The 144,179-nt window shown below is 40.4% G+C and overlaps 1 protein-coding gene and 1 long non-coding RNA gene across 6 annotated transcripts; one reads left to right on the top strand and one right to left on the bottom strand.

The window, feature by feature from the left end:
* Positions 1-26,757: 26,757 nt before the first annotated feature.
* Positions 26,758-59,463, bottom strand: LOC102554773 (uncharacterized). Its single transcript, XR_005505886.2, has 3 exons — positions 59,163-59,463; positions 50,159-50,316; positions 26,758-27,339 (listed from the first exon to the last, which is right to left on the bottom strand). It is a non-coding gene; the product is annotated as an uncharacterized LOC102554773 (long non-coding RNA).
* A 4,298-nt stretch (positions 59,464-63,761) lies between these two features.
* On the top strand, positions 63,762-101,240 carry Ahr (aryl hydrocarbon receptor). 5 transcript variants are annotated; one of them, NR_131776.1, is made up of 11 exons: positions 63,762-63,851; positions 71,788-71,975; positions 83,985-84,088; positions 86,268-86,357; positions 88,082-88,205; positions 89,137-89,267; positions 90,606-90,808; positions 91,378-91,487; positions 92,455-92,596; positions 93,825-95,223; positions 98,549-101,240. NR_131776.1 is itself a non-coding variant. In NM_001308255.1 (11 exons), exons 1-11 carry the CDS (start codon positions 63,790-63,792, stop codon positions 98,684-98,686), a joined length of 2,433 nt encoding a protein of 810 aa, NP_001295184.1. In that variant the 5' UTR covers positions 63,762-63,789; the 3' UTR covers positions 98,687-101,240. The 5 variants fall into 5 exon arrangements, 3 of the variants coding, with proteins under 3 accessions (NP_001295184.1, NP_037281.3, NP_001295183.1); NR_131775.1 differs by having other exon boundaries at positions 93,825-95,228; NM_001308255.1 differs by having other exon boundaries at positions 93,825-94,965.
* The last annotated feature ends 42,939 nt before the right edge of the window (positions 101,241-144,179 follow it).

Here is a 144,179-nt window from a genome sequence, read left to right as displayed (position 1 = left end):
AATTCTTCTGACACTGTTTTGGCTTATTGTCTAAATTAAATCTCCTTTGATAATGTGTCAACTGACCTAATTGGCCCTTGTTAATAAAAACTGTATGAAGGAGTTACAAAGCCACGCCCAGTGATAAAATGGCTCTTTAAAATACTATTGGCTTGCTTTCTTTTCCCTTCCACCAAATGCATTTCTGGACATGTGAAAAATCTGTGACCTACGTTACTCTAATAATTTTTTCTTTATGATTATGTTACATATATATATGTATATATATATATATATACATATCCGTGTATGTGTGCTTAAGATATTTCCAACTTTTGGAGATTCTGTTTTATTATTTACTTGTAAATACTCAGGGCAGTGTATTTATATAGGATAAAAGTGCATATAAAATGCATATGCATAGATACTTCTCCTGACCTGTGCCCTAACGTCCCCTGCTTGCTTTCTATGATTATTCCAGTCAGTTTTTTGTTCACACTTGTAATGTTCTTTTTGAAACATACATTTCCCAATTCTTGTACTAAGAACACTATATCATTTATAACTTGCTATATCATATTTTGCTGAGTCGCCTCCATATTGCGACACAGATATTTTCTCCTTTCTTTTTCACCACTGTCAGTGACTTTCTCATATGGACAAAACCATACACAATTCAAGACATTGTACATTGTTCAGCATGTAGGTTCTTCCAGCTTTTGTTATGAAAGAATGGCAAAGAAAATGGCTGTTTATTTCTTGTTTTGAACTTGTGAGTGCATATTTAGAAAGAGAGAGTCCTGGAGGCAGAATCCTTGGTTTAATACGCAATGCTTGACAACTCACATCATATTATAGCAAAACAGCAGCTGGCTGCTGACAGCCTGCCTACAGAATATGCTGATAGACTTTTCTTGTGTCAGCCAGAGTGGGTGACAAATGACACCTCAGTGTCATGCTGTATGAGAACTAATATCTCTTTCTATGAACAAGGGCTATTTGTGTTCTATGATCTGTCCACACATGGTAGAATACTTCTAGAGAAATAAGAAAATTCTCTGGCTTAGAAGTCAGAGGATCCGTATTTCACCTTAGGTTTTTAATCCTAGTCTCAGTTTCTCAGCGAACTGTTGATGAACCTTAGTTTCTTCCTTCTGGCAGGTGTTTATTCCTGAAGCAAAGACGGCATCACAGTGTGATTTTGGAGCCTATAGCATGTTGTGTGTTCCCCCCTTGAAGTATGTATACAGTTGTTCTCAAACCTCTAAAATCAGAAGTCTGTTAGGAATTCTTGATGAGAAATCCTAACAAGAGTACAACTGCAATCATACAAAAAACAAAAAACAAAAAACAAACAAAAAAAACCCCACAGAAACAGCATCAGTGTGGCTTCCTGAAGCTTCTGAGAGTCTGAGCAGGGACTGCAGTATTCGGGCATTACGGACTCATCCTCAGAACAGGTACTGCCAACTACTTGTTTTCTCAGGACTCTTCCTTTAAAAAAATAAATAAGGAAATGGTTTAAAAAAACCTCAGATCTTTGCAAAGATTAGGCTTTTTGACAATGGTAAATGGTGAAACTCTTTGTTGGGGACATATGACAGCTTTTTTTTCTCTTTTTTTTTTCGGGGCTGGGGACCGAACCCAGGGCCTTGCGCTTACTAGGCAAGCGCTCTACCACTGAGCTAAGTCCCCAACGCCAATATGACAGCTTTTTATATAGACAGACTCCATTCTTTTGAATTATTGCTTTTTGGAATGACACAGAGAGTTTAATCTTCCCTAAATCCCACTGTTTCTTCTGCAATCTACGTTTGGCTACCCTGGTAAAGATTTTCATCAGCTACTTGCCGGGGCCTGATGCCAATGTTATTTGATATTGTTAGGTTGGTTGAAAGGTTACTTAAATGACTAATCAAAGAATTATGAGACACACTGCAAATCGAAGTCTTTAAGCAGAATTTAGTGTGTCTGTGTGTGTCTTTGTGTGTGTGTGTCTGTGTGTGTGTGTCTGTGTGTGTGTGTCTGTGTGTGTGTGTCTGTGTGTGTGTGTCTGTGTGTGTGTGTGCGTGTGTGTCTGTGTGTGTGTGCACATGTCTACTGACTAAGTATATAGGGCAGTTAAAACTTTGGGTCTTAGATAAGACTTGGAAAGACCTTCGTTCACCTGAGGAATCTTGTAATTGCACTTATGAACATTTTTGATTTTAAAAATACAGTAGCTTTGGCTTTGACATGAAGTGAGAATGACAAAAGTCAGGTTTAATTTTCCAAACATCTTCCACTCATTCTGCATAAAAATAAAGTTAAATCCTCTGAAAAAGACTGTTTTCCTCAATCAGGAGCATCTCCACTGATAGGCAATGTTCTGAAAGACATACATGACATTTCCTGCAAGATTAATAAGATGAAGGAAAAGGACAGGAAAAACCCAAATGGCCAATTATATAATTTGCATTTTTAGAGACTTATTTGCAAACCTTAACTACAAAATAGGTCTAAGATTAGATTACCCTAATACTGATTCATTGGTAGAAAACCAGAACTTTATCTTCAAAAGTTCCATGTTTGAGGGTTAGGCGGCTTCCTCCTCCTCCTCCTCCTCCTCCTCCTCCTCCTCCTCCTCCTCCTCCTCCTCCTCCTCCTCCTTCTTCTCCTCCTCCTCCTTCTCCTCCTTCTCCTCCTCCTCCTCCTTCTCCTCCTCCTCTTCCTCCTCCTTCTCCTCCTCCTCCTCCTCCTCCTTCTCCTCCTCCTCTTCCTCCTCCTTCTCCTCCTCCTCCTTCTCCTCCTTCTCCTCCTCCTCCTTCTCCTCCTCCTCTTCCTCCTCCTTCTCCTCCTCCTTCTCCTCCTTCTCCTCCTCCTCCTTCCCCTCCTCCTCTTCCTCCTCCTCCTCCTCTTCTTCTTCTTCTTCTTCCTCTTCTTCTTTGTCATCATTGACATTGTTATCATTGATCATCATTGTCTCAGTTCTCTGGATTTTGCAACAAACAGGAGTATATAGTGTCTGAAAAAAAGTGTTTGCAATGTGTAAAGAGTCATAGTGGTTTACAGTTAGTTGTTTTACTTGGATTGATGTCTATAAGTATTTTATTTGGCTTAATTTAATTATTAGTGAAAACTTTCCATCAACTATTAAATTAGTAGACACATAAGAGGACATAACAAGGGGAAATGTAATAAATGGTATACACTGTAAAGAACAGGAGAGAAATCAACTCTGGATCTTAACAGAATTTGAGAGATGAAAGGAATTCCCAGAACACCACCTTTCTAACACTGTAATCTATGTGAATATCATTACTTAGAAAATACATATAGTAGAATACTAATTGGAGTAACTTTGTAAATACCAATTATCAATGTTCTCCAGGCTATCCAGCAAGACCCTACAATGGTATTCATATCCTTCGTGTCAGAACTCCTGGCTGTGCCCCTGTACACCTTCAATTCTACCAATCAACCAATTAACCCAATAAATATTTGCTAAGCACTGACTGTATACTCCATTACTATGCAAATGTTTGAAGTGTGGCATGCATGGTACTAACACCCGGTTGCTGAACTCAGGTCTTTACAGTTAGATGTACTTCTGGATATATATATATATATATATATATATATATATATATATATATATATATATATATGATGTATGTGATGGTTTGAATATGCTTGGTCCAGGGAGTGGCTCTGTTAGGATGTGTGGTCTTGTTGGGGGAAATGTGTCACTGTGGGTGTGGGTTTTAGACCCTGGTCATAGCTGCCTGGAAGCCAGTCTTCCACTAGCAGCCTTCAGATGAAGATGTAGAACTCTCAGCTCCTCCTGCACCATGCCTGCCTGGATGCTGCCATGCTTCCTCCTTGATAATAATGGACTGAATCTCTGAACCTGTAAGCCAGCCCCAATTAAATACTATCTTTATAAAATATCATCCTGAGTGAGGTAACCCAACAACAAAAAACACACATGGTATGCACTCACTGATAAGTAGATATTAGCCAAAAGCTCAGATTACCCAAGATACAATTCACAGACCACATGAAGCTCAAGAAGAAGGATGACCAACATGCAGATGCTTCAGTCCTTCTTAGAAGGGAGAACAAAAATATTCATAGGAGAAGATATGGAGACAAAGTTTGGAGTAGAGACTAAAGGAAAGGCCATCCAGAGACTGCCCTACCTGGGGATCCAGCCCATATACATATAGTCACCAAACCCAGGCAATATTGCTGATGCCAAGAAGTGCATGCTGACAGGAGCCTGATATAGCTGTCTCCTGAGAGGCTCTGCCAGAGCATGACAAATACAGAGGCAAATGCTCACAGCCAACCATTGAACTGAGAATGGAGTCCTCAATGGAGGAGTTAGAGAAAGGATTGAAGGAGCTGAAGGGGTTTACAACCCCATAAGAACAACAATACCAACCAACCAGAGCTCCCAGGGACTAAACCACCATCCAAAGAGTACACATGGACAGATCCCATGGCTCCAGCTGCATATGTAGCAGAGGGAGGCCTTCTTGGGCACCAATGGGAAGAGAAGCTCTTGGTCCTGCCAAAGCTTGATGCCTCAGTGTAGAGGAATGTCAGGGAGGGGAGGTAGGAAGCGGTTGTTGGGTGCGGGAGCACCCTCATAGAAGCAGGAGGAACAGAGATGAGATAGGGAGTTTATGGATGGGAAACCAGGAAAGGGGACATTTGAAATGTAAATTAAAACAATCCAATAAAAAGAAAGATGCCTTGGTCATGGTATCTGTTCACAGCAGTAAAACCTTAACTAAAATAACCCGAATGCTCTAAAATTAATTGTGATGAAGAGTGCTCCACTCCATGAATATGAAAACCACTGAACTAAGCTCCTGGCATGAGCTGTGTTTTACTAATGGTGTGTTTTCATTAAAAAGGTACAGTTGTAATTAAGTCTATGAATTTTAGAGGTGGTAGACAGTGGGTTTCTATCATTTGACAAGCATGGTAGACAGACACACAAACTTACCCTCAGCATTTCCATGTACAAAAGTATGGCAAGGGGCAAGATATAGCCTGGAGTTTAATTATTACAGGATTTTTATAACAATGTACACATAAAAAAAGTTCACAATGAAAGCCATTGTTAAAAATTATTGTCCCAGAGTCAAGGATTGTGTGTAATGGAATAAAGAAACAACATACAGGTTTTCTGTTTTGTTTTTTCCATATGTTCTTCCTGTCATACCAAAGGACAAAAATTCATGATTTCTTCTCTCAGGAAGAGTCTAAACAGTGCTAAATGACATTTAGAGTGATTGGTTTCTGTGTTGTTGCAAGTTCGCCTCTAGAATGAACCCAGTCTGAGGTACCAGAGATACCTGTGGTGCTCTTGGCACATCTAGAGGCTCAGCCTCACCACAAGAGCTTGAGAATTCTTTTTCATTCCTGGGAATTCTCTTGCTTGACATTCAATTCATCGCATGCTAATTTGTTATGAGAATGGTATCTTCATGACTCAATCAATCTGGGCAATCAATTCTGATTTACCTTTAGAAGCAACAAGCTTTGAATTTATCTAAATACAAATTTCTACGTGGTTCAAACAAATTGGTGCCTCTCATACAGATGTTTTTGAGGTTTCATAAGTAAGTTAATTATTGATTCTTACACATGCCATCATGTGCTGGCATATTTTATGCCAACTTGATACATGCTAGAGTAACTTTGCAAGATGGAACCCTGGCTGTGAAAATGCCTCTACCAGATTTGCGTGGGGCTAAACCCATGGTGTATTTTCTGATTGATGGTTGATATGAGTGGGCCTACCTTACATGGGTTATGCCACCCTGGGCTAGTGGTCCTGGGTGCAGGAAAGGAAGCTGAGTAAACCACAAGGAGTAAGCCAGTAAGCAGCATTCCTCCATGGCCTCTGCTTCAGTTCCTGCTTTTAAGTTCATGCCTGGAATTCTTACACACACTTCCCTTAATAAGTTTACGAGTTGTAAAGTAAAAGAAACCCTTTCCTGCTAAGTAGTTTTTGGCCATGGTGGTTTATCATAGTAATAGAAACATTAAGATACTCATAGAAGCATTTTAAATAATAAATAGCAAAATCTTACCAGTTTGCACAGGATATAGAAATGATGGTACAGTGTCTGTAGATAGTTATAAGGAACACTTTATAAGTGCATATTCCTGAATTGCTAATGAGTTTATTTGTACAAACTATTTTGAAAAAGATTGGTAAAAAAAGGTTTTAAAAACCTGCAATCTTTGATCCAGCACTTTGATTATTAGTAATTTGGCTAACAAAAATTTTGAGAGCTATGCCCTAATTCTTTTTTTTTTCATCTTTATTAACTTTGGTATTTCTTATTTACATTTCGATTGTTAATCCCTTTCCCAGTTTCCCTAACCCTCCCCCTCCCCTTCTCTATGGGTTTTCCCCTTCTCATTCTCACCCCATTACCGCCCTCCCCCAACAATCCCGTTTACTGGGGGTTCAGTCTTCACAGGACCAAGGGCTTCCCCTTCCACTGGTGATCTTACTAGGCTATTCATTGCTACCTATGAGGTTGGAGCCCAGGGTCAGTCCATGTATAGTCTTTGGGTAGTGGCTTAGTCTCTGGAAGCTCTGGTTGCTTGGCATTGTTATTCATATGGGGTCTCAAGTTCCTTCAAACTCTTTCAGTCCTTTCTCTGATTCCTTCAACAGGGGTCCCGTTCTCAGTTCAGTGGATTTCTGCTGGCATTCGCCTCTGTATTTGCTGTATTCTGGCTGTTTCTCTCAGGAGAGATCTACATCCAGTTCCTGTCGGCCTGCACTTCTTTGCTTCATCCATCTTGTCTCATTGGGTGGCTGTATATGTATGGGCCACATGTGGGGCAGGCTCTGAATGGGTGTTCCTTCTGCTTCTGTTCTAAACCTTGCCTCCCTATTCACTCCCAAGGGTATTCTTGTTCCCCTTTTAAAGAAGTAGTGAAGCATTCGCATTATGCCCTAATTCTTAAGAATAATTGAGCTAAATATCATAAACAATGATGACATGGTAAAGATACTTAAGTGTTCAATAATAATTATTTGCACCAATAAAATTAAACATGCCTATGGTTTTCATTTATAAAAGATCATTATACACTCTCTGAAAGAAGTTTTAAATAGTATGTAATATCATAATATAAATTCTATTTCAACATGTCTGTAACTGCCCATATATGGATATGCATGTTTCCAATTTTGTGACTTGGATTTAATTTGCAAACTATCTTGCACTCCTGATTAGCCCCAATAATTCCTTCGACTCCTAGATTTCCAACTCTTTGGTTTCTGGGCTCAATGCCTATCTCCAGAATTCACAGCTCTCAGCATATGAGACATGAAAGAGTAGTAGTGTAGTTACTCCTGAAAAGTAAAAACTGCACCATCTGATTTTGGATTTTGAAAGTGTCCATGTTGTGACAGCATTTGAAAATAACATTTAGGAGTAGTTTGTGAGCTATTATTGTGCTGTTCATTAGTGATATGAGGTCTTGTAGAATATGAAATAGACAAAACACATGCTTTCCTCTGCTTGACTTTTCTACGATGTCCTGTGGTACTTGAAAGAGACTCAGAAGCTACTGAGATATTCCTGGCAAAGTTACTAAGTGCTCTTTGGATAGGTTTTGAAGCTTGCCATCTTCCTACATCTATAGGATTGTTCATCACGTCCTACGCACAGTCCTAGTCCTAACACAATGGCCCTCCTTACTGCAGGCATCTGTTCCATTTTTCTCTTCATCACTCGGCTTTGGCTCCTGGCAGTACCAATTTCCTACTGCTAAAGAGAAAGAAATAGACCCTACTTACATCTAATCATATCCATTACCTCTGTTTTACTTTGAGATGTGATTGACATAAACATGTAAATTAGGCAAAACTTTCCAATTTTCGGCATATATGTTAGCATGTTTGAAGATAAGCATACACTGATAAAATTATCAGCATAAGTCCACTCCATTAATGTATCCATCTCCTTCAAACATTTCCTCTTACCCTTGTTGTGCATTTTTATGATAAGAGTTATGGGAAGAGAAAAGCACCAAAGTTCTTATCATTCAGGATGTATAAGACCTCACATATTTTGATTAAACAATAATCTTCCTTTTCCAGGAATAAAATTGTGTTAACAGTAGAATAAGTATTTTCTAAGAATTTCAAATGGAATTATCATTAAGATTGACAGTAAGTATTCCAAGAGGTTTACTTTAAGAGACAAATTAATATTCCATTCAGGTTGGGCATTCTGTATACCTTAAACTCTTCTTAGCATCTTTATTTGAACCGACAAAAATCTCCTACAAACATTGACACTTCTGGGGGTGAATTTTCCTAGTGAGAACTTTGACAATTGAACTTTTCTGCTCTTTGTAGGATAGCTAAACTACAGAGAATGCAGCTTTCTCCCCACACTTAACACTACATAGGTTGCCTGAGAGGAAGAAAGGTTAGAGTCGCTCATTTCAGTTTGTTAAAACTAGGAGTAAAGAGTCTGTTGCTTGGTGTGGGCAATGCTAACAGAAATATTCATAGCTGGTGACAGACTATTTACAGTTAAGTGGGGTTTAGCCACTGTGGCAAACGGGCTTGAGGGAACTTCTGAATTTCTTCATGTCTTTTTAGGAGAAAGAGTAGGCGGATCATCTAGAGCAGTCTGTTAGCCAGGCATCACATCCTGATAGACTCCATCCAGATGAGGAATGGATGTACCAACGGAGCAGCAAAAGAGACATCCAGTAATCCCTGTGTCTCCATCTCTCCTGCTGGCAACGACTCTAGGGAGGCGCTTATCTTCACTTCCCAAAAATTATTATTTAAAATTTTCACAGTAAACTTAATGCAGTTCCCCAGGGACATTATTTTCCTTCTAGCACAAGGTTGTATACATGAGGCAGTAAAAAGTTATATAAAAAACCCTAGAGAAAGCTTTACCGCATTCCAAGAACCACAATATTTCATTTTGTATATCTTCTGATGCAGTGGAATTAGAAATACCACAATGTAGCCAGAAAAAACAACTCTGATGTTTTACAGCTAAGAGTTTCTTCTGTCTGGCTTACTTGTTTGTACTGATTTGTTTCTATCCACCCGTAGCTTTTAATGACCGTCTGTTGCTTGGATAAGACTTTATGTGACTATATCAACATACATGAGACTAAAGCAGTTACACATTTTCTACAATAGCTTCAATATTTGGGTTTGAAAAGAAGGGCAAAGTCATCTTGTTGTGTGTCTTTGTAAATTTTATATCTGATTTTTAAAAGAGCAAAAGAAAGCTCAGAATCAGGACTGTTTCCAGGATAAGCATAGCTAGTGTTTGGAATCAGTTCCATACATTCGCATGCTATCTCTTCCTGTTTAAATAGTCCCGATCACTCAAGCTGAAGATTTAGAAGTAGATTTAGGACTGGGATGTAGCTTGGTCATAGGGTACTTGCCAAGCATTTGTCAAAGTCATGTATTTTATTTAAAGTCCTTTAAAACAATGTTCATGTACCTGTATATTTTGGACTATAAAGCTCATTAGTTGAACCATTTTACTGAATATTTATTATATTGAAGTCCTCACAGAGAAATCATTGAAGAAAAATCTACATCTGTAATACTTTACAAATTTCACAAGTAAGAGTCTACACACATCAAAATTGAATCTCCTCAGGACTTGGTTTGAAGTGACACTAAAATGCAAGTTTCCCCGGAGGCTGGAAGTATCCTGGTGAAGCAAATATTGATATTCTTTAGTTACTAATAGACTGTTTTGTGGGAAAATGAAGATAAGAGGAAAGAAGACCAAGAAACCCAACTGTGAAAGCAGCCGCTCTGCCCTTCACTGAGTCATCTCTAGATGAAAGCCTGGCGGACTTTATCTAGCCTAGGTAGGTCAGACAAACAGTGAGAGGCAGTGCAGTGTATCAGAGAGCACCTGGTCTGGAGAGAGAACAAATAAGGAACTTCTTCGCATAGAACTCAGTCCAATAGAACAGCCAAAATTAACATGTAAAAGTATACTATTGGGCTGTCCGAGCCAAGAAAATGAAGTTCCTTAAAGTGTCATGTTGTAAAATCAAAGTAACTGTTTTCTTCTCTGTTCCAAATATTGGCATTTGGATGTGATAACTTCTGTCTTAACCCACCACTTTAGCCTTAGCGTCTCTTACTGTTATTGGGGAGGGAGTGGGGAGCATAATTCAACTTATTTCTGGATTCTAAAAAGCAGTTTTATTGTCTCCATTACCATAGCAATCAGTAATCCCAACATACTACCCTCCTAGCACCCTGCTCCTCTCTACCAGGCATCACCTTCACCTTGATTCAAAGTCCTCAGTGGAAGAAAACAGCTATGTGTTTAGTCACTGGAAAGTACCTACTGTGATGATAGGGTCCATCTCATGAATACTTGGTATAGATGAAGAGGATTGGTTAAAGGCACCGGCCAACAGGCTACAGGAAGGAAGGTGGACCAATGTTATGGGACCAATCAATCAACCTCCCTCTTCCTGCCTCACCTTGCCCTGCCACAACCACCCTGAGAGGAAGGCAGATGGTTGGCATGACTGGGATTCAGAGTCTTGCCAGAGGTTAGCACCCATTTCACCAGCCCCTACTAGCATTGTAAAAACAGATTGTATGAAGAAAAATAAACCCTCTGCTGGAATCTTAGGCACTTTATATGCAGCGCCCTGTATGAGAAAATGGGTAGGTTGAAAGATAAACAGAGACTATGTGGTTTCCCAATGTGTCATAGCAGGGTAGATATGATTTTTCAGATCAAACTAAATTCCCTTTGTGTAACTGACATTTAGCCCCTCAGACATTTTTAATTTTTTCTTTTTTAAAAAAAGCAGAGAAGCTACTTTACTGTGGCTTTTGCTGGTACTTTTTGTAGCCTCGGTGTGGTAGGAAGTATGGCCCAAGTTTCCTTGGCAACAGTAGAGTAGAAATGATACACAGAAACCCAACTAGTCAGTGAATCATCTGCGGACTTCTCTTTCTGATCTTGGGAAATAATTGACAGACTGTTCTTACTTGCTCAATGTTTGCTGAGCTCCCGTGAACACTTCAGTGAACAGGAGACCTTTAGGTAACCTGGTCGATCATTTAAAAACAAGATGACTGCCCCATGATCCCTTTTTAAGATTGTCATCCAGGCACCCTCTCAGTGCTTTCCTTATTCCATGAGAATTGCTGTACCAAGTTATCAGCAGTGAGGAAGTTCCATTTCCATAGAGATGTCTGATGTATCCAGCGGGTTGTGTCAAGGCTTTGTCACAGCCCACGTTTCTTAGCATCGGGGGAAACTGATCTCTGTAGATCTCAACTCCAGGCACAACAAGGCAAACACTCGAAAAGAGAGGTGGTATGCCTCCCATTTGAAACGCAGGCTGAATCTTACCAAAACGTTGGATATCATTCAGTTTCTCTACTATTTTTTTCCACATATGCCCCACTTAACTCTTTTATCTCCACATCTGTTGAATGTACTTATTCAAAGTTTGCTGCTTTTGGGCTTTGACGTCCTTACTCAGACTATCCCTTACCCTTTCTCCTTCTGCACACAGAAGAAGAAGCAAGTTTCCATATTATCTTAGGCAGGGCTTCTATTGATCTGACAAAACACCGTGACTGAACAGCAAGCTGCTGGGGAAAGAGTTTATTTGGCGTCTACTTCCATATTGCTGTTCGTTATTGAAGGAATTCAAACAGGGCAGGATCCTAGAGGTAGGAGCTGATGCAGAGGTCATGGAGGGGTGCTGCTTTGTGGCTTGCTTCACATGGTTTGCTTGGCCCTGTTTCTTATAGAACCCAGGATTATCAGCCCAGGGTTGGCACCACCCACAGTGGGTTGGACTCTCCCCTATTGATCACTGATTGAGAAAATGCCTTACACATGGACCTCATGAAGCCATTCCCTCAACTGAATCTCCTTCCTATCTGATGACTCTGGCTTGAGTCAAATTGATACAAAAAGCTAGCCAGTAAACACACAATGGCTTGTTCTCATGTTCTCAACAGGGCTCCTTAATGGTTTGATGCCTTTTTATGAACGTCTTGATCATTTATTATGGAAGAAGCAGCTACCAGGGTGCCTGGATCATAAAATATATTTAATTAATGGGATGGGGAAATCAAATGTATATGGTGTGTGTGTGTGTGTGTGTGTGTGTGTGTATTTAATGTATGGCATAGGTACTTGTTAATGTAGCTATGTACACATGTATATGGGAGCACTTGAGAAGGGTCAAAGTTGATTATAGGTGGGGTGCCTTTCCTGATCAATCCCGACCTTTATTTTCTGACACAGGAACTTTCACTGAATCTGAAGGTTAGTTATGGGTCTAGTCTAGCTGGCCACTAAATTTCATGTATTTGCTGGTTTCCTCCCTTGCACAACTCACAGTACAGAGAGTTCAAAGCACATGACACTATGCTGGGCTTTATTTTATTCCAGTATCTAAACATGGGTCCTCATTCTTCTGCAGTAGACACATTGCTAATTGATCTGCCACACATGTCTCTCAATAAATGTTCATCAACTGAATTATAACAGCTAATAGTTTCTTCTCGGTCAAACCCCTCTCTGTCCCTATTAGATCTGTAGAATCTTGTCAACAGAAGCCTTGTCTCACGTATCTTTGTGTCCCCTGCTCCTAGACACCATCTGATGCATTGTGCACATGTAGTCAACATGAATTGGAGTGAATGTGGGACATCTTCAAATACTGCAGGTCATTTCCTATCATAACCTTTCTTCATGTAATGTGAACCTCTGCACCATTAAAGTCCTGGATGCTCAGTTAGTCACGCGATTTCCTTCATCCAAATGGCCTTCTAACATCCACTGTAATCTGGTCAAGACTCACGGCCAACCTCCGCCCTCACAGATCCTGACTTACTTCATCCACATGGCCTTTCCTTAGGTTTTTGACAAATACTTTATTATTTCTTTAAATCCTCAGGCAATGGTACACATATTTACCTATTTTTCACCTCACTTGCACAATGAAGCCACTAAGTGCTTTCTTCTGTGGTCCAGATCTCTCCCTGAGAATCCAAAACAATATTTCACTCAGACTCTAAATATGCTTGAAAGTGTGTTCAAATTCTTAAATTGTGAAAGTTTATTTCTTGTGTCTCTTGTTGTGATAAGTCCCTTTCCTTTTATGTATATAAATCATAATATGGAGGAAATGATAGGTTGTTTGCAGTGTATTTCTAGATCTTTGGGATATGTTAAAAGGAGGAGAACATTCTATTGTACCTATTTGTGTGTGTGTGTGTGTGTGTGTGTGTGTGTGTGTTGAAATTCTGAATTATACAATCTTTACATGATTTTCCTCTGCTCTCATTCATCATCTGTTCCTCCTTTGATTATGTACCTATCAGTGCTCCCCTGGTTTCTGCCCTAATGTTGGGGGTGGGAACAGAAAGAGATTGACATGTGAAGCTGAGTCAGATAAGCTGCTCAGGAGATAAGTGGCCAAACAGAAGTTGCTGATGCCAAACCAAGTAATTTAAAAAAAATTCAAAGCACAAGGAGACGCCTATATTTTTAAACAGAAATAAGAGAGTTGAAAGTTGCTCTCAGGATTCTACAACTTGTGTCAGGCTTCTCTAGAAACAAGGAAGAACACCTATCCAAAAACCATGATGCATATTTTTTTCTTTTCCTTGGGTGGCCTTTCGTTCTTCCTGTCAGTGCAGAAAATATTCTTGAAGCATCACTGGTGATGACACAATCTTTCCCCTCTTATTTTTCCTCTGTTCTCTGCAGGAAGAATTAAATGCTTCTTCAAAATGATTCCATAGACCTTATGCCTGCCTTCTTTTTGTGTGTCACTGTGGAGCACAGCTGTTGGTGGATGTATGTCTCCGCAGACTGTAACAGTAAATAGAAGGCTAAATTTAGGTCACCTCCACAAGACACTGAGCTCCAAGTTGCAGAGGCTATTTTCTCCTCCCTGATTTTCGAATTAGGTCAGCATGTAGAGAATGATAGATGTTTAATGGCAGTCTGAAACAGAATGAGATAGCATGTAATTTCTTTACAGATACTGCCGTTTCTGTCAACTAACATCTGCATGGCTAGAGTTTTCTTTCTTGATTTCTTCTATACATTTAGATCTTCCTTCTGTTTGGAGCGAGTTTTTAGTGCAAGGAGACAGACGCAAGTCTAATCATGTTTCTGCATGTGGATATTGAGTTTTCTCAGCAACAAGATACTGTTTTAATCACTGATGTATCTTACGAATATATACTAGCATTTGTCCAAAATCAAGTGTATAATTACATGAACTTGTGTTTGAATCTTCAATTATTTCCATTTGTCTGCATGTATTGTGTTTTTATTACTATGGCTTTGTAATATATTTCAAAATATAGAATGACAATCCTCCCAACACTCATTATTTTACCCCCTCAGGACTTTTGAACTCTCTGAGGTCTCTCATGGTTACATATGAATTTTAGAATAGTGTTGGTGTGTGTGTGTGTGTGTGTGTGTGTGTGTGTGTGTGTGTGTGTGAGTGCGCGCGCGTGCATGTGCATGTGTGTGTGATGAATGAGGTAGGGACTTTAATGTGGAGACCATTTAGTTTGTGAATTGCTTGTAGTAGAATGGTCATTTTCAAAATATTTGAAGTTTTCAAATTTATACTTAGATCATAATCATCCAAAATTTTTATGAACAATGTAATAATTGTTAAGTAGATAAGTAATTTCCCCCAAATTTGTACATACTATTGTAATTACTTGATTAAGTATTACATAATATATAATATAAGAAAGGTCATATATGCTACAGTTTATTTTTTACAATCCATTCGATCAAATAGTTCTCAATTCCTGCCCCGGTGCCTGTTTTTTGCTTGTATAATTCTAAAATATGTTTGATAATTAGTAGATAAGGTTACTCCTCCTTGTTTCATTTACAAATTTTTATTTTTATATAGCAACTGATCTTTATGAGTTTCAAGCTTTGTACTTTCTTAGCACATCTTTGATTAGTACTAAATTGAGAGGCTGTTTAAAAAAGAACAGATACTTTCAAAGTAATATATCTTCCTCTTCATGAACACAGTATCATTCCCCCTCATCTCTCTTCTGTCTTGGTCTCCTAAATTCTAAATCTTTTATATGATTACAGCTATATTATAAATAAAACATCTTATTGATACATTCTAGAAAATTGCTGCTTCCGGTTGTGCTCAGGTCGAGCACAATCCATCACCCTGTATGAATTGTTCCCTCCTGTAACCCTTCTTGCATATACATCACTAACTTGATGAGGAAGCTAATCAGACTGATAGGAAATATTTCTCAGTGTCTGGGAAAGGAAGAGTTGGTCAGATGGTGTGAAGTTCAACCGTGGGACAGATATGTTTGGCAGGGTGTGCTACTTCTAACAGAGGAATTTGTGCATACTCATATCCTCCCTCCTACCTCCCCATCACGGAATTCTGCAGTGTAACCACTAACATGTTTGACACAACACTCAATTGTGCAGACAGTCCACTTTTTAAATGATTTGAGGGTCACCTTTCAGCTCAACGGATTCTGAGGAACTAGAAACTATTTCACAGTATACAAAGACTTCCTTTTTCTGTGTTTCTCATACTTATTGCTACAGCTACGTGGCTTTGAATCTAATATTGTTGACACCAGGAACTTCTCATTGTAAAAAATGTCGTCAGACTCCCAGATGCTAGCATGAGAAAGTAAGGTGCATAGCACAAATGAGCTTACAGGTAGGAGCAGTGTTCTCAACACACACCTGACCAATCATTACACAGACTATTTCTGCCTGCCTTAAAATGTTTGGATTACTTTTGTCTTTCGCTCTAAGATACGAAGTATTTATAGTTCAATGAAAAATTGACTAAATTTGGCAAGCTATAAGGAGTTCAAAAGTTTTTGAAGGTACAGAAACCTTCATGTTTTATTTGAATTGTACAATCACTTGTTAACCTTTCTACAAAACTAATTGTCCTGGTTATTTTTTAGTAAACTAAAAAAGTTTCTTAAAACTTCTACTTATACAAATTATTATAATCTTTTAAACTTAAACAGATCATGACCAAATACCAAAATCAAAACAATTTCTTCTTTCAAAATCAAGGGAAATAATTTCCTTAGTCTTCAGGTGACATCAGTGTGAAAGAAAATCACAATTATCCCCCATCACCTTCGCTAGGTGTGATTTAATGGCATATTTTTTGTCACTGTAAATGTATTTATTGGTGTATAATAATCAACAAAGTATACAACCCATAGACATTAAAATCCAATGTTACTGCTTATTTTTGGTGAAATATACATATGTATTTCCTATAGGGTTTGGGATACTGGAAATGTCAAGTAGCATTTTTTTCCTTTTCTTTTTTGCGGAGCTGAGGACCAAACCCAGGGCCTTGCGCTTGCTAGGCAAGTGCACTACCACTGAGCTAAATCCCCAGCCCCTCAAGTAGCATTTTTAATTAGTTGTTGTAGGAGACTGTATTTATATGGATTAGGTAGCAAAAGATTAAGAAGCTTGTTTATCAGTCTGCAATCCCACCAACAATGGAGGAGTGTTCCTCTTTCTCCACATCCTCGCCAGCATCTGCTGTCACCTGAGTTTTTGATCTTAGCCAATCGCACTGGTGTGAGGTGAAATCTCAGGGTTGTTTTGATTTGCATTTCCCTTATGACTAAAGATGTTGAACATTTCTTTAGGTGTTTCTCAGCCATTCGGCATTCCTCAGCTGTGAATTCTTTGTTTAGCTCTGAACCCCATTTTTTAATAGGGTTATTTGTCTCCCTGCGGTCTAACTTCTTGAGTTCTTTGTATATTTTGGATATAAGGCCTCTATCTGTTGTAGGATTGGTAAAGATCTTTTCCCAATCTGTTGGTTGCCGTTTTGTCCTAACCACAGTGTCCTTTGCCTTACAGAAGCTTTGCAGTTTTATGAGATCCCATTTGTCGATTCTTGATCTTAGAGCATAAGCCATTGGTGTTTTGTTCAGGAAATTTTTTCCAGTGCCCATGTGTTCCAGATGCTTCCCTAGTTTTTCTTCTATTAGTTTGAGTGTGTCTGGTTTGATGTGGAGGTCCTTGATCCACTTGGACTTAAGCTTTGTACAGGGTGATAAGCATGGATCGATCTGCATTCTTCTACATGTTGCCCTCCAGTTGAACCAGCACCATTTGCTGAAAATGCTATCTTTTTTCCATTGGATGGTTTTGGCTCCTTTGTCAAAAATCAAGTGACCATAGGTGTGTGGGTTCATTTCTGGGTCTTCAATTTTATTCCATTGGTCTATCTGTCTGTCTCTGTACCAATACCATGCAGTTTTTATCACTATTGCTCTGTAATACTGCTTGAGATCAGGGATAGTGATTCCCCCTGAAGTCCTTTTATTGTTGAGGATAGCTTTAGCTATCCTGGGTTTTTTGTTATTCCAGATGAATTTGCAAATTGTTCTGTCTAACTCTTTGAAGAATTGGATTGGTATTTTGATGGGGATTGCATTGAATCTGTAGATTGCTTTTGGTAAAATGGCCATTTTTACTATATTAATCCTGCCAATCCATGAGCATGGGAGATCTTTCCATCTTCTGAGGTCTTCTTCAATTTCTTTCCTCAGTGTCTTGAAGTTCTTATTGTACAGATCTTTTACTTGCTTGGTTAAAGTCACACCGAGGTACTTTATATTATTTGGGTCTATTATGAAGGGTGTCGTTTCCCTAATTTCTTTCTCGGCTTGTTTCTCTTTTGTATAGAGGAAGGCAACTGATTTATTTGAGTTAATTTTATACCCAGCCACGTTGCTGAAGTTGTTTATCAGTCTGGAGGTTCCTCAGAAAATTGGACATTGAACTGCCTGAGGATCCAGCTATACCTCTCTTGGGCATATACCCAAAAGATGCCTCAACATATAAAAGAGACACGTGCTCCACTATGTTCATCGCAGCCTTATTTATAATAGCCAGAAAATGGAAAGAACCCAGATGCCCTTCAACAGAGGAATGGATACAGAAAATGTGGTACATCTACACAATGGAATATTACTCAGCTATCAAAAACAACGAGTTTATGAAATTCGTAGGCAAATGGTTGGAACTGGAGAATATCATCCTGAGTGAGCTAACCCAATCACAGAAAGACATACATGGTATGCACTCATTGATAAGTGGCTATTAGCCCAAATGCTTGAATTACCCTAGATCCCTAGAACAAACGAAACTCAAGACGGATGATCAAAATGTGAATGCTTCACTCCTTCTTTAAATGAGGAAAAAGAATACCCTTGGCAGGGAAGGGAGAGGCAAAGATTAAAACAGAGACTGAAGGAACACCCATTCAGAGCCTGCCCCACATGTGGCCCATACATATACAGCCACCCAATTAGACAAGATGGATGAAGCAAAGAAGTGCAGACCGACAGGAGCCGGATGTAGATCGCTCCTGAGAGACACAGCCAGAATACAGCAAATATAGAGGCGAATGCCAGCAGCAAACCACTGAACTGAGAATAGGTCCCCTATTGAAGGAATCAGAGAAAGAACTGGAAGAGCTTGAAGGGGCTCGAGACCCCAAAAGTACAACAATGCCAAGCAACCAGAGCTTCCAGGGACTAAGCCACTACCTAAAGACTATACATGGACTGACCCTGGACTCTGACCCCATAGGTAGCAATGAATACCCTAGTAAGAGCACCAGTGGAAGGGGAAGCCCTGGGTCCTGCTAAGACTGAACCCCCAGTGAACTAGTCTATGGGGGGAGGGCGGCAATGGGGGGAGGGTTGGGAGGGGAACACCCATAAGGAAGGGGAGGGGGGAGGGGGATGTTTGCCCGGAAACCGGGAAAGGGAATAACACTCGAAATGTATATAAGAAATACTCAAGTTAATAAAAAAAAAAAATTTCAAAAAAAAAAAAAAGAAGCTTGTTTATTACAAAGCTGATTATTACCAAATAAGAGCTATTTATTACCAAAAGAAGCTAAGAAAACCCCACATTTTTAGGATTAATAATTGTTGCTTATTCTTAAAATACCTTTATTCAGGTCATGTTTGCATGTACTTTAGGTTTGACTCAAACTTGCTGTGTGACTTGACTTAAACTCATAGTCCTCCTGCCTCTGCTTCCAGAGTGCAGGAATTACAGGCATGTGGCACCTTAACTAGCTAACATTTTCTTTTCCCTCTTTTTGTAGAAATAATTACATGAAACTATGTTTTTTTATGTGTGTAATTGTTTTGCCCACATGTTTGTATGTGCACTGAAAGCAACTCTGGGACCCGTGTTTGTCAAAAGACAGCAGTGGACTCCCTGGAACTGGACCTATAAACTTGTTAACTGTTATGTAAGTGCTGGGAATCAAACCTGGGTCTCTGTAAGACCAACAAGTGTTCTTAACCACTACGCTGACTCCTGAGACAAAGCCAATAACTTTTTTTTTTTAAAAAAAAGTGCAGTTATGTAAGCAGCAACCCATCAAAAAAGAGAACGTCATAACTCCTGACATACAAACATTACTATCCTTCCACCACAAAATGAATATCTCTTTTGGCTTCAATCATCAGTGATTCTACTTATTTCTGAAGTTCATATTCATGAAACAATATTGAGTGTGGGTATGGGTTGTACGATTTTCTGAACACTTCATTGTCATTTAAATTTGTTTTCTGATATTTTTATACTCGTACATAATACATACTTAGCACCTCAACTCCCATCCTCTCTTATCTCCATCCTAACTTGTCTACAGATCCTTTTCTCCACAAGTCTCTTTCTCACGATCATGATTACTGTTTCTGTTTATGATCATTAAGCTTACACAAGGTTTTCACTGGAAGCATGCATTTGGAGCTGTCTCTTGGCATGATCACCTTAGCTGAAGACAGTGGTTCCCTGTCTATCAATAGCCAACAGCTCAGGAGTAAGGGGCGGGGCCCTGTGTAAGGAGTTTATTTACAGGAGCATGGGTAATATAGCTACACCACTGAAGAAAATGACCCTCTTTGTTCCCGCAACCATTAATAGTATTAACCCATAGGGAGGGTAGAGGCCTCAAGGACCCCTCTGTCAGCCAAGATAAGCAGGTAATGACAGCTGCTATGACTTTGTGAATGGAAAAAGGACATCATATCCAGGCCCTCTATGGACCATCTCTCTACCCTCCAGCTCTTATATATTGTTTTGTTTTCCTCTTCCATTATGTTTCTTGAACCTTGTAGGGGATGTAAAATGAAACTTTAAGCCTGAGTCCTCCAGCATCCCTTATTCTCAGTACTTTGACCACATATGAGTCTCTGCATTACAACCACTGATAGCTGGGAAAAGAAGCTTCTCTGAGAAAAGCTACAATAACCTATGTCTAGTGATGTATATAAACATGAGTATTTAGGAGGCCATGTGACAATATAGCTATTTATCCAAGTAGTAACAGTAAGGCCTAGGGTCTATAACCTCCTAAGATACATAGACTCTTACCCAGGTTTATAGTACTAGGTATGAGGTTCCTCCTATGGAGTGGGTCTTAAACCCCATCGTAAAGTGGTTGGTTACCCTCAAAACAGTCATGCCACTACTGCACTAGAGGCCATATCCTAGCCGGCATATCCTCATTGCAGCTTGTCACATTTATCAGGATAAGACTGCTGATGACGAGTCTCCCCTTGTTATCTACACAGTGCATCTAGGACTGGGGAAGCTACACAGCTCAGCTCCATTTTGATTTCTCTGTGTCCTGTGACCAAACTATATTTACATAAGTATATGCCCATTCTTTTACCCACATTATTTCATAACAAATTTATAAGGAATGAATACTATCATTATGAGTTTCATTGTACATCGTAGCTCGCTCAAACGAACAGAATTATAGGTGAATGATCTAGAAGCCAGAGCATTTTAGCTTTAATAATGGTGCTTGTAACCAGTACATTTTCTATCATCTGTGAAAAGTGCTTCTAACAAAAAGATACCATTTCTAGTAACAAAATTTTACACAAAGACAAATTTGCATAAAAACGAGGAAATTTTGTTCTGAAAGATCTATATTTTCAATCTATATTTTCAATACACAATTCTCAGAGCCAGCAAAGTCTGTGAACATTAGCTTTATATGTTGCATATTTATCCCAGTTAATCATGAATGTTTTTTCCAAACTATTTATATTTGATTTGTTATTCAAAAATTGAAGAAAAAGAGAGTGACTATTCAAGGAATAAAATGAAGTTAAGGTGGGTGACAATTTTATTTGAAGAGAGCTTCAAAAAGATGGCACAGTTAGAAAAAGCTGGATTGTAGTATTTAGTTCCCACACTTGGTCACTGTACATTGGAAGGTTCTCATTGATATAAACATGTCGCTAATGGAAACAGAGGAAACAAACACAGTCCCACTATATGATGTCTGTGGAACCATTAGAGAACTAGTTCAGTGACCTTAAACCATGAAGAGATCTACAGTTACCACATTGGGTGTGGCTTTATACTGCAGTGGTACTTGTCATCACTGCATTTTTGTAAAGTCCATATCACTGGGCACAAGCAAATAATACAGACACGTAAAAAGGTACCAAGCCTGTTTTAGATCACTATGTATAATTTTGAATGTGTGTGTGTGTGTGTGTGTGTGTGTGTGTGTGTTTGTGCGTGTGTTCATATGTCTGCAGGCACACATGTGCCAGGTGCATGCACAGCTGCATAAAATACTTGGGGAGGCCAAATGACAACACTGAGTGTCATTCATCAGCTGTCATCTATCTGTAGCATTCCTTCAGTTATTAGGAAAGTTTCCAAGTGTCTTAGGCTAGCTGTTCGGCCATCCCTAGAAATCTTCCAGTTTCCAATCCCTGGAGCTGGGAAAAGCACATATAACAACATTCAGTTTCTTTTCTTTTTATTGGAAACAGATTTTTTTCATACAGTATATTCTGATTACGGTTTCCCTTCCCTTTACTTCTCCCAGTTACCCTTCCCCTCCCCTCCCTTCTGCATCCACACTATTTCTTGTTAAAACACAAAAAAGACATCTAAGAAATAATAATAGAATAAAAGACAATAAGATAAATAAAACCCAAACAAATTGGAATATGGCAAAACAACCCAAGAAGCAAAAGATCATAAGGAAAAAGAACACAAGAAACATAAATGTTGTTGTCTTTGGATACTCAAGGATTCTTCACTCTTCTTCACCCTTCTCTACCCTCTTTCTTCCATCCTTTCAACCCCTTAGACCCATATAAGAGAGAAAAAAGTAGAGACAACAGGAAAGATATACCTGAATAAAGTCAGGGATTGGAAAGGGGATGACATTATTTTTGGACTACTTCCCACTGATTAGGGGCATTGAGTAAGGGGCAAGTTTGATCTTCATCATCAGGATATCTAATTTCTTATGTTGTGGTTGAGTTTTTGGTATGTGACTAGTTAACAATCCATGACTAACCGTGATCAACAGCAACCAACAACCAACATCAACCAAAACCCAGCCTCTCCAGGCCCTCACATTAATCTACTCACTGAAATGTCCCCGGGATTACAAATGTCACACAATCACAGAAACTATCTGTAACTGGCAGAAATCACACCTGTGCTAGAGAACAAGGCACATTAGTCAGCTGCTTCAAAGTATCCCTATAACCCCACACGTGGGATTAAAACATAGTCTCATAATATCTCGGTGCATTTCAAAGAAATCAAAACTCCAAAATGTCACTACCCATATAGATGTAGAACATACTCAGGAATCCCTTTCAAAAGGGAAGCCATGATATATACACAAAGGACTTGCAAAATAGAAAAAATAAAACAAAGAAACAACAACAAAAACCACTCCAACTTAACATTATGAGATAAAGAGCTTCCAAAGATGCTTTTGAGTCCATTTTGTGTTGGCCATCTACTGCTGAGTATGGGGCCTACACTTAAGAGTTGTTTGTTTCCCCAGTGAGATGCCTTTGGACATATTTTTCATTTGCAAGTAGCTATCAATTAGAAATAGCTTCTGGGATAGGAATGAGGATATATACTTCTCATGTGATCCTGACCCATACAGACCCTGACCATGCACCTCAATCTCTGTGCTCAGAGGTTGTCTTCACTAGGATTTCCATTGCTGTGGAGAGACGCCATGACCAAGATAACTCATATAGAGAAAACTGTGGTTTTTACATGTAGCAGATGATTTACACACATGGACTCATAGTGATTGTGAGAGCATTCATAGGACCTGCACAAGCCCAAGGTAGACAAAATACAACATGGAGTAGGGAGGTAAGCACAAAGTTCAGCCTCTAGCTGAGGAGACATTAACAACTGATGGCTGTTGAGAGAGGAAGGGTTAGTTTTCATTAGGAAGGTATCCATTAGTACATTGGCCACACCCCCCGGAGGACCACATATCCACGAACACATGGGCAACACAAAATTTTCTCTTCAAAAAGGAAGAGAACACAAAATTGGGTGGGTAGGGAAGTGGGGTAGATCAGGGAGGAGATTAAGGGGATTTGAAATTATCAAAATACATTGTCATAAATTCTCAAACAATTTATATGACACCAGACACTTTATCAGAGAAGATATTTGGACAGCAAAGAAGCACCTAAAAAGACTTCATCATCATGAGCCATAGGAAAAGACAGATTAAAATATGCTACCACTGCCCCATATTAGAGTGACTAAAGTAAAAGAAAAATTTATGCAGGCACAGGAGTGGAGTAGTCTATGAGCTTCTGGTGGGAATACAATGTGGTACTGCCTCTGGAGAGCTTCTTGACAGTTTCCTACCAAGTTAGGATGCATTTCCATATGATGTAACACTTCAACTATTAGATACTTACTGCAGAGACCTGGAATATTATGTCCATATGTAATCCTCAGTATGAATATATATAGCAATTCTTTGCACAATTTTCCAAACTTGAAAGAGCCAATGTGTCTTTTGGTGGGAGCGTGGTGAGCGATCAGTGCCTTAGGCATACAGCAGAGTGTTGATTACTAAAGAAAATCGATAAATATGCAACACCATGGTTGAATCTTACAGGCATTTTACTAAGTGGTAAAATTTTACAAGTTATACACCGCAGGACTACATTTATATGGCGTTCTCAGAAATTTGTTTGAGAGAGAACTGGTCAGATGTAAAGGACAGAGGAGGAGGGGGAAGGAGACTCAGGCTGTGAACAGAAGCATGAAGACATTGGGGGCTAGGTGGGAATGCTCTGCACACTTTATGTAAGCTATACATTGGTAAACGTCATAAACTTTGAAAAGATCTATGACAATGTGAACTTAACATGACTGTCATCTTCAAAAGTATGTTGGGTTATTCTTTGGTGCTTTCTTCCAAGACATTTATACCAAAAAGTAAATGGAAAACTGGGGGTTTGACTGACTGTTATTCACATTACTAATCAAGCATTAGGAAGTGTAACTCCAGACCCCATATGTACAACAATGCCAAGCAACCAGAGCTTCCAGGGACTAAGCCACTACCTAAAGACTATACATGGACTGACCCTGGACTCTGACCTCATAGGTAGCAATGAATATCCTAGTAAGAGCACCAGTGGAAGGGGAAGCCCTGGGTCCTGCTAAGACTGAACCCCCAGTGAACTAGACTGGTGGGGGGAGGGCGGCAATGGGGGGAGGGTTGGGAGGGGAACACCCATAAGGAAGGGGAGGGGGGAGGGGGATGTTTGCCCGGATACCGGGAAAGGGAATAACACTCGAAATGTATATAAGAAATACTCAAGTTAATAAAAAAAATAAAATGTAAAAAAAGTATGAAATGTTATTTCATATATCTATAGAAAAGAATCACAATTCGGATATAAAGATTAGCTTCTTGATTTATGTCATAATTAGAATCATAATTGGATTGTACTTAATGAATTTACTACTTTAATAACATATTTCTTGTGGCTTTCATCTAATAAACTGGAGATTCTGATTGTTGGTCACCCATAAAAAAAAAAAGAATTTTTCTGTAAATAGGTTCTTTTATTTGGCATACCTTCAACCCTTTAACTTCTCAAAAGGTTTGTAGACTGATTTATAGCCAAGTCGAAGGATGAGGCTCCAACCATCTAGATCTTCCAGATAAGGAGAATCCTGATCAAAGACTCAGAAAAGTTACCAAGCCTGGGGTGTTAACAGGAGAATAGTTAAGGCAGAGTGTGGTAGGGACACTGAGGCACAGCGCTGGAGCAAGATGGTTGTAGAGCAGGCCAGAGTGGTCTTTATAGTCCGTTTCAAAGATGCCATGCAAAATCAGGAAACTTGGAGCAGCAGAGAGACATTTCTGAGTTTGTTCTAAAAATACTTGTCTCATGTGCCACTTACAAAAGAAGATCAAAGTGGGAAAGAACCAAGGGATCCAGACTGGAACAGAATGGGATTTAAACATGTGGGACCATAAAGAATCAGTAATTAAGCAGATTCCAAAGCAGTGATGTAAAAGATAGAATTAAATATGTTCTTTTTCAGAATAAAAAAAAGTAAAATGCTAATGCCTTGTTTCTTTTGTATATTTGTCATTCCATAAATGACATTCATATATTTTTCAATTTGACTTTATTGTGGATTTATTATGGCCTTGTCCTATTGGCATTATTAAGGTAAAGAGATAATCTATTTTAAATGGAAAGATCTAAGGAAGTGAGGGTTGTAGTAAGAGAAATAAGATTTAGAGAAAAGTGAGATTGGTGACATTTTTTTCCTGTGCCTTTTATGCTGCAGCCATTTGAAGACAAACCGTTCTTTAACAAGCAAGACAGACAAGATCCTCCTCACTGCCAAATCAGTGAACTTCTCAAGTTCAAAAGGACTCTAGCTCTTGCCTGCAGTCATTCCCTCATTTAGATGACAGCCACCGAGTGAATCCTTTTCTCCTCAGCTGTGAGCTGCCCTTCAGCTCGTTCCGAATTAAACTGCTGCACTTGCTTAGTGAGAGTTTTTCAGCATTCCAGGCTGACTGTACCCTGGAATACAACCAGCATAAAGCCTAAAGGTGACTTTCAAAACACGAATGCAAAATAAAAGGACCTCTGGTACTGTATGATCATAGAATTTGGCTAATATTCTCTCTTGAGTTGTTTACAAATCTAACCTCACCTTGGCAGGGCCAACACAGATTATTAAGCAAGGAGACATTTCTATTGATAGACTGCTGCTGCTGCTGCTGCTGTTGTTGTTGTTTTGTCTTGTTTTATGTGTGAGAAAGGGTACTGCCCTTTCATCAAGATTGGCCCCCAAATCATGGTCTCCCTTGATTCTGGGACTGGAGGGCATAAGAAGACATTACCTTTTGTGGTTTGTTTGTTGGTTGTTGTGGGCAGCGCTTTTACTTGTTTGTTAGTTAGTTGGTTGTTTGGTTGGTTCTAGACAGGGTCTCACTATGTAGCCTTGACTGCCCTATAGATCCACCAGACTGACCTCAAACCCATACAGATAACTGTCTCTGCCTCTCCAGAACTGGGTTGCAGAACAGATTCTTAATATATAAACTCCACTCATGCTTCACAATACAATGAAGTAAAAACTTATGATTTAAAACTTTCCCATAAAGCTCGTCACAAAAGTATTCCCTACAATGTGTACATGTTTCAAACAGAACACATTATCTATGATAAAAACATATCTCTTGGGCCAGCATGATGGCGCAGAGAGGCCTCCTGAGAAGCTTGATGACCTGAATTCAATTCTCAGGGCACACGTGATAGGAGATAACTCCATCCAGTAAGTTGTCTTCAACTGTTCTGACCTTCATGAATGTGACATTGCATGTCCCTCCTGATTTTTTTTAACCCCACACCTGTTACTTTAGAAAAATAAAAATTGAAACAAAACAAGTTTTTAATTTAAAATATAAACAACAACCCTGGTGGCAAGCCATTATTTAGTGTGTGCTACTGTCTTGCATCTATAACCTAGCATGTGGTGGAAAGGGTCAATTAAAATGTGAGTGTATGGGAACTGTCACCATTAATTGACATTTCTTTTTACTGTATTTGCTACTATTCCTGTTAAGCAGAATATCTTTCAAGTATTTGAAAGATATTCTTTTATTTAAAATTCAAGCACAAAAATCTTTTCTTGAGAGATGGACTGATAACTACATTTCCTATCAATGTCTGTCTCTTGGTATTCAGTGATGCTTCCGTTTACTATGAACACAAAGATAGACAAAACTCCCACATAGACCATATTTATCAAATTATTTCTTATCATAGTCTCATTGAAATGCAAAATGGTTAGTGCTCAGAAGACCATATAAATCAATTACCATAATCAGGAACCTGCAGACAGAATGCCGAATGAAAATTTAAGGTCTGATTTCGTCTTCATGTGAAGCCAGGAGCTGAGAAATAAAAGATTATGAAGGATATTTCAGTTGGATAATTACATATAAGACACAATGCATATTCATGGGGAAGATGTTGTATTTTCAGATATTAGTGATATCTTCGGTATTTTGTCTTTTTTTTTAAGCTTATTCACAACTCACTGAACAGGAACTTAAGATCAGACAGACAATCTAGGGGAAAAATAAGAGTAGTTCAGATTTGAGAGTTAAGTGTAAAGGAATCATGGGACTTTCATGGGGAAATACCCGAAAAGATTGATTGTTTGGGTATTTAGAGAAATCTGATCTAAAGATGCAGAGTCTTGTTCAGAGGATGTTGATAATAGAAGAAGTGAGAACGACATGGGGAAGAAGGCCTGGGGCTGTTAGGTAGGCTTCACAGTGGGACTGTCTTCACCTAATGTCCTACCATCTGTGTTAGTTCATAGTCCTGATGCGCTGCATGTTACGGTTAAGAGGACTGAATTTAGAGTTCACACCACTCATAAAGCACAGAGGCAGAAATAATGTTCCAAGAGAAACCATTACATGCTTATTCCTTTCTAATCCAAGGATTTCTCAAGACATGTCCACCTGGCAAGACCTAACTCATCTGCCATTTTTATGAGTCACTGCTGTCACCCCCAAATCAACCTCTGTCTTTTCATCCCCATTCCTGAGTGCTTGTTCCTACCCTGCTCTGCTTTTCTCCCGGCTAAACCGAAGGGTTCTGGAGGATGTGACCATATTTTCTTCCTCCTTCTATTTAACATATAGTTCATTCCCAGTGAGTGTCAAATTACATTAAAATCCCTTCTTTAAAAAAACCATTAAACTAAATTTTCCTTCACCATCAAATTTCCAATTTTTATAAAAGATTTATCCATGTGTATGTGGATATGAACACGTGTGTATGCAGGTTCCTTTGGAGCTTTAGTTCCAAGTATTTGTGAGCTGCTATATGTGGGTTAGGTAGCCTGAACTCCAGACTTCTGGTAGGGCAGCAAGTACTCTTAGCCCCTCAGCCATCTCTCAAGCACCTTAAAGGTGATTCCCCCTTTCTCCAATGGCACATTCACTTGAAAGAAAGTAGACATAGAAATGTAGCATTAGACCTGGCAACTTCAAGTCGTCCATCAAAACGTGTCTGACTCTGTGGTTCCACGTGTATTTCCTTATTTGTCAATGTCTTCCCTAATGATGTATAACTTCTATTGCTTGGAGATTAGCTTCCAGTCACCTGTCTCTTATTTAAAACCAAGTACATCTTCTAACTTATTTTGTTCATCCCTTAATGTCCCTATTATAAGGAAAGTAGTTCAATTTTCCTAACAGTTACTGTATACAGAACATCACGCAACATCTTTTTCCTGAGAGTCACCCTAACACACAGCTACAGTTAGCATACATAAGTTATGTGCACCAGAACTCACTGTGGAGAGAAAACAACCGTCCAACATGGTAATCGAAAAAAGTATACTGCAATAACAACTATCTGTAAAAGAGAGCGATTTTCCCACAATGTGTAACACACCACTTCCTATTATTAAAACAAAAGACAATGAGTCAATGCCTGGTATAAAAATTGGGGATTGAACTGTCTTGGAATTACATAGGATTCTCGGGAAATGAGACAAGATAATTTCAGTCCCTAGAAAAAGGAGAGAAAGTTTCAGAAAAGTTGGAAAGAGCGACTGAGTCACAGAAGCTACAAACTTATGCACATTCTCCCTGAGGTCCAGAAGTGGTTAAAGTCTTCATGAAAGATGCCTAAAGCTAGAGTATATGTGTGGGGACACACTAAAAGTTACGTCATCCCTCAACAAAATGTGCCCCATTACTCTCTGATAACATAAGCATTATTTGAGAGGCACTCATGTTTATTCATTTTTCAAATGACTTGCATAATTTGTGGTGTGCAGCTTTTTGGATATTATGGAGGAATACAGGAAAGGCTCTTTAGTCTCAGTCCTGAAATACTGATGTAGTCTGCTAGCTGTGACAAGTGGCAATGTTTGGATACCTCCAGCCACCACATGATGTTCAGGTGTCATCTGAGGAGTTATGTACTGGTGGAACTTGGTCCGGATATTATAGGCTTAGTCAGGGGATAGTTATCTGCACCCTGATCCAGCCTGCCCATAAGACTCATAGCCACTCAGCTGTGCAACATCTAAAGCCAGGATTCAGAACTCCTTGGCCCAGACCCCAGCCTGACTCTCAACTTATTTCCCCAAGTCTGTCTCAGAGAACCTCAGGGCATGGAGGGGCTGTGCCTGACATAAAACGCGAGCATAGGGACAAGTTAGACAAGGGATCCTTCTGTCTAATCTACCCTCTACCCACCACCTGAACCTGCTCTCTCAGACTCACATTGAGACAAGAACCCATAAGGTATCCTGCTATATGGTACATTCCTTCCTTCATTAGGGCTTCTGCCCGAGCTAATCTTAAGTCAGAATTTTAAGTAAAGGAGAATTTCATGAGGATGGAGACATACTGTCTGTCTTCCTTTGTAATTACATATGCAGGCATTCATGGCCAGTTAAGCCTAGGGACTTGAAAGAGCATGCTTTTACATCTTCTTTGTTGACTAGACAACATTTCTTTCTTTTCTTTTTTTTAAATAAGATTCTATGATCTCCATCTTGGTAGGACCATTTCTAAAAGTTTTAAAGAGAAAAGTTAAGGAGCTTAGAAAATCCTCTCAAATAGGTCTGGCTTTCCAAACTTGTCTATGTTGCCTCTATAAGTCACCTCCTGTCCCTTTATGTGGCAACTCTCTTCATTTTCCCTAGATTTCCAATCACAGCAATAAAACAGCCCTTCTCAAGGAAATACCCAAAGATATTCATTCCATTTGTCAAGATATTCTGCCCATTATACCTAACCTCTCAGAATGCTACTCTTTATTAAACAGGGAAGTCTCACTTAGATTTCCCTCATTTGAAAATTTCCTCAAAGGAACTGTGGGTCATTGAATTTCTGAACTCCCAATGCTCTCACTTTTCATTAAGTTTGCCAGGTTTAAATATTCTTTCTGCATAACCAAAATTATATTCATTGGTTTTCTAATGTCCTAAAAGCATGTTTACTTTTATCATTAAATAATTATGTTAGTTTCTTCTTAAAGTTTGAGCTTGTGGACATTTTTAATACATTCCTCAGCATTTGAATGCCTCCCTCTATGTTTTATTGTGTTTATTTCCCATATGAACTATTGAGTTCACAATACTGATATTAATACAAACATTTACATTCCAGGAAATGGTTTGAACTACCATTAGTTCAAACTGTACCCATCTCATTGTAGAGCACAGCTTGGTGTTATTTACAATGTTAAAATTAATCTTGATTTTCTTGATAGGGTCTGACTGTAATCCCTACTGAGTTTCTAGTTTGTCAGACACAAAATGCACACTTCTTCTTTGTTTGTTTCAATTACTATTTGTAGTTGATTGTACCATGGTTGTTTTTCAAACTCTTGAATTTGGATACACGCACCTAAGGAAAATATTAAAATTGAGGTTATACACTACAAGCTGTTGAGAAGCCAAACCAGAAAAGCAACCATGTGGTTCAATTCATCAGTTTGAAAAAATAGTAGACACAGTGTTGAGTATTAATACCAGTCATGTCAGTGGGAAAGGACACTAGAGTAATAAGGTAGGCAGAACTGACTTTAATTTCTGTGTATCTGCTTTATCAAATCACCATGATCAGCAACTTACCACTCTGTGGTTACTCAGTTCTAAGACTGTAAATGTCGAGAAATACCAGAAATACCTTGGGATCCACAATTTCTATGTGGTTTCATACCTAAATGAGTCATCTTGCCAAGAACCCTCAGAATATCAGTCTAGTCTAGACATTCTAATCTTAGTGACTGATAACTAGCCCTGGCATAAGTTAATGCATCATTAGAAAGAGAGTGTGGGTGGGAAATGGTTCTGTGCAAATTCATACATAAAAAACTTAAATCCGAAAAAAAAAACTTGACTAGTCATTTCCTCTGCTAGACATTTCCATTCCCATTGTCTTTATTACATTTGTATCAATAACTTGTTTATTAATACACCTCACATCTCTATAATAATGTATGTCTGTCCTAGTAGTATTTTCAGCATGTGCCATGATTCAACTTTATAGTTTTAGTAAAATTTATTGAATGGATACCGACATCAATGAACGCAGGTGAGAGCCATTTCATGTGCACTTTTGAAACTTTTATCTGACAATTCTTTCCCTCAGCCTTTGTTTCTTGAGCTTCAGGGCATTTGCTGTTTATTTTCACACTGTTCTCCAGCAAATATGGTGATAAATTGTGAATGACTGTTGCCAGCTTTTTGATTTAGAGGAAAACCAAGTGTCGCTTCATGTAATTTGGGATAGTACAGGACTGTGAGTCAATTTAGGATGAATAATTAAGTCTGTTGGTGAGCTCCCTAACAACTAAGATTGAAAGAGATCCTTAAGTCCAGTCGGAGTCTTATCTAGTGCTATTCCTTCAGCCTTCTTTCTGTGGAAGGCTTAAAGAGTTAGAAATTAATCATACAAACATACCTTGGATTTAAGACATCACTCAGAAGTATTTTGATGAGAATTATCCAGAAGGCATACCTTGTCGAAGATTAAAGATACATTTTTTTCTCTTTAGTAAGAAAACAAGAACAGCTAATCCTTTTTAATAATCGAGAGAAGCATGGTTTAGCTGGGTAGGTACAAAGAAGGCTTCCATTTGCCCAGGCAGAGGACCCTGAGTGTCCTCTGGGTTTTGATAACTGAAGGGCAAAGTTCCCAAGGGCTTTTTCTTGCCCACATCAAGTCTGCTGTTCAACTACGTTACTTCTTGCAGCTCTTCTTTTATAGATTGTCCCCTTACACCAGGCTCCTTCTCTTAGAATGCCCGGACATCCTCACCTGGAGAAGCACCATAATTCATCTTCCTTGGGCAAGAGGTAGGGGACCCAAGAGCATTTTCCTTTTCTGGCAGGTCTGTGATGACTGCTCTGTTGCTGATATTACTTCTGTTTTGGAAGCAACCATTAAGTTACATGAGATAAAATTTATCGAACATCAGACTGATTTCATATCTTGTTTTGATAAAATATTAGGATAATTTTGGGGAAGAAAACAAGTGTGGAAATGTGGTCTATTGATGTCCATTGACCAAGTTGCTTAGCTGAGATCAAGTACAGCTTTAGCTACAGGCTGTAACTGTTAACCCCCAATCTTGTACAGTACATAGTTTGAAGGACTTTGTATTTTTGCTAGAGATTACAAAATAACCGGTGACACATTTCCTGAATCTACGCCTACTAACACCACAAGAAAGTTGATACCAGGCAGACTACCCACCTTACTGCTCTATTGTGAAGAGACACCATAACCAAAGCAACTTATAAAGGAAAGCATTTAATTGAGGTTTCGCTTATACGTTCACAGGGTTGGTTTATTATCATCATACTGGAAAACACAGTGGCAGGAAGACAGGCATGGCACTGGGGCCGTAGCTGAGAGCTGATGTTTTATCTGAATGATAGAGGCAGAGAGAAAAGAGGACTGGGCTACGCATGGGCTTTTGAAGCTTTAAAGCCACACCCAGGAGGACATATTCTCTGACAGAAGCACACCTCCTAATGCTCCCCAAATAGCCCACTAATTGGGAACCAAACATTCAAATCTGCGAGCTTATGGAAATCACTTTCATTCAAGCCATGATGCTATCCATCCTTGAAAGTGTGTTTTAATTACCCGACCCTGTCAAGTCAGATCCCTCTGTGCTGTTCAGAGATTTCTCTGTCAGCATTCTGGATCAAATATGACAAAAAAGAAATCTATATACCCTGGATCGCACTTTTTCCCTCCTCTTACTGTAACCTCACCTACAGATTATCAGGACTTCCCTTAAGATTTGACCTTTGATCTTACTTTTACTTTTCTTTGCTCAAACACTTCAGTCATGTATTAAAGGAGGCCCTTTTTATTCATTTCTTTCCACAGTTTGAGTTAATCTTCTTCAAATAATACTAAATGGAAATGTCCAGAAATAAGCGATCCTGTTTTATATTAGATACCATTCACAATATAGTAAGAGAATATTGGATCATCCTGTGTGTTGCCACCCAGGAGATAATCATTCCTTTGTCTAAAGTATCCATGCTATATATACCACCTCCACATTAGAAATAGTGACATCTTGGTTGTCAGAAGAACTGCCATGGTATCTGTGTTATTCAAGTAGCTCATACATAGCTTTACAGAGCTTAATGCCACATCACAGTGCTGACATCAGTCACGTCACTCACTGTATGTCATCACACAGGCCTTGTCTCACCTCACAAGGTGATAAGGCAATGGCTACCAGGTAGTATATTTTCAAGAAAGACCACATTCACCTAGCTCAGTTACAGCAAGTCTTTATAATTGCTCTATTTTGTTATTGGTCATTGCTATTAATCTCTTCCTGTTCCTAATTTTAAACCTTATCACACACATACATATGAACATAGCAACTATAAGGCCTTTACAGCTATGATTTCAAGTACCCATTAGGAATTTTAGAACACAAGAAGGAGGGTCTACTCTAATGAATAAATAATAAAAATGATTATTACAATAATGTTAGTATAATAATACTGACAAAATTAAGGTTTTTTGTCCAAAGTTTTACCAGATAATATATTTTATCATATTTTTTCCCATTTCCTATCTCCTCTCAGGTCCTCCTTGCCTCTTTACCCACCTAACCTCTCTCTGTCTCTCTCTGTCTCTCTCTGTTTCTCTCTCTCTCTCTCTCTCTCTCTGTCTCTCTCTGTCTCTCTCTCTCTGTCTCTCTCTGTCTCTCTCTCTCTCTCTCTCTCTCTCTCTCTCTCTCTCTCTCTCTCACACACACACACACACATTCCACCTCTAAATAAAACAAAATCAACTAAGCCAAAAAGTGACAAAGCAAAATTTTAAAAAAGTATTTCAAAAACTATGATATTCCTTTTGTGTTGGCCAACTACTGCTGGGCATTGTTGATATAGAAGTGACATTCCATTGGGGAAAACTGGTTTTCCCTTTCCTAGCATGTGTCTATTGCAAATAGCTTCTTGGTTAGGGGTGGGGCTTTGTGTCCACTTTTCCTTCTCAGTGCTGGGATTCTGTCTGGTCAGAGCCTAAAATCTATGTCTTGTGGCTGTGCTGTAGCTCTTCCTGCCAGGGACTCACTCTTGGTTTATGCTCTAGCCTTGAATCCTGCTCTGATGTCCTCTCCACTCCCTTCTTCATCCACAGTGGACCTGATCTAACTGCAAGGGCTCAGACATCACTGCCACAGATAAAGAGCTTGGTGTTTTATTTATTTATTTCTATTATTGTTTTTGCGTGTGATGCCAAGGACAAAAATCCAGTGCCTTGCACATAGTACGCATTGCTCTACCACTGAGCTATGCAGTCCTAGCTGCATTTGTGCTTTTTAATGGAACATTTAGATTGTTAGTTCGTCATTCACTGCTACTGAATTATGATACCTGTTTCCTTATCCTGTATTCCATACTCTTTAAAACAGGAAACTAAGGCATATTGCTTCATGATATAACTGGTAGATACCAATGGGAATAATTGTACAATTGGGTTATAAGGTGGGAATTAATACCTGATAGCTATAAATATGGCCATTCCCCTTCCCTAGTAGACACTGAACTCCTGTAAGTGGCCACTCTAAACTTAGTGTCTCTCAAATCTTACAATCATAGACCCTCTAAGAGGTGTGCTGAATTAAACTGAAACACCCATGCATTAGATTCCTGGAATTAATTACTGAATCAGTATTATTGAATGTTTCCCTACTGTAGGGTTATAGAGGACTATGGAATCTTCAAACCGTTCTAAGAAAATCAGAAGTCTACAGATGTTATGGATGACATCTCCATTTCTATAGTAAGCATCCTGTTTTCAAAAATTAATTAGGTTAAGGGAAAAAACATTGTCATGATAATTTTATTAATATTATTGTTGATCATAATCCCATTTACAAGAGTTCTGATGATATACAAATTCTGTATGATCGTTAAAGTACCAAAGGTCATATGGTAGACAGTGCTATCCCTTTACATTTGAAGAGTCGTGTGAGAGTTAGCATCTGGAAGATCTCTGAAGAAGTTCATAATAGTGTCCTCTTATCCTTCATTTTACAATCTTTAAAATGGGAAACTATTTTATGCAGTAATTCTCATGGACTTAAAGGAAATAATGCCAAAATATACATGGAAAATAAAACAAAAGCCTAAAACCTGAAGGGTAGAATCTGAAGGAAACTTGAGAAAAAGAAGAGAGAATTGCCTGTGTTTGTTCTTAACATCTCTGTGACATTTTGTATCACACTTGTTTTTCTTTTTTCATAGGAATTTAAGACCACAAAGAGGAAACCAGAGACTGTGGACTGAAGGCTGCATGTGTCTTCATGTCCTTATAGATCACCAACTATAATCTGTATTTATAATTCACCATGTCTAATCTAAAAATATTTATTTTGCAAGTGAAACAACCAATCAGTTAAGAACATAGAACAACCCAGTGGCTTCAAGTCTGTACTGATCAGATTGACCATTTGTGGATAAATATGAGAGTTATCGGCGAACACATACATCTCTAGAAAAGCAGATGCTAATTGTGTTCTTTATAGCAGTGCCTTGCCCTCTAAGGGAGTCTCTGGAATATGGCAGGAAGTCTTTTGCCACGTGCTATGAATGATAGCTTCTATGCTTTGGCAGCCTGGGTAGCTGCAGCACTCTGAACAATACCCTAGTGCCCTCTCCGGGTTAATGAGCTTCCCAAGGCTCTAGTCTGCCATGAGGGAGTAGTTCAGAATGTGGGAAGATTAGATTCTTCTTTATCATGGCAGTACTTTTTTATTTGTTAACCTAATGCCCTTGACATTTCCCACAATTATATTTCTTTCCTACTTCTTATGCTCAACGTCTTGAAATGAGTAGTGTGTGCTTGCCTCCTCCCTTAACCTCATCTCCCATTGCTTAATCAGCTTTTGGCTGTTTTCCATAGCAAGATTCTATGTTTGGGGCCTTTTCTTCTAGATGAATTCAAATGTCTTTCTTAACTGTCTCCTCCTTGATTTCTTTGTTTTGTGAGAGGCTAGACGTTGCCCTATTTGAAACCCTTTCATCATTTGCTTGACAATTTAGAACAACAGAGACCAATACTACGGATGTCCCTGATCTCACCTCACCCCCATCCTTTTCCTGCAGGTGCCCTGACCTTGCTAACTTGTCTTTCTTGGTAAATATATTTCTAGTGATGGCTTCCAAGATTATGTCGCTCTTTAATGAGTCCTTAAGTCTCACTCTCTTGTGAACATCCAAGTATGATTTTAACTGTTTTCTTCACTTTGTTGTCTATACTCACACATAAAGCTAGGGCTGTAGGATGGCTCAGTCAGTAAAGTGTTTGCCATGCAACATGGGGACCTGAATTTGGATCCTAAACCCATGGAAAATAATAATTCAATAATTATAATCTGAGAAGATGGAGATGAGAGGATCCCAGGAGCTCACTAGCCAGCTAGTCTACCATTAGTTGTGATCTTAAGGTTCAGCAAGAAGCAGTGTCTCAAAAGTTAACATGGATCAAGCTGGAAGGACACCTCAGAAGTTAATATTGGTTGTGTAGACAAACCATATCCAGTCCCAGAATCCATATCTGGCAGCTCACAAGCACTTGTAATTCCAGCGTCAGGGGATCTGATACCCTCTTCTGGCCTCTACGTGCACCTCTACTCATGTATGTATGCCCACATATAGATACACATACCAGCGATTAAAAATGAAAGAATAAAATAATTTTTAAAGGCAGAGGGTGACTGAAGAAGTTAATGCATGCACACCCATACCTGTGCACCCCAACACACATATAAACATGTACACATGTATAACACACAGGAAGCAGGGACCTCCCCCTGAGCAACATCCTTAGCCACAAAACCTTCTTCTCTGTGCTTATTGTCCTTACCCCTCACCTTAGTTGATCCATGCATCCACCCAACTCACTTTCCATGCTTAATCTTCTGGGAAAATTTCCAGTTTGTAATTGGTCTGAAGAGAAAGGCCTCTGTGCTAGTTTTTACACAGTAACTATATGAAGTGTCATATTGTAAACTCCTGAGCATAGTAAGCATTGTCACATGACTAAGCTGCCTCTTTTCCCCAGCCTCTACTTGACTGTTTTCTAATAAATTAAGCACAGTACACCCAAGGATGGGTTGTGTTACAGAAGGGTGGAGGAGTGGTGGAAGTGTGGAGGGCAGAATCAGTAAATCCTCAACCAGATGCTCTATTTCCTTTGTTCCTGATTAGGTTGAGAACAAATCCAGGAGGAAAAAGGAGATGGAGAAAACTAGCCTGCTACAGGGAGTGTATTCAACAATGTACCTATGTCAAGGTCAGCCTGGCTGCTGAGAGGAACTAATTCAGAATCTTTGGTTGTCATATCCAGCCTTTGCTAAAGTGTTGCACAGCATCCTGGGATACGAGCATGGCTTTGCTGTGTAGAGGTTTTGCCCTGTCTCAGTTCATCCTTCAATCCATGGACTTCCTAGCTGTGCCTCCTTCAAAACCCAGACTTGAGCAAGGAATCAAGAGCAGAGAGAGATGTGTGTTGGAAGCCTGGATGAAGGTTTTCAGACTGTTCTTGCTCAACCTTTTTCAGTCTTGTTGTTTCTCAAGCATATCGGTTCTTTAACTCACAGTTCACATGTTTAGCAGAGATTGATGGACTGCTGGTACCATTGGCCTTCGCGTTGTCAGATTGCCTGGGAAGTCAGTAGTATATATGACAGACACAAATGGTGCTCTGTATTGTGGGAAACAGCAATTACTGAGAAGCTGAGGAAGCCTGGAGATAAGGGAAGTGCCCAGTTCTGTGGAAGAATGTGGTATTCACAGCATAAGCAGCTTTCAATTACCTGCTGCCTGGGGGATCACAGGCCAGCCACTGAGGTACAACTGGAGCAACAAAACAGCCACTTCGAGGATTTGCTAGGACAGTTGAATTTCTACCAAGTATTTCCTGTTTGACATGCAGTAAATACCCGACAAGTGCCACTTACAATAACTGCATGAGTGATTTTATGTTATGAATAGTTTTATTGTTTTGAGTTTCACTTCTTAAAATTCTCTTTGCTTTAACTCTCAGCAATTATGTGTTTCCCTTCTGACTCAAAACGTCTGACTCAGCCGAGACACACAGATAACACAAGAAGCAGAGGGTCAGCACCACCTCACAGGCTGTCTGTGCAGAAATACATTTAAAGGGAGAGAGCTAATGATCTTTTACCATAACAAAAGGCAGGCTATGAAGCTGGGACCAATGAGGCCCAGTATCATGGAAATGCCATGCTTCTTTCTAGAGATCCAGACCCTAAAATAAGCAGAGAATAAAAGTTAATCTCAAAATTTAGAATAGATGTTTCTAGTAAAACTTCTCATGTTTTATTGAAGTAACTGCAGAACACTACCTACAATTTTAATTTACAATGGACTACATTGCACATGTAATAGTTCAAATGCAGCCACATTCCTTAGACTGCAAGTTATGCTAAGTACTCTACTGTCCTTCACCCCAACAATTCAGTGTTTTTCTCTTCTGTCAATGAAGGAAAGTAGGCACACTAATAAATATCCCTGAATTATTTGATTCATTGTAGACATTACCGTAAAGTACTCTGGACTCTGTCTTAGCTTGAGATCTGGGGCCAACTATTAGTATTCCCCATGTCAGTGTGAATACTCAGTGGAAAAGCCATATTAAGTGATGAGAGGACACGTAACCCATGATGAGAATCTGATGATGTCAGGGGCGAGATGCTAGCAAGGACTATGGTATTAGTAAAGAAAACTGTGGACTGCCGGGACAGCTGTGGAGGAAGAGTGCTCATATGAGCACAGAACCTAAGTTCAATCCCTAGCATTCTTATAAAAAGCTTAATATATTCACATACATACCTATAGGGAACAGAGACTAAAGACTTGCTAGAGCTTTCTGGCCACCATCATAGCTTTAGGCCTAGTGAGGGGCCTTGTCAAAAATGAATTAGGGTGGAAAGTGAGCAAGTAGGATACCCAGTGTCTTCATCTGGTTTCTGTACACATGCCTATGTGTAACCCCTATGCACATACAACTGCACAGAAACACAGACACAGGCACACACACAGAAGAACAGGGCAGCACCCTGAATAAAAATAATCTATTAAATGATTGATATCATTAGGGTTTGCATTTTGTAATGGCTTAAATATACAAAATTCCTAAAGACTCACATGCTTGAAAATTTGTTTTCATCGAATAGCACTGCTTTACAAGTTTTGGAACATTTCAGGAGTGGGGCCTTGAGGGATGAAATGGGTCACTGGAGGCAGATTTCATGTTACAACTAGGCTTCTTTCTGTTCATTCTTTGATTGTGTACATATTGTGACAAGCCACCTTCTGCTCCTAACACCATGCTTGCCCTTCCCAGATGGACTGGATCCCCCTGGGATGCTGAAGTCAAATAAAGTCTTCCTTCCTTTCTTAAGTTGCTTTTGTTGGGTGTTTTGTTACAGCAAGAAGAAAGGAATACAACTTTGCATCTGGAATGCATGGTTTGCCCCAGACCAAAGGTTTTCACTGGATATGGGACTTACAGTAAGTCACAACAGGCCAATGAAGGGTCCTGATGTACCAAGACTTGTACTTGTTTCTATCTTGATGAGTTCAGAATGGCCATGATAGGGGTAAAGTGATATGGCTCCCATAGAACCAGCAGATGTGGGCCTCCATGAGTGTGGATGGCTGCTGTGGACGTGAAGCTTGTTTGTTTAATGTACATATTTTCATATTTCTCCAAGGAATCTTCTTCCTGTTAATGTTAATGACTCCATGATAATTAGAAACAACAGGCGTTCAGGAGTCCTGGATATGTCTATGTCTTTAACAAAATGGTAGATGCTGGTACCTTCAGGATAGTCCTTAAGGCTGTGGGAAAGAACTCTAAAAACATGAATTCAAAGATAGATAATTTGTCAACTGTTTAAAATATAAGAATACAATATGAATTGTATAAGGAGTTTCACAGATCTAAAGGAACAAAGGCAGTTGTGTTATGGGCCAACACATCAGAAAGATATTAAGAAAGGAGATAAGGAGATTTAAGGAGTGGTAATCAAAGGAGATCTCACCCAGCTAAGTTTTTTGTTTATCCTTACAAAAGCAGACAGACTCTTGAATTTAGGGTTTGCCTGGAACAGAGTAAGGTTAGGTCCAGGCCTGGTATAAATGTTTCAGGGTAGGGTCCCACCCAGCTAGCTTATTGGCTGTGCTTAACAGAGGCAGCAGATCTCTGAATTCTTTTGCAATGTTTTTAAAAATATGCTTGCTATCTCCTAAGAATCAAGGAGCTGGGGGCATGGGATGTTGATTAATAGGATAATCAAAGGGAACCTGATATGTAAAATAAAAAAATGGGCTTTTGATCTGCAAATGATGAGCTATCCAGAGAATTTTCAGAATAGCAAGATAGAGCTGCTTTGAGAACTGTCTCAAGCAGAACATAAGCTCCCAGCTTGGGCCCTCAATTTGACTTTGAGTGCTTTGTTTCACCACTTTCAAACACTGCTTCTCTCAGAACCCCTCCTTAGCCTGAGGCTGGTCTTTGGTACTATTCTCATGCCTTTCCCCATGGAGAGCTACACATCATTTATATGTCTTGATGATCCTATAAACCTCAACCCTCAATAGACTATGTAGCAAATACTGGGCCTTAAACAACAAAAAATTAACAAAATTTAATATTCATTAAGACAAAAGCAATTGCATACTCTATTTTTTCCCTCACATATACCTATTGCAAATTTAGACTTAACTAAAGAGGATTAGAAAGTTACAGTTATTTGTCCCGGGGAGGAATTTTTCAGGTCGACATTTATTCACTCCAGCATCAGTATGCGTTCTTCATATATCCAACTTTGGGATATGGCTGTTAGTTTCCTACTGTGGACACCATTATTACCAATATCTATTATGCTGACACAGAAAACTCAGCTACTGTGTTTAGCAGCTGTGCCAGCAGACCAGGCAGTCACTAGCTGTCTGGGACTCATAGTCCATAGTCTTAAATAGATGTATCTGTCAGCAGCTACATTAGATTGAGGCTGTGTGTGTCACCTGCTGGTTTGGAGTTTGGAAAATGTCTTTCTTAAAATATATCTTTTTCAAAAGGCATATAACTGGGCTGGAGAGGTGGCTCAGTGGTTAAAAGCACTGGCTGCTCTTCCAGAGGTCCTGAGTTTAATTCCCAGCAACCACATAGTAGCTCACAACATCTGCAATGGGGAGCCAATGCCCTCTTCTGGTATATCTGAAGACAGCAGCATGTACTCATATACATTAAATAAGTAAATAACTTTTTTTAAAAAAGGAAGCATATAACTTCCTTTGCTGCTTTTGTTCCACAAATTAAGAAACCACAATTTGCATTTTAAAACATACTTTATCAATTGCAATTTTATTCTAATTCCAGAGTCATCCCAGTGGTTATTAGAGCATAGAAATCTGCTACATGTGTCTAGTTCCCTCTGAGTTAGAGTATAAAAATCTATGTGTTAAACTATTGGAGAATTGAGTTTGTCTCTATCAGTGATCATCAGTTCACAGTTACTGTGCCTAGAGAAGAATAAAGACAAGCAGGCCAGCTGCTTCTCAGCCCGAGTCACCTAGAGTCATCTAGTCTCTGCCATAGCTATTGGTTCTGCACACTGGGGATAAATGTTTACTCAGATCATAGGCTGACCATAAGCTGTGTCCTTATGTTCTGTCATTACTGTGTTCTGTAATCTGACAAATCTTCCTGTCTAACTGGAAGACTCAGTAGAGCTCAAAAATGGAGCTGTCCCTTGTCTCTGGTTCAGAGCTCTTAGAGTGATTTTTAAGCTCTAGAATTTAAAAGAGAAAGGAGTTAGAAAATGACAGTTTCATGCATAGTAAGTTACATCTATTTTCAAAACTATCTCTGTTTAAAGGTTCTTGGTCGAACATTGAAGTGTAACATTGTAAAGCAGTTGAGTTTCTTCAACATGATCTCAGCTTGCAATTTTTGGGATGGTTTTATTTTATACTATTTTAATTAGTTTGAACATTTGTTCACTATTTTTTTTGAAAAATGCAGGGGACAAACTCTATAGAACAGATGCTGAGAAGTTCCCCTCCCAACCCAGTGTCTTTTTGTTTTCTCTTGATGCAGACACTTTTACTACCTTCTCATCTATGTTCCTGATGCATGAAAGGATACATGGAGTCATTTCTACTCAAGGGATACAAGATAGAGAGCACATTGGGCTGGAGAAATAACTCAGTGGTTAGGAATGAGAGCAACGAGGTTCAGTTCTAAGCACCCACATGGCAGCTCACAACTGTCTGTAGGCCCAGTTCCAGGGGATCTAATACATTTTGTGGCATCCATGGGCACCAAGAATGTGTGTGGTGCACATGTATAAACATAGGCAAAAGCAGCCATACACATAAAATAAATGAACCTTTTTAACAAGACCTATCGAGTGTAATAGTCGAGTATTTGATGAATCCCTGGTGAATGGTTTCTATTAGTGCAATATCAGCTTATGTGAAAAGAAGTTTTGCCCTATTTCCATAGGAAATGCTTCATAGAGGGGCTGACATTTGAACTAGTTTCTCAGTCTGTGAAAATCAATGGATTTGTAGGGGAGTTAAATTCTTTCTTTCATGTGTTCATAGTGTATTGTGAATTATGGTAATAGGTATTGGCAACAGATACACACAAGCTATCTACCTGCTCAATCAATTGGAGATGAACTATTTGCCTCTGTAGAAAAACAGTGTGGAAACATTGTTCCCTTCCCCAGCTTGTTTGTGGGATACCCCAAAAGAGCCAAAGTTTGGACTTTCAGAGCAGACTGTCTTGGAAATGAAATCTCTCCCATGCCCAGTGCAGAGGAATTAGGACTAAAGGACAGGATTCTCTATTGCCCCAGTGGAGAACACAAACCAACAGATGCCATGTGGTGTCATGGAACCTGTTTCCCCTTTTCTTAAGGGGAAAGAGGTGGATCCAGGGGTGTGGCTCCTCTGTTCTTCAAGGAAATGGATGAGGAACAGAAAAGACTTCCTTTGTGCTTAGAGGTATAAAATGTATGCAGAATCCATGTTTTAAAACACTTTCTCTCTTTCCTGATACAGAGGTGTGTGAGGCATCATTGTAATCTGTCTATTTAGAGTATGACCCAAGAGAAAAAAAATTATCCAAAACATGGTGAAACCAGGGACACAGAGATACAAACCTGCTGAAATAGAGAGGGAGGGGAGGAGGTGGAGAGTCAGGCAAGGGGAAGAGGGCAAGGAGGATAAAGGTTAACTAGATCTAAAACAGGAGAAACGAACATTTGAGGATGGACTTTTTACCCCTCTTCCAAGACTCACCTGTTTGTTTGGTATTATTTTTTCATTTTTTAAATCGAAAGTTCTTACAGTGAATTTATGTGTGGTTTCCAAAAATTCATAGCATTCCATGGAAATCATCCTGTATACATGGATTTTCTTTGGAAGAATGATGCAGGTTTTTTTGTTTGTTTGTTTTGCTTTGTTCTGTTTTGTCTGTCCAGGCAGGGTTTCTCTGTGTAGCTCTGGCTGTCCTGGAACTTACTCTGTAGAGCAGGCTGTCCTTGAACTCAGAGAACTGCCTGCCTCTGCCTCCCAAGTACTAACGTTAAAGACATGCCAGCACTGCCCAGCTGGAAAGCAATGTTGTTTTAGGGAAATTTTAAATTCAACCTGTTCAAACAACTTGAATGTGTTGTATGGATGTTATCGTCTGCAATTGGGCCTTGTTATCAGTATGTGGAGAGGAACCCATTGCCTTGGCAACAGCCTTCGTTATTTGGGTCAACAACTCAATTGGATGGAACTCTCCCCATCCCCCCAACACTAGAAGCTTCATTTGGTAACAAGAGGTGGTAAGTAGGGGTTCTGTCTCCCTCATTATTTGGAGACTTAATTAGGGTCACCTTTGTAGACTATAGCAAGTTTCTACTCCACCAGATTTTGATAGCACCCCTCAAATGTTCTTCAGCTCCCTTTGACTCTCCCCCATTCCCTCCCTCAAGTCCATCCCCCCTACTCCTTCCCACAGGATCCTACTGTTCTCATTCCTCCCTTCCCCAGCTTTATTCCACTCACAAAATTTTGAGAAAAGTAAACACCAGCACATGACAAAACCTTTAATCTACAATCTGTCCTGTTTGTAAAATAGGCCAGAGGAATGACAAAACACACTTTGTGGGAGTAACCAAATGATGCCTAATTTAGCTTAAGACCCACTCCATGAAACATAACCCATACCTGACACCACTTTGGGGACCAAGAAAGAGTCTAGATAGCCAGAGACCTAGGGTAAAGCCAAATATTATTTTCTTAAAAAAAACAAAAATTGCTCATAATAATATTCTTCTATATTCATAGACTGGTGCCATATTCAGCTATTATCAGAGAAACTTCCTCCTGCAGCAGATGGGAACAATTACAGAGACTCACAGCACATCATTGCACAGAGAGACCTTGGAACACACTAAACAAGATGTCTCTATCAACTTCTTTACCTTAGAGCTTGGGGAACCCCATGGAAGGCAGAGACAGAGAGGATGGGGGGCAACAGGAGAACAAGGCGCTCTAGAACAGTTGAGCAAAGATCATATTAAGTCACAGAGACTGAAGTAGCAATAGAGCGTCTGTACCAGGTCCTCTGCATATATACTATGTCTCCCACTTTAGTACTTTTATGGGACTCCTGAATCTGTAAAGGGGTGGGTCTCTGATTCTGGTGCCCTCTCTTGGGGCCCTTTTATTTTTTCTGTTGTCTTGTCTTTTCCAACTTTAATATGATGGTTTTTGTGTTATTTTATTTTGTTGAACATGTTTTTTAAAAAGTTACCTTCTCAAGGAATGCTAGAGTGAGAAAAATTGTCTTCTCCAGTTGGTTATCAAATGCCAAATGATAATTCCTGGAAACATACATATGTAACATTTAGAAATGTGTGTGTGTGTGTGTGTGTGTGTGTGTGTGTGTGTGTACATGTGTTCATGTAGCAATAATTTTATAAGGTCAAGAATTAGAAAGAAAGCAAGGAGGGATATATAGGCACATTTGGAGGAAGAAAGGGAAAGGAGAAATTATGTAATTATTATATCAAAAAGAGGGGCTGGAGAGATAGCTCAGCTGTTAAGAGCACTGACTGCTCTTCCAGAGGTCCTGAGTTCAATACCCAGCAACCACATGGTAGCTCACAACCATCTGTAATGGGATCAGACACCCTCTTCTGGTGTGTCTGAAGACAGCTATAGTGTACTCATATACATTAATAAATAAATAAATAAATAAATAAATAAATAAATAAATAAATAAATCTTTTTAAAAGAAAAGAAAATGAGGTTGCCTTCTTAGAACTTCTTCCTGACCAAGAATCTCTTTTTAGTACTTTGCTCTGCATGTCTACCCTCTATAGCTGTCAGAGCACTAATTCCTTCCCACATCCAAATGATAGCCTGATAAGAATTGATGCTGACCATTTTCCAACTTCATTTTGAACTCTAGGTCTGTATTTGTAGGTATTCCTAGCCTGACCATTCAGTCAGTCTATGATTGAAGGCCAACCCACCATATTTGACACTGGAGAAACAAGGCAATCTTCGCTTTCAATGATTATTTTATTATTTGTAGCTATCATTGACTGATTATGCACCATAACCTAGAAAGAGTACAAATGGATGTTCTGTATTATTGCGTCTTACAACATACCCTCAAAGTTTAGGGCTGTAGAGATGATGTAACCCACTTAAAATTACATAACTACTTATCTGGGAAGGCTGAATTTAACTTGAACTTACTAAGCTCTGGGATCTGAGTTTGTTATCACTGTAATGGACTGCCTATCTTATAGCAGTTCACAAATAGAAACAAGTCTTTGCAACAACAGCATATACTGATGGGAAATGCAGGACCATGTCCCAACTTGAAAATTGTGATTCTCAGTGGCTTGTATGATCAAGTCCACTTTGACTCTGCTAATATTTGTTCTTTGTTTCACATGGTGAGGACGTGTCCTATCTCATTCTAGCATCTAGTCACACCAAACCACAATTTTTCCCCCAGTATATTATGTTTGCTATTCAAGAGTTATGATTTGAAATAAAATTGACTTGGACATGCTCATTTTTTTTAATTAAATTAAATTTCAGTTTTAAACATTAATTTCACATCCCACCCACTGCCCCCTCCTGGTCACCTCCTCTCACAGTTATTCCCCCATGCCTCCTACCCTTCTCCTCTGAGTGGGTAGGGCCTCATGGTTATTCCCCAACTCTGGCACTTCAAGTCTTTGAGAGGCTAGCATATCCTCTCCCACTGAGGCCAGACAAGGCAGCCCAGCTAGAAGAACAGATCCCACACACAGGCAACAGCTTTTGGAATAGTGCCTGTTCCAGTTGTTCAGAACGCACGTGAAGACCAAGCTGCACATCTGGTACATGTGTTCAGGGAAGTCTAGGTCCAGCCTGTGCATGTTCAGACTCTGAGAGCACTAAAAGTGCAGCTCAGTTGACTCAGTTGGTCTTCGGGTGGAGTTCCTATCTCCTTTCAGGGGCCCACAATCCAATTTAGCAATGGGCAAAGGATCTGAGTTAAACATTTATCCAGAGAAAAGATGTAAAACTCCAAAAGACAAGATGCTTCAACATCCTAAAGCTATTAGGAAAATGTAAATCAAGATTATAGTAACATCACTGCATGCCTGTTAAAATGTCTATAATGAAAATGAGCAAAAATGAAGTTTGAGAATAATAGAGAAAAATTATAATGCCCTCGGATGCTGGTGGGAATGTTCAAAGCCACTGAGAAAACAGCCTGGTAGCTCTTCCAAAAGTTAGCCAGAGCCCCCCCCCCCCAAACCCAACAATTTCACTCTTGCACATATGTGTAGAGATAATATCTTATCTCTGTATAAATGGCAAATGTGGCACCTGTCAATAAGAAATCTGATGGCCTATGGCTTAGGCAGGAAATAGGAGGTGAGACATCTGGAAGAGAGAGGATTCTGAGGTAGAGCCAGGAGCAGGAATATTCAACTGGGAAGGTTTGAGGAGACGGAAGTGTGGGACCTGAGCACAGGTAACCAGCCATGTGGCAGAATGTAGGTTAACATAAACGCGATGTTTTAAGTTATTATCTGGTCAGAGAAGAGTCTAGCTATATGGCCAAGGTATTTGTAAGTAGATTTTGAGTGCTTCTGGGTGCGTGGGCTAGGAGGAAAAACAGCACTAAACATCAACATGTATACTTACAAGAAATGAAAATATATGTGCATATGCTGCTTATCTTTCTACTATGTGCAGATGGCTGACCAGAAGTGTCTGAAGAAGGAGCTATCTTAAGCCCTGGTAGCTTGGTGGATGAGCACGCTCTTTGGTGGGGAAGCTTGCTGGCCACCTGCAGACAGGAAGCACAGCAACCAGCAAGGCTATACCCCATAAATCTGGTGACCAACAGATGCCAGGTAGGCCTCGATTCCTAAGGTTCCATACCTCTCAAAGCAGCACCTACCAGCTATTCCACCATAAGAGCCTGTGGAGGAGCATATCACACCCAAGCCCTAAAAATAAGCTCACACGAAAGTCTTGTGCATGACTCTTACTTGTACTGGCCTCAAACAGAAACCACCCAAATGCCCATCAACTGTTACTAAGTCGACAAACTGTGGGAGATACACACAACTAAATATTATTATGTTTAATATTTACCTCACAATTTGTCTAATTATATAAAAGTATGAAGTACTGCCTCATGCCTTGGCATGGATAAACTTTGAAACATTAGAGTAAGCAGAAAGGTCTAATCTGTTTTCTGTTTGTCTGTCAGTTTGTCTCTCTGTCTCTGTCCCTTTCTCTCTGTCTCTCTCTGTCTCTCTGTCTCTGTCTCTCTCTGTATCTCTCTGTCTCTCTGTCTCTGTCTCTCTCTCACACACACACACCCTGTAAATGTTCTTTTACATATTGTAATAATTCATGAAAATCTTATGTAACCACAATAACTATGACAGAGTTTCATATTACCTATAGAGCTATAACTTACAGCCAAAATAAACAAATAAACAAAAACAAACAAAAAAACAAACAAAACACCCAAAAGCTTTAAATTGAGAGAACTAAACCACACTGACCTGTATCATCCTACAGACATAATATGTAGCAACAAGTCTTTAATTTTAAACAATATTACAACACTACAACATTACAATATTACAACATTACTCCTTATATATAAGGAGTGTGTCTGACTGATTATGCTTCTGCCTTCCTGAAAATTGCACACACTGCACTAAATGATTAAGTGCTTTGTCCAAAAGCAAATGCAGTACTAATTTGCTTTTGTGTTCAAGCTCTCACCATAACCACATCTGTAACTTGGTGAGTCACAGCTGCTGTAGAAAATTCTACTCTTCAGGTTATGGGATTTCTGAGGAATACATAAGTCTCAAGAATATCACTTCAGAGAACATCCATTCCACTCATCCAGAGAAAGCCACAACTGTGAAGTGGTTTCCAAAGTTATCACTGAACAGTCTCCTGATATACACAATCTTCTTTTCATTTTAATTTTTGTTCACAACACTTAGAAAGTGAGGGGAGGGAGGGCTGGTATGAGAAAGCAAAGTCTCTTGGCTCAATGGGCACACTGACAAATAAATCAACAAACTGATGGAAAAGGATAAAGGTGGTTTCGTTTCTTTGGAAGATGTAGAGATGAAGAATACAGAACAAGGTGTTTGTGCCCCTTCTCAATCTCTCTACACAGGAAGGTATCAGCTCCCTCCCACATGTAGAGTTGGCCACCACACTTCTGATTGCCACCATCACATAAAAGTAGTACAGAAATAGAAAATATAACTCTGAGGTAATCTCCCCATTTCAGCTGTGAGAAATATGTCAGAGACTCTCATGACTATTCATGGCACCTGAAGCTTTGTAATATCTGGATACTTTAAAATATGCTGTAATTTGTTTTGAACTATTCATCTAAGAGAAACAATATTCCATGAAATATGTTGATACTTACATTATCTTATTAAAATTAATGATAAAAGAATACATTGAGGTATTTGACAGGTGCTGATTGATAGATGTGACCAGTTTTTCAAGAGTGCATACGAGTTTGGTCTTCTCAAAGACCTTGTATGAGAATAAAATTTTACCTGTCTGTCAATTAGAGTTCAATGGAAAACAGGATAATCTCTGGGCATTTTAAGTAGACAGAGATTATCTATAAGGAATTAAAAGCTTACAAAATATTTAGGAAGGCTAAAGATAGCAGCACCTCCAGGCTAGGCATCAAGAAATGTTTCCAGAATATTCTACAATTGGTTAGGGTAGGGATGCTTCTGCCTCAATGACAAAGGTAACAAATTCTGAAGATACTATAAAATCATAGTAAAATATGTCAGTGCCATTAGAATGAAAGGACCAGGTGCTACCATAGCTGTAAATCAACAGCCTTTCAGACTGGTGCATCTCTAACTCAGGAGCCTCTCATAGAAGAACTTTCTTCTACCAGATCACTCAGCAGAAAGCAAACATAGTGTCAAGAGGATGAGTCCTGGCTCTAAATGGCTCCAACTGAACCCAGTCTGCTTCAGTGGCATGAAAACCGAGGGAATTCCACTTTCAGCCCTTGAGTCTCTGTAGTGTAGAAATGTACTGTATAAAGAAGCAAGAGTGGTTACCATTGGCCATGTCCGTCATCCAGAGATTCCAAGACTCGGGCAATTTCTTTGCTGAGGATGCAGAGCTGGCGAATGTTACAGCAACAAGCTTGAACTCTGAGACTCTGGCCCTCTGCCCAGCACTCTTTCCACTCCATCAGTCCGCAGCTCTGATTACCCTGGAGACATTAGCCAAAGGAGACATATTTTCAAACCTTGTGCTAATTATATTTTTCACTGAAGCATTAATTCGGGCTTCTATGAATATTGTTACCTTTTAGTCTTCTGTCAAAGCTAGTTCTCCTTCCAAACGTGGACCTAATCTCATTCTTCAGTACATGCAGTTAAACCAACACTGCTAGGGTTTAATACCTCTGAGCATTTTTCTCAGCAGGCTTGCTGTTTAATCCTTTTAATGTCAGCACTACACAAGCCTCCTTATTCAAAGGGGGAAGGACTTAATCACAGGCTGCATTAGTGGCTTTCTTTCTACCAGTGAAAGCTACCAAATGGGAATCTTTTCAGCTTTTTCTTTATTTTAATTTGTTCTGTCTGCTGATAATATGCAGAAAGAAAAAAAAGTGCTTACAAAAGAGCTGAGATATTAAATTCTCTTACATTTTAATCATGCATGATAGAAAAATAATGTGTTTCAAACTTAAATTTTCTTTTTTTTTTTTACTTTTTTTTATTATTAACTTGAGTATTTCTTATATACATTTCGAGTGTTATTCCCTTTCCTGGTTTCCGGGCAAACAACCCCTCCACCCTCCCCTTCCTTATGGGTGTTCCCCTCCCAACCCTCCCCCCATTGCCGCCCTCCCTCCAACAGTCTAGTTCACTGGGGGTTCAGTCTTAGTAGGACCCAGGGCTTCCCCTTCCACGGGTGCTCTTACTAGGATATACATTGCTACCTATGAGGTCAGAGTCCAAGGTCAGTCCATGTATAGTCTTTAGGTAGTGGCTTAGTCCCTGGAAGCTATGGTTGCTTGGCATTGTTGTACTTTTGGGGTCGCGAGCCCCTTTAAGCTCTTCCAGTTCTTTCTCTGATTCTTTCAACAGGGGACCTATTCTCAGTTCAGTGGTTTGCTGCTGGCATTCGCCTCTGTATTTGCTGTATTCTGGCTGTGTCTCTCAAGAGCGATCTACATCCGGCTCCTGTTGGTCTGCACTTCTTTGCTTCATCCATCTTGTCTAATTGGGTGGCTGTATATGTATGGGCCACATGTGGGGCAGGCTCTGAATGGGTGTTCCTTCAGTCTCTGTTTTAATCTTTGCCTCTCCCTTCCCTTTTTCCTCATTTAAAGAAGGAGTGAAGCATTCACATTTTGATCATCCGTCTTGAGTTTCGTTTGTTCTAGGGATCTAGGGTAATTCAAGCATTTGGGCTAATAGCCACTTATCAATGAGTGCATACCATTTATGTCTTTCTGTGATTGGGTTAGCTCACTCAGGATGATATTTTCCAGTTCCAACCATTTGCCTACGAATTTCATAAACTCGTTGTTTTTGATAGCTGAGTAATATTCCATTGTGTAGATGTACCACATTTTCTGTATCCATTCCTCTGTTGAAGGGCATCTGGGTTCTTTCCATTTTCTGGCTATTATAAATAAGGCTGCGATGAACATAGTGGAGCACGTGTCTCTTTTATATGTTGAGGCATCTTTTGGGTATATGCCCAAGAGTGGTATAGCTGGATCCTCAGGCAGTTCAATGTCCAATTTTCTGAGGAACCTCCAGACTGATTTCCAGAATGGTTTTACCAGTCTGCAATCCCACCAACAATGGAGGAGTGTTCCTCTTTCTCCACATCCTCGCCAGCATCTGCGGTCACCTGAGTTTTTGATCTTAGCCATTCTCACTGGTGTGAGGTGAAATCTCAGGGTTGTTTTGATTTGCATTTCCCTTATGACTAAAGATGTTGAACGTTTCTTTAGGTGTTTCTCAGCCATTCGGCATTCCTCAGCTGTGAATTCTTTGTTTAGCTCTGAACCCCATTTTTTAATAGGGTTATTTGTTTCCCTGCGGTCTAACTTCTTGAGTTCTTTGTATATTTTGGATATAAGGCCTCTGTCTGTTGTAGGATTGGTAAAGATCTTTTCCCAATCTGTTGGTTGCCGTTTTGTCCTAACCACAGTGTCCTTTGCCTTACAGAAGCTTTGCAGTTTTATGAGATCCCATTTGTCGATTCTTGATCTTAGAGCATAAGCCATTGGTGTTTTGTTCAGGAAATGTTTTCCAGTGCCCATGTGTTCCAGATGCTTCCCTAGTTTTTCTTCTATTAGTTTGAGTGTGTCTGGTTTGATGTGGAGGTCCTTGATCCACTTGGACTTAAGCTTTGTACAGGGTGATAAGCATGGATTGATCTGCATTCTTCTACATGTTGACCTCCAGTTGAACCAGCACCATTTGCTGAAAATGCTACCTTTTTCCATTGGATGGTTTTGGCTCCTTTGTCAAAAATCAAGTGCCCAGAGGTTTGTGGGTTCATTTCTGGGTCTTCAATTCTATTCCATTGGTCTATCTGTCTGTCTCTGTAGCAATACCATGCAGTTTTTATCACTATTGCTCTGTAATACTGCTTGAGTTCAGGGATAGTGATTCCCCCTGAAGTCCTTTTGTTGTTGAGGATAGTTTTAGCTGTCCTGGGTTTTTTGTTATTCCAGATGAATTTGCAAATTGCTCTGTCTAACTCTTTGAAGAATTGGATTGGTATTTTGATGGGGATTGCATTGAATCTGTAGATCGCTTTTGGTAAAATGGCCATTTTAACTATATTAATCCTGCCAATCCATGAGCATGGGAGATCTTTCCATCTTCTGAGGTCTACTTCAATTTCTTTCTTCAGAGGCTTGAAGTTCTTATTGTACAGATCTTTTACTTGCTTGGTTAAAGTCACACCGAGGTACTTTATATTATTTGGGTCTATTATGAAGGGTGTCGTTTCCCTAATTTCTTTCTCGGCTTGTTTCTCTTTTGTGTAGAGGAAGGCTACTGATTTATTTGAGTTAGTTTTATACCCAGCCACTTTGCTGAAGTTGTTTATCAGCTTTAGTAGTTCTCTGGTGGAACTTTTGGGATCACTTAAATATACTATCATATCATCTGCAAATAGTGATATTTTGACTTCTTCTTTTCCGATCTGTATCCCCTTGACCTCCTTTTGTTGTGTGATTGCTCTGGCTAGAACTTCAAGAACTATATTGAATAAGTAGGGAGAGAGTGGGCAGCCTTGTCTAGTCCCTGATTTTAGTGGGATTGCTTCAAGTTTCTCTCCATTTAGTTTAATGTTAGCAACTGGTTTGCTGCATATGGCTTTTACTATGTTTAGGTATGGGCCTTGAATTCCTATTCTTTCCAGGACTTTTATCATGAAGGGGTGTTGAATTTTGTCAAATGCTTTCTCAGCATCTAATGAAATGATCATGTTATTCTGTTCTTTCAGTTTGTTTATATAATGGATCACGTTGACGGTTTTCCGTATATTAAACCATCCCTGCATGTCTGGGATGAAGCCTACTTGATCATGGTGGATGATTGTTTTGATGTGCTCTTGGATTCAGTTTGCCAGAATTTTATTGAGTATTTTTGCGTCGATATTCATAAGGGAAATTGGTCTGAAGTTCTCTTTCTTTGTTGGGTCATTGTGTGGTTTAGGTATAAGAGTAATTGTGGCTTCATAGAAGGAATTCGGTAGTGATCCATCTGCTTCAATTTTGTGGAATAGTTTGGATAATATTGGTATGAGGTCTTCTATGAAGGTCTGATAGAATTCTGCACTAAACCTGTCTGTACCTGGGCTCTTTTTGGTTGGGAGACCTTTAATGACTGCTTCTATGTCCTTAGGAGTTATGGGGTTGTTTAACTGGTTTATCTGTTCCTGATTTAACTTCAGTACCTGGTATCTGTCTAGGAAATTGTCCATTTCCTGTAGATTTTCAAGTTTTGTTGAATATAGGCTTTTATAGTAAGATCTGATGATTTTTTGAATTTCCTCTGAATCTGTAGTTATGTCTCTCTTTTCATTTCTGATTTTGTTAATTTGGACACACTCTCTGTGTCCTCTCGTTAGTCTGGCTAAGGGTTTATCTATCTTGTTGATTTTCTCAAAGAACCAACTTTTGGTTCTGTTGATTCTTTCTATGGTCCTTTTTGTTTCTACTTGGTTGATTTCAGCTCTGAGTTTGATTATTTCCTGCCTTCTACTCCTCCTGGGTGTATTTGCTTCTTTTTGTTCTAGAGCTTTTAGGTGTGCTGTCAAGCTGCTGACATATGCTCTTTCCTGTTTCTTTCTGCAGGCACTCAGCGCTATGAGTTTTCCTCTTAGCACAGCTTTCATTGTGTCCCATAAGTTTGGGTATGTTGTACCTTCATTTTCATTAAATTCTAAAAAGTCTTTAATTTCTTTCTTTATTTCTTCCTTGACCAGGTTATCATTGAATAGAGCATTGTACAATTTCCACGTATATGTGTGCATTCTTCCCTTATTATTATTGAAGACCAGTTTTAGGCCGTGGTGGTCTGATAGCACGCATGGGATTATTTCTATCTTTCTGTACCTGTTGAGGCCCGTTTTTTAACCAATTATATGGTCAATTTTGGAGAAAGTACCATGAGGAGCTGAGAAGAAGGTATATCCTTTTGCTTTAGGATAGAATGTTCTATAAATATCTGTTAAGTCCATTTGACTCATGACTTCTCTTAGTCTGTCTACGTCTCTGTTTAATTTCTGTTTCCATGATCTGTCCATTGATGAGAGTGGGGTGTTGAAATCTCCTACTATTATTGTGTGAGGTGCAATGTGTGTTTTGAGCTTTAGTAAGGTTTCTTTTACATATGTAGGTGCCCTTGTGTTTGGGGCATAGATATTTAGGATTCAGAGTTCATCTTGGTGGATTTTTCCTTTGATGAATATGAAGTGTCCTTCCTTACAAATTTAAATTTTCTTAGTGTGATAGTTTGAATTCGCTGGGCCTAGGGAATGGCACTATTAGGAGGTGGGGCCTTGTTGGAGTAGGTGTGGCCGTGTGGGAGGAAGTGTGTCACTGTCAGGGTGGGCTTTGGGTCACTCCTCCTAACTGCCTGAGGAGTCAGTCTTCCCATGTTTGTCTTTGGAACCAGATGTAGAACTCAGCTCCTACTGCACCATGCCTGCCAGGAGGCTACCATGTTCCTGCCTTGATGATAATGAAGCTTTCAACCTGTAAGCCAGCCTCCAATGTCATCCTTGCAAGGGTCGCTTTGGTCATGGTGTCTGTTCACAGCAGTAAAACCCTAACTAAGATATTTAGGTTTACAACAATGCTAAGTATTATGTAATCTGCAAATAGCCTGGATAAAATGAAAAAAGATAGACCTGTAATATTTCATTCATTTTCAATTGCAACATTATTTTCTTTTCAAATATGTCTTAAAGTAATTCTGGATGCATATATATATATATATATATATATATATATATACACACACACACACACAAAATTTTCTAATCTACACCTCAGAAGAAAATATAAGTTTATAGTATACTTCTATTCATATTTATAATTAAACTGTTTCTGTATGTAGTTTGATATATCTACAGCTCTTTATTAATATTTCATGTAGGCCATGTTCATATGTATTTGGGGGAAATTCTGCTTAGCCTTAAGTAAAATATTAGGTTGAATTTCAAGAGATGGTGAAATTTATATAAAGATTCAGCCACTCAAGTTAGTTATAATGGATCAGTTTCCTCTCTAAAATCAAATGGATATTATTGGCTCAAAGGTGTTGGCAGGAGTGTATGCATTACCTTTGTACTATGGAAACAAGAGAGAAAGAAGTACCCAATTTTAAAAAAAATGTATGTGCTGTTGATGGAATGATAACCATCAAGTCACCTTAGTCTTAAATAGACTGGGTCATGTTCTAAATTGGAGTCCCCACCCCCAATATAAGCAAATTGTGACAGTGACTTGGTACTTTATATATGACAGAGTATTAGTTTAAAAGTGTCTCATTTCCTTTCAGCAGTGGTCGATTTTCTTTCTTCTTTCTGAGACTATTAAAAGCCAAGGAAACAGTTATTAGGCGGCAGCTATTCCATACTCTTTTGTGTTGCCATGATGTTTGCTTCTTAACAATGATTTATAACGAGGGCTTTGACATAAGGACAGTTTTGTGCCTATAAAGCGCAGCCTACTCCTGGTTAGTTAAGTACTCTGAACAAGCGGTCTCAGAGCATCACCGGTTTCATCTGAGACTATGTCCTTTACTGATAAAACGGGTAGAACATGTTTACAACTCATTGAGGGAAATTCTATAAGAATGTCATCTTTTTAGCCAACCCTCGAAGGCAAATTTGATAAGTGAATCCAAACGGTTGGGGCAATGCGCTGTCTGACACTGACTTCTACTTGGTTCTGTTAGTGCCAGATTAGTTGAAGTCAGCCTTTCACTCAGAACTCTTCAAGAATATCCCAAAAGAGTCACAGGTTTCACTTTATATGATCCTACATTCAGAGCATTCCAGTGGAATTCAGGTTGGGTTTTTATAAAAGGGTGTATATTGACCTTTTCTCCCAGTAGTGAAGTGCTTTAAAATTTGCTGTGAATATTTGGCATAAATATGACCACTAGAAAAATGTGAGTATATAAGTAACTATTATGGGTAAATGACATACAAATGTTTTAAAATTACTATTCAAAAACCTTGATTTTTTTTCAAGAGTTTAAATGGGTTTATATTTCCAAGCAATTGATTTAATGATTTTTAATATTTTTAATTATGAATGTGTTTTTTCTTAACTATTTGATTTGTAGCACAATTCACTTAATGTGACTCTGTCTGTCTGCTCATTTATTTGTTTTCTGTGGTCGTGGAGAGTAAATCCAAGGTTTGGTGCGTACTATGCAAGCTGCCTACTGAGATGAGCCCAACCTTCCTTAGGATAACCAAATGGATTTAACTCAGGCAGAGATCGACAGGATGTTCGATTTGTCTCTGAATTCAGAATGAATTGACCATCCTAAATGATTTCTATTAGAGTTCCTCTATACTTCTGGGAATTCCATCTATGTTTAGGCAGGAAAAACATTCAGCTCAAAGTTAGAATTTTACAGGGGAAATGTTTGCAGCCCTATTTGGGGGAAGGCTGAGAATATGCGGCTTTACATTGTGCCTTACTGCAGCCATTGGTTAAACACATAACCAGATCTTCTTTATCATTAGATGCACCAACCAGGCAAAGGCAGATTCTTTGGATGCATTATGGCACCTTCATAGCATAGCATTCTTCCCAAAAATGATTACAAAAATCTATCATTTTAGTATGTAACTAAAAACTCTGACTTCATATGCATTATAAAATCTTGTTAACAAGGAAAGTACATAAAGGAGAAATCGCTGATAGTTAAGGGCTAATGAGAAAGTACACACACACACATATACATATATATGCATATATATGTGTATATATATATATATATATATATATATATATAAGCAATTTGTGCTAACCCTATTCCTGAATTACACAACCAGCCATACACGGGTTCTTTGGCCCTTTCAGATAAGCACATGATGTAAAACAGATTAAGGATCACGGTCTCTGAGACTGATCAAAAGTAAGTTAAGTATTTCTCAAGAATATATTGCTGTGTGATTTACTATGCATAAAAATGTGTTAGCCTTTCCAGTTTAGCAAACTTAAAATATGAATTTTTAGATCTAGTTCTGTGATCATTTATCTGTATTAACATTTCAAAATTAATAAGATTTTCTTTTTTAGATTAAATTTATCATCTAAGTCTCTTCTATGTCTTGTCCTAAATTGCAAAACGTGCATAGTTATTTCAACCTCAAATATAATTATCACTGAAGTTGAATATCTTTACAGAAATATATCTTTATACATATATTTTAGTAAAATGTTTACTAAATAAGATATGAATCTTAGTATGTGAGACATAAGCTTCTTCATCAACTTCCCCATGACTGAATTTCATGTATATGAAAACAAGAGGATCAGAATATAAAAGATTAGCATTTATGCTCACAGCATGTTGGGCTAGTGGTTTTGCTCATAGATAAAGGTACTCAAGACCGAGGCTGATTGCCTGAGTTCAATCCTAAGAACTCACATGGCACAAGGAAAGTACTCACTCCCACATGTGACCTACACATATGCCATGACACACATGTGCTCATATACATACAGTACCCCTCCCACAATGTGAATAAATTATTCCTATGTAAAGGAAAATAATTTTGACTGATAACAAATCATCCTTACATTTTATAATAGTTCCTTTGTCGAGGATATTACTGATTACCCTTGTCAGTTTAATCAAACTCACAGAATCCTTCAATCTCTGTTAATTCTTTATTTGTACCTTCTGACTATGACATTGTAGTAAAATAGCCAAGCCAGTCAAGAAGAAGTTAAGCATTTAGAAACAGCTGAGATATATTAATTGTATGTTAGAGTCTTCCATGTTAAATTTCAAATAAGTAATGTATAAACTGATTGTTATGAAATAAATTAAAGCATATTAGAGACAAATAAACTTATATTTTGAGCTGAAATACATTGATAAGCCCTAGAATCAAAATGTAGTTTCTTGGGACTGCTGTTTCTGATTTACTAAGTGAAGAATTTCACCATGTCAGAGCTCCCACACTTTCTCTCTCTCTTTTGATATTTTTAGTGTATGTGTAAGTTTTACATGCTTTTCACGCAAAAAAAAACCTGGCAGCTGCATTTGTTAAGTAGTTAGGTTTAAGTTGATTATGGTTAACAACTTGAAGCCTAATACCTTAGAAGCTGTTTAAAAACTAGTAGGCATACATTACATGTTTTGTTTCAATCTTAATGGGACATTTATATATGTGGTATTTTACTTATAATCAGACAGGAAATGCCTTTGTGTTCCACAATAACTTCCTCATCTTTGCACTTTATGATAGCAGTTTATAGAAGCTCAGCCTCATAACAATACAGCGAGAGTCATTGGAATAGTGAGATGTAGGAAGTCGGACTACCTCAAGTTAGTAGTGTGCATGGTGTCCAAATGATGTCACAGCGTTGGGCTTCACGTGTTGAATAGCCATCACAGTGTTTGCATTGGTCACTTAGGCCACCTCAGTACAGTCTGGAAAGCCTGGACTCTGATCCTTTAGAAAAGGAGAAGTATGAAGTCAGTAGCTCTGAGGGCAGGTGGTTTACAGCTGTAGAACTGAAGAAGAGGAAAAACAGTAAATATTACAAATGTCGGTCTGCTTGAAATAGCCTTCCTTCCACTCTACACCTGCCTGCCAGTGACCTCCCCTAACAGATCGAACACACATGTGACACATTCCATAACACTCCTCACAGCATGAATCACAAGTGCAATTACTCATTTACCTATGCAATTACTTGATTAATTGCTCTCTCTTCTATTACAGTGTAAGCTTTATTAGGGAGCCTGTTGTTGCCAGTGTATCACAACATGCCTGGCTTCTTGTAGAAATGAAATCTTAGTGAAGTGGATACAAGTATTGAGACAGAATTGGCTTAGTATTATTTTAATTATTTTTCATTCTAGTGAATTTCCACATTTATAGTAGTCCTAAAACATACTGTTTTCATACTGGGTAAAGTAGTTGGATGTTAATGGACTATTATAAACAAATTATTGCAAGAAAAAATATCATTTTACTTGAGCTCGGAAAATCAAACGTATTTACGGCTGGCCACTGGTGACAACATGTGAGTCGTGTTCTGCAGTGGTAATTAAAAGCAGTGTTTTGTACAAAGTGTCAACTATGTCCCGTTGTTGTTTTTAATAGCTTAAAGATCGTCTTTGTTAGCACACTAACTCTTAAGGGAAATTTTTGCTGCCTTTACTGAAATGAAATGGATTTCACTGTGAACATAACTGTTAGTCTTCTCTATACAAAGACTTATTGCTTAAGAGTGAGTGGTTATGAAAACATACAAGATCTGACTCCTAAATAATAGTTTAACCACAGACAGAAAGAATGATAGAAAAAGAGCCACCGTCAAACACACAAACAAAAGGAAAGACTTAAAAAACAAAACCAAACAAGCACCCACCAACAAGAGTTTAGCCCATTAGTACAACCCTCTACTGTGGAGGAGCTGTGGCTTACCCAGTCTGTTCTGATAGACTGTTTTGATCTATGTTTTACATTTCTGCTTGCTATGCTAAGAGGAAATTATTCTTTTCCACTTAATGCATTTTAGGATAGAATGACTGTGTGCTCCATCCATTCCTTCTCTGCAGATAAAGAAATGGAAGAGAAGGAAACATGGAGATGTTTGGCCTCTGCTCTTGGATTTGCTGATCAGTGTGAATGGTCTTCTTTAGAAATTTGTTTTTGTTTAATTATTTATTCATTTATTTCATTTATTAATTGCCTCAAGTAAAAGGCAACGCTCAGTAGGATTATTACTTCCTGTGAGTTCATCCCACAGTTCTGGGTTATTTGTCAGAGTCTTATGCATTAGAAACAAAGCACTAATGCCCTCTTTCCTGTTGTCATTTCCAAGATCATTTCTAAGGTATGCATTCCTAAAATGCAATTAAAATGAAAACTACTGACCACAGGACATACACATTCTTCCACAGCGAAGGCTAAAGTGCCCTTTCATTTTATTTCCATTGTTAACTTTACTAGTCCACTCAGTGTCACTCTCCCTCCACCTCACACAGCACTCAACCTCACACCGTTGGATCACCTGGAGGATCTTATTAAAGTCAGAGTCTGACTCAGTGAAGACACTCAATGCAAGCCTTCCCTTTAAGAAAAAAAAATCATACCTTGTTACACAGACTGGCCTTGAACTTGTTGCCACCTTCCTGCCTCACCACACTATGTGCTAGGATCACAGGTGGGAGCCATGAAGCCCTAGGAGAAGCTATGGAGGACTTTAAAAAGCAAAGCACCTTGAGAATTGCTCCTGCTGTTGGTAAGTCCACTACAGCCCTGATCTCATGTCTGTTTGGGCACTTTCTCTGCTTTCCTATAAATAGCAATTGTTTCTTATTGCCTTTGTCTTGCTTTTTTAAACAGAGTCAACATCCCCTCCCTCTTTTGTAAAGAAGTAGAGCCCACTCTCCACCCCCATTAAACCAATGCAACGATGTTATTAGTTAGTAATTAACCATGGGGCCTCACACTGTATTTCAGACTGGCTATTGAGTCTCTGTTCTCCTGTCTTGGCCTTCCATGTTGTTGAAATTACAGAGCCATTTTTCGTCTTCCACTGCACCACTGGACCCCGTTCTCATGGAGCCTCTTGGGCTTCTCAGGTTTTAGCCCTGGCAGTTCTTTTGCAGTACCCACACGACATCACCATGTTCTCTTCTCTGTCCACTAGCAAACAGTTTCTCAATCACAGTTCCAGCTTCCACCTCTCCGGTTGCCCCATTCAACATCTTTTCTTAGATGTCCCCAATCTACTTCAAACCTAAGAAGTATGAAGTCAGCTTTATAATTTCTTTCTGATAACGCATGGCATTGTTACTCAGCTCAAAACATAGTTGAGAAAACTATTAATTTAAACTCTTAATTGGTTTCCAATATTAGCATGCAAAGGGATAGGCTTAATGAAAGGTATGCATTACCATGCTCCGATTCTGCTGATTGCCCCCAGTTCCTTACCCTGCTCCGCTGGCTTCCTCCCTCAGGAGTCCCTCTTCTCATTTTTTGCCACATGTGTTCTCTTGACTTTTTAGTTTCTCTTCTCACCTCCAACCCAAGAGCTCCTTTTCCCACTCTCATGATCGCTTTCCTGGTTGGGTAACAATCAAAATCTACATCATATGTGAGAGAAAACATGAGGTGTTTGTCCTTCTGTGTCTACCGCCTTCAACACAGCAATCTCCAGTTCCACTCATTTACCTGCAAATGTCATGATTTCAGTTTGCTTTAGGGTCCCATAAAACGCCATTGTGTAGACGCACCATCCATCCATACGTTGATGAGCATCTAGTCTTGGCCCACTCCTCACCTGTTATGAATGAAGGGCCTTCGGATATGTGCACAGAAGTAGTATAGCTGGCCATCTTGCCGATCTGTTTTTAGTTTGCTGAGGACCTCCATTCAGAGTTCCACAGCGGCTGGACCAGTTCACACAACCACCCACAGTGATGAAGGGTTCCTCTTCCTCCACAGTCTCGGCACCATTTGTTGTTCTTAGCTTTCTGGATGTCCTTTTCCTTGCTGCCATGCATCCTCTCTTCTAATCTCTCTCAAATCTATAAAACGCACCCAACTTCATCTGCGTCTCCACCATGTCCAGCATCACCGCCCTGACTCCCAAAATGCACTGCTCTGCCTCTATTCTTTGGTGGTTAACAGCCAACTTCCCTCCTTTACTATCTCTGCCTTCTTCTCCCTCATCCCTATTGCTGTGCCATCGGACTTGCACCTGCACGGCTTCAGACTTCATCAACTTCCCAGCGACTCTCTCTTCATCCACTTTGCTCCCGAGTAACAGAATTGCCACCTCTTCCCACAGTGACTTTCCCGAGATAGCAGGAATAGTATCTTCCAAATTCAGGCTTTAAAAGTGTCCCATCGCCTACAGAATGAGACCCAACTTCTTTATTAAGGCTTGATGATTGGTTTCTTGGTTTTCTGAGTATCCATTACATTTTTTTTTCCTACCACCAGATCTACCGGACTACCAACAAAGGCTCAGCTCTCTGGTCATAGTCTTAGTACCTATCCTCCCATTTCTCAGCACCCCTATGCTTCTTTCCTACACATCTTCCTGAAGTCTGATGAAGAAAAAGATATTTTATTACCTTCTGTAGATACAGTAAATGTGGGAGGGAAAGGTATTATAAAACTCCTGGCCTTCAAGGCTCAACTCTGTAGGGCTTCTGTAGCTTTCCCCTTAGAGTGCTCTTCAGTCACAGTATTTATCAACCAGCTCAATGTAAAATCTTTGTCAAAACTTAGATGACTCAACTCTAGGAGGAGCTAAGCTCTTTGCCTAATAAATCTTGATGTCTGGGTACAAGGAATTTGCCCAGACATAATGTGGCCTCACACTCCCTTCCAGGCTGGAAAACAGGTACTAGTTGAACACCACCCCGCCTCCAGAACCTCTGGCTGGAAGAAATGTAGGGAGACACTACGTCCTGCGTCATCACGTGCTGCGAGGAGGGTGGGGCCCTCCTGGGAACCGTGAGGGGCGGGGCTGAGCAGGTGGGGCGGGGCTGGAGCCCGGGGCGGAGCTGCGCGGGGTCGCGACAGCGGAGGAGCGGGCTCGCGGCGGGCGGCAGCGCGTGTGTGCGGTCCCCTCGACGCTCGGTGCCCCACGCGTGTCCCGGAGAGGTTCAGCCCGGAGCGACCCGGAGGACGGACTGGTAGACTCTGGGGTGGCAGCCTTGCTGGGCTTTGAGCAGCGCGGGCTTATCGCCTGAGCAGGGAAGCCCTTGAGCACTACGGCTCCTCCTGACCCTCGGGACCGGGCGCGGCTGGCTTGCGGGTTTCTCCTCCGCGGCTAGCCCGGGCAGCCCCGCGTCCCCTCTGTCGCCCGCACCTGCGCGTCGCGGTCGGTCCCGCCCTCGGTGGCGGCGGCTCACCTGGGCGCAGCGCGGGCAGGGCGCCGCCTCCGGGACGCAGGTGGAGCGGGCAGGGCGCGGGCACCATGAGCAGCGGCGCCAACATCACCTATGCCAGCCGCAAGCGGCGCAAGCCGGTGCAGAAAACGTGAGTGACGGCGGGCAGGCGCGCTCTGCGGGTGCGGGAGGTCCCCACGCGTGCAGCCATCCGGGAGCAGGGGCTCAACCAATGCATTAAAAAATTCGTCCCTGCTTTCGGGCGCCTGCACCTTCGCAGCTCAGCGACCTTCCCTGGCCCTGATTCGTTGACAGCTCTGACCTACCTAGTGCCTCTCTGGCTTAGTTAGTTAAGCCTGCCTGGAAATCCTCCACTCTAGATCTCCACCGTGGTGAGCTTTAGGGGACAGCTCACTGAGGTGAGAAGTTGGCCAGAGCTAAACACGTGCCGTCTTGAAGGAGGGGTCCTGGCCTCTGAGGGAATTTCTTTCTGTTCTTAGCGTCTAGCTTTCTGTTTTGCTCTTTCCTTTACCTCTAGGCAGCGATTTTGCCGGGCTCAGAATAGGCGCAGAGTTGGTAGCAGGTTGGAGTGTGCCTTGGACAGGTGCTCGGGCGGCTTGGTGGCATTCATAGCCACTCTTTAGTGACACTTTCTTCCTCCTTTTGGAGTGCTTGTAGGGTATATAAAATTTTTTAAAAATTAAGGAGAGGAAAAAGAACTGGACTGACTTCTAAGTTATTTCTACTGTCTACCTGTAATTCATCTCCCCTTGCTTATAAAGTTTTGCCGATTCTAACAGTGATTACAGACTTTGGTCTTTGTTTCCATGGGCTATTTCTGTGAGATGGGAGATATTCATAAACATTTTTTTTCACAGAAAAGAGATCCGAGCATGAGACAGGGTTCCATTTAGGAGTTGGGTGTATTGATGCATTCATTCATAATTATCTTGGAGTTTCCACAACTCACCATTTCTTATTTTTTTAAATAAATTATTTTAGGAACACTTTCAGGTAATCAGTAGTGTGCATTTTGCTTGAAACCTGACAGCCATCACCAAGTGAACCAGAAAAATAAGATCTTAAGATTTATACACTGTTTACAACTAGTTACTAACTTAGAACTTGGGTTATTTGTGGATTTTAATTCCGTTAAGAATTTCAACTGTCATAGTTCTTCAAATCTTGACTTAAAAATTAATTTTAAGAGGAGATGCTTGTGTATAAATAGTCTGATCAGAATTTGGAAATTTTATGGTACACTTTAAAGGACGCAAATATCGTTGACTCAGCAGTTTTCCACCTCGGCAGTTCTTTGGACCCCGGCTTTCAGCGCCTTGTTATTTTGTAAAATGGTTTCTTTTTATTAAACCATGTTTGCTCAATTTGACTTTGTTCCTGATGGTTAAAGTTTCAGAGGCTTTTAAGTGCTTGTTCCCTGTTTTTGTTAATAGTAATACTAACTTAGCCTGAGATGAAAAAAACTCAGATGTTATGTACAAGGGCGTAAAGTCTGAAGCTCCCCGTGAGTTTTTTAAATAACTGATTTTCTCTGTGTTTCTTAAGGATGTAAACTGCTTTTCATACAAAGGTAACCATCTCAGAGGTTGCTCTTTATAACGTTGGATATCTTTAGTTTCCAGTCAATATAAAGAGCTTCCTTTTTAACACTGCAACACTTCCCCTTAGATTAAGATACCTTTAACTGTATTGCCACTATTTGTGTTTGATAATTTCTCACAACTGAACTGTTGTCCCCACTAACTTATATTTTATTTTACATGGTTCTTGACTTCTGTACTGAGCCCCTTTAATCAACTCTAACCCTTCATAGGCCTTAAAGGTCACCACTTGCTTTGTCGAAGACTTTTAGTGCTAGCACTTAGATCCTCTAGTGAAAGTACTTACATTTTTCCCTCCGAGTAGAAAATAGTGAACTTTATAATGCACATAATCAAAGTTCATCCTTAACAATTAGATCATTGAGCTTTAATATGTCTTTAAGTTAAACTACTTCTATGCAGTGAGGCCCCCAAATACCTCAATTTTAGGAAAAACACAAAGATGTGTTGACCGTGCTTTCTAATTAACTCGAACCCTTCAAGGGAGAGCTGTTTTATAAGGAGCATGTGCACTGTAATTCTACAGTGTTAAATAATGTCATATTTAGACAGTTCCATGAAAATTTGGAGTAAAGTAGGTGACATGATTTCAACTTGAAGCTTGTTCATTCTTCAAATGAGGATCTAGATACAAAATAAGCTCCCTCTGGTGGCTGGTCTCACCATGACAGTTATCGGGAGCAGGAAGTGAGTTTGAAATGTGTTCAATTTCATCCCCGTACAGTGTTTCATATGCACTGCCCTGTGAACAACTGTTTCCTTCTTCAGTGCAGTGAAAGTTAGGAGATTAAGAGATCCAAAGCAGTCTTGCACCCAGTCCATATCCTCATCTTCAAGGGCAGCATTTCAAAGACCAACCCGGGGACAGAATCTTCTTCGATGTTTCTTAGCTAGTGGTCCCACACTTCGTGTCTGCTTTCAGTTAAATTCCGTTCTTGCTTATTCCCTTCGGAGAGGAAAATGCTGTGTGGGATCGTTTAGCTGTTCTGTGTCATGAAGATGGCGGAATGAGGCTCAAACGATGGAATGATCTACTCCAGTGATTAAAACTTTAAATGCGTCTTTGAAGCTTTACTAAGACAGAAAAGGTCCTACTGCTGTTGTAGTTTAGGATCATCAGCAAATAATAGATGGTCAATAAATACACCCTGCAGTTGTGATGGCATTCAAGCCAGCCAGGGCAAGGTGCCAGCTTTCAAAGGTCCCATGATCTGCTGCTAAGGTACACACGGATAGCAACCTTTACCGTACTAGTGTTCTGGAATGCTTAAGTAGTGTAGAAGCCCTTCATTCTATTAAAACATCGTGTGACCCTCACCTGTATGATAAAACTTACCAAAAGTTTTGTTACAGCATACAATACTATGTCTTCACAGAGATAGTGCAGGTGCCCTTTTCTGGAGAGCTCCTAGAATTGAAAGACTTTGCAGATACGTAATATTTCTCATGTTCTCTCAAATAGCGTTATTGGGAGGGCGTCTATGCGGAGGCTGTGCATGTGCCTCACACTAACCTATGAATAGTTCTGAACACAAGGGCTCGCATCAAACTGAACGGAAGAAGCAACAGATCCAAACTAAATGATGAGGCCTACCTTTCTGCCTGCTCTTAGTCAGATCTCGTTATCATTGTTTGTCTGTCTGTGTTAAAATTCTTTTTTTCCCATGCAATATATTTTGATCATATTCTTCCCCCTTCTTCAGCTCATTCCCCACTTCCCTACCCTCACCATTTCCTGTTCTTTCTCTCTTCCTTTCCTGGTCAAGGTTTCCTTTTCTTTCTTTTGGTTTTTGTTTTTTTTCTTTATTTTTTAAAGACTAGCAGGACCGTCTCCTCCACTGTTGCCCTTACAACTGAAGTAGAAAAGCAGAAGGTCAAGTAAACCAGAAGGTGGCTGGAGACTCACGTGGAGGCCTGTTCTTAAATTACTGGTAGTTACGTGTTGCAGGCATGAGTCGGCACATACGGACTCTGCACAACCTTATTTTCCCAGCCACTGAATAGTACAGTCTCCTTCCTGTGTTTAGTGAACACCATTATTTAGACGTGAACATTGTGCAAATCTTAAACTGTACTTTTTCTACTTTTAAACTCTCTAAAAGCTATTTATTTGGCTTAGCAATGTCATATAGCAAACATTGCCCCTTTTCCCCAATATGTTCTGATAAGGAGCATTGAACCCAGGGTTTTTCCATACACAGTTTAATTTCATTTTCATAGTAGTACTATGGAAATAATGTTATCATTTCTGTCTTATGCCACCGGAACCTAAGGTTTGCATTCAAAGTCGGTTCAGGTAGTAAGGAGAAAACCGGACTTCGGTTATTGAATCTCTAGCTGTTGGCTCCAAAAACCTAATGTTCTTAGCACCTGTGCAGGACTGTCTAGATGAGCGGGTTAACCAGTGTGCATGATGGCCCCTGTCCTGGCCGTTGTCAGTTGTCCACTGCACCTTTTTAATAGCACTGAGGGAGAGACAGTTGATGGCCATTTCAGGACTGAGTCCGATCCTGCTCACCTCTTGCTTTATCCCTGTCTTTTCCTTAGAGTCCCCCGCCTCCCATTTCCCTGCACTGCTGCACGCGTCTCCCTGTGAAACACTGAATAGCTGTGTGTCGTTCTGTAGTGTAACTTCGGTATTTTCCTTTAGAGGGCACATTCTGTCACTTCTAACAGTTTCAGTAGCCTAACTGGTGTTTCCGAGGACACCCTGGATATTTGTAACCTCTAAAATAAATGTGCTATTTCCATAGGACAGACCTGTTGAGGTGGAATTTGGGGAGACAAGGGTTTATCTACTTCTAAGGAAGAGCCAAGCGTTACACTCAGACATAGTGTCAGACTAGATGACAAAACGTTGTGAATCACATCCGCGTGCTTTGTCCAAGGGACATTGTCTGTATTCATGTGTTTCACTTAAAAATAGTATGAGTTTGGCGAGCAAGCGATGGAGGTGGTTGAGCTTGTAGGTTGGGACTGTGCTTGTGTGCAGTAGTAGAATTTTATGCTTCCCAGATTGACTGACTTTGTCTAGTGTTTTTCAGTTTCTTTGTTCTTTCTCTTGTTCTGAACCAAGTTCCCCTAAAATGTGTACACCTTTTAAAGTCAGTAACATGCACACGGCGCCATCTTGTACTCAGTGTGCTGGGCATTGTCCTTGGTGCCTTCCGTAAGGACAGCCGCTGTCCATCTCTCCTGAGTTTGCTTCACCTCTTCCCATCCTCAGAGTTTTGGATTAAATGGGCTTTCAGCCTTTCATTGCTTTGGACTGTGTCAAATTCTCTGTTGCTGAGCTAAGTAATGCTTTGTGATGACATTTCTCCTCCCACTCATATACATTGGCAGTTCATATCATTTTCCGTGGTCAAAGTCTTTTTCCATGTGGGCACAATGTCTTATGTGGTCCTTTTTTGTCTTTGTTTCTGAAGGAGAGTGGTAGCTGCAGGGACTGTCGTATTCTGTCATTATGAATCCAGAGTGCCTTGCTTATGTTTATCACCTGATTTAGTGACCTGCATCTCTAGAAACTCTTAGACTTCACTGCTAAACCACCCATGTCACTGAGCAATGCATTAGATGTGTTCGCCTCACAGTAGGATATGTTTGCTCCTGGTAAAAGAATCAGAATTGCTGCATTTGTCTTTGCAGGGACCAGAGCTTCCTGCATAGTATTTGAGGTTTACTAAACTACCAGTCGATCGTCACTTAACATTTTTTTGGTCTTATCTTGGTAATTGTGGTAAATTGGATCCGTTATGTGGACTCAAAGAGTAATACGAGAAAGGAATATGCATAGGCTTAAGAAGTAGGAAGAGAAAACATTCATCCTAATCTTTTCAGGATCATCGCAGAATCAAACCTTCTAGGACATATCTAATATTCCTGGCTTTTTTAGTATGTGTTTATCGTGTGAGCACCTGCTGTTTACACATAAATCTCCCCTTAACTAAAGCCAACAGGAAAGTAAAGAATCTGTCCCAGCTAGAGAGCAGCAACAGGACACTGGGAAGAGACTCTGACTCAGTGGGGCTTCCAGGTAGAAGTCTCAGAAGGTTCTGCTTTTTGTTTCATATAGGGAAAAAAAACATCATTAGCATAGCAATGAAATTCATCTTTATGTCATATATCACCCTTATCATTTAAATGAAGCACATAATTTATGATGATTAACATTTGAAATTCTTATTCAGAGACCAAAGCCCTTATACTAAAGTGAGGGGAACAAAATGAAGAGCACATGGGGTGAGAAGTTGTGTGTGTTCTGTGTTCTCTTCGTCTTGAAATTAGTCCTCTACTGTGTGTGTGTGTGTGTGTGTGTGTGTGTGTGTGTGTGTGTGTGTGGTGTGGTGTGGTATGTGCGTGTGGTGTGTGTGTGTGTGTGTGTGGTGTGGTATGTTCGTGGTGTGCGTGTGTGTGTGTGTGTGTGCGCGTGCTGTGTGTGTATGTGGTGTGGTGTGTGTGTGGTGTGAGGTGTGTGTGTGTGTTGTGTGTGTGTGTCTGTGTGTGGTGTGTGGTATGTATGTGTGTGTGTGGTGTGTGTGTGTGTGTGTGTATGTGGAGTGTAAGTGAGCATGTGTACTACACATGTATACAAATGCATGTGAAGGCCAGAGTCAGGTATCTTCACTTGCTTTCCATTTAAAACAAAGTAATGATTTTATTCTTTGATAATTTGATACAGTGTATTTTGATCATACTTACCCCTTCCCCAATTCCCTCCAGATCCTCCCCACCTCTACCCACCCTCATCTCTCCCCCTCTATGTATGTACATATATATATATATGTATATGTATATATTTATTCAATTTTAATATTTGTTCTTTACATGCCAACCATAGTTTCATCTATCTCCACTCCTCCAAGCTCCTCCCCACACCCTTCTTTCCTAGACCCACTCTTCCATTTCTCTTCCAAGAAAATAAGAAAAAGCAGGTCTCCCAAGGATATCAACCCAATATGGCATAAGAAATTGCAATAAGACTAGGCACAAACCCTCACTCCTATCAAGGCTGAACAAGACAACCCAGTAGGAGGAAAAGGATCTCAAATGCAGACAAAAGACTCAGAGACACCCTCATTCACTATTAGGAGTCCCACAAGAACAGCAAGCTACACAACCATAAAGTATATGCAAAGGTCCCAGCTCAGACCCATCTAGGGCACATGCTTGTTGCTTCAGTCTCTGTGAGCCCCTGCGAGTCCTTCATTGATTCCATGGTTAGTGTTCTCATGGTGTCTTTGACCCGTTGGCTTCTACAATCCTCCCGGTTTTCTTCAGAGTTCCCCTGGCCTCACCTAGTGTTTGGCTCGTCTAGCTTTTTTGGCCAAGACTCCTGAGTGCGTGTCACTCCACTGTAGAAAACTTGATTTTCTTTCTCCCAGCAGCTATCAAGTACAATAGCTTCTTAGCTAGAGGTTAGATTTCACGTTGACCTCCTCTCCTCCCTTGCTAGGGCTTTGTCTGGCTTGACCTTTCCTAGGACTTGTGCACATTGTCACAGTCTCTGTGGGATGTTAGTCCCCTGCCCTGTTATGCCTGAAGTCATCCACTGTCTTTGGCTCTTAGGATATGTCCCTTCTTTCACATAGATCCCTGAGCCATGAGGGGAAGGATGTGTTATAAACATCCCAACCAGGGTTGAACACACTTCTTATTCTCCGTCTTTTTGCTGTATGTTTGCCAGTCGCGGGTGTGTCTGTTAATGGCTATCTCCTACAGAAAGAAGCTTCTGTGGTGAGAGTTGAGCAATGCACTTATCTGTGGGTGTAGCAATAAGTCATTAGGAGTCATTTTATTACTATGTCCATTTAAGAGTATAATAGTAACAGGTTTTCCCCTAGGGTCCTATCTAGCCACAGGTTCTTGGGCTCATTCATGGTGTCAGGTCCAGGCTCCATCTCATAGAGCAGGTCTGAAATCCAATCAAAGAGAGAATATCAGTGGTTCTGTATTGAGGTCATAAAAGTACCTGTAATAACAGCATAGTTAATCTTACTTAGTCTGCGTGAGAAGACTAAGTAAAATCTTTAGGGAGAATCAAGGAAGTAGAAATTTGAGAATCTGTGATTACCAATATGTAAATGATTAACTAGGCAAGTGACTAGACATCATACTTTCTAAATCCAAACGCATGTTTTCCAGTAGTTTTTCTAGGTGAAATTTGCCTAAAAATGATTTTTTTACTTAAAGGCTTTTTCGGTATGAAAATGCTTCAATTGTACAACTCAGCAGTTTTAGTATATTTTTGCATGAATGTTACAGATTTCTTTGTATTTTTGGTGGTATTATTATCTGACACTTATTTCATAATTGTGCTAGTGAGAAAAGCTGGCTCGCAGTGTAGTGGAGGGGTTTATTGGGAAACTCTTCGTGTTTCGTGGGTAGAGCAACCCTTGAGCAGATGTTTTAATGTAATAGATACTTTTGCTCTGTGTTTTCTAAAGGCTTTTCTTTGTGTTTCAGAGTAAAGCCCGTCCCTGCTGAAGGAATTAAGTCGAACCCTTCTAAACGACACAGAGACCGGCTGAACACAGAGTTAGACCGCCTGGCTAGCCTGCTGCCCTTCCCACAAGATGTTATTAGTAAGCTGGACAAACTCTCCGTTCTAAGGCTCAGCGTCAGCTACCTGAGGGCCAAGAGCTTCTTTGATGGTATGTCGGCACGGTTGACTTTTATAGCAGTAACTCACAGTATGCTAATGTCAAATATGGTCCTTAATATTGGTGACAATAAAAAACTGTCCATGAGCGCAAACGTCTTTCTTGTCTTAGAAAATAATGGAGTGACAAAGCTAAATGTATAACTGTTATTAACTCTCTCTCCTGTCTCATTCACCAGACAAATAGAGCCATTTGGATGATACATAGTAACATTCTTTATAAGTCATGTGTTTAAAAGTTATACTCAGGTTTCATTTTTAAAAAGAAATCATAAAGTACTGTGATTGGGGGTGGGGCTGGCTCAGTGGACAAGAGAGGATTTGGTGTGTAAACATGAAGAGCTGAGTTCATATCTCCAGTGCCCACTTAACGCGTTGCCTGGCTTGACTCTAACGGTAGCACTGTGGGAAATAGAGACAGGGCTCTGGGCCTGCTGGCTGCCAGCTTTGTGGGTTCAGTGGGAATGAGGCAGGATGATAGGGATGGACACACAAAACCTTACTCTGTCTCTCTCTGACACACACACACACACACACACACACACACACTTCTCTGACATACATATATACTGTCCTTCTCCCTCTTCTTCCCCTTCTCTGTCTCTTTCTCACATACACATACATACACTTCCTCTCCCTCTGTCACGCACGCACATACACATACACCTGCTCTTTCTTTGACATTCCTCCCGCCCCCCTGTGCTCTTACCGTCTCTCCCTCCTCTCCCCTGTCTCCTGTCTCCTCTCCCCTCTCTCTCTGACACACACGAATTAACACCCGCCCGCCCACGCTGCCTCATAGGAGTAGTAATGTATTGTTCCTGTACTTTCTGTATGGAATTCATGGAGTCTTTCAAAGTTATACGGACTGCTACAGCTTTATGTTAATGTATGTTAGCATCAAGGAAATGTGGTTAAAATGGTTTATGATCAGAAAGAACACTTGAATATGGTTGGACAGTGTTGGATTTCATTCTGCACAGTGCCACCGTGTGACTTTAGTCGTGCCGGGGAGCACCCTGTGCTTCAGCTGTGAACGCACTGAGGGTGGCTGTGGGGCTGTGTGGCCGAGTGCTGCTTATTACATATGAATTTCCAGCATCGATCACTACGGAATCTCTAAAACGGAGTTCCTATTTGAAATTACTGTTCTGACATATTTTGTCATACAAAATAACTCCTTAATTATCTCTTACATGAGTTCTGGGGATTTGAACTAAAGACATCCTCCTTAAATAACAAGGAATCTTCCTCGCTAAGCCATTTCCCAAGTGCCTTATTTTTTTTTCTTTTTAAGTCCATAAATCAAAAGTTAATTATTAAGGATCGTATTCCTTCACAAATTGTAGCAAATGGATTAATGCCAAGATCTCAAACTGCTGTGCACCTAGGCATCATGGTGAGATGCAGAAGTTCCCCCTTCTGCAGACTCAGATGATGCTAATGGTAGCATCCGAGTCACCAGGCAGCCCCTGCTCATCTCTGTGTCTTAGAGGACTGTGTAGAAAGTCATTCCTCTTGGATTTATGTTTGTATGAGTTGATGTGTTTGAGTTGAGCATGGTTGTATATTTTCTTGCCACGTGTAATTTTTAACAATAGCATTCTGTCAGGGCACACAGACACCTAGAACCGTGATTTCATGTGGTGTGCAGTGTACATGAAATCTCACAGCAGTGATTTAATTTAGTTCGTAGTGTGCACTGACTCCTAAAGCCGTCATTCCGTGTGGTTTAGGATGTACACTGAGTTCTACAGTAGTAATTCCGTGTGGTGTATGCTGTACAGTCTGACAACAGTAGTGATCCCATGTGGTCTGTAATGTAGAGTCCTACAGCAGTGAGATCATGCACAGTGTCATAGAAGACACTTAAGTTCTTACCTTTCGGTTCCATAATACTGAGCTCTTCTCTGTGCATCTCTGAAACACCGCTGCTGTGTCTATGTGTCTTGCTATAGCCTTCTCCTGGGAACGCTGTCGCTGAGCCCAGGTTTCTTGATTTCTTTTATTGTTTCTAACTCTATCTCCGTCCCTCCCATTTCTGCAAAGTCAAGTGCTGGGACGAAAGGCCTGCACCACCACCCATAGTCACCACACAAGCAGCTTCAGCACTAATGGGGGCTTGTTAGAGATCCTGGCCCTGCAGCATCATTCACTGTCATGGACACCTGTGAGCCACTACCTGTGAACTGTAACCTTGAACTTGTGCCAGCTTCGGAACCTGAACCTCAGTGTATGCTCACAGGCTGTGCTCCCTGCTGCACCAGATCCACTTCTCTCTTCCCTGACACAGGAGTTGTTTCTACCCCTAGAGAATTTCATATACAGGGCCAGGGGGCTCAGGCTCAACTCCGGGAGAGGTTTATTGACTTGAGTCATCGAATGTTTTCAATTTCTTGTGCCTTTATGATGAAGAGTGTTGATGTATTTGTACATATGAAAAATAGAGTTTATGATGTGTGAGAAAGTACATACCTTGTCCCCTGTTGAGAGGCAGGAGGATAGCACCGAAGGTGCTTAAGAATAACCACTTTGCCATACAAATGCTGCATAACTGCTATCTTTAAAACAGATGCATGTATGTATGTTCACACACATGTATGATCAGATAGGTGTCTTGTTTCCCCCGAGTCAGCCTCATTAGTGCTGAGTCTTACAGGCATGTTAAAATTATTTCTTAGCCAGCCCTTCATTAATTAGTTGGATTTTTTTATTCAGGTTTATTACCTATCTGTATTATTCCTCATCAATTTATCATGCTTAATTTTAGACTGCTTTAATGGTTTTGCACTTCAGTGTGCCTAAAACGTAGCTGTAAATTTTGTTGAGATATGCCTTCTAGAGCAGGCCTTAATCTCTGTTTATTCAGCCACTTTTCTGCAAAACCAAGGAATCAGTATTTGAGCAAGTGGGTTATAAGTATGTGACAGAGTTTTAGTTTGGTCTTCATTGTCCCCAGAGCAAGTTTATAAAAGTTGTTTTCTTTGCTCTTTAAAGGAAAAATCCAAATATACAAAGTTTTAAGGAAGGTTATAAGTGTATATGTGTGTGTGTGTGTGTGTGTGTGTGTATGTATATATGTATGTATGTATGTATGTATGTATGTATGTATGTATGAACATAGAGTTAGGTGGAAATTGTAGGGGATAAAAATCAGGAGACTAGAATGCCTCATGTCTTCGCTGGACCATCTATGGTCCCTGCAGTATATTAAAGTACCTAAAAGAAAAATTTGAGCATAGTATCTTTATGAACAGAACGATGGTGTGCAACCCAGGTGATGTGGCGGCCCCACCAGTCCTGAGGTGCCTATCCACAGTTAGTCTCACCGTCCCTCTATTAGGCGAACAGTGTAGTGAAGCGAAGGGAAACTCAAAATGAATAACAGGATGCAAACAGGGGGTGTGTGAATTCCTGCGGAAAGAACAATATAAACGAGTAATCATACAATCTTGCTAGAAAGGAAACTCAAGTTTTACTATAACAATAGATATTTTTCCAAGAAAATACATCTATTTATTGCAAGTTCAAATAATACGGCATGAATTGATCTTCTTGAGCTGGAAGCCATGACTGAACTGTCTAAAAAGCAGCAGTCGGTACAACAATAATATTTATACTTTTCTAACTAATTGAGACATCCCAGAGTTTAAGTACTTAATACCGCTTTGTCCTGTTTTAGGCAGTGTGAAGTTTGAAGCAGTCTATTCGGAACTATTATCTATTATGTCTGATGCAGAAAGTATTCAAGAGGTTCAATAACTATGATCAGTAGGACTTTATGTTTAGATACATGTGGCTGCATCCAGGTCTTGGAATTGGCTTATGTTAACAGAAAGGCAGCTTCTCCTGTATCATGTCTGCTGCACAGTGGTCAAAGAGGACATACTACCTACCTCACATGGGATAAAAAGATAAACCACATGATTTTAGTTAGTTAGTTAGTTAGTTAGTTGTTAGTTAGTTGTTAGTGAGTTAGTGAGTTAGTTTTTTCAAGATATGGTTTCTCTTCATATCCCTTCTGTCCTAGAAATTGTTCTGTACACCAGACTAGACTTGAACTCAGAGATCTATCTGCCTCTGCCTCTGCCCCTGCCTCTGCCCCTGCCTCTGTTTCTGCCTCTGCCTCTAACTCTGCCTCTGCCTCTGCCCCTGCCTCTGTTTCTGCCCCTGCCTCTGCCTCTGCCCCTGCCCCTGCTCCTACCCCTGCCCCTGCCCCTACCCCTGCCCCTGCCCCTACCCCTGCCCCTGCCTCTCTGCCTCTCTGCCTCTCTGCCTCTCTGCCTCTCTGCCTCTCTGCCTCTCTGTCTCTCTGCCTCTGCCTCTGCCCCTGCCCCTGCCCCTGCCCCTGCCTCTCTGCCTCTCTGCCTCTCTGCCCCTGCCCCTGCCTCGGCCCCCTCCCCCCTCCCCCTGCCCCTGCCCCCTGCCCCCTGCCCCTGCCCCTGCCTGAGTGCTGGTATTAAAGGCATGCACCACGCCCAGCTAACAATTTATTCTTAAGAAGTATAATTTTGACATTTTTAATGTAGTTTTTTCTTGATACCTATTGAAAATTTCAGGATGCAAGTAGTTTGTTCAAATTGCTCTGCATTTGGACATTGTCTTGGTTAGGGTTACTGTCTGTGTGATGAAACACCATGTCCAAGGCCAACATATAAAAGAAAGCATTTAACTGGGGGATTGCTTAGTTTCATGATCATTACGGTGGAGACGACCAAAGAAGGCAGTAGCAGAGAGCTCACATCTGATCCACAAGTTGTGGTCAAAGGGAGAGCAAATCTGGACCTGCTGTGGGCTTTGGAAACATCCAGGCCCTACTCAAACAAGGGCACACCTCTTAGTCTTTCTCAAACAGCTCTACTAACAGGGGACTGAGCACTCGAATATATGAGCCTATGGGGGCCGTTCTCATTCAAACCATATCGTTCCACGACCTGGCCGCCATAGGCTTGTAGCCGTAGCCTAATACAAAGTGCATTCAGTCCAACTTCAAAAGTCCCCGGAGTTTTTCATGATCTCAAAACTGTTTAAGAGTCCAAAGTCTCTTCAGAGACTCAAGCCACTGTTTTAACTGTAACCTCCTTGACTTTAGTCAAAACAAAAAGGAAGATCGCAGACTCCCAACGTACAATGGTACAGACTATTTATACACCACCATTCCCAAAGGAGGAAAGGGAGCCGAGTGAGGAAACTGTGTATAACCAACCTGCAATTATCCCCTGTGGATTTGTTTTCTTGCCTCACATTTTCTTACATGACATGGGGTGCACTTTGTCATGTGACAGAATCCTGTGTTCTTAATGTCGCCTTTCCGTGTCGTGGAGACAGCAGATAGCAGAGGACATGTGGCTTACGGTGGGGGTGAGCAGGCAGGTGAGGCACATGTCACTCAGTGTGAGGCTCACCTCCTGGTGGGCTAGTCTGTGTCTTCCAGAGGACCTTTAACCTTCCTGCGCCTTTACCTCTGCAGTGTGAACAGTAACAAGGCATGCCTGTTCTGAGGTCTGAAGTGGCTTAGTGCTGAGAGGAAGAACTCTGTGGATGGATTCTATAATTACACTTGCTGTCGTGTGTATTACACACACGTCCTATGGAATACTGACATTTGTTTTAGCAGAGGACATTCTTGTTACCGAATATGCCTAGGGACCCTTAGACCCAGTGTTAATGTTACCTATGAGCTCCTGTGTTGAAGTGATGCTGCGTGAATTCAGGCAGGAATTTGCAAACGAACTCTTAGGAGCTCTTAGTGGAGTGGACGGTCATTGCTTGCCCATGGCATTTTCTCTTGTTAGAAACCGCACATTGGCTTGCATCTAGATGTCGGTTTTAATACTACAGTTTTTTGTCTTGGTAAAAGTGATAAGGGTTATCACTTAATGTCATACTAGTAAATGCATGTACTATGCCTACAATAAACAGAAAACCTAAGAGAGTTCTAAATCATTTCCTGAGTCTGGATACTATGTCATTGGCCTTTAGAGAGAGACTGGCGGTTTGTAGTGTTGCCTGGGATGGTTAGTGGGACCTGTGGAGAGTGTCATCTTAGAACTGCTGAGTCAGCAGTTGACAGGGGTGAATTAACATGCCTTCTGGATGATTCTACTGTCTGTGGAAGTATCATAGTAACTGGTACAATTTATTAGTCACACTCTGCATTTCAAGTCATGCTTGAATTTCAGTCCTGCAGGTAAAGTTAACAGTGTGCCACAGGCAGGTTAACGGCCCCGCCGAAAGCCACAGACAAGCAGACATAATCCTCTTTTCGCATTACTGCCCAGTGGGACTGCATAGAAGTATTGCACCTAGCTGAATGCATAACATGAAGTGTGATAATGTCTTTGGAAGTGAGTTTTCACTTGAAATTTGTAATAGAACATACATACATACATACATACATACATACATACATTTATTTATTTATTTATTTATTTATTTATTTTCACATTTCAAATGTTATCCTCCTTGCCCTGGAATTCCCCTACACTGGGGAATAGAGCCTTCCCAGGACCTAGGACTTCTCCTATTGAGGCCCTACAAGACCATCCTCTGCTCCATATGCAGCTATATACTTTGGTTGGTGGTTTAGACCCTAGGAGCTCAGGGGAGGGGGTCTGGTTGTTTGATATTGTTGTTCTTCCTATGGGGTTACAAACCCCTTCATCTCCTTCAGTCCTTTCTCTAACTCCCCCAATGGTTGGCTGCTAGCATCCACTTCTGTATTTGTCAGACTCTGGCAGAGCCTCTCAGGAGACAGCTATATCAGGCTCCTGTCAGCAAGCACATCTTGGCATCCACAATAGTATCTGGGTTCGGTGTCTGTATATGGAATGTGTCCCCAGGTGTGGCAGTTTTTAGATGGCCTTCCATTCAGTTTCACTCCACACTTTGTCTCTGTATTTCCTCCCTTGAGTACTTTGTTTGCCCTTCTAAGGAGGACTGAAGCATCCACACTTTGGTCATCCTTCTTGAGCTTCATGTGGTCTGTGAATTTTATCTTGGGTATTCAGAGCTTTTGGGCTAATATCCACTTATCAATGAGTGCATACCATGTGTGTTTTTCTGTGCTTGGGTTACCTCACTCAGGATGATATTTTCTAGCTCCATCCATTTGCCTATGATTTTCATAAAGTCATTGTTTTTGATAGCTGAGCAGTATTTCATTGTGTAGATGTACCACATTTTCTATATCCATTCCTCTGTTGAAGGGCATCTGGGTTCTTTCTAGCTCCTGGCTATTATAAATAAGGCTGCTATGAACATAGTGGAGCATATGTCCTTGTTATGTGTTGGGACATCTTTTGGGTATGTATATACCCTGGAGTGGTATAGCTGGGTCCTCGGGTAGTGCAATATCCAATTTTCTGAGGAACCACCAGATTGATTCCAGAGTGGCTGCACCAGTTTGCAATCCCACCAACAATGGAGGAGTGTTCCTCTTTCTCCACATCCTCGCCAGCATCTGTTGTCACCTGAGTTTTTTATTTTAACCATTCTGACTGGTGTGAGGTGGAATCGTAGGGTTGTTTTGATTTGCATTTCCCTTATGACTAAAGATGTTCAACATTTCTTTAGATATTTTTCAGCCATTCGATATTTCTTAATTGAGAATTCTTTGTTTATCTCTGTACCCCATTTTTAATAGGGTTATTTGGTTCTCTAGTTCTTCTTGAGTTCTTTGAAAAATATTGGATATAAGCTCTCTATTGGATATAGGATTGGTAAAGATCTTTTCCCAATCTGTTGGTTGCCCTTTTGTCCTATTGACAGTGTCCTTTGCAATTTTATGAGGTTCCAATTATTGATTGTTGATCTTAGAGCATAAGCCATTAGTGTTCTGTTCAGGAAATTTTCCCCTGTGCTCATGTGTTCGAGGCTCTTCCCCACTTTCTCTTCTATTAGTTTCAGTTTATCTGGTTTTATGTGGAGGTCCTTGATCCACTTGGACTTGAGCTTTGTACAAAGAGATAAGAATGGATCAATTTGCTTTCTTCTACATGCTGACCTCCAGTTGAACCAGCATCATTTGTTGAAACTGCTGTCTTTTTTCCCACTGGATGGTTTTAGCTCCTTTGTCAAAAATCATGTGACCATAGGTGTGTGGGTTCATTTATGGATTCTCAGTGCTATTGCTTTGATCTAGCTGCCTGTCACTGTACCAGTACCATGCAGTTTTTAATCACTGTTGCTCTGTAGTACAGCTTGAGGTCAGGGATGGTGATTACCCCAGAAGTTCCTTAGTTGTTGACAGTAGTTTTCACTGTCCTGGGTTTTTTGTTATTCCAGATGAATTTTAAGGCCTTTGCATTTAAAAAAAATGATCTGCTAATAAACAATAATCTTCCAATAATCACAAACACAATTCCCCTGTGCCTTCAAGAAACACACTTCAGGGACTGCAGAGGTGGCTCAGGGGCTAATAGCACTTACTGCTTTCCAATGAACCCAGGATTGATTCCCAGTACCCATATGATGGCTCACGAGTGTCCCAGGGGATCCAATGTCTGCTTCTGGCTTCTGAGAGAACTAGACATGCATGTGGTACACAGACATGCATGCAGGAAAGACACCCATACACACAATAATGATATTTTTTATAAGAAGAACACATTTCATATACAGAAGAAAACCTTACAGTGTATTACAGTAAAATGTATCTTTTATTTCAAATTATATAGAAAATTCCCTTTAGGTACATATGATGTATTATTTGGAAATGTATTCATTCATATAAACTAATTTCGAAGTATTTTTGTTAAATTAGTAAAACCTGTGTTTCTTAACCATTTTAGTGTGTATGTGTGTGTGTATGTGTGTGTATGCAGGTGTGTGTGTGCGTGTGTATGTGTGTATGCATGTGTGTTTGTGTATGTGCTTTGTTGAATCATCTCAGTCATTTTCTCTTATGCATACATCAGTGTTGGAATGGAATTTAACTTTCCTAGTCATAATAATAAAAAAGATAAAATATATTAAATTAATAGTAGTGATTAAGCATAAGTAAAACAATAGTTTTCCCCCTCAAACTGTGCCATGCCACATTTCAACTTAAAAGTAAACTTAGAAAAACGAAGAACAGATAGTTTAGCAGAATCCTGTATATTGTCCTCTTGAATTTTATTTCTTCAACAATTCAAAATAATATACAAGAGAGGGAAGTCTCATGTTAGAAAATGTAGGTTCCGTAAATGTCAGTTGAGTCCAGACCGGAGCCGTGGGTGCTGGGTTATGGCTACTTGATAGTAACATGCCTTTGCACACAGAGTACAGTCAGTTCTCTCTACTATGGAATTGCTTCAGATGCTCTAGAGGAAGTCATCCTTCATACTATGGCATTTTACTGTCCTCATCTTTGGCTACTTTAACATTCCTGTTACTTCAGAAGGGGGTATATAGCCCAGATGTCTATTAAAATTTAACAGATGCCTGACAGGTGGCAGAATCAATGACATTTTCAGATCCTACATTTCATTTCTACAGACTGTCACATCTTCCATGGCTGCTAAGTTTCAAGTATCATAGAGATTGGATTATATACATGATGTGTGTAGTGCTTCCTAGTGGTAGAGATATCGTAGTCACCATCTGGTTATCACAGTAATTCTGTCAGATGGCCATCCATGCGTTCCATTTAAAGATGAGGAAATGGTTAGCACTCGGTGCAGTCTTTTTGTAGTGCTTCCAGGGTGTGTAACAGGGCAGAGTTTATCATGCATGCCCTTTACTGTTCATGTGTAAGCTGGATGTTATTTTATGCTCGCCAGGATTCATCTCAGGTGACAGCATTGCTCTTATGTAAAGGCAGGAAAACTAGAGGTGAAAACAGTGAGCTCAGTGTGAGAACTGTGGGGTGGGTGGGTCATCCCTGCACACCGGGAAGAGGCTCAGGCTGCCCGGATTTCCATGCAGGCTTTACCTCTTAAAGCTTGGCAACTCCGAGGGAGTTTCTTCATCTTCTATGTCTTAGTTTCATACTATATCAAACAAACAATACCAGTGACATAAGGTAGTTTTGGAAATTAAATGGGACATAGATCGTAGCCCCAAGAAAATATATTATTGCCGGGTGCATAGAGTAATTCTATAGGTAGGAAGCAGTTGCCTTATTCCATGGGTTACTTAACAAGTTGAGCAGCACACTCGAGGAGAAAGAGTATTAATCCAGAGTCTTGGAATTTAAGAAGTAATAGTTATGATATTAAAACTTCAAGGAAAAACAAAAAGGTTAAAATAATCCAGTGTGGCTTGAAAAGTGTGGTCATAATGTAAGCTTTCTAAGACAGCACAGACGTGTTTTGTGGGGAGACCCTGGGAAGGGAGAGCACTGGCTACTTCTGGACACATGTTTGTGCAGTATTTACTTCAGTCCTTTCCTATGGACTAAACAACAGAGATATTGTCTGGCCTGCTTGGAGTACAACCCATCCAGTGACCATTTCCAGAAATCCATTTATTGTGCATATCAAGTATTGTGCTTCTGACATTTAAAGCTATTCCGTGTGAAGACCCTGCTTTTATAAACCATCTCCACACTTTCTGTAATGTTCCGTAAACCTGTTCTGATTCTTGACTCCTTTATGACATTCTTTTCTAGTTTTTTTATTTCTATAGCTTGTAAATCATCCTCAAAGACTGGCTAAATCCAATTTGCATTGGTTACTAATCTTCACAGAAGCCCAGTAGCAAACTTGACACAAGTTGTCTTATTTCCTGTCTGGTGATGAAGGACAGTCTGGTGGTGAACAATGTATCTGGCTGCTGAGCTGTTGTTTTCTCTTACTGGTAGTGACGTGAAATCTGTTACTCAAAAATTAATGTGAAGAGACTTCAGTTGATAATCGGGGTCTTCTGTTGGACACTGTATTGGTGGAGTTTGAGACTGGTCCTGCTCCTTTTATAAGAATGTCCAGTTTGAGTTTGGCTTTCATCCCATCTTTTCAGCAGTGGGTCTGACTTGGTAAAGCTCCCAACTTCTTTGCTTGGTGACATGGAGTAGAGTCTTTATCTTTGGCATCATGAGCGGCCAGTGCTTTACAGCAAGGTTCCCCAGTCAAAATAAGCAGCGGCAACAGCTAATACTGTACCGAAAGGAAGAAAGGGCCATTCTCTGTTCTGCATTTCAGTGAGAAGCATTTAAGTATTTCCTTTTAGTCTTGATTAGCAGGAGACCAGTTTACCTCACACTATTTTTTGGCCTGAGGAAATCTGTTCTCTGGCCTTTTGAAAACTTTACGCACAGAGGCCAAACTCTGGCCTCTTTTCTCACAGAGATATCTTTCAGCTTCTGCAAAGGTAAGCGAGAGCTTGGCTCAAGGTCCCGGTGTGACACATACACTGATGATTTACCGGAAAATGCAAACACGAGAATGGCTCACATGACCCTTGGCTCGCTAAGAAAGCTTCCCCTGAGCCGGGGGAACTGAGAAATCTAATAAAATACTTCTTGAGGACTGCAGACTCACTCTTTAAATATCACCGGGTAGAAAGGGATCAGGGAAGATAAGAATGCGAAGCACTTAGGAGATTACTCTTTCTAATAAGGCAATCCTTACACTCCCGTAAATACTCTAATTAGAGCAACTGTTTATTGACCTGCTGGTCTGCTGTGTCAGGAACGGCATGAACATTTTCACTGCCCCTCATAACAGCTTCATAGGAGAGTCTGGTTTAGTTTGTTTGCTTTGGTTGTCCTTTCACCTACTAGTAAACAGGCTCAAGGAGCTGATATGCGTAATAAATGGCAGAACTAAGATTTGTATCTAACCGGGTCAGATATGTTAGCCATGCATTTGCAAGTGAGATTAGTTAGTGCAGGCTAAAATGCCGAAGTAAATGGTAGCCATGATCACTGTGTCCAGTCGTGTTGCCTCTCGCCGAACCCGCTGCACACATGGTGTTTCGAATCATCCACTTTGATGGTTTCTACTGTAGTCTTTGAATATTGCTTGTTTGAAGATGTGCCTTTGTGTAATTACTTCTTCCTTTTTCTTTCCCCCTGTAGTTGCATTAAAATCCACCCCGGCTGACAGAAGTAGAGGCCAGGACCAGTGTAGAGCACAAGTCAGAGACTGGCAGGACTTGCAAGAAGGAGAGTTCTTGTTACAGGTATCGCTATAATGCAGTTCCCCTGTGTGGTTCAGGAGCACACAGAAGTGGGAGGGTCATCTATCCTAACTTCTCTAAGTCACTCAAGACTGCAGCACTGGTCTTCTCTAGTTCCCGGCAGATGGGATTATGAGAAATGGATTAATCTGGTCTAATCACCCTGGGATTATGGGAACTGGATTTATCAGGTCTAGTCATCCTCCCTGTCACCTCTCTTAATGAATCTGTATGCACTTTCAGGAATGTCACTCACAGAGAGAGTTAAAGCATGCATTCAATGTACGAAAACTTTTCTTACTTGAATTTTATTTTAATATGTAATATTATAATTTGTATTTCGTTTTAGCAACAATGTGGGACTTACGTGTTACGGATTTTTTTTTCCCCAGCAACCACAGGCTCTCATTTTGTGCTTTAGAATAAGGGAATTTCTAATAGGTTTGACGGTGGATAGGCTCTTAAAGTTTTGAACTGTATCCTCTTAGAGTGGATACCATGTTTGGCTCTCCTAGCATCAGCAGATACTTAACAATTTTGTCGAACTAGAATGGAAGGAGTGTGTACACGACCGTCCAGTGGTTTCCTGATTGCCTGCAGTTCTAGCCAGTGAAGTGAGGGCACAGCTTGGTGTCCGTTCGCTAACTTTGTTGCTGGAATGGAGCTGTATCAGGTCCTTCCTATTGCTGTAATAAGACGCCATGACTAAGAGTGACTTCAGAAGGAGGCATGCACTTGGGCTTACAGTATCAGAGGGTTAGAGTCCAACATGGTAGGGAAGAATGACAGCAAGCAACAGGCACGGCAGCAGCAGGAGTAGCAAGCTGAGAGCTCACATCTTCACACGGGAGCACAAAGATCAAGTGTGTGTGCATGCACACGGGCGCGCGCTCGCACAGACACACACAGAGTGGGGGTGGTGGGGGAGAGAATGAACTGGAAATGGGGTAAGACTGTGTAATCTCGGAGTGACTATGTAATCCCCTAGGGACTGACTTCCTCCAGCAAGGGCAGCTCCACCCCAAACAGCTCCACCAAATTGAGACCAAGTGTTCAAATGCGCAAGACTAAGGGGACAGCTCCCACTAAGCTACCATACTCCACTCCCAATCTGCCCATGGAGCTAGAGGATCTGGTGTTTGCCCCACTGGGTTCCAGGCTTGCTTGGGTCCAGTATTTCTTCCCTGTGCTCCATTCCTCCCTTTTGAAATATTTGGTGCCGTTGTATGTTGGAAGTGTGTAATCTGCCTTTTGGTTTTATAGGGGGTTATAATTAAGAGATTGCTTTGCGTCTCAGGGGAGACTTTGGACAGTTTGAGTAGGGACTAGTGAGAGCTTTTTTTTTAAGTTTCTAGCAATGGACAGTTGTTGTAAGCACATATACTTTTGTAATCCAAGAGGAAGATAAACCTTCATTCACACTGACCTCGAAAAAAGATAAACAAAATAGGACTCTGAACTAAAAGAAGGAAAGAACACAAAATAATCATAATGATAATACAGGCTTGAGGGAAAAGGGGTACAGTGCAGCTCGAACTAATAGAAACAAGGAGAGGGTATAAGACAGTGGATTTCAACATGAAAATATCCATGAGATGAAATGTCAATACATGCATGTGTTTTATATCTGAGAATTACATTTAAATTATTTTAATGTTATATTCTATATGCATTGTGCTTTCTAACAAGTTTTAATATCTTTATAATTCTTTGAAAGCATCTAAGTTTCAAATTCAATCAGTGCCAGAGGTATTTTGGATGGAAGCAGTTTTGTCTTCTGACTAGCTTTCTCCTCTTAATGGGTCCAAAGAATGGTTTTTCCTACTGTGCTCCCTAAAGAAAGGCAGGTAACCATTGCGAATGTTTTCTGTGCAGTTTATTTTATATCAAAAATTGGATGTGGTGTATTTAAAAGAAATCTGGAATATAAGGAAAATGGGAACCCTGATATTCTATCCATGCACCCGTTTGGACTTTAAATTCAGCTGTGATTTTTTTCTCAGCCAAATCGGAGGCATGAGTAGATTTTCCATAGTCCACATGTGTTTGGGAAATGCAGGAATTTTAGTCATTTTGAAGAGCAAGTGTTGAGAGATAAAGAGAAACCGCCTTTTACCTAACCGTCAGTATTTCTGAGTGACAAGTTTATGCTCCACCTCTAACGACACCTTCCTGTCTGCAGGCGCTGAATGGCTTTGTTCTGGTTGTCACGGCAGATGCCTTGGTCTTCTATGCGTCTTCCACTATCCAAGATTACCTGGGCTTTCAGCAAGTACATACACTCCTCCTCCATCGTTTAAAATGATCATTTTTAGAAAATGAACTTTCTACTGCTTTATCTGTTTTTATAATGTAAGATCAGAGTCGACCATTTGTAATTGGAGAGTCTTGATTAAAATGGGTGCTGTAAGAATTGAAAATATATTTTAGATTGTTAACTTTTCTCAGATTTGCTGGCAAACAGCTCCGCTATCTCGCTTTGTGGTTATTGTTTCTCTTTATCGTGTATCTCATAAGAAACTTTTGGGGGCCTGCAGATGTAGCTCTGTGCTATATCTAGTACCTGCTATGCTGGATTCAGTCGTTAGCCTGGCAGAACAGGGGCAGGGAGAGAGCCGTTCAGGCTGGTCAGGTTTTGGGGCAGACAGAACATTTGCCATTAGACGCCATGGGTTACAAAGGATGTAAAACAGTTAGAAAACTAAGGGGATGCTATGAGAAGGCACATGTGAAATACCGCAGTTAATACTTTTAGTTCTGGTGCCTTTACATAATAAGTATTACCTTGAAAGAAATGCTTTGACACTGAGCTTAGAGCATACAGAGTGCACAGATGGTTGATGAGGGAGCGTAGGGAAGACAGGCATGCAATGAACAGTAGACAAGAAAGCCCTGAGAGACACGAGTGTTGGCTGTGGGAGCAGTCTTGAGTGGATGCTGTAGGTGGCAGTCAGCAATGGAAGCATCATTAAGACAAACATTAGGAGAACTGTGAACCCACTGGTATTTGAGGGGCAGGAACATCTGATGCCATCTGGGAACACCCCAGAAGTACACCGAATGCTTGCTGTTCTTCTGTATCTGCTTCTTACATGGTAACATCACAAGCATCATCTGAAACACTTGATAAAGTCTCTGGACTCCATTCCCAGATATTCCATGGCACTGGGTCCTAGAGCGGCCCGTGAGTTAGCATTTCTGTAATGTACAAGGCTACTGGTCTGCATACCACAGGCTGTTTACCACATTCGTGGTTTTTATTATAGACACGGTAAATATGTGCTGGTAGCTCTCATTCGAGAGAAAGTGGATGCTTTAGTTATGTTCCAGATCACCCCAGCAACTATGTAACCGATGCACAGAGGTGACTTAATACAGCATTAAGTTTTCAGGGAGGTGATTAAAGCAGTGGGATGTGGCTATTGTCATGGAAGCTAAATCTTAGTTTTCTTTGTTTAAAACAATGTTATTGCTAGTAGAGGGATGCATGGATGAGACAGGGTCTAGAACAGTGGTTCTCAACCTTTCTAATGCTATGTATGACCCTTTAATACAGTTCTTCATGTTGTGGTAACCCAATAAGCTTTCTTGTTGCTACTTCATAACTAATTTTGCTATTGTTATGACTTGCTATATAAATATCTGATATGCACGATATCTGATATTCCACCCCCAAAGGGGCTGCAACCCCCATGTTGAGACCCACTGTTCTAGAATATTGTCAGCCGGTGTGAAATAAACAAGGACTCTGAGTAGATCTTAATATGGAGCAGGAATGAGGAACAGGAAGCTGCCTTGTGAGCCCCAGCATTTGCATCAGGAAGTGGGAAGTGATGGCAGATGTGAATGGTTAGGGGGTCTTTGCAAACCATCATTTGCATCCAGTTCACCATTGCTAACAGGTGCCCACTGATCCAGACACCTTTTGAAACTGCTTTACTAAACCTTATCACTCTTTAAATTACTACATTTATTTCCTCATGCCCCTTTCTTTAGTCTGATGTCATACATCAGAGCGTGTATGAGCTTATCCATACAGAAGACCGAGCTGAGTTCCAGCGCCAGCTTCACTGGGCTCTAAACCCCTCACAGTGCACAGACTCTGCACAAGGAGTAGACGGTAAGAAAGTTTGCCAGAAGGTGATGCCCATGCTGTCGGAATAGGCTAAAAAGTTGTGAGGCACAGAGCAACATGCTGGAGATAGGGAATAAGCCAGGCTGTGTGAGTCTGTACTGGAAACCAGAGCAGACCACAAGGGGATGTTGAGCCAAGGAAACTGTCGTCGATGCAAGCCATAAAGAGTGTCATAAAGACGGTTGTGTGGTTAGCACTGTGAATATGTGTCTGGGCCCACCTGGGGGTGCATGTGTGGAGACCCAAGCTCACCAACCTCAGATGTCATTCTTTGCACACCTTCTACCTTATTTTTTGAAACAGGAGTTTTCACTGGCCTGGAGACCACCAAGAAGTGTAGGCTGCTGGGAGCCCAGCGATACACTGTCTGTCCCTCCCCGGCTCTGGCTTTCCAAGCACACATCTCCATGCTTGGCTTTTCTTGACATGGGTTCTAGGCATCAAACTCAAGGTCATGCTTGCTTGGCAATTTACCAGTTGAGCTCTGACCCAAGCCCAGAGCAGTACTGTGTTGTTGGTTTTTTTTTTTTAAACCAACACTGGTCCCATTGAGAAAGGTAGAAGGGACATACGGGCATGCAACTGAAGAGTGTACATCATTCTACTAAAATGTCCCCATAAGAATTTACACTAGGATGTGCAAGAATCAAACCCTTTTTCCTGATGTATGCATTGTTTTAAGATATCGGTGAAGCGGGTGAGAAAACAAAACCACTGTCAGAGACAGAGACGTCATTGACAGCCGTAGCTCACAGTGTAGAAGTGCTGATACGTTTGGGGCTAGTCAGTCATTTTTGAAATGGTATTTTTAATTCAAAACACAGACTCCATTTTTAAATCTGTCACAGGTTTAACTACTCAAACCCTTACTGTTCACAACAAATGTAAAGGAGACTGTGCTGTTTCCTTCCTGCAGAGACTCATGGCCTCCCACAGCCAGCGGTCTACTACACGCCAGACCAGCTTCCTCCAGAGAATACCGCTTTCATGGAGAGGTGCTTCAGATGCCGGCTGAGGTGCCTGCTGGATAATTCATCTGGTTTCCTGGTGAGTGCATAATCTTAAAAGACTGCATGTTTGGATGACTTAATAAAATACAAGAAAGTAGTCCTTAAAAGCTAACATTTCAGGGCCAGTAAATTGACTCAGGTGGTGCAGAGTTTTCCTTGAAGAATGGGGATCTGATTTTGACCCCAAGAGCCCATGTAAAAGCCTGGCATGGTGATGTGCATCTGTAGAAAAGCGAGGGCATGATGAGAGGAGTCTGGAGGAGGCTGGGTGCTCTCTCTCTCTCTCTCTCTCTCTCTCTCTCACACACACACACACACACACACACACACACACACACAGACTATCTTGGTTGCAGCTTAGAACATTTGAGATGAACATATAGCAATTGACATTACATGGAACCTTGTTTACTGGTTATTTTGAAGGAAATTTTAAGGCTTAGAGTTAGCCAGCCACTCTTCAATTGAATGCCAAGCATTCAGGGGTTGTGTGCTTCCCACACAGGAAGAGCGTAGATGTATGCCTGTCTGAGATAAATGCCAAATAAAACGCTTATATTTGTTAGCATCTGACAAGAGGCTTCCTGCAAGAAGTAAGCCAGGGAGCCACCTAGCAGGGTAGGGAGATTGTCTGTGATATTCCACCCACAGGTAGAGAAGAGTTAGATCTTACATCAAGCCTCCCGAATTACTGCGTTTTGTGAGTGTATTACTTTTGACAATTGTTTTTGCTGACAGAGCTGTAATCTGAGAAGGCATTCCCAGTGCCACTACCTAAGGCTGGCGAATGTGATTAGGTGGGACGTCCCTGTGGGCGGGGCTTCTGCCTTGTGCTATATCAGATGTGTGTCACACTCTTAGACCCCACCCGCGTATAAACTCTGGCCTCTGTCTCCCAAACCCATTCTTTGATCTCTGCATTCTTTTCACAGCTTTACAAGTTCCATTTTACTGTTTTAGTAAAATCATACTTTTTTCTCAGTAGGAAAGATTCCAATGGGCTATGATATGTAGATCCTACATGTTTGAAAATTAATATGTCGTTTGACGTGATTGCCACTTTTTTCTTAGGCTATGTATTGAGGGCTTGGTGTGCAATGGCTGTGGAAGGTGGGATTGGTCATGTGATTCTAAGCACAGAGATGATAGGACACTCCTGTCATGACATAGGGGCAGGGTAGGTCACTTAGCAGTGCCCACTGCCCCACTCTATCTTAAAAATCTTAATAGACTTTCTATAGAGAGAGGAGTGAAATTAAGTTAGTGGTTGAGCCTTGGGAATGGTTCTTTATAAACCCCCCCCCCAGGAATATGATCGAACCTTTGAAAATGAAACTGTTATGCACCGTTAATTTTTAATGACTTTTTTTTTAAGGCAATGAATTTCCAAGGGAGGTTAAAGTATCTTCATGGACAGAACAAGAAAGGGAAAGACGGAGCGCTACTCCCTCCACAGTTGGCTTTGTTTGCAATAGCTACTCCACTTCAGCCACCGTCCATCCTGGAAATTCGAACCAAAAACTTCATCTTCAGGACCAAACACAAACTGGACTTCACACCTATTGGCTGTGATGCCAAGTAAGGCAACCTCTTCTCTCAGAGTTCGTCCAGTGTGTCTTGTATTTTAGAGCTCTGTAATCGTGTGAGATGTGGTATAGATTCTGACATCACCAGGGCAATCTCACCAGCTTGACAAACAATCCTACTAGTTTGTATTATTTACTATGCTTGGTTTATTTTGCATTTTGTAAAATATATTTCTTAATTTTTAGCTTTGGAGATTAAATAACTGTCTAAATAGAGTTAGTTAACTAAAAAGAATTTATATAGAAACATTCTATTTTTTTCCTCCTTTCAAATGGGAGAGTGCAGGAGGCAGTGTAATAACTTAACAGGCTCTGTCTCTAAAGGACATTCTGAGCCATCCATGTGCTCAGCTTTTCAATTCATTTTACTTTCATAGTTAACTATGCTGGATTCATTTTTGACCATCTTAATGTTAATGGCCTTATTCAAAGGAAGAAAACAGGCTAAAATCTGAAAATTCATAGCCATAAGGAAGGAAATGATAATTTTGAATGTTGTAGAAATCACACACCGCCAATGTATCTTGGTTGTTTCACAATCTGGTCCTTTTGTTGAAACAGAGGGCAGCTTATTCTGGGCTACACAGAAGTAGAGCTGTGCAACAAAGGATCGGGATATCAGTTTATCCACGCCGCTGACATGCTTCACTGCGCAGAATCCCACATCCGCAGTGAGTTGGAACGCTTGTGACCTTCCTGACAAACGTCACAGGCAGTAGAGCATGTTAAGCTTTCAGAAAGATCTATTGATTCTTGTGTGTGTGTGTGTGTGTGTGTGTGTGTGTGTGTGTGTGTGTGTGTGTGTGCGCGTGTGTCCGCACGCATGCTTGTGCTCACGCGCGCGAGTGCTTGTGGTTGTTGGGGAGCAACTTGCAGGAGGCAGATCTCTCTCACTTTGTGGGTTCCTAGGATCAACCTCAAACAGTCAGACTTGGTGGCAAGCACCTTTAACCAGAGAGGCATCCCCCAGCAGTAATGGTTGTCATGTAATTATTATGAAAGTCACTGTTTCGGCCAGTGAAGCTTTGTTCAGGGGATCTTTAATGGCATCATACGTATATGTTAATATAAAGTCAGGAAATACTAAAAATACTCCTCATTTAATGTGAAAACTTTTACTTTCTCCCGAAGCTAAGCGCTTCTCATGCCTGACGGGCTCTCGATATTTCTCCTAGCCTTTTACATATTAAGGTTTATCTAAAATGGGGAAGACTCTGAGGAAGCATTTCTGCGCCTTTCAGTGCATTTGCCGTATTTAATTGTCACCGTATTTATTGTCACAACTGATGGTTAATGGGATATTCATCCAGAAATGTGTCAGGGTGGCTTTTTAAAAGATCCGTGTTTTATGTTTTAATTGTGTGCGTGCACCTGCCTGTGAGGGGGTGTGTGAGCGCCAGTACAGGTGAACTCGGGTGCCAGTAGAGGAGGACATCAGGCTCCCTGGGACCTGTTTACTGGAGGTCCTGAGCCGCCCAGTGTGGCTACTGGGAACCAAAGACAAATCTGCTGCAAGAGTGGCTCGTTCCAGTAGCTAGCGAGCGAGCCTCACTCCAGGCCCACAGAGGGGCTTGGTTGCAGGGATGTACTGTATTGATATAGGGTTTGGTGACCTTGTTGTAAATGTTTTAAATTTAGTGATTAAGACTGGAGAAAGTGGCATGACAGTTTTCCGGCTTCTTGCAAAACACAGTCGATGGAGGTGGGTCCAGTCCAATGCACGCTTGATTTACAGAAATGGAAGACCAGATTACATCATCGCAACTCAGAGACCGCTAACGTAAGCATAAGAAAAGGACATGTTCTGCTTTTGTGTTTTTATAAGTCTTCTTACATGAACATTAAAAAAAAATCTTAAGGCAATGGAACCTAAAACTTAAAATGGAAAAGTTAAAACATTTTACCAAGAAAGAGCAGGGCAAAGATGAAAAATGTTGGAAAAAAAAAGGCAAAAGTGACAGGCTTCATTGAGCAGCCAAGGAGATAAAGCTAAAAATTCCCAACTCATCCTCTGGTTGGAGAGATGAAAGACTAAGACATCTTAAAAATAAAAGGAAACTATGAAACTTGTTCACAGTACTTACACAGCAATTTGGAAGTTCCTCACATATTCCAAAAAGGAATCTTTGATGAAAGATTAGTTGCTTTTCTGCAGTTAGGTAGAGGTAAGCATCCTGACTGGGTTTCTCCTTCCTTTTGAATATCAAATTGACCAACAGAATTTGTTAAGGAGACAAGCTCTTGACAGACTGTCTTACCTCACTACACTGCCTGCCATGCCTTTCTGTGTGTGGTCTTCTTTCTACTGCTGGCTGATCGACTGCCACTCCTTTCTGGGTCATCACGGGCCCTAATTGCGCTATCTTTATACTGTGAATACATGTCTTTGTTTGTTTGTTTGTTTGTTTGTTTGTTTTTTGGATACATTTTGTTCTCCCTCATAATTATCTTGGCTCTTCTTTACCTTTATGTTTCCAAATGTACTTTAGAACTCATTTATTAAGATGAGTAAATTCCCAACAACAACAACAAAACTGTTGGGATTTTGAAGGATTTCAGGAATAAGTGAACGTTTGCACAGAACTGAGTCACTAACCCATAACCATAGTGAATGTTTATATTGCCCATAAGGGTACGTGGAGGGATGCTTCGTAAAACCATTGATAGGTGCAGCTAACAGACCCGTAACTTCATTAGTTTCTTCCAGGCTTAAACATTTCATTTACTCATGTGCTGTTGTCCATTCATTCTGTATTCCACTTATGTCTTCTAGTTATTATTTTATATGTTCCTTTTTTTAGTATTTATATATTTTCCTATATAATTTTAGCTCCGTTGGTATAATACTAGTCGTGAGAATAATTTAGTTCAAAAGAACATCCATGTTCCTTGCTATCGAGCTCAGCTTTAGTACGTTTTACCTTTCTTTTCTACTTTTAGAAATATCTTACTTAAATCATGTATGATAAAACTCTGATGTATTCAGACCTTCTTGTCTACCCCATTAGGGATGAAGAAGGACGCGAACATTTACAGAAGAGAAGTATGACACTGCCATTCATGTTTGCCACTGGAAAGGCTGTACTGTACGAGATCTCCAGCCCTTTCTCTCCCATAATGGATCCCTTGCCAATACGCACCAAAAGCAACACTAGTAGGAAAGACTGGGCTCCCCAGTCAACCCCGAGTAAGGATTCTTTCCACCCCAATTCCCTTATGAGTGCCTTGATCCAACAGGACGAGTCCATCTATCTCTGTCCTCCTTCGAGCCCCGCACCATTAGACAGCCATTTTCTCATGGACTCCATGAGTGAGTGCGGCAGTTGGCAAGGCAGCTTTGCAGCCGCAAGCAATGAAGCTCTGCTGAAACACGAGGAAATCAGACACACTCAGGACGTGAACCTTACACTCTCTGGAGGCCCCTCGGAGCTCTTCCCAGATAATAAAAATAATGACTTGTATAGCATCATGAGAAACCTAGGGATCGATTTCGAAGACATCAGAAGCATGCAGAATGAGGAGTTCTTCCGAACCGACTCCTCCGGTGAGGTTGACTTCAAAGACATCGACATAACAGACGAAATCCTGACGTACGTGCAGGATTCTCTGAACAATTCAACTCTGCTGAATTCAGCTTGCCAGCAACAGCCTGTGAGCCAGCACCTAAGCTGCATGCTGCAGGAGCGCCTGCAGCTGGAGCAACAACAGCAGCTTCAGCAGCAGCACCCCACTCAGACACTGGAGCCCCAGCGCCAGTTGTGTCAGGTGGAGGTCCCCCAGCACGAGCTGGGTCAGAAAACGAAGCACATGCAAGTCAATGGCATGTTCGCCAGTTGGAACCCTGCCCCTCCCGTGTCTTTCAGCTGTCCTCAGCAGGAACGAAAGCACTATAGCCTCTTCTCCGGCTTACAGGGGACTGCACAGGAGTTTCCCTACAAGTCAGAGGTGGACAGTATGCCTTACACACAGAACTTTGCTCCCTGCAACCAGTCACTGCTACCAGAACATTCCAAGGGTACACAGTTGGACTTCCCTGGAAGGGATTTTGAACGATCCCTGCACCCTAACGCTTCTAATTTAGAAGACTTTGTCAGTTGTTTACAAGTTCCTGAAAACCAAAGACACGGGATAAACTCACAGTCAGCCATGGTCAGTCCTCAGGCGTACTACGCTGGGGCCATGTCCATGTACCAGTGCCAGGCAGGGCCTCAGCACACCCCTGTGGACCAGATGCAGTACAGCCCTGAGATTCCAGGCTCCCAGGCGTTCCTAAGCAAGGTAAGGGCTTTCTACAGGGAATAAACCTTGTAGGTCCAAGCATCTCCGTGTAGTCTATTGTGTTTAAACATATTGTCAGAATCCTTTTAGGCAGCAAGCAACTTTGGGACTACTTCTTATACATTTAAGGTCAGGTAATTAACTTCATTATAATTTACTTAAAATAGTGTGAATAATAAATTATTTTAAATAATTTTCTTAAAAATAAGTTGACGTTAATTTAATAACCACTAGGGAGTGTATCACGGTACACCAGTAAGTTTCTGTGGGCAAATATTAGTTTATTTGAAGACATACTGGTTTTTTATTTGAAGACATACTGGTTTAGCTTCTAAGAATGTCTTGACTAATACGAAGTTCATTGCCCTGTTTGCTGTTTTAGGACGGCCATTTACAAGTGTGGCTTGAGTCGCAGTGCTGGTTGTTTCTAAGGTTGTTAATATGTCTGCTGGATCTGAGTGCATGCGCTTTTTTTTTTTTTAATAGAGAATGAAGATGATGGTTTTTCTCAATCTTTTTCCTGATAGCCCTATTTAATATTTATTATAAAGAAAATGGATTAGTCATACATTGGATATAATTGATCCATTAAAGAATAGAATATTAGTATTTGCCTCAACACAGTGCATCTGGAGGACAGTATAGAACACAGAGAGCAAAACTGCTTATCACATCCATGTGTGGAAACTTCCAAGGCTGATGCCTCAGATCCTGGAAACAGGGCAACAGAGCGGGGCTGGCTAGTGGGTACTGACAGATAGATAACAGGAGTAACTTTGGGTCTTCTACAACAAAGTAGGATGACAGTCGTTAACAACAATTCATTCTAGGATTCAAAATCAGTGGACAAAAGGAATCCAGATGTTCTTAACACAATGATAGATGAGTGTTCACAGTGAAAGATAATTAGCTGATATGCTTACATTACACATTATGTAAATGAATTAAAATGTCACATTGTAGCCTGTACATATGAGTAATTACATGACAGTGAAAAAAAACTAACAACATTTTGGGCCTGGAGAGATGGCTCAGCAATTAATACTTGCCTGCACTTCTGTTTGATCCCCAGCACCCACATGGCAGCTCATAACTGTCTATAATTCCAGTTCCAGGGATCCAGTGCTCTCTTCTGCCCCCTTGAGCACCTCACACTTGTGGTACACATATATACATGCAGGCAAAACACTCCCACACATTATTTTATTTAAATAAAGTTTTATTTTAAATAATTTATTGTTTTCTGAAATGAAAATATAATTACATTCCTTTCCCATTTCCCTTTCTTTTCTACAACCCTTCCCATCTACCACCCACCCCCACCCCCTGATGTTTTTCAAATTCTTGGGTCTTTTCTTTCATTGGTGTGTGTGTGTGTGTGTGTGTGTGTGTGTGTGTGTGTGTGTGTGTGTGTGTGTGTGTGTTCCTAATGTATAAATACAACCTACACAGTGTATATTAATTGTAGGTATAAGACAACCCCAAGCAGCAACTCATGCCTGGTGTTGGGGCTGTATGGGGCTGTAGAGCGAATTCAAAGACAGTCTGGAAAACGGTGAGATAGAGAACAAAACTACAATAAGGTCAAGAGTGTGGATAGCTCCGTGGTGGAACTGGGTTAGCATACTCACGGTCCTTCACTGGACCTCCAGCACTACAAAATAAATGAGTTACTTGAGGCAACTAAAGGAATAATTTTATGAATTTTATTTTAATCTTCATTTATTTCATCAACTATACATCACAATGTGAAGGTTTTATAGACTGTCAATTCTTATATTCATTCTTCGCTTCTTTTTTAGCAGTTCTGAAAACAAGACTGTTGTAAGAAGGCAGGTGTCTTGGTTAGGGTATGATGAAACACCATGACCAAAAGCAGTTTGAGAAGAAAGACTTTAATTCACTCACAGTTCCACATAACAGTTCACCATCAAAAGTGGTAGGGGCGGGACTCAAGCAGGGCAGGAACCTGGAGGCAGGAGCTCATGCAGAGCACTTCCTACTGGATTGCTTTGGAGAGCCTGCTCAGCCTGCTTCCTTACAGAGCCACACAATGGGCTGGGCCTACATCAATCACTAATTAAGTAAATGCCCCATAGGCTTGCCTGCCTGCAGCCAGATTAATAGAGGCATTTTCCCAGTTGAGGCTCTCTCCCCTCCAGTGACTTTAGCTGAGTCAAGTTGACATAAAACTAAACAGAACAACTGGCCCCTTGTCAACTTGACACACAAAACATCATTGTTCAGCCAGAACATTTCCTTTCTCATTTATCCCCCAAGATAGCACATTAATGTTAATATCACAATATAAAACATAAGTGGCTTTAAAAGTCCCATAGTCTTTACAAATATGAGCACATTAAAAGTTCAATCTGAATGCCCATTCTCTTTTTTAAAAATCTAAAATTTTGTTTTAAAGTTCAAAGTCTAAGCTGTGGGCTCTAGACTTCTGGCTCCTCCAAAGGCCTTGGGGTCAGCTCTCCAGTTCCGTCCTCTGCAGGACACACACTTTATCTTCCATGCTCTGGCAGATTTTACTTCATAGCTCCTGTTCTCGGTGGCCATCCTGTGGTACTGGCATCTCTAGAATCCTGGGGTCTTCTGTTACAACTTGGTTTTACTTTCACCAATAGTCTCTCCTCGGCTCTCTTCTTGGTGTCAAGCCTCAACTTCTATCTGTGACCCCATTTATTCCAAAGCTATTAAGTCCACTGAGGCTGCACCTTCACCAGTGGCCTCTCTTGAACTCTCGCAGGGCCAGCTTCGGCCTTCTCCATGGCCCCTTCATGCCTTCAAAACCAGAACCATTTGGGTAACTCTAACTCTACCAAGGTTGGCTACCAGCACAAGGTGCAACCTTGGCTACATCTGGAACACAGCTTCTGTGTGCAGATCCTGAGGACGCTCTCCAGAAGACTTCACCAGGTGTTGCTGGTCTTCGGCCCCTGCTGGGGCTACAGTTCGATCTTTTCTCAGTTGAGAAATTCCTCTTTGATGCACTAGCCAATACAGCAACCAAGCATCTCTTTTATTTGGTAACTTGCAGAACAATTTAGTAAAGACATATTACAAATAAATTGGTTTAAGATCATACCTATAGTGTATCATTTCAAGAATAGCAAGAAACATTTGAAACCCAGATCTGGGCAAAAGTGCTGGTGTCTGAAATGCTGCGTAGAAGTTCTGGATGGAATTGGTTCACTGCTTCCAGGATTTTGATGGGTGGTGGCAGGATTGGATAACCCTATGACAATCAGGCCCCAAGCCAGATGAAGTGAGATAATTGTAGCATTCTCTACCATCTTTAAGTTATCATGTAGGATTAATGGGAAAACCCGATCTTCTGAAAGAAATCAGTGTGTTAGCCAACCTGGAGGTCGACGGGACTAAATGTGTTTTTAAGGTGTTCCTTAGATCTTAACAAGCCGCTGTGCTGAACTGGGTTTGTTTGCAGTTTCAGAGTCCGAGCATTTTAAATGAAGCCTACTCGGCAGACTTGAGCAGCATTGGCCACCTTCAGACTGCTGCTCACCTCCCTCGCCTGGCAGAAGCCCAGCCTCTTCCTGATATCACACCCAGCGGATTCCTGTAGCTCGAGGCCAGGATGAATTTCAGTTCATTCAGGAACAGGACACCAGAACTGTGAGGGTTGGACTTCAGTACGCTTTCTCCAAAACAGATCTCAATGCTGGTGTTTGGTGAAGGAGTTTAAGACCATATTGCTAGTTACCTATAAGGTGGGATGCTCTGAGGGGCACAGGGAGCGGCCACGTGCATTCACAGAGCTCCAGCACCTCGGAGTGCACAGTGCTTACTGTGGAGAACTCTTGGATTCTCTGCTCAGTAACTTCAGCTGGAAAAACAGTGAAGTACTCTGAGCTTTGAACTTGTGGATTCTTGTTAGTATACCAAATACGGAGTTACAGGATTAATCGGTTTCCTATTTTTAACCTCTGTTTTTGTCCCAGATGTTAAAATAAATGGTTTGGTGCTTTTCTCAAAAGAAAATGTTTTCCTTCTGCACTGTTAATATAAAAGTGCCTCACGTTTTTGTTTTTGTTTTTTTTTCTATCTACCTGTAACACAGGGTGTGTATTTTATATGAAATATTTTTATCTCTTTTGAATTAATATTCTTTCTACACACAGAAAGTTTCTCAAATCCCAACTTTCTTTTTTTTTAATGAATCCAGGCATGTTTTTACTGCACTACTCATCCCCTTTCTTCAGATAAAGGGCAAAGGATAAATGAAAGTTAACTATTTATTGTGTAATATACTTGCTTCTGAACGTTAGATGTTCCTCTGTGCCTTATGTTGAAAAATTTGAAAATAACATATTGCCAAAATTATTTAATTACTGCGTACTATTAAGAGAGTAGCAATTGAATTTTAACAGTGTTTTCTGAGAAATGAGCCCTGCTGGCTTTCCCTGAGACCTCCAAGATGAAATCAGAAAGGTCACCATAGAAAATGCTAAAGATGGCTGTGCCCATTAGCCTGCAGTGAAGGGAGGTGGCGCTTGTTAAGCTAGTTAGCTAAATTAAGCAGAGCACTCATTTCATTGTCTGAATTCTCTTTAAAAAACTGTCTTGGGTCTGTAATCCTTTTCGTTATATTGACTTTATAAATTCCACTTCTACTAGTGGAAACTATTAGTTTTTCTCATATTTGAGGAGTTAAGATTGAAGATGCCGTGTTTGGTGCAAGGTATTTTAATGACTGAAATGAATGGTGCATTGTGTAAAGGTAACGAACAAAATAATCTATAAAATGTTTTCAGGTTTCACTTAAGAATAGTTCTTACCTCATATGCATATGTTTTTTCAGTGTATCTTGTTAAGAAATCAAATAATGAATTGAGGCTTTTGAGCTGGCATTAAGATAAAGATAAGTACAATTCACTTCCCTCCATACAGTAAGTTGTTTGTGTGATAGAACCTTTGCTACCAAGATGGCTAATCTGTCACTCCGCCGAATGTAGTTCTCAAATTGCTTAAAGAAAAAAAAAATGCCAGTGTCTGTCATTGTCTTTGTCATCGCTGAGATTAATGTATGAAGGGCATGGACCTGGATCTGTTTTTCATATATTGTATAAAAACCTGATGAAATCCCAAACTGAGATGTATGAAAATATAGCATTGGTTCTCAACCTGTGAGTCATGACTCCCTTTGGAGAGAGAATGGCCCTTTCACAGGGGTTACCTAAGTCCATTGGAGAGCACAGATGTTTATATCACAGTTTATAACAGTAGTAAAATTACAGTTTTGAAGTAACAATGAAAATAATTTTATGGTTGAAAGAGTCACAGAATTAGGAAGGTTGAGAGCCACTGAAATGCAGGCCTTTTTATTTTTTTAGAAAATTATTGTATGTAAACATGCCATCAGGTAAAAAAAAAGTCTCTTACTTCTATGCATTTTAAGTCAAAATTTTGAAACTTTAGGATTAAGCATTGAAAAACAACTGTCTAAAACATTTCACAATTTGCTTTCAGCATGAGATATCACCAGTGGTCTGAACTAATATCCTGTTTTTCTATGTAAACTTTACATTAAAAGTTGCCAGAAACCATTTTGTCAGTCTCTTCTGCATGTTACCAAATGTTCAGTTAAAAAAAAAAACAAAACAAAAAACTTTGGACACTGTGAGTATGATGGCATTTAATCACACACTTATCAAACTGAAAGTTTTAAAAAGCAATATTGTGTGTTCTTATCTATATAAAAATAGCTAAAATGCCTAAGAATAATAAAATCACATTGAACTGCATATTCATTTGTCTGTATTGCCAAATGCCAAATGGAAAGAATGGTTAAAGCACTGCTAGACTGTGGGATTAATTTCTGGATGAAACTCTAAGACTCTGTATGTCTGATTGAAGTTCTTTTCTGGGTGTGTGTTACAGCACCTGAACACTTAACCAATATGCCATTGTATCAACCACTCAATCCTTACTATGCACAAGCTAGTTTGTTCCAGCATCAATAGAACTTAGGTTTACATAGCTTCTTGCTGTCCTTCAAACTGTTATTGCTTACATATGCAGTGCATAGATTTATGTTCGAGTATGATTTATAATGTCCTTAAATATCAAAGGAAATGTAAACAGTGATATACGATAATAAACTAACCACCAAGTATGAATAATGCTCTCCTGCAATTTTTTCTTTCTCTCTTCATAGAGAACTCAGAGCCCTGTAGCATCATATGATTGCTAGGCAAAGATGGTCTTTATAGAAAGATCAACACACCATGTCTTTCATGAAAGAGCCACTTAAATCTCCTGTCTGAACTGTTTGATCTGAGCAAACTCAGGTTTACAAGTGATCTGTAGTCCCCAACCACGAGTGTGTTTATGTTGGCGCCCACACATGACGGTAAAGTTGTGCAGTATACCACACCACTGATGTTCACTCTGTGATGTGATACATGCACGTCAGAACAGCCTGTTCATATCTCTTACTATATGTCACTGAATAACGATACATGAAGACTTCAATCAGCCCAAAGCTTCCTGAATTACAAATGATCTCAGTTTACCACATAATACCAAGACTGCTGACCCAAGGGTGTTGGCCACTCCAAGGAAGTGGATGGTATTTATGATTTCTGTCTTAATACTCTATAGATTACCTTGCCTTCCGTTTTACTAATAAAACCACAGCTTCACCCATTGTTTCTCTATCCTTTCATTTCTTCAATACTACCATTCTTTCTTTGAATATATAGGAGAAGTTCCTAGACCCATCTTTTTTATACTTTAGAGTTAAAAATAAGCATCTATGTTGTCTTTCTTTAACCTCCCCACTTCTGTAGATCTCTCTGTGGACAGGTTGCCACCAAATCTTGGAAGGCGTGGTCCTCCACCACCTTAATTTAATCTTTTCTTTTCCCATTTGCTCAGAGATTGTTTCGTCCCCTCAAATCCACTGCATCCATTGCTCCTCCTGTCTGTGCTGTGGTGTGGTTCACCCCCATCTTTTGCCCTTGTTCCTATGACTAAATTGTTTTAGTGAACTTCTTTCTTCCCATGACTCCCATGGCTTTAGCTTCCCTGCAGCCTCCTAAGTCTCTCTCTTATCCCCTCACACGCTCTCCTCAGCCCTTTCAGCCCTCCAGCCTCCACTTGCCTTCCATCTTGTTAAGTCTTCGTTCTGGTTTGGGTTCTTCACCCACTCGCCCATTCTACAGCTCTTGCCTTTGTGAGAAATACCCTCAAATTTTATCTGGACTGGCCATCATCATCCCCTTGAGTATAAGGTAAATGACTTCCAAATAACAGCACAGAAAGGTGGGGGAAAAATTCATAAAAACTTACACACTTAGAGATGAAGAAACTGAAGCCAAAGACGGAAAGCTCATATTGTTCACGTGATATGGTGGAGTACGTACGTACACCCACGGGTCCTGCTATTGCCTGGGTGATATGGAGGGAACTAAGTAGCCTACTGATCCAGAGCAGAGCTGCTGGTTGTTTCTGCAAAGTGCGTGGCTCTATCTTCCCCTTCCACCTGATGCATAACTTAATTCAACTCCTTTACATCCTCATGAGGTCAATTTACTTATTCCACCTTTATAAACAGCTAAACTATATTTTTAAAAAGGAACTAAAATCTTCAAATGGTCGTATTCAGAATAATAGCCTACAGAATATATTTCTACTTTTTTAAGAACCCATGCATATGTTAATTTGGTGGCAAGGAACATTCTGTAAATACTACTGAGTCCAGGACTTAGGGATGCTGTGGATTGGATCTAAAATATCCTCTAAATCTCTTGTTGGAGGCCTGGCTGCTAGCTTATGTTCTATTGAGAGGGGAGCAGCCTTTAAAAAGGAGAATACCGGGCTGGGGATTTAGCTCAGTGGTAGAGCGCTTACCTAGGAAGCACAAGGCCCTGGGTTCGGTCCCCAGCTCCGAAAAAAAAAAAAAAAAGAACCAAAAAAAAAAAAAAAAAAAAAAGGAGAATACCATGGAAGGATACTAGACACCAAGGCTGTGTCCTGAAAGGGGGTTTTGAAACCAAACCCTTCCCCTCCTTTTCTATATTTCCTGAGTCCAGTAAACTGAACAAAACTCTTCTACCTTATCTCCTTCAAGATGTACTGGGCAGTAACATGGCCCAGAAACCATGGACAAAAACCTTGGAAAGCACAATTTATCCCTCTCTCTTATGAGAAGACTGACATATAGGCTGTCCTGGATGACCTGGGCAGACTCAATGTAATCACCAAAAGCTTTTGCAAGAGGATGGTTGGAGAGTCAGAAGGGGGGGGGAGAACAGAAAGGAGGACAGCAGAAATATTTGAAGACACTATGCTGACATTGTTGAAGATGTAAGACCACACCCAAAGAATTTAAGAAGGTCGAAGAAGCTAGAAGGGGAAGAAAGTAACTCAGCCTTGACTGATGCCTTGATTTCAGAGCAGGCGTCCTCTAGTTTAGTGGTTTTCAACCTGTGGATTGCGACCCCTTTGGGAATTGAAGGACTCTTTCAGGGAAGGTCACATCTTGCATATTAAATATTTACATTACGATTCATAACAAAATTACAGTTATGAAGTAGCAATGAAAATAATCCGGTTGGGGGATTATTTTCCACCACATCCACCACAGCATGAGGACCCAAATTAAAGGGTCACAGCATTAGGAAGGTTGACAATTGCTGCTCTAGTTCTATTAGGATAATGTTTGTATGGCCCTATGTCAATTAATGTAGTAATTCACTAACGAGAAATTAAGACAAATGTTTCAGATTTTAAGGAATGATTCCTCCGGAATGGAAATACCTCTGCTTCCAGATCTTTCTATACACAGTGTTGTTCTGTGCATTCTCCCAGGTTACAGCTTAGAGAAGAGCCAGGAGGGCTTGGCACTATGCCTGTCGCTCCTCCCCACCTTTAAGTCCCTCTGGACCAAGAAAAGAGATTCTGCTTTATGAGTGAACCCGTGTTGCCTGGTTGGCTCCAAACTGGCCTCAGTGTGAGGACATGTGGAAGAGTGCTGCAGTCTTGCTTTCTCCAGATGTTTGCCTCATGTTGGGGGCTAGGAAATGTGTGCTTTGTTCACAGCCTCACATATGTTTCTAAGGAAGGGTCTTAACAACGTGTCTGCTGGTTGCAAATCACCATACAAATTGGCCCGATTCCTAGAAGAAGAAACGGCTTTCCTGGAGTGGGTTAGACGTTGTGCCCGAACTGCCATGCACACATCGTCAAGCAGTTCTCTACATTTAAAATTAACACAACTATTTCTGAGGATAAAGAAAACCATTCGTTCTTTTTCCTTCAACCTTCTATCCAGATATTATCACTTCATAACGTCCAAGGGAAGCCCATTAAATGAGAAAAAGTCACAAAGTTGTTTAAATACTGTCCAGTAAAATCACCTTGCCTGATATTTGTTCAATGTCTTGTGTGCATTTTCGACTCATTGGATCTAGTTTGATTATCATTCAATAAGGTGAGTTGGTAGTCCTGCAGGTTTCTGTTTGGTGTCTTGAAGTCATGGTTGACTGTGGATAACAGAGCCACAAAATCCAAACCTTTATTGGGGTGCTGCTTGATTTCAGTATGGGTGTCTGTGCTAGGACACAGTCAAATTTGAACCACTGAGTCAAATATATGCCTGACTACATTTTACAGTTTACTTTACATTTACAGTTTTCTCTCAAAGATTTTACACTGGATCCAGCTCAGGCTATTCTTGTGCATATCAAGGAATGAGCACTCTGTCTGATGGACAAGGGGCTAGAATGTAAGCTAATGTTTAACTGAAGTGCTCTTTTTAATATAGAAAGGTGTTAACATATTTTAGAATGTCTTGGCTACCTGGCCAAGTTTCAGGTTTCTCTCCCTGATTCAAATAAAGTGTGAAATTAAGGGTAACCCACTGGGCCCTCAAACCAGGCATGTTCTTTCCTACATTCATCTAGAAACCAATCTGCAGGAGAAACACTCACAAACTTTCTGTGTGTTACCAACACAAAGACCTTAACTGCAGAATGAACATTGAAAGAGTCCAGGGGAAATGAGAGGGAAGATTGTCCTAGGGTATAAACATGGTACGTTATATTGAGACATGAAGTTGTCATATAATAAATAGAAATATTTAAAGATACGAAAATAAAAATATATTTCAAGCAGGAGGTTACTAACAGATTTCGTAGTTTGGAAAGGAATGCCCACGTTGGGGCAGCTCTGGTGCTTTCAGTGTATAAACTTTCAGTAGGTTTTGGAGACACTGGGGACTCCTTCCTTCCATTTACCATTTGCTTGCAGGAAATCTGGAAGAATCTTATTTAGGCTGAGGAGTTTGTAAGAGCTCTGTGTTAATGTCCACTGTTTTGCTTGCCCTAACAGTCTTCACAATGACGTGTCTTGGTGACTTTAATCTCAATCTCATGTGGAGTCACTGTCTTCAGAATCTATCTACAAAGCAGTTTCTAAAATTGTTTCCAAACGTAAGTCACATGAGATGTGGATAGGGAGATCAGGGAAAACATGGGCCAAAAAAGTTAATAATGTTCCTTTGTGTGATGTTTGTATATGCTCAGCCCAGGGAATAGCACTATTAGAAGATGTGGCCTTGTTGAAGTAGGTGTGTCACCATGGGTGTGTCCTTTAATACCCTAGTCTTAGCTCCTGAAAGTCCTCTGGCAGCCTTCAGATGAAGATGTAGAACTCTCAGCTTGCCTGCACCATGCCTGCCTGGATGCTGCCATGCTCCTACCTTGATGATAATGGACTGAACCTCTGAACCTATAAGCCAGTCCCCATGAAATGTCCTTATAAGAGTTGCCTTGGTCATGGTGTCTGTTCACAGTAGTAACAGTAACCCTAACAAACACACTTGCTAAACATCTTTAATGTGTTAATGTATATAGTAATTTTCAAAACAATTGGTGTGTAGTATGTTTCGGACTTGACACCAGAACTGTTTTCACAAAACCTTTCTCGTTTTACTAGTGTTCCAAAGAAAGCACATTAAGAAAGTCTCGCTTGTGGGGAAAAATTGCAGGCTCTTGTGTTTCCTTGTGGCTCCGAGTCTGAATCTTCAGATAGGGTTTGCGACACATTGGATGTGTCTTCCTATCACCTATGCACCATGCACCAGCACTCACGTGCATAAGAATTGGCTCCTCTCTGCCCCATCTTCCAGACAAGATTTTTTCACCTAGTGAAGCCCTTAGCATTCTCTCCACACCAGAAGTACTTGCTATGGTCTCTGCTCCTTATCATTGGTATAAAATATGCCCAAAGTTTCTTCCTTTTCTTTCTTTTACAAACTTGAAAATCAAAATGCTCTTTGTCAATCAGCTGTGCTATTTTGGCCAAATGCAGAAAATTTCACTAACTTTGTTTTTATACACTCAGTTTTCAGAGAGTTAGTGTGCAAAGCAGTTTATGAGACATGCACCTCTATTTACTGTCAAGCTCACATTTAAACCTTTTAGATAAGACCCATATGCTCTTGTTTTTATTGTTAGAACTAGGAAAAAGGACATGTTTTCTCTTCATCAAAACACAAGTAGTTTTCTCTTTTATTTGGAACATGAGAAGGGTTAAAACCAGATCAGGGCACAATGAGAACAACACTTGGTGACATACTAGATACACACTTGTTATATTCCTCTCTCTCTCTCTCTCTCTCTCTCTCTCTCTCTCTCTTTCTCTCTCTCTCTCTCTCTCTCTGGCCTCTGGCTTGCATTAACCCATTTCACTTTATCTCCTTTTATTTTGTGTTATTTTTGGTGCATTCTGAATTTCTTTAATTCTTGTTGTTATTAGTAAATTCAAGTCTCCCTTTATTACCAGCTATCTTTGGAATAAGTTGGACAAAAGAAAACAAAATAGATCAAAACAAAGAACCTACTGAACCTACGGCCCACAACTCTAACTAAGAACAGACATCACTACTGCTGGGACAGACTGGTTATATCCTCGGTTCTACTTGGAATTTATGTTCACAAAGTTCATGGTAGCTGATTCTCCTCCCCACCTCCATTATTTCATCACTGCCACTGTAAATAATGGAGAATCCAAATCCTTCAACACTTCTTTTTTTTTTTTTATTAACTTGAGTATTTCTTATATACATTTCAAGTGTTATTCCCTTTCCCGGTTTCCGGGCAAACATCCCCTCCCCCCTCCCCTTCCTTATGGGTGTTCCCCTCCCAACCCTCTCCCCATTGCCGCCCTCCCCCCAACAGTCTAGTTCACTGGGCGTTCAGTCTTAGCAGGACCCAGGGCTTCCCCTTCCACTGGTGCTCTTACTAGGATATTCATTGCTACCTATGAGGTCAGAATCCAGGGTCAGTCCATGTATAGTCTTTAGGTAGTGGCTTAGTCCCTGGAAGCTCTGGTTGCTTGGCATTGTTATTCATATGGGGTCTCGAGCCCCTTCAAGCTCTTCCAGTTCTTTTTCTGATGCCTTCAATGGGGGTCCTATTCTCAGTTCAGTGGTTTGCTGCTGGCATTCGCCTCTGTATTTGCTGTATTCTGGCTGTGTCTCTCAGGAGCGATCTACATCCGGCTCCTGTTGGTCTGCACTTCTTTGCTTCATCCATCTTGTCTAATTGGGTGGCTGTATATGTATGGGCCACATGTGGGGCAGGCTCTGAATGGGTGTTCCTTCAGTCTCTGTTTTAATCTTTGCCTCTCTCTTCCCTGCCAAGGGTAGTCTTGTTCCCCTTTTAAAGAAGGAGTGAAGCATTCACATTTTGATCATCCGTCTTGAGTTTCCTTTGTTCTAGGGATCTAGGGTAATTCAAGCATTTGGGCTAATAGCCACTTATCAATGAGTGCATACCATGTATGTCTTTCTGTGATTGGGTTAGCTCACTCAGGATGATATTTTCCAGTTCCAAACATTTGCCTACGAATTTCATAAAGTCATTGTTTTTGATAGCTGAGTAATATTCCATTGTGTAGAGGTACCACATTTTCTGTATCCATTCCTCTGTTGAAGGGCATCTGGGTTCTTTCCAGCTTCTAGCTATTATAAATAAGGCTGCGATGAACATAGTGGAGCACGTGTCTTTTTTATATGTTGGGGCATGTTTTGGGTATATGCCCAAGAGAGGTATAGCTGGATCCTCAGGCAGTTCAATGTCCAATTTTCTGAGGAACCTCCAGACTGATTTCCAGAATGGTTGTACCAGTCTGCAATCCCACCAACAATGGAGGAGTGTTCCTCTTTCTCCGCATCCTCGCCAGCATCTGCTGTCACTTGAGTTTTTGATCTTAGCCATTCTCACTGGTGTGAGGTGAAATCTCAGGGTTGTTTTGATTTGCATTTCCCTTATGACTACAGATGTTGAACATTTCTTTAGGTGTTTCTCAGCCATTCGGCATTCCTCAGCTGTGAATTCTTTGTTTACCTCTGAACCCCATTTTTTAATAGGGTTATTTGTCTCCCTGTGGTCTAACTTCTTGAGTTCTTTGTATATTTTGGATATAAGGCCTCTATCTGTTGTAAGATTGGTAAAGATCTTTTCCCAATCTGTTGGTTGCCATTTTGTCCTAACCACAGTGTCCTTTGCCTTACAGAAGCTTTGCAGTTTTATGAGATCCCAACTGTCGATTCTTGATCTTAGAGCATAAGCCATTGGTGTTTTGTTCAGGAAATGTTTTCCAGTGCCAATGTGTTCCAGATGCTTCCCTAGTTTTTCTTCTATTAGTTTGAGTGTGTCTGGTTTGATGTGGAGGTCCTTGATCCACTTGGACTTAAGCTTTGTACAGGGTGATAAGGATGGATCGATCTGCATTCTTCTACATGTTGCCCTCCAGTTGAACCAGCACCATTTGCTGAAAATGCTATCTTTTTTCCATTGGATGGTTTTGGCTCCTTTGTCAAAAATCAAGTGCCCATAGGTGTGTGGGTTCATTTCTGGGTCTTCAATTCTATTCCATTGGTCTATCTGTCTGTCTCTGTACCAATACCATGCAGTTTTTATCACTATTGCTCTGTAATACTGCTTGAGTTCAGGGATAGTGATTCCCCCTGAAGTCCTTTTATTGTTGAGGATAGCTTTAGCTATCCTGGGTTTTTTGTTATTCCAGATGAATTTGCAAATTGTTCTGTCTAACTCTTTGAAGAATTGGATTGGTATTTTGATGGGGATTGCATTGAATCTGTAGATCGCTTTTGGTAAAATGGCCATTTTTACTATATTAATCCTGCCAATCCATGAGCATGGGAGATCTTTCCATCTTCTGAGGTCTTCAATTTCTTTCTTCAGTGTCTTGAAGTTCTTATTGTACAGATCATTTACTTGCTTGGTTAAAGTCACACCGAGGTACTTTATATTATTTGGGTCTATTATGAAGGGTGTCGTTTCCCTAATTTCTTTCTCGGCTTATTTCTCTTTTGTGTAGAGGAAGGCTACTGATTTATTTGAGTTAATTTTATACCCAGCCACTTTGCTGAAGTTGTTTATCACCTTTATTAGTTCTCTGGTGGAACTTTTGGGATCACTTAAATATACTATCATATCATCTGCAAATAGTGATATTTTGACTTCTTCTTTTCCGATCTGTATCTCCTTGACCTCCTTTTGTTGTCTGATTGCTCTGGCTAGAACTTCAAGAACTATAATGAATAAGTAGGGAGAGAGTGGGCAGCCTTGTCTAGTCCCTGATTTTAGTGGGATTCCTTCAAGTTTCTCTCCATTTAGTTTAATGTTAGCAACTGGTTTGCTGTATATGGCTTTTACTATGTTTATGTATGGGCCTTGAATTCCTATTCTTTCCAGGACTTTTATCATGAAGGGGTGTTGAATTTTGTCAAATGCTTTCTCAGCATCTAATGAGATTATCATGTGGTTTTGTTCTTTCAGTTTGTTTATATAATGGATCACGTTGATGGTTTTCCGTATATTAAACCATCCCTGCATGCCTGGGATGAAGCCTACTTGATCATGGTGGATGATTCTTTTGATGTGCTCTTGGATTCAGTTTGCCAGAATTTTATTGAGTGTTTTTGCGTCGATATTCATAAGGGAAATTGGTCTGAAGTTCTCTTTCTTTGTTGGGTCTTTGTGTGGTTTAGGTATAAGAGTAATTGTGGCTTCATAGAAGGAATTCGGTAGTGATCCATCTGTTTCAATTTTGTGGAATAGTTTGGATAATATTGGTATGAGGTCTTCTATGAAGGTTTGATAGAATTCTGCACTAAACCCGTCTGGACCTGGGCTCTTTTTGGTTGGGAGACCTTTGATGACTGCTTCTATTTCCTTAGGAGTTATGGGGTTGTTTAACTGGTTTATCTGTTCCTGATTTAACTTCGGTACCTGGTATCTGTCTACGAAATTGTCCATTTCCTGAAGATTTTCAAGTTTTGTTGAATATAGGCTTTTATAGTAAGATCTGATGATTTTTTGAATTTCCTCTGAATCTGTAGTTATGTCTCTCTTTTCATTTCTGATTTTGTTAATTTGGACACTCTCTCTGTGTCCTCTCATTAGTCTGGCTAAGGGTTTATCTATCTTGTTGATTTTCTCAAAGAACCAACTTTTGGTTCTGTTGATTCTTTCTATGGTCCTTTTTGTTTCTACTTGGTTGATTTCAGCTCTGAGTTTGATTATCTCCTGCCTTCTACTCCTCCTGAGTGTATTTGCTTCTTTTTGTTCTAGAGCTTTTAGGTGTGCTGTCAAGCTGCTGACATATGCTCTTTCCTGTTTCTTTCTGCAGGCACTCAGAGCTATGAGTTTTCCTCTTAGCACAGCTTTCATTGTGTCCCATAAGTTTGGGTACGTTGTACCTTCATTTTCATTAAATTCTAAAAAGTCTTTAATTTCTTTCTTTATTTCTTCCTTGACCAGGTTATCATTGAGTAGAGCATTGTTCAATTTCCACGTGTATGTGGGCATTCTTCCCTTATTGTTATTGAAGACCAGTTTTAGGCCGTGGTGGTCCGATAGCATGCATGGGATTATTTCTATCTTTCTGTACCTGTTGAGGCCCGTTTTTTGACCAACTATATGGTCAATTTTGGAGAAAGTACCATGAGGAGCTGAGTAGAAGGTATATCCTTTTGCTTTAGGATAGAATGTTCTATAAATATCCGTTAAGTCCATTTGGCTCATGACTTCTCTTAGTCTGTCTACGTCTCTGTTTAATTTCTGTTTCCATGATCTGTCCATTGATGAGAGTGGGGTGTTGAAATCTCCTACTATTATTGTGTGAGGTGCAATGTGTGTTTTGAGCTTTAGTAAGGTTTCTTTTACGTATGTAGGTGCCCTTGTATTTGGGGCATAGATATTTAGGATTGAGAGTTCATCTTGGTGGATTTTTCCTTTGATGAATATGAAGTGTCCTTCCTTATCTTTTTTGATGACTTTTAGTTGAAAATTGATTTTATCTGATATTAGAATGGCTACTCCAGCTTGCTTCTTCTGACCATTTGCTTGGAAAGTCGTTTTCCAGCCTTTTACTCTGAGGTAGTGTCTGTCTTTGTCTCTGAGGTGTGTTTCCTGTAGGCAGCAGAATGCAGGGTCCTCGTTGCGTATCCAGTTTGTTAATCTATGTCTTTTTATTGGGGAGTTGAGGTCATTGATGTTGAGAGATATTAAGGAATAGTGATTATTGCTTCCTGTTATATTCATATTTGGATGTGAGGTTATGTTTGTGTGCTTTTCTTTTCTTTGTTTTGTTGCCCAGACGATTAGTTTTTTGCTTCTTCTAGGGTATAGCTTGCCTCCTTATGTTGGGCTTTACCATTTATTATCTTTGTAGTGCTGGATTTGTAGAAAGATATTGTGTAAATTTGGTTTTGTCATGGAATATCTTGGTTTTTCCACCTATGTTAATTCAGAGCTTTGCAGGATACAGTAACCTGGGCTGGCATTTGTGTTCTCTTAGGGTCTGTATGACACCAGTCCAGGATCTTCTGGCCTTCATAGTTTCTGGCGAAAAGTCTGGTGTGATTCTGATAGGTCTGCCTTTATATGTTACTTGACCTTTTTCCCTTACTGCTTTTAATATTCTTTCTTTATTTTGTGCGTTTGGTGTTTTGACTATTATGTGACGGGAGGTGTTTCTTTTCTAGTCCAATCTATTTGGAGTTCTGTAGGCTTCTTGTATGCCTATGGGTATCTCTTTTTTTAGGTTAGGGAAATTTTCTTCTATGATCTTGTTGAAGATTTTTACTGGTCCTTTGAGCTGGGAGTCTTCACTCTCTTCTATACCTATTATCCTTAGGTTTGATCTTCTCATTGAGTCCTGGATTTCCTGTATGTTTTGGACCAGTAGCTTTTTCTGCTTTACATTATCTTTGACAGTTGAGTCGATGATTTCTATGGAATCTTCTGCTCCTGAGATTCTCTCTTCCATCTCTTGTATTCTGTTGTTGAAGCTTGTATCTACAGTTCCTTGTCTCTTCTTTTGGTTTTCTATATCCAGGGTTGTTTCCATGTGTTCTTTCTTTATTGCTTCTATTTCCATTTTTAATTCCTTCAACTGTTTGATTGTGTTTTCCTGGAATACTTTCAGGGATTTTTGTGTCTCCTCTCTCTCTTTTTTTTTTTTTTTATTAACTTGAGTATTTCTTATATACATTTCAAGTGTTATTCCCTTTCCCGGTTTCCGGGCAAACATCCCCCTCCCCCCTCCCCTTCCTTATGGGTGTCCCCCTCCCAACCCTCCCCCCATTGCCGCCCTCCCCCCATAGTCTAGTTCACTGGGGGTTCAGTCTTAGCAGGACCCAGGGCTTCCCCTTCCACTGGTGCTCTTACTAGGATATTCATTGCTACCTATGGGGTCAGAGTCCAGGGTCAGTCCATGTATAGTCTTTAGGCTTAGTCCCTGGAAGCTCTGGTTGTTTGACATTGTTGTACTTTTGGGATCTTGAGCCCCTTCAAGCTCTTCCAGTTCTTTCTCTGATTCCTTCAACGGGGGACCTATTCTCAGTTCAGTGGTTTGCTGCTGGCATTCACCTCTGTATTTGCTGTATTCTGGCTGTGTCTCTCAGGAGCGATCTACATCCGGCTCCTGTCGGTCTGCACTAATTTGCTTCATCCATCTTGTCCAATTGGGTGGCTGTATATGTATGGGCCACCTGTGGGGCAGGCTCTGAATGGGTGTTCCTTCAGTCTCTGTTTTAATCTTTGCCTCTCCCTTCCCAGCCAATGGTATTCTTTTTCCTCATTTAAAGAAGGAGTGAAGCATTCACATTTTGATCATCCGTCTTGAGTTTCCTTTGTTCTAGCGATCTAGGGTAATTCAAGCATTTGGGCTAATAGCCACTTATCAATGAGTGCATACCATGTATGTCTTTCTGTGATTGGGTTAGCTCACTCAGGATGATATTTTCCAGTTCCAACCATTTGCCTACGAATTTCATAAACTCGTTGTTTTTGATAGCTGAGTAATATTCCATTGTGTAGATGTACCACATTTTCTGTATCCATTCCTCTGTTGAAGGGCATCTGGGTTCTTTCCATTTTCTGGCTATTATAAATAAGGCTGCGATGAACATAGTGGAGCACGTGTCTCTTTTATATGTTGAGGCATCTTTTGGGTATATGCCCAAGAGAGGTATAGCTGGATCCTCAGGCAGTTCAATGTCCAATTTTCTGAGGAACCTCCAGACTGATTTCCAGAATGGTTTTACCAGTCTGCAATCCCACCAACAATGGAGGAGTGTTCCTCTTTCTCCACATCCTCGCCAGCATCTGCTGTCACCTGAGTTTTTGATCTTAGCCATTCTCACTGGTGTGAGGTGAAATCTCAGGGTTGTTTTGATTTGCATTTCCCTTATGACTAAAGATGTTGAACATTTCTTTAGGTGTTTCTCAGCCATTCGGCATTCCTCAGCTGTGAATTCTTTGTTTAGCTCTGAACCCTATTTTTTAATAGGGTTATTTGTTTCCCTGTGGTCTAACTTCTTGAGTTCTTTGTATATTTTGGATATAAGGCCTCTATCTGTTGTAGGATTGGTAAAGATCTTTCCCAATCTGTTTGTTGCCGTTTTGTCCTAACCACAGTGTCCTTTGTCTTACAGAAGCTTTGCAGTTTTATGAGATCCCATTTGTCGATTCTTGATCTTAGAGCATAAGCCATTGGTGTTTTATTCAGGAAATTTTTTCCAGTGCCCATGTGTTCCAGATGCTTCCCTAGTTTTTCTTCTATTAGTTTGAGTGTGTCTGGTTTGATGTGGAGGTCCTTGATCCACTTGGACTTAAGCTTTGTACAGGGTGATAAGGATGGATCGATCTGCATTCTTCTACATGTTGCCCTCCAGTTGAACCAGCACCATTTGCTGAAAATACTATCTTTTTTCCATTGGATGGTTTTGGCTCCTTTGTCAAAAATCAAGTGACCATAGGTGTGTGGGTTCATTTCTGGGTCTTCAATTCTATTCCATTGGTCTATCTGTCTGTCTCTGTACCAATACCATGCAGTTTTTATCACTATTGCTCTGTAATACTGCTTGAGTTCAGGGATAGTGATTCCCCCAGAAGTCCCTTTATTGTTAAGGATAGTGAGGTTATGTTTGTGTGCTTTCATTCTCTTTGTTTTGTTGCCAAGACGATTAGTTTCTTGCTTCTTCTAGGGTATAGCTTGCCTCCTTATGTTGGGCTTTACCATTTATTATCCTTTGTAGTGCTGGATTTGTGGAAAGATATTGTGTAAATTTGGTTTTGTCATGGAATGTCTTGGTTTCTCCATCAATGTTAATTGAGAGTTTTGCTGGATACAGTAACCTGGGCTGGCATTTGTGTTCTCTTAGGGTCTGTATAACATCAGTCCAGGATCTTCTGGCCTTCATAGTTTCTGGCGAGAAGTCTGGTGTGATTCTGATAGGTCTCCCTTTATATGTTACTTGACCCTTTTCCCTTACTGCTTTTAATATTCTTTCTTTATTTTGTGCGTTTGGTGTTTTGACAATTATGTGACAGGAGGTGTTTCTTTTCTGGTCCAATCTATTTGGAGTTCTGTAGGCTTCTTGTATGTCTATGGGTATCTCTTTTTTTAGGTTAGGGAAGTTTTCTTCTATGATTTTGTTGAAGATATTTACTGGTCCTTTGAGCTGGGAGTCTTCACTCTCTTCTATACCTATTATCCTTAGGTTTGATCTTCTCATTGAGTCCTGGATTTCCTGTATGTTTTGGACCAGTAGCTTTTTCCGCTTTACATTATCTTTGACAGTTGAGTCAATGTTTTCTATGGAATCTTCTGCTCCTGGGATTCTCTCTTCCATCTCTTGTATTCTGTTGGTGAAGCTTGTATCTACAGCTCCTTGTCTCTTCTTTTGGTTTTCTATATCCAGGGTTGTTTCCATGTGTTCTTTCTTGATTGCTTCTATTTCCATTTTTAATTCCTTCAACTGTTTGATTGTGTTTTCCTGGAATTCTTTCAGGATTTTTGTGTCTCCTCTCTATGGGCTTCTACTTGTTTATTTATGTTTTCCTGGAATTCTTTCAGGGATTTTTGTGTCTCCTCTCTATGGGCTTCTACTTGTTTATTTATGTTTTCCTGGAATTCTTTCAGGGATTATTGCGATTCTTTCAGGCATTTTTGCGATTCCTCTCTGTAGGCTTCTACTTGTTCTCTAAGGGAGTTCTTCACGTCTTTCTTGAAGTCCCCAGCATCATGATCAAAAATGATTTTGGAACTAGATCTTGCTTTTCTTGTGTGTTTGGATATTCCATGTTTGTTTTGATGGGAGATTTGGGCTCCGATGGTGCCATGTAGTCTTGGTTTCTGTTGCTTGGGTTCCTGCGCTTGCCTCTAACCATCAGATTATCTCTAGTGTTACTTTGTTCTGCTATTTCTGACAGTGGCTAGACTGTCCTATAAGCCTGTGTGTCAGGAGTGCTGTAGACCTGTTTTCCTATCTTTCAGTCAGTTATGGGGACAGAGTGTTCTGCTTTCCGGCGTGTGGTTTTTCCTCTCTACAGGTCTTCAGCTGTTCCTGTGGGCCTGTGTCTTGAGTTCACCAGGCAGCTTTCTTGCAGCAGAAAAGTTGGCCTTACCTGTGGTCCCGAGGCTCAAGTTCGCTCGTGGGGTGCTACCCACGGGCTCTCTGCAGCGGCAGCAACCAGGAAGACCTGTGCCGCCGTTTCCGGGAGCTTCAGTGCACCAGGGTTCCAGATGGTCTTTGAATTTTTCCTCTGGCGTCCGAGATGTGTGTGCAGAGAGCAGTCTCTTCTGGTTTCCCAGGCTTGTCTGCCTCTCTGAAGGTTCAGCTCTCCCTCCCACGGGATTTGGGTGCAGAGAACTGTTTATCCGGTCTGTTTCCTTCTGGTTCTGGTGGTGTCTCAGGCACAGGGGTCCTGCCGCTCCTGGGCCCTCCCCCACGGGAGCCCAGAGCTTGTGTCTCCTCTCTATGGGCTTCTACTTGTTTACTTATGATTTCCTGGAATTCTTTCAGGCATTTTTGCGATTCCTCTCTGTAGGCTTCTACTTGTTCTCTAAGGGAGTTCTTCACGTCTTTCTTGAAGTCCTCCAGCATCATGATCAAATATGATTTTGAAACTAGATCTTGCTTTTCTGGTGTGTTTGGATATTCCGTGTTTGTTTTGATGGGAGAATTGGGCTCCGATGGTGCCATGTAGTCTTGGTTTCTGTTGCTTGGTTCCTGAGCTTGCCTCTAACCATCAGATTATCTCTAGTGTTACTTTGTTCTGCTATTTCTGACAGTGGCTAGACTGCCCTATAAGCCTGTGTGTCAGGAGTGCTGTAGACCTGTTTTCCTGTTTTCTTTCAGCCTGTTATGGGGACAGAGTGTTCTGCTTTTGGGCATGTAGTTTTTCCTCTCTATAGGTCTTCAGCTGTTCCTGTGGGCCTGTGTCTTGAGTTCACCAGGCAGGTCACTTGCAGCAGAAAAGTTGGTCTTACCTGTGGTCCCGAGGCTCAAGTTCGCTCGCGGGGTGCTGCCCATGAGCTCTCTGGGGCGGCAGCAACCAGGAAGATCTGCGCCGCCCTTTCCAGGAACTTCAGTGCACCAGGATTCCATATGGTGTTTGGTGTTTTCCTCTGGTGTCCGAGATGTGTGTGCAGAGTGCAGTCTCTTCTGGTTTCCCAGGCATGTCTGCCTCTCTGAAGGTTTAGCTCTCCCTCCCAAGGGATTTGGGTGCAGAGAACTGTTTATCCGGTCTGTTTCCTTCAGATTCCGGAGGTGTCTCAGGTGCAGGGGTCCTGCCGCTCCTGGGCCCTCCTCTACGGGAACCCAGAGGCCGTATACAGTTTCCTCTTGGGCCAGGGATGTGGGAAGGGGTGGGCAGTGTTGGTGGTCTCTTCCGCTCTGCAGCCTCAGGACTGCCCACCTGACCAGGCGGTGGGGTCTCTCTCCCATGGGGTCTGGGAGCAGAGAGCTGCTGCGGGCCGGGATCCGCGGGTGTGGGACTCCCGGTAAACACAGGAAGTGCCTGGTCCTAGAGGAATTCTGCCTCTGTGTGTCCTGAGTTCACCAGGCAGGTCTCTTGCAGCAGAAAAGTTGGTCTTACCTGTGGTCCCGAGGCTCAAGTTCGCTCGCGGGGTGCTGCCCACGAGCTCTCTCCTTCAACACTTCTTAAATGCTTCAGTTTGAAAAAATATATTGAGTGTCTGGGGGGTCATGGGCTTGACATAAACCATCAAAATCATTCTGAATTTTGCCAGCTGACCACATGAGGCAAACACAGAGATTCTCCACAACTTAAAGGGCGTTGAGTAACTAGCATGGTGTGAAGCAGTCTGCAGAGAATCCCATGGGCCCAATGGGAGGCTGAGTATAGAGGAGGATATGATAACACTGAGCTAGGTGTGTGTGTCAAGCCTGGCACCAGGGCCTATCATGAGTCTACATTAGTAATCAGTTAGGGCACCTCATTCAAGTGCCCACAGACCTAAGTGCAGCTCTCTGAGGTCTTCAGTGACTCAAGAAGTAGAAATCAGGATGGCCTTGCTGCTCCCTGTGGATGGCAGCTGAGCTCAAGCCTAACTCACTTTGCACAGCTCAGAGTGCCTGTTATTCCTAAACCCAGATCAGAGGGAATTCTCTCTGGCTATCTAATAATAAGCATGCCTAGTTAATGGCACAGAGAAGTTTTATGTTTGCACTTTTGTAAGTGAAACAATGCTGGGTGCCCCTTCCTGATATCACAGGAATAGAGTGCGGTGGAGGCTGTCATTTGGTTTCCAGCTATAATCTGAAGTTTCTGTCCTTTTTATTCTGTCTTTCTCCACTTTCCTCCCCTCTCCAATCTCCAGCCTTCTCTCACCTGACTCACCTCTTTCTTTTGTTGCTGTTGTTGTTTAAAATAGAATTTAACCAAACGAATACTAGTTCATGCATAGTTCAGCAATTTTGCATTTCCATATATAGTTCATACCATTTGCTTTCTTTTGTTTAAAACAGAGTATTTCTATGTAGCCTTGCTGTCCAGGATGGCCTGGAACTTACAGCTAGCCACCTGCCTCTGCCTCCTGACTGGTGGGATGAAGGTAACTGAGCATTACCACATTCAACTGGGGCATAGTCTTATTGAAGTATGATTGACAGATACAATTATAACCATTTAGAGTTCACAATTCAGCATTGTGCTGTGTGTGTGCTTCATAAAATAATCAGGGCAGGAATCTAAGGCAGTTTAGTTGAGGCACATGTCATCACATCAGCGGGTTCCTTCATTTCCAATTTGAAGGTTGAATTACAAAAGAATTAAATGACAAATTGACACGGATTAGCTAGCAAATGTAATTAGTGTACGTTGATTAATATATTGACTGGCCCAAGAGCTTCTCACAGTGATATTCACTATGACAACCCTGACACTCATGAGTTAACAGAGGAAGAAATCAAGAGTCTTACAGCTGTAGGAAAGAACTTAGCAGTCATCTGTCCTACTCTTTGCTTGTTTGCTCTTGCAAATGAGAATTCTGATTCCCAACAGGTAAACCCACTCTCTTAGCACAACATGGTGACTCTCACAAATGCCCACATAAAAATGAGGTCCTCATTACCAGTAACCAGGAGTGCCAGCAAAGTTTCTTTCTCACTCAAGAGCCCCATGGGAGCCTGCTGTCATCTAGACTGACTCAGCACCTGGCACACATCCCAAGAGTTTGCATTTTTAAGGAGTTCTTTCATGCTGTGCACCCAGCAGGGGCTGGCACACTGAATGTTGGGGATTCATTTCATAGGCAACCGGACTCACTGCTGTGCATTCTGTCTTCAGCAGAACAGAAGTCAGGACCGTCCACTGTCCTGTAAATTTAATTACTTCCTGATACAGAGGAAATTCCGTAATGGGAAATAGAATTCCTTTCATAACTAGAATAAGACAAAGAATAAGACCAAATCCCCTGTTTGTGTAGACACAGGCGACTTCTGAGCATCCTTGGTGAGGGAGCCCCCATAGCTTCACATCTGATCTCCCTCTCAGCAGCAGCGCACTTTTCTTCCTCTGTAGTAATAAGCAACATTGCAACCTTGCAAGCAGGAAACCCAGCAGAATGCTTTGTGTGAACAAGGGTGTTTGCATGTCTCACAGCATGTCTCCTAGCCAAATTTCACACCACTCCCTCATCTGAGATCTAGCAACCTTAGAGCTATCACATCTTCTGAATGTGTCATTCCCTGCTGTGCTGGGCTGTTATGGGCACGGTAGGGTGCTTTACCTTACCAGTGCTAGCAGCATTCTGTAATGGCTCCAGACATTGTGAAATGAGCAGCCCCAGTGAGAACTGATGCTCTAAGACCTAATTCACACTGTGTTCAGGACAGCTAGCTGCAAACACAGCAAGAAATGTTGAAGTTCCACTGAGTTTGGAGGTGGGGGTCACCCAAGTTAGAAAGATATACATTGCAAGAGTCTTTCTGGGTGATCAGTTCTAGGTACCATCAGTGCTCTCTTTTCTGAGGGACATGGATTTCAGCTCAACAAAAAGTCCCAAGTTACATGCCTAACTGGAGTTTTTCAGATGTGCTGGGCAGTGGGAACAAGCCGATACATCTTCTCCCTGTCTTCAGGGCAGGCCTGAACTGTGAGATCAGTGCTGTACTCGGCCTCCAAAGATCCGGCTAGAGAGGGAGCTGTCCAATATTATATGAAATGCAAACACATCAAGGTCACTCCAAAATGAGTTAGTGTGCATGTCCTGCTCTGGGCTTGTCAGCCACTTACTAGCTAAACTTTGGAATAGCTTGTCTTGACAACTAGTTATAGTAAGCCAACTGGTATATGTTTTGTGTGGTCTTAAGAAAGGTTTTCTCCTGCAGTATTAGTGGAAAATATTTTCCTGATACACAGTTGACAAAAATGTAGAGATAAAGAAAACCATCAGGCATTTTGTGTAAATATAGATACAAGTGACCTACTAAAATAACCACTTGTTCTTTAGATATGCTACCTTGTTTTTAAAGAGAACTCTGAAGGAAAATACATAACATCCATGTCTTTTGCTCATAGATTCTCTAGTGTCAGTAAGATGCTATGACCATGGAATCCATCTTGACGATACTGAGCTCTTTATAGAGGCCTAGACACTAGTCCAGAGGCAAGGGCCATTTCCCTGCTGTCCCATGCAGAGAGAGGGAAGGACTGCTACAGTCTATTGCCTAAGCTGGGGACTGCAGCCATCACTTTCCAGCAAATACTCCATTCACTCACAGCTAACACTTCTTCCACACCTGTCAGATGTGACCTCTCAATTCAGCCACCTTCATATAGTTTATCTCCATAATTTGGTATTGTTGGGAACGAATTAGGAATCTGAAGTAAACTGGGTGGTCCATGATCACCTATTTCAGAGACTTTATGCTCAAAGCAGTAAACAGTTGAACAAACCTGAAGTTTTCAGGTGGAATGTGTCAGTCTGAAAAGTGCATGTGTGTATGAATGCTTAGACTCACTCCTTACCTCTATCTTTGCCCCAGCGAACCCCCTGAATTTGCAAGCAATTTGCAATTTCAATTGTTGGTTTACCTTTGAAATATTTTGTGTGGTTCCAGAAGTTTTAAAACTCTAGATTTAAAATTTTTAAAAGTTCTGGATCGAGATCTTCAAGTGCAAAGTCCCTTTTAGCATGCACGGTTCCACATACTTAGGACTCAGATATGGGGCGGGGGTTATTTATGTTTATTTTAAGTGTTGAAAGAAATCACAAGCTAAATATAGCAGAGAGGTGATGAGGTATCTCACTGGGGAAAGTGCTTGCTACCCAAGCAAGAGTATCTGTGTTAGATTCCCATGTAAAAAGGTGGGTAGGTCAGCAAAGTCTGTAATCCCAGCAGTGATGGAGTGGTAGAGACAGGAAGTCCAGGCAGAGTAGAAAATTAGTGAGCCCCATGTTCAGTGAGAGACTGTCTTAGTCTGCAAACAGACCCCATGATCAATTTAAGTTTCATAAAGGACAACATTTAATTGGGGATGCCTTACAGGTTCAAAGGTTCAACCCATTATCCTTAAGACAGGAGCATGCCAGCATCCAGGCAGGCATGGTGCAGGAGGAGCTGAGTTCTACATCTTCACCCGAAGGGAGCCAGGAACAGCCTCAGTATCCTAGGAGGAATTAGGAGGAGGGTCTCCAAGCCCACCCCACAGTGACACACTTCCTCCAACAAGGCCACACCTTCTACTAGTGCCCATTCCCTGGGCCAAGCATATGCAAACCATCACAGAGACCCTTTCTCAAAAAATAAGGTGAGACAAATAGAGGAGGACACTATGTTGAACTTCACACTCATTTGCATGTACACACACACACACACACACACACACACACTTAAAAAAAAGAATTAGTAGTGGACCTAATCAATCAGTTTAAGTAAGAAAGTAAATGGATCTCAAAATTAAAGGTTGTGTCAGAGCCAGCTGTTTTACAGCAGTCCTGACTTCCACTCCTACTGTATCCAAGGACAATGCATTTGAGAAACTCCTTTTATGACTTCTCCAGCATCACTACAGTTCAGAGACGCTGGCTCTGTCTGCACAGGCCCCAAACCCAGACTTTAAAGTCTACTAACTCAAGGCACGGATTGAAACAGAACCTTTGTGGGTAGAGCAAAAGGTGATTTTTAGACAGTTTCTTAGGTGACTCTAATACACAACCAGGCTTCTTAACAACTGAGGCTGAAAGCAGCTCAGAGGCTGGGCAAAGGAGGTCCCACAGTAGGATGGAAATACACGAGGAAGGAAGCCAAGCCTGAGGCTGAAGTAGGGAGCAACTGGGTTAGGGGTGAGTTCTTCAACCTTAGATGCTTCACCTCTAGTCCTTCTACGAGGAGAGCCCAGGATTCTCTCCTGGAAGCCAGGAAAAAGTACTCAGAAAACAAACCCAAGAGAGTCACACGCTGCAGTGAGCACAAAGTCCTCTCGGAGACCATACTAGAACTGTGGTATAATTGGAAATCATACTAGAACTGTGGTATAATTAGGTTACTGAGTTCATTTCATGTGTGTCACAAAAGCATTTTATTACCATTATATTTTAATATCCAAATAAACTTGCCAGATTAATCTTACACTATATATTTTTCATCGTTAGAAAAATCTGTACCTGACACAGCCGCTGTGTTTTCCTATGCCTTTCCATATTGATTTGCAGTCCTGAGTTCTACCATCTTTTGGTCTCTTGGATTTGGCCTTAGACTAAAATATCCCAAATCTCAGAGCTGAAGTAAACTGCCTTTATGATTCTTTCTCTCCCACTTTTCCTTGAGATAACTCAGTACCTCGTGGAGCAGGAGCAGGGAGGGTTAAAGAGACTTGATGACGGTTTCTGTGTTAAGATAGAGTAATCAGCTACTGATTCATTAAAAACTCAATTACAGCAGGGCACCCCTGAAGCAGGATTCTTAAATACCATAACATCCTTTCTCAAAATATATAAGATGCCCTTGGTTTTATTTCTCTTCTGATACGGAGGCAAGTCTTTGTCTTTGGAGAGGCATCTGTGGAGGGAATGTGTTACTCTGGCTGGTACCCACCAAACCTGTGAGATCCATGGGCATCTCTACACAATTTCTCATGGGAAGAGAACTCCAAGACACCTGTGAAAGATACAGTGGGACTATTGATGTCGCCCACCCTATCCTTTAACAATTTCCTTGTCTACATCTAACACTAAAGCCCTCTTTTAGAATTTAGATTCCTTTTCAGTTTAAAATTTCTAACCGAATTTACAGGGGAAAAGAAAGTACCTTCCACATTGTATTTATTTCATAGCTCATGTTTCCAATCACAGATTATTAGATGAAAGTCAAAACTTGTGAGGTCAGTGTCTTGGCTCAGCTGCTGTACTTGGCCCCGGGCTCTGCAGCAGTAATTTGTATCCTACAGACAATAGGGAGTTAACTAGAAACCACTGGTGTTTCAAATAGCTAGACAAGTGCACACACACACACACACACACGCACATACACACACACATGGCTAAATGGACCCAGTGTAGTCATACACTCAGCACTAGTGGGGCATAAACAAGTGGATCTGAGAGTTCCAGATAACCAGCCCTACCAGAGTAAGACCTTGACTCAAATATTATACATAGAGTTGAGATATTACAAATATATTTGACCAGATATAAAATATTTTTTAAAAACAATTTATAAAACTTAATTATAAAATTTAGATTTTATGTATAATTTTATAATTTAATAAATTTAAAAGATATAAAAATATCTTTAAAATATTTTACATATTTTAAATATTTGTAATTTATAATAATTACTCTAATATTTTCAATATTTATAAAATATATAAGTAAACTTTACAATATAAGAATTTGGGACAGTGGTTTTCAACTTTCCTCATACTACAACCCTTTAATAATACAGTTCCTTACCTTGTGATGACCTTCCTTCAACAGTAATATAATTTTTGTTGCTATTTTATAACTTTAATTTTGCTACTGTTATGAATTAGAATTTAAATATCTGTGTTTTCTGATGGTCTTAGGTGATCCCTCTGAAAGGATCCATCAAACCACAAAAGATGTCATGAGCCACGAGAACCACACATTTGGTGGTAGCCAAATACACAGATCTGTGTAGGGACATGACTTGGTTCTCGTTCATGTGTGGCTGTGTCAGCTTTCCTGTGGCTAACTGCAGAATTTTTTCTTGTCTTCCTCTCCAGGTTTGCTACACAATCTAAGAACTAGGATGGCTTTCGAGTGAATTATTTTCAGAGTTGAGGCAATATCAGCTTTTACATTGATACCGTTTACTTCAAATGTGTTTCTTAAGTTGATCGTTCCTGTTTTTAATGCTTTGGGGCTCGTTTAGATTTATTTTCAAATGAAGAAAGTTATGAGACAGTCCCTTTAAAATAATTTTTTTGAGTACACTACTTGATTTCTAGGAAAAGGAGTCTTTGGTTTAGAGATTAACTTAATCAAACAGTGGAATTCCTTAAGTAGCATCACCGGTTAGTGTCATCCAAGGCTTGACGGGACTGAGCACAAAGGGAATTCATTCTTGCCAGGGTGAGAGGACAGGGTGAGAGGTGGTGATGGATGAAATCCTTTAGAGGGACAATCATGATAGGAACAAAAACCAAAAAACCCCACCACTGTGGCGTCACCGGGACTCTCTACACAACAAATTTCATCACAGTGGCCAAGGACAGCCACTTGCACATTGGTATGTAAATCCTTCTATTTAAGAAAGGTAATTTAGTCAAGTATGTGGCTCGATCCTGCAGTACTGTGAAATGAAAACACTGGCACAGAAGGTCTACTTGAACTCACAGGTTGAGACCAGCCAGGGCAATATAGACCTCATCTCAACCACAAAAAGTAATTTAAAGGAAAGGAGGTTTTCCAAATTTGCCAAATAATGAAGTTCAGAGTTGCCTTCTCTCTACCAAATCCTAAGCCATGCAGACTGTCTAGATCCCACTGTGAACCCCCTACTCTGTATCTGAATAAGATTACCTTGGCAAACTGAAAAGGGAATTTGTGAGTTGTGGGTTTAGAATCGATTTACCCACCTTAAGCCCAGTGCTAGTCCTTCCACAGTGCTGTGGTATGGTAGCACGGCCACTGTCAGACTGAGTTCTACTGCATGGGATCACAGAGCTCTCGGGGATCAAGGCAAAGTGCTCTGGGATTGAGCTCCCCGCTCAGCGTGTCAAGGTTCACACTGTTGTGCACCATGGAGGCTCCCATTGCAGTTCAGAAGACAAAAGTTACACTGCCTGGGAGGTGTGCTGGAAAAGATGTCTCTACATAGGAACTCACTGCATTGCAAGTATGATAGATAACTTTTATTTCAGTTACTTCCATTCTTTAAACAACTTGTGTTGGTTTTTATACCAGACTTTACTGGTTTCATTTTTATTATAGCCACACTTATAGTTCCAGTTAGTTCTTCAACAACTAAAATACAAAGAAAATATTAAAAATAAAGAAAGCTCAAAAAATGAACATGTCGTATGCTTTTTTAAATCTGTTTTCTTTGAGACATTCCAAAATATATTTACAACTTGCAGTTTTAAATGGTTTATTCAAACTCTGTTTTAAAGATGAACGCTATGTGTTGAGTAAGAGATTCTCACCTATGCCATTTAAAATATATTTCAGAGAACTCAAGATATCATTGTACCATCTATTGCAGAGTAACAGGTTATACTGGAGGTATGCTTTCTCATTAACTGTAGAATTCTTTCTCTAAGGAAGATCAGATGAGATATGTGTGTGTTTTAAATACTATATCCACAAGACAAACCCAAGAAGACAATGTAAATAGGGCATCATTAAAAGCAGCCCACTTCAATCGATTTGATAGGTTAACCATATCCTATGGAATCCAGGGAACAAGCTGCATGACACGACGTGTATACTTCTCAATGCATTTAGAAGGATGCTCTCTGTTCTTTTATCATAGCTAGACCATCAAAAGATTGACCATCAATGCCAGCTATGCAAAGACAAGATACTATTGCCCGCGGCCTCCTTGTTCAGTAAAGTCATAGACAGATGTTTTCCATATGGCAGAACAGATTAGAAATTCCAGCTGGCGTGCCCATTTTTAACAGCTGAATACAATGACCATAACTGTGATACTGATGGCTGGCCAGAGTCAAGTCTGCTGTAATGGACTCAGAAATGTTTATTTCTTGTTATGTCTGAATTTGAAGACTATCTCTAACTGTTTGCTGTTTAATACGTATCCTCAAAGGATAGAACTTTGGGAGAATGAGATCTATACTGGAAGGCTCTTAGGTCATTAGAAGCATGTTCCCAAGGACACTGGAATCCCAGTCAATCCTGTCTCTGCTTGACTTTGCATTGACACCCGCACCTGACCTTGCTGTTCAACACTCTCACCAGAGGCTTAAAGCAACATGGCTCCTTAGTTTTGTTCCAGAACACAAATCTGTTCATAACTCAAGCTTCTCTTCTTTTTTTAATTAATTGACTCAAATATTTATTATAACACGAAACTGATTTAAACATTGTTTCATTACATTCATGTGTTCTAGTTACTGCAATTAATTCCTATAAATTGTCATGGATTGATTAATTAAAACTGATTTTTTAATCTGATGTTTTACTAGAAACTTTTGTAAAAGTAGATCCAAGTCAGCAACTTGTTTGAAATTGTATCATTCCCGTGATATTTCCATTATTTATTGAATGTCATATTTTTACTATGTCCTTTAAAGGACATACTTTTTCCATACACAAATATAATAACTATAAGTAACTAATAGTATATTTGATCTCCATGCAATCCAAGCAAGAGCATTACTGTTTAACATTAGCCTCAAGACTTTCATTATTTCCTTCGGTTTATAGGAAACAAATAGGTATGTCTACCTTATACATTGTTTAAACCATAAACTTACAATAGCATCAGAGATATTTAATTTTTTAAAACAATAAATGCCCCTAAAAACAGTAGACTAAAACATTTCAGGAATTGTTGTGCAAGCTTTGGTTCTAACTAATGTCTCTATGCAGCGACTCCCTTTCAATGCTAAATCTATTCTGCTTTTTATTGAAAAGTAATGTCTACTAGAACTTCAGAGAGGGATACATGCAAAAAGTCTCATAAGCAGAAACAAACCAAAGTCAAATTATGTGGAAATTCCTCCCTTGTTAGTCTTCTTTCAAAGCAACAATCCTTCCTTGTTCTATATCCTCAAAGGTATAATTTATCCAAACCTCACACATATTTTATTTCAATTTTATGGTGCAATGGCTCATAAAAATTTAGTACAATAGAGGTCAAAGCCTCGCCCTTCTTTTCTCAATGAACATTTGCATTGTTAACTTCATCATGTTCTTTGCAAAGAAATGGACCTCCTGTGTCTTTAGTGAGCTAACCAGCCTAACCACCAAAAAAGAGTCACATTTCTTTCTGCTGCCATGAAAAACAACCCAGGTTTGGAGATCAGATCAAGTTGATATAAATGAAAAGAAATGAGAAGCCATGGTGTCTGGTTTCAAATGATGGCTTTCCCTATGATCACTTGTTGATCTCTTATCAGAAGATACACTAAAGTATAGTAAAATAAACTAATTTTAGTGGAAAAAATTTGGTGATTCAGTGATCCCTATGAAATCAATAGAAAAGAGATGTCTCATTGCCCCTCCACCAACCCCTAATCACTGCCCGGAAAGAAGTGCTGGTGTGGAAGGCACCATTTGTAAGATCAAGCCGATCTTATTTGTGCTCATGTGCTAAGGATGGTTGCTTCGTGCTAATTTCATTTCCTAATTTAAATCGAAACATAACTATCACATTGTGTAGAGTGTCATGATGATTCACGTATTCATTGTGTATATATGTTCAAGATGGGGTAAACATCATAAAACTTGATGTAAAGTAACTAGCTCCATAGGTTAGCTCCAGAGTAGGGAGGATCATGACAGGCAGGAAGCACTAAGTTACCATCAGAGAAATCAGTAGAGAGGCTCCTGAAATCATGGACTAAATATTCCAAAAAGGCTAGCAAAATATCTTCAATGTTTTCATCATAAAGAAACAATAAACAAGGGCTGAGCAGCTGCGTGTGTCCTGCTTTCCCAGGGGACTTATGTTCTAGCCCAAATACCCATGCTGGAAGCTCGTCAGCTACCTGTAATTCCAACCCCAAGAGATCGAACACCCTCTTCTGGTTTCTTTCTGGTGCTTGCATTCAACTGTGCGTAGCCTCTCACACAAATATAAAGCGTTTACAAATATATTAAAGAGAATTAAAGATAAACAAGCCTTTGAGACAGCAGATGCTCTTGCCTGATTTTAATAGTGGGGAACTACACTGCATCTTATCGTTTTGTACTTCTCCCCACACAGGTCATTGTGCTAGGGTGAGCTAATTTCTTTAGCGAATGTATGTAGCTTAGACAAACATTTATTACTTCCTAGTGAAGCAGTGTGTAGGTTGATGTCTATATGCAGGTGAGGGCTGGCACAAGTTAAGGCGAGGCCTGTAATTGGACAATAAAAAAGTAAGGCGGAGACAAAGTTTTCATGAGGTGGGAGAGAAGAGGAAAAGAAAAAGAGAAACCAAGATACAGGCAGAGAAGGAGGACCCAGATCCATGCGGCCTTAAATGGCCACAGGTAGTTACGAATATTTCTTAAGGGATGAATTTTATAGCTCAATTTATCTTATCTAGGTGGGTGGTTTATATCATTATCAATTGGTTGTGCATTTATTGTGTGGACGTATTGTGGATTGAGAATTTAGCATATAAATCTGATCGCTGAATTATAAACAGCTAGAGTCCTGATTTTACCAGGTCCCTGGGAGTGTGAGTAGAGTTCATGGCCAACTAGGAGTGGGCAGCCATGGCAGGCGGCTAGCAATAGGGTCAGAGAGACCATTGGGGACAGAGAATAGCTGGGGGTAGGGTGTCATGGTGCCCTAGAACCGGCCACTGCTGAGATGAGTGTACCCACTAATGCCATGTGGCCCTACAATGCCAGCACTAGTATGGGATACAGATTCATTATTTAGTAATTACTACGACAGCAGTGGACCAACATGAGAACTGCAGTGGTAGAGACTCTTGGAACAATGGAAAGCAAAATGAGTCCTGTTACCTCCTTATTAAGATTGGCCTTCATTACTGTAAGCAAGCATTAGGGAAAATTACCCCTGGTGCACATCAATGAAGAGGTACTTCTTTATTTTTTTCATGTTTGTTTAAATAAATCCATGTCAATTATAGAAAATACAATTTCTATTATACAAGGAACCATCATTCTGAACTCCTACAGTAAGACCAGCATGGCCAGGATTTCCATCAGCACTGTCATACACAGAGAGCCTAAACTTTTTCCTGATCTAAGCCTCTTGTATTTTCCTCTTTGCTTAAAGTATGAACTTTCAGGCGTGGTGGTGCACACTTTTAATCCAGCACTTGGGGGACAGAGGTGAACCAATCTTCTGTGACATGGTGGTCACCATGGTGAGTCTGAGGTTAACCAGAGCTGCATAGTAGGACCATGTTGGAAAAGATTCTTTCTCAGTCCTATCTGTGGCTATTTAATTAAAATGTCAGCTCTATGGATCAGTCTAGAAGAGGAAGCAGACCTACCACATCCTTCCAGTTTCTACCAGTTTCCTGTTTTATCCTTACAGCCCTAGCATGGATTGAGCTACACCCCTGTGTGTTTGCAGCATGGTTGTTACCACTTCTTTGCTACCTCTCATCTCCAGAGATCACTACAGAGTAAGGGACTCCTTATTTGTTTGTCACTGAAGGTATTGGGTAGCCTTTTGACTGCCACTTTATACAATGAACCTTTCTCCATGTCAGTAATTGTCTGCCCAGAAAACCAAGCCATGATTGATTACCTCTGGTGGCTATGATTAAACAGAGGTATGTGTACCATAGACTATTTAAATCAGCTTGTCTATGGCTGTAGGGCACTTGGGCACTTTGCGATTTCTACGACAGTGATTGTATAGGGATAAGCACACCAAACACCAAATGGAGATGGACAGCCAGGAAATGTCTCTGAGAAGAAGTCATAGAAGTAGCATGGCTACATAGACAATATACACTTTTAAGGGCCTTTGGTGATAACTATTAAATTCTGCTCCAAAAATATGGAACCGATTAACATTCCACTAGTAATAAAGGGAGTGATCATACACAACAGCCTTGCCAATCCCTGAGGACTGTTGCTTAAAAAAATGTTTTCAAGTGTTACTTTTCCTGCAAAAAATGGGGTTGAAATAACAAATGCTTCATAAATGTGTTGCATCAAGCTTGAGCTGAGGAAATGTGACTGAGACAGCTCACCAGTATTGGCCCCAGTATGTCTTTTAATCGGGACTGAGGCCTCCTCTGGCTTCCAGGCATCTTTCCTTTTTAGATGTAAATCTGAAAATGAATGTAACTGTCTTCAAATGGGCTGCAATACACTGTAAATAATACCCAGTACATTTAGGTCCAGTATGTTCTAAATTTAGGTCTTGTCGTTTCTGGTTACATCTAAAAATCTTCAAAGAGAAACAAATCATGGTCCAGAAGCCAATTTGGTTTGGCTCTGGTGCTAGGAAATTATTGCTAAACAGCTAAAACTCTTCATAACAGTTTTTGAAATGCTAATGACATCTTAAAGGTACATGGATTTAGCGAGAAATCAAGTCTCTGGACTGACAACTCTGAGCAGAAACAGAATGATGTAGACTGGTTTTCTGTCCATTCAGGGTTTTCTCATATTCATTTCCTCTGTAGACAATTGACTTGGTCAAAATATTATCCTGAGTCTTGATTGCTGTGAAATGCACAATAGTTGTGATACAGAGGATCCAACCACTTCTGGGACTCTTGCTCTCTTAAACTCTGGGAAAGGAAAACAAGGCAAAAGGCATTTTAAGAAAAGAATCCTGAGCAACCTGAAGGCAACCTACAGAAGGTAGGAGCTTATTTCTCTTGTGGAAAGCAAACACAGAAGGGCACATTGGGTTGAATATTAGAACTGAATCAGGCTGGTACCAGGACCCGGCAGGAGGGTAAAGGAGGTTTTTACCAAAGCGATGAAAAAGGAGGAAATTAAGAGGTGGCCTAGCTGTGTGTGGGTTATCCCTGAAGTAGCAATGGACATGTGAGATGCACACAGAGCCTTGGAAGCCTTAGCTACTAGTATGAGCAAGCTCATTGAGAATCCTTGCTCATTGAGAAAAATCAAATGCTTGCAGTAATTTTCCTCGTGTTGCAATTGAGGTAGAATACTACCTCAATAAGAGTAGAAAACCTCATTTATTCACGATAATTTGATAAAAATCAATTACCATGAGATACAGTCCAAATCTGTAGGTGTGATTTCAGACCTTTCATCACGGATCCTATAAGCCTCAGGTGTCTAATGTTCCAACTAATGCCAACTGAATCAGCAAACATCCCTTCCCACCTTTACCTTTTCCTTCATTGCCTTCTTAGCCTGAAAGTGTAGACTTCCTCACAGGCCCAGTGCTCTCTATCAAGGTATTCATGCCTTGGTCAAATGATACACCTACACGGTTGGATATCTCTTCTCTGCCAACTCCTGCACTGTTGAGAATCCTTCCTCAGCAATGCCAACCTCTTCCTGTGCTAGTAAATCAAATACTCTGCCTGAATGCCCGCTTTCATTTGTTCTTGATGCCCCAGTGGAATTCCGAACTGGGGATTGTTAACCTGTCCTCTGTTAAAACTCATGATAGTTAAATTCATTATAAAATGATGGGAGTATAAAGTCGAAGACTACCTACTGGGAAATACTTAATTCCTGCCTTTTGTGCACATCTGTGTCACTGAACTATTATATATATATATATATATATATATATATATATATATATGTTATTTTTTAAAATTCTAATAAGCCTAATGGTTCTTTAAGTTCCTCCATACTGTAATTAAATGTCTTCCTGGGAAAAACATAAGGAAATTAGTGTTTTTCTCTTCTATTACAAATGAAAAGAGCCTAGAGAAATCTTGTTACTTGCCAAAGGACACAGCTAATGAATAGGGATTTGAAAAGAGACAAGTGCTTCTAGTCTGCAACTCTGCCTGGGCAGATTGGGTGATCCTGCCCCCTTTCCACACCCAGAGACAGCTTGTCTCCCAGGAGGTTTGTCATAACCTGGGTCACAGGTAAGACCCCCAACATAATACCTGCCTCAGCTAGGAACCCTACAGAGCCCAGTGGACTTGGAACTTATCTGCCATGCCTAAACCCCATTTTGCTTCTGCTCTGCAACTCTGCCTGGGGCAGGTCAGGCACTCCTGATCCACTTCCATACCCCAGAGACTGTCTGTCTACCACATGTCTGTTGTAAAAAGGAATAGAGCCTTCTCATCTCCCAGGAGATCTGCTGTAACCAGGGACATAGAAGGCCCCCTAACAAAAGACAGTATGCTCTGCCTCCCTGGAGGCCTAAACTAAACCAGCTCTCAGAGCTCCATCTGCCTATAAGGAGAGACAAGCTCTAGTCAGAGACAACAAGACCAGTCAACACCAGAGATAACCAGATAGCAAGAGGCAAACTTAAGAACATAAGCAACAGATAGCAATGAAGCTGGCAACATCAGAAACCAGTTCTCCCACCACAGCAAGCTCTGGATAGCCTAACACACCTGAAAAGCAAGATTTCATCTAAAGTGCCATCTAATGAAGAAGTTAGAGACCTTTAAGGAGTACATAAATAACTCCCTTACAGAAATACAGGATAACACAGGTAAATAGACAAAAGACCTTAAAGAAGAAACAAATAAACCCCTTAAAGAAATACAGGAAAACACAATCAAACATGTGAAAGAATTGATCAAAACCATCCAAGACCTAAAAATGGAAATAGAAACACAAAGTAAATCACAAATGGAGATGAAAAACCTAGGAAAGAGATCAGGTGTTACAGATGCAAGTATCATCAACAGAATACAAGAGATAGAAAAGAGAATCTCAGGTGTAGAGGATAGCATAGATGATATTTACACAATGGTCAAAGAAAATACAAAGTACAAAAAGCTCCCAAACCAAAACATCCAGGAAATTCAGGACACAATGAAAGACCAAACCTAAGAATAATAGGGATAGAAGAGAGTGAAGATTCCCAATTCAAAGGGCCAGAAGACATCTTTAACGAATCATAGAAGAAAACTTCCCTAATCTAAAGAAAGAGATGGCCATAAATCTACAAGAAGCCTACAGAACACTAAATAGATTAGATCAGAAAAGAAAATTCTCCAGTTACATAGTAATTAAAACACTAAATGCACAGAACAAAAAAATATTAATAGTGGTAGAAAAAGGCCAAGTAACATATAAAGGCAGACCTATCAGAATTACACCAGACTTCTCTACAGAGATTCTAAAAGTCAGAAGATCCTGGACAGACATCATGCAGACACTAAGAGCATGCAAATGCCAGCAAAACTCTAAATCACCATGGATGGAGAAGCCAAGATATTCCATGACAAAACCACATTTAAAGAGTATCTTTTTACTAATTCAGCCCTACAAAAGATACTAGAAGGAGGGTAACTATATCCAAGGAAACACAGGAAATTAATTATCTCACAACGAACCCAAAAGAAGAGAATCACACAAATATAATACCACCTCTAACAACAAAAATAACAGGAACCAACAATCATTGGTCTTTAATTTCCCTCAACATCAATGAACTCAATTCACAAATAAAAAGACACAGATTAACAGACTGGATACACAGGAGGATCCAGCATTTTGCTGCATATAAGAAACATACCTCAGTGACAAAGACAAACACTTCCTCAGAGTATAAGGCTATACAAAGTTTTCCAAGGAAATGATCCCACTCTAATATCCAATAAGATAGACTTTCAACAAAAGATTATCAAAAGAGATTGGAAAGGACACTTCATCCTCATCAAAAGAAAAAAAATCCACGAAGAAGAAGTTTTACCACCTATACCACAAATACAAGTGTACCCACATTTGTTAAAAAAAACCCCAAAAACCCTCAAAACAAACCAAAAACAAGCACCTCCAACTTTATTAAAGCTCAAAACACACATTGAACCTCGCACAATAATAATGGGAGACTTCAACATCCCACTCTCACCAATGGACAAGTCATTGAAACAGAAATTAAAAAGAGATCTAGTAAAACTAAGAGAAGTTATGAACCAAATGGATTTAATAGGTATCTACAGAACATTTTACCCTAAAACAAAAGAATATACCTTCTTCTCAGCACCTCATGGTACCATCTACAAAACTGACCATATGATTGGACACAAAACAAGCCTTAATAAACACAAGAAAATTGAAAAGAATTTCATGCATTATATTAGATCCCCACAGACTAAGGAAAGTCTTAAATAACAACAAAAATAACAGAAATCCCACACACTTACAGAAACTGAGCAATTCTCTATTCAATGATAATTTGATGAGAGAAAAAATGAAGAAAAAATTAAAGACTTTATAGAATTTATGAAGACAAAGGCACAGCATACACAAACATGGGTCACACTGAAAACAGTGCTAAAAGAAAATTCATAGAATTAAGTGCCCTCATAAATAAATTAGAGAGATTCTACACTAGCAACTTAACAGCACATCTGATAGTTCTAGAACAAAACAAAACAAACACACCCAAGTGGGGTAAACAGCAGAAAAGAATCAAACTCCAGGCTGAAATCAATCAATTAGAAACAAAGAGAACAATATAAAGAACCAACAAAACTAAGAGCTGGTTCTTTGAGAAATTCAACAAGATAGATAAACCCTTAGCCAAACTAATGAAGGAGCACAAAGACAGTATCCAACTTAACAGAATCAGAAATGAAAAGGGAAACATGACAACACAAAGAGAGGGAATAAAAAATAAATCATCAGATTTTACTACAAAAGCCTACTCAGCAAAACTAGGAGATCTGGATGAAATGGATGATTTTCTAGATAGACATCGCATACCGAAGTTAAATCAGGGTCAAGTAAACTATCTAAATAAACTATGCTGTACTCTTAAGGAAAGTCATAAGTCTCCCAATCAAAACATGTCCAGGGTCAATTGTTTCAGCGCAGAACTCTATCAGACCTTCAAAACATAGCAATCCTCAAACTGTTCCAGGAAAAAATAGAAGTAACACTACCTAATTCATTCTGTGAAGCCACAGTTATTCTAACCTAAACCTCACAAAGACCCAACAAAGAAAGAACTTCAGACCAATTTCATTTATGAATATTGATGCAAAGCTACTCAATAAAATTCTCACAAACTGAACAAAATATTCCATCATCCTGATATACCATTTTTTTATATTTTTATTTTATTTTATTTTATTTTTTAACATGAGTATTTCTTATTTACATTTCGAGTGTTATTCCCTTTCCCGGTTTACGGGCCAACATCCCCCTAATCCCTCCCTCTCCCCTTCTTTATGGGTGTTCCCCTCCCCATCCTCCCCCCTTTGCCGCCCTCCCCCCAACAATCACTTTCACTCTTAGCAGGACCCAGGGATTCCCCTTAAACTGATGATCTTACTAGGATATTCAATGCTACCTATGAGGGCAGAGTCCAGGGTCAGTCCATGTATAGTCTTTAGGTAGTGGCTTAGTCCCTGGAAGCTCTGGTTGCTTGGCATTGTTGTACATATGGGGTCTCGAGCCCCTTCAAGCTCTTCCAGTTCTTTCTCTGATTCCTTCAATGGGGGGTCCTGTTCTCAGTTCAGTGGTTTGCTGCTGGCATTCGCCTCTGTATTTGTTGTATTCTTGCTGTGTCTCTCAGGAGAGATCTACATGCGGTTCCTGTCTGCCTGCACTTCTTTGCTTCATCCATCTTGTCTAATTGGGTGGCTGTATATGTATGGGCCACATGTGGGGAAGGCTCTGAATGGGTGTTCCTTCTGTCTCTGTTTTAATCTTTGCCTCTCAGTTCCCTGCCAAGGGTATTCTTGTTCCCCTTTTAAAGAAGAAGTGAAGCATTCACCTTTTGATCATCCGTCTTGTTTCATGTGTTCTAGGCATCTAGGGTAATTCAAGCAATTGGGCTAATAGCCACTTACCAATGAGTGCATACCATGTGTGTTTCTCTGTGATTGGGTTACCTCACTCAGGATGATATTTTCCAGTTCCAACCATTTGCCTACGAATTTCATAAAGTCATTGTTTTTGATAGCTGAGTAATATTCCATTGTGTAGATGTACCACGTTTTCTGTATTCATTCCTCTGTTGAAGGGGATCTGGGTTCTTTCCAGCTTCTGGCTATTATAAATAGGCTGCGATGAACATAGTGGAGCACGTGTCTTTTTTATATGTTGGGGCATCTTTTGGGTATATGCCCAAGAGAGGTATAGCTGGATCCTCAGGCAGTTCTATGTCCAATTTTCTGAGGAACCTCCAGACTGATTTCCAGAATGGTTGTACCAGTCTGCAATCCGACCAACAATGGAGGAGTGTTCCTCTTTCTCCGCATCCTTGCCAGCATTTGCTGTCCCCTGAGTTTTTGATCTTAGCCATTCTCACTGGTGTGAGGTGAAATCTCAGGGTTGTTTTGATTTGCATTTCCCTTATGACTACAGATGTTGAACATTTCTTTAGGTGTTTCTCAGCCATTCAGCATTCCTCAGCTGTGGATTCTTTGTTTAGCTCTGAACCCCATTTTTAATAGGGTTATTTGTCTCCCTGCGGTCTAATTTCTTGAGTTCTTTGTATATTTTGGATATAAGGCCTCTATCTGTTGTAGGATTGGTAAAGATCTTTTCCCAATCTGTTGGTTGCCGTTTTGTCCTAACCACAGTGTCCTTTGCCTTACAGAAGCTTTGCAGTTTTATGAGATCCCATTTGCCGATTGTTGATCTTAGAGCATAAGCCATTAGTGTTTTGTTCAGGAAATGTTTTCCAGTCCCCATGTGTTCGAGATGCTGCCCTAGTTTTTCTTCTATTAGTTTGAGTGTATCTGGTTTGATGTGGAGGTCCTTGATCCACTTGGACTTAAGCTTTGTACAGGGTGATAAGCATGGATCAATCTGCATTCTTCTACATGTTGACCTCCAGTTGAACCAGCACCATTTGCTGAAAATGCTTTTTTCCATTGGATGGTTTTGGCTCCTTTGTCAAAAATCAAGTGACCATAGGTGTGTGGGTTCATTTCTGGGTCTTCAATTCTGTTCCATTGGTCTATCTGTCTGTCTCTGAACCAATACCATGCAGTTTTTATCACTATTGCTCTGTAATACTGCTTGAGTTCAGGGACAGTGATTCCCCCTGAAGTCCTTTTATTGTTGAGGATAGTTTTAGCTGTCCTGGGTTTTTTGTTATTCCAGATGAATTTGCAAATTGTTCTGTCTAACTCTTTGAAGAATTGGATTGGTATTTTGATGGGGATTGCATTGAATCTGTAGATCGCTTTTGGTAAAATGTCCATTTTTACTATATTAATCCTGCCAATCCATGAGCATGGGAGATCTTTCCATCTTCTGAGGTCTTCTTCAATTTCTTTCTTCAGAGTCTTGAAGTTCTTATTCTACGATCTTTTACTTGCTTGGTTAAAGTCACACCGAGGTACTTTATATTATTTGGGTCTGTTATGAAGGGTGTCGTTTTCCTAATTTCTTTCTTGGTTTGTTTCTCTTTTGTGTAGAGGAAGGCTACTGATTTACTTGAGTTAATTTTATACCCCGCCACTTTGCTGAAGTTGTTAATCAGCTTTAGTAGTTCTCTGGTGGAACTTTTGGGATCACTTAAATATACTATCATATCATCTGCAAAAAGTGATATTTTGACTTCTTCTTTTCCGATCTGTATCCCCTTGACCTCCTTTTGTTGTCTGATTGCTCTGGCTAGAACTTCAAGAACTATATTGAATAAGTAGGGAGAGAGTGGGCAACCTTGTCTAGTCCCTGATTTTAGTGGGATTGTTTCACGTTTCTCTCCATTTAGTTTAATGTTAGCAACTGGTTTGCTGTATATGGCTTTTACTATGTTTAGGTATGGGCCTTGAATTCCTATTCTTTCCAGGACTTTTATCATGAAGGGGTGTTGAATTTTGTCAAATGCTTTCTCAGCGTCTAATGAAATGACATGTGGTTTTGTTCTTTCAGTTTGTTTATATAATGAATCAAATTGATGGTTTTCCATATATTAAACCATCCCTGCATGCCTGGGATGAAGCCTACTTGGTCATGGTGGATGATTGTTTTGATGTGCTCTTGGATTCGGGTTGCCAAAATTTTATTGAGTATTTTTGCGTCGATATTCATAAGGGAAATTGGTCTGAAGTTCTCTTTCTTTGTTGGGTCTTTGTGTGGTTTAGGTATAAGAGTAATTGTGGCTTCATAGAAGGAATTCGGTAGTGCTCCTTCTCTTTCAATTTTGTAGAATCGTTTGGATAGTAATGGTATGAGGTCTTCTATGAAGGTCTGATAGAATTCTGCATTAAACCCGTCTAGACCTGGGCTCTTTTTGGTTGGGAGACCTTTAATGACTGCTTCTATTTCCTTAGGAGTTATGGGGTTGTTTAACTGGTTTATCTGTTCCTGATTTAACTTCGGTACCTGGTATCTGTCTAGGAAATTGTCCATTTCCTGCAGATTTTCAAGTTTTGTTGAATATAGGCTTTTATAGTAAGATCTGATGATTTTTTGAATTTCCTCTGAATCTGTAGTTATGTCTCACTTTTCATTTCTGATTTTGTTAATTTGGACACACTCTCTGTGTCCTCTCATTAGTCTGGCTAAGGGTTTATCTATCTTGTTGATTTTCTCAAAGAACCAACTTTTGGTTCTGTTGATTCTTTCTATGGTCCTTTTTGTTTCTACTTGGTTGATTTCAGTTCTGAGTTTGATCATTTCCTGCCTTCTACTCCTCCTGGGTGTATTTGCTTCTTTTTGTTCTAGAGCTTTTAGGTATGCTGTCAAGTTGCTGACATATGCTCTTTCCTGTTTTTTTCTGCAGGCACTCAGAGCTATGAGTTTTCCTCTTAGCCAAGCTTTCATTGTGTCCCATAAGTTTGGGTATGTTGTACCTTCCTTTTCATTAAATTCTAAAAAGTCTTTATTTCTTCCTTGACCAGGTTATCATTGAGTAGAGCATTGTTCAGTTTCCACGTGTATGTGGGCGTTCTTCCCTTATTGTTATTGAAGACCAGCTTTAGGCCGTGGTGGTCTGATAGCACGCATGGGATTATTTCTATCTTTCTGTACCTGTTGAGGCCTGTTTTTTGACCAAGTATACGGTCAATTTTGGAGAAAGTACCATGAGGAGCTGAGAAGAAGGTATATCCTTTTGCTTTAGGATAGAATGTTCTATAAATATCTGTTAAGTCCTTTTGGCTCATGATTTCTCTTAGTCTGTCTACGTCTCTGTTTAATTTCTGTTTCCATGATCTGTCTATTGATGAGAGTGGGGTGTTGAAATCTCCTACTATTAATGTGTGAGGTGCAATTTGTGTTTTGAGCTTTAGTAAGGATTCTTTTACGTATGTAGGTGCCCTTGTATTTGGGGCATAGATATTTAGGATTGAGAGTTCATCCTGGTGGATTTTTCCTTTGATGAATATGAAGTGTCTTTCCTTATCTTTTTTGATGACTTTTAGTTGAAAATTGATTTTATCTGATATTAGAATGGCTACTCCAGCTTGCTTCTTCTGACCATTTGCTTGGAAAGTCGTTTTCCAGCCTTTTACTCTGAGGTAGTGTCTGTCTTTGTCTCTGAGGTGTGTTTCCTGTAGGCAGCAGAATGCAGGGTCCTCGTTGCGTATCCAGTTTGTTAATCTATGTCTTTTTATTGGGGAGTTGAGGTCATTGATGTTGAGAGATATTAAGGAATAGTGATTATTGCTTCCTGTTATATTCATATTTGGATGTGAGGTTATGTTTGTGTGCTTTTCTTCTCTTTGTTTTGTTGCCAAGACGATTAGTTTCTTGCTTTTTCTAGGGTGTAGCTTGCCTCCTTATGTTGGGCTTTACCATTTATTATCCTTTGTAGTGCTGGATTTGTAGAAAGATATTGTGTAAATTTGGTTTTGTCATGGAATATCTTGTATTCTCCATCTATGCTAATTGAGTTTTGCATGATACAGTAACCTGGGCTGGCATTTGTGTTCTCTTAGTGTCTGTATGACATCAGTCCAGGATCTTCTGGCCTTCATAATTTCTGGCGAAAAGTCTGGTGTGATTCTGATAGGTCTGCCTTTATATGTTACTTGACCTTTTTCCCTTACTGCTTTTAATATTCTTTATTTTGTGCATTTGGTGTTTTGACTATTATGTGACGGGAGGTGTTTCTTTTCTGGTCCAATCTATTTGGAGTTCTGTAGGCTTCTTGTATGCCTATGGGTATCTCTTTTTTTAGGTTAGCGAAGTTTTCTTGTATGATTTTGTTGAAGATATTAACTGGTCCTTTGAGCTGGGAGTCTTCACTCTCTTCTATACCTATTATCCTTAGGTTTGATCTTCTCATTGTGTCCTGGATTTCCTGTATGTTTTGGACCAGTAGCTTTTTCTGCTTTACATTATCTTTGACAGTTGAGTCGATGATTTCTATGGAATCTTCTGCTCCAGAGATTCTCTCTTCCATCTCTTGTATTCTGTTGGTGAAGCTTGTATCTATGGCTCCTTGTCTCTTCTTTTGGTTTTCTATATCCAGGGTTGTTTCCATGTGTTCTTTCTTGATTGCTTCTATTTCCTTTTTTAATTCCTTCAACTGTTTGTGTTTTCCTAGAATTCTTTCAGGGATTTTTGTGATTCCTCTCTGTAGGCTTCTACTTGTTTATTTATGTTTTCCTGTGTTTCTCTACGGGAGTTCTTCACGTCTTTCTTGAAGTCCTCCAGGATCATGATCAAATATGATTTTGAAACTATATCTTGCTTTTCTGGTGTGTTTGGATATTCAGTGTTTGCTTTGGTGGGAGAATTAGGCTCCGATGATGCCATGTAATCTTGGTTTCTGTTGCTTGGGTTCCTGCGCTTGCCTCTCGCCATCAGATTATCTCTAGTGTTACTTTGTTCTGCTATTTCTGACAGTGGCTAGACTGTCCTATAAGCCTGTGTTTCAGGAGTGCTGTAGACCTGTTTTCCTGTTTTCTTTCTGCTTTCAGGACAGAGTGTTCTGCTTTCAGGCGTGTAGTTTTTCCTATCTATAGATCTTCAGCTGTAACACAGTTCCTGTGGGCCTGTGTCATGAGTTCACTGGGCAGGTCGCTTGGAGTAGGAAGGTTTGTCTTACCTGTGGTCCCGAGGCTCAAGTTTGCTCGTGGGGTGTTGCGTATGAGCTCTCCATGGCGCCAGCAACCAGGAAGATCTGCACCGCCCTTTCCGGGAACTTCTGTGCACCAGGGTTCCAGATGGCATTTGGTGTTTTCTTCTGGAGTCAGAGATGTGGGCAGAGTGCAGTCTCTACTGGTTTCCCAGGCGTGTCTGCCTCTCTGAAGGTTTAACTCTCCCTCCCACGGGATTTGGGTTCAGAGAACTGTTTATCTGGTCGGTCCCTTCAGTTTCAAGTCGTGTCTCAGACGCAGTGGACCTGCTGCTCCTGGGCCCTCCTCTACGGTAACCCAGAGGCCGTATACAGTTTCCTCTTGGGCCAGGGATGTGGGCAGGGGTGGGCAGTGTTGGTGGTCTCTTCTGCTCTGCAGTCTCAGGAGTGCCCACCTGTCCAGGTGGTGAGGGCTCTCTCCCATGGGGTTTGGGAGCAGAGAGCTGCTGCGGGCAGGGATCCGTGAGTTTGGGACTCCCTATACCATTTTTTTATTTAGTCATTTTTCAGATGTTAATATTTAAGCTCTTTTTTCTCTTATACTTTAAAAATGATGGTATATTATGAATTTGATACTGAAAACTTTTAAAATTTAAATTTATTTTAAGACGTATAAAATAATAAAATTATACATACATAAATGTGGTATTTTGATGCATATGTACAATGTATAAATCATGTCTGCAATGTTTAAAGCAAATACATTTATCCATCTCAAGCCTTTATCATTATTTTATCTTATCTTTATCTACTTATGGTAAAAATTATTCACACTCCTTTCTTTCAGATTTTGAAATGTATATCTCATTGCCACTATCTCTCTCATAGTAAAATAGTATGCTTCTTATCCCATATAATTATAATGTAATAGCCATTGCTCAATTTCTCCTCTCCTGTGCCTTCCCTGCATCAGCTACAGCCTCAGGTAAACAGAATTCTATTCTCAGTCCCTTTGAAATTAACTTATTTTTATATGTCACATATAAGTGAGATTACGAAGTTTTTGCCCTTCTGTCTGGCTTGTTTCAGGCAACACACTGATGTCCAATTCCGTGTTGCCATGTTTTATATTCTCTTTGCTGTATAGTATTGGTTTGTCTCTCTCTTCTGTAGGTATTGCCTTTACCCCATCCATTCATCAGCTGATGGATGCTTAGGTTGCTCCTATTTCTGGCTTTTATGAGTGCAGATGTCAGTTTTATATGCCGACTTCACTTCTTCCTGAGACATATCTAGTGGTTCTTGAAGAACCTGTGTACTATTCTCCATAGTCCTGTGCTAGTTGTCATTCCTACCAACAGGAGGAAGGTGATCACTTTTCTCCATATTTTTTCAGGCATGTTATCTCTTATCTTTTTGATAAGCATCCTTGCTGGAGGAATAGATTGCTCATTGTGGTTTATAGTGCTTGAAGAAACAAGGTAGCGTAGTATTGCTAGTTTCTGTTTGCTAAGAGTTCACCTTTGCTTTGGTAGCTCCACAAAAAAATTAAGATTCCTGTTTAATGTCATTGTTATTTTGATTATTTTGTTATTTTGATATAGGGATTGTACTGAATCTTATGTAGTATAGACATTTTAATAATACCGATTCTTCTAATCTATAAACACAGATGCCTTTCTTCTCCATGTGTATCCCTTCTATATTCTATCAATATTTTAGAGTTTCACTACATATATTTTGCCTCTTTTATTATCTATATTTCTAGATATTTCTGTGGTATTGCTAATGGAATTGTTTCCTTGGTTTCTAGTGTAGATAGTTCACTATTTATGAATAAAAGTCCTTACCATGTTTTGTAGTAGGTTTGACAATTACTGTATATAAGATCAAGCCTTCTTCAAATTGTGATAGTTTTCCTCCTTTTTACCAGGTTACATTCCCCTCTTTTCCTTCTCTTGCCTGACTGCTTGAGCTTCGGATTGTAGCCCAATGATGAATAAAATATGCAGATGATCAAATGATCATCATCTTGTTAAAAACAAACAATCCCTCTCACAAGACCTGCACACTTTTCTGTAACCACACCAAAAAACAAAACCGAACAAATTCAAACACAAAACAACAACAAAAAACCCTTGAAACCCTGAAAGTTTTTCTGGAAAAGCTGTTCCATTTGGATATGCACCATTTGCCAGATGAAAATGTAGCATCAAGTAAAACAGGAGGTAGTCCAGGAAGAGAAGGAGCCAGGTGCTTCCTGGTCCTCCAAGGCTGTCCCAAACCCATGGAAGAATGGGAGCAGAGTGGGAAGATTACTTTGAATTTTGATATTACTCAGGAGAATGGTTAGTGTATGTAAAAGGATACTTCTTATTACCTCAATAAACTAAGACATCTACCAAAGAGTCCTCCGGGGAGTAGGAAGGAAGGTTAGAGCATTCTTATAGCAGATTCAAAGAGTCAGGCATTTCAAATAAGTTACATTTAGACATTTATGAGGTCTCTTGGCCATAAGCTCAAGTGTAAATGGTGAAGGATGATGAATGAATCCTGTTATATGTATTCCATCCTTCTCTTCCTGGATTACAATGTGACCCCAGCTGCTCGGTTTCCATTGTCTCCCTTGGACCACTTGCCTTTACTCTTTTCTTACCACACAAGACCACACCTCCTCCCCTCTACTGCACACTGTCACACTGTATATTTTATACAATGTATATATATATATATATATATATATATATATATATATATATATATCAGACCTTTTTTTGACTTTTTAGGTTTATGTCAGTAGTCCTTTTATGAAGAAGAGAAGCAGCTAGAAAGCCATGTACTTGAATCCTTTATAAACTGCCACTGATGTAGGACACTACTCTGCTATTATTCTCCTGAGAGTTATTTTCATAGGATTTGTTCAAAAGGCAGAGGAGTGGGGAAAACACTCCAATCCCTAGATAGAGATTGACTGGAAATCTCCAGCATTCTTCCCTAGCACACATAACTAGGCCCTTTT

The sequence above is a fragment of the Rattus norvegicus genome, chromosome 6 (assembly GCF_036323735.1).
Source record: "Rattus norvegicus strain BN/NHsdMcwi chromosome 6, GRCr8, whole genome shotgun sequence".
Lineage (NCBI taxonomy): Eukaryota > Metazoa > Chordata > Mammalia > Rodentia > Muridae > Rattus > Rattus norvegicus.
This window is presented reverse-complemented; position numbering and strand designations above follow the sequence as displayed.

Coding starts and splice junctions, on each gene's coding strand:
- Ahr (NM_013149.3), top strand. CDS start 63,790: ATGAGCAGCGGCGCCAACATCACCTATGCCAGCCGCAAGCGGCGCAAG. Junction 91,488..92,454: donor CGCAGAATCCCACATCCGCA/GTGAGTTGGAAC, acceptor TTTTAAATTTAG/TGATTAAGACTGGAGAAAGT. Junction 92,597..93,824: donor GCAACTCAGAGACCGCTAAC/GTAAGCATAAGA, acceptor CTACCCCATTAG/GGATGAAGAAGGACGCGAAC.